The 144179-nt window shown below is 37.4% G+C and overlaps 4 protein-coding genes across 6 annotated transcripts in view; all 4 read right to left on the reverse strand.

The window, feature by feature from the left end:
• Window positions 1-16245: 16245 nt before the first annotated feature.
• LOC104668836 (alcohol dehydrogenase 1A) lies at window positions 16246-33685 on the reverse strand. Its single transcript, XM_030915318.1, has 9 exons — window positions 33585-33685; window positions 27877-27978; window positions 27141-27279; window positions 24935-25022; window positions 24618-24837; window positions 22539-22799; window positions 20103-20238; window positions 19378-19516; window positions 16246-16576 (listed from the first exon to the last, which is right to left on the reverse strand). The coding sequence occupies exons 1-9, from the start codon at window positions 33600-33602 to the stop codon at window positions 16552-16554; spliced, it is 1128 nt and encodes a 375-aa protein (XP_030771178.1). The 5' UTR covers window positions 33603-33685; the 3' UTR covers window positions 16246-16551.
• An 8209-nt stretch (window positions 33686-41894) lies between these two features.
• LOC104668837 (all-trans-retinol dehydrogenase [NAD(+)] ADH1B) lies at window positions 41895-56590 on the reverse strand. The gene is made up of 9 exons (XM_010371630.2): window positions 56441-56590; window positions 53081-53182; window positions 52363-52501; window positions 50521-50608; window positions 50204-50423; window positions 48132-48392; window positions 45709-45844; window positions 44989-45127; window positions 41895-42225 (listed from the first exon to the last, which is right to left on the reverse strand). Exons 1-9 carry the CDS (start codon window positions 56456-56458, stop codon window positions 42201-42203), a joined length of 1128 nt encoding a protein of 375 aa, XP_010369932.1. The 5' UTR covers window positions 56459-56590; the 3' UTR covers window positions 41895-42200.
• A 9166-nt stretch (window positions 56591-65756) lies between these two features.
• Window positions 65757-87623, reverse strand: LOC104668838 (alcohol dehydrogenase 1C). Of its 2 annotated transcripts, XM_010371631.2 has the most exons (9): window positions 87402-87623; window positions 83497-83598; window positions 82732-82870; window positions 80899-80986; window positions 80582-80801; window positions 72396-72656; window positions 70200-70335; window positions 69175-69313; window positions 65757-66057 (listed from the first exon to the last, which is right to left on the reverse strand). In XM_010371631.2, exons 1-9 carry the CDS (start codon window positions 87417-87419, stop codon window positions 66033-66035), a joined length of 1128 nt encoding a protein of 375 aa, XP_010369933.2. In that variant the 5' UTR covers window positions 87420-87623; the 3' UTR covers window positions 65757-66032. The 2 variants fall into 2 exon arrangements, with proteins under 2 accessions (XP_010369933.2, XP_030771189.1); XM_030915329.1 differs by lacking the exon at window positions 72396-72656.
• Window positions 87624-132236: 44613 nt separating this feature from the next.
• ADH7 (alcohol dehydrogenase 7 (class IV), mu or sigma polypeptide) overlaps window positions 132237-144179 on the reverse strand; it is an 18983-nt gene continuing 7040 nt past the window's right edge. For both annotated transcript variants that reach the window (XM_010371633.2, XM_010371632.2), the window contains exons 3-9: window positions 144120-144179; window positions 143715-143802; window positions 143400-143616; window positions 140484-140744; window positions 138940-139075; window positions 135476-135614; window positions 132237-133147 (exon numbers count right to left, since the gene is read on the reverse strand). The exon at window positions 144120-144179 is cut by the window's right edge and continues 79 nt beyond it. In XM_010371633.2, the coding sequence (XP_010369935.2) occupies window positions 133123-133147; window positions 135476-135614; window positions 138940-139075; window positions 140484-140744; window positions 143400-143616; window positions 143715-143802; window positions 144120-144179 (926 nt within the window). In that variant the 3' untranslated portion in view covers window positions 132237-133122. The remainder of the gene's footprint in view (window positions 133148-135475; window positions 135615-138939; window positions 139076-140483; window positions 140745-143399; window positions 143617-143714; window positions 143803-144119) is intronic.

A 144179-nucleotide genomic window follows, 5' to 3' on the forward strand; every position in this document is an offset into this window, starting at 1 on the left:
GGTTTGTCAAAGATCAGATGGCTGTAGATGTGTGGCATTATTTCTGAGGACTCTGTTCTGTTCCATTGGTCTATATCTCTGTTTTGGTACCAGTACCATGCTGTTTTGGTTACTGTAGCCTTGTAGTATAGTTTGAAGTTAGGTAGCGTGATGCCTCCAGCTTTGTTCTTATGACTTAGGATTGTCTTGGCAATGAGGGCTCTTTTTTGGTTCCATATGAACTTTAAAGCCGTTTTTTCCAATTCTGTGAAGAAACTCATTGGTAGCTTGATGGTGATGGCATTGAATCTATAAATAACCTTGGGCAGTATGGCCATTTTCACGATATTGATTCTTCCTATCTATGAGCATGGTATGTTCTTCCATTTGTTTGTGTCCTCTTTGATTTCACTGAGCAGTGGTTTGTAGTTCTCCTTGAAGAGGTCCTTGACATCCCTTGTAAGTTGGATTCCTAGGTATTTGATTCTCTTTGAAGCAATTGTGAATGGAAGTTCATTCCTGATTTGGCTCTCTGTTTGTCTCTTACTGGTGTATAAGAATGCTTGTGATTTTTGCACATTAATTTTGTATCCTGAGACTTTGCTCAAGTTTCTTATCAGCCTAAGGAGATTTTGGGCTGAGACGATGGGGTTTTCTAAATATACAATCATGTCATCTGCAAACAGGGACAATTTGACTTCTTCTTTTCCTAACTGGATACCCTTTATTTCTTTCTCTTGCCTGATTGCCCTAGCCAGAACTTCCAACACTATGTTGAATAGGAGTGGTGAGAGAGGGCATCCCTGTCTTGTGCCAGTTTTCAAAGGGATTTTTTCCAGTTTTTGCCCATTCAGTATGATATTGGCTGTGGATTTGTCATAAATAGCTCTTATTATTTTGAGGTATGTTCCATCAATACCGAATTTATTGAGCGTTTTTAGCATGAAGGGCTGTTGAATTTTGTCAAAAGCCGTTTCTGCATCTATTGAGATAATCATGTGGTTCTTGTCTTTGGTTCTGTTTATATGCTGGATTACATTTATTGATTTGCGAATGTTGAACCAGGCTTGCATCCCAGGGATGAAGCCCACTTGATCATGGTGGATAAGCTTTTTGATGTGCTGGCAAATCCGGTTTGCCAGTATTTTATTGAGGATTTTTGCATCGATGTTCATCAGGGATATTGGTCTAAAATTTTGTTTTTTTGTTGTGTCTCTGCCAGGCTTTGGTATCAGGATGATGTTGGCCTCATAAAATGAGTTAGGGAGGATTCCCTCTTTTTTAATTCATTGGAATAGTTTCAGAAAGGATGGTACCAGCTCCTCCTTGTACCTCTGGTAGAATTCAGCTGTGAATCCATCTGGTCCTGGACTTTTTTTGGTGGGTAGGCTATTAATTGTTGCCTCAATTTCAGAGCCTGCTATTGGTCTATTCAGGGATTCAACTTCTTCCTGGTTTAGTCTTGGGAGAGTGTAAGTGTCCAGGAAATTATCCATTTCTTCTAGATTTTCTAGTTGATTTGCGTAGAGGTGTTTATAGTATTCTCTGATGGTAGTTTGTATTTCTGTGGGGTCTGTGGTGATATCCCCTTTATCATTTTTTATTGCGTCTATTTGATTCTTCTCTCTTTTCTTCTTTATTAGTCTTGCTAGCGGTCTGTCAATTTTGTTGATTTTTTCAAAAAACCAACTCCTGGATTCATTGATTTTTTGGAGGGTTTTTTGTGTCTCTATCTCCTTCAGTTCTGCTCTGATCTTAGTTATTTCTTGCCTTCTGCTAGCTTTTGAATGTGTTTGCTCTTGCTTCTCTAGTTCTTTTAATTGTGATGTTAGAGTGTCCATTTTAGATCTTTCCAGCTTTCTCTTGTGGGCATTTAGTGCTATAAATTTCCCTCTACACACTGCTTTAAATGTGTCCCAGAGATTCTGGTATGTTGTATCTTTGTTCTCATTGGTTTCAAAGAACATCTTTATTTCTGCCTTCATTTCGTTATGTACCCAGTAGTCATTCAGGAGCAGGTTGTTCAGTTTCCATGTAGTTGAGCGGTTTTGATTGGGTTTCTTAGTCCTGAGTTCTAGTTTGATTGCACTGTGGTCTGAAAGACAGTTTGTTATAATTTCTGTTCTTTTACATTTGCTAAGGAGTGCTTTACTTCCAATTATGTGGTGAATTTTGGAATAAATGTCATGTGGTGCTGAGAAGAATGTATATTCTGTTGATTTGGGGTGGAGAGTTCTATAGATGTCTATTAGGTCCGCTTGGTGCAGAGATGAGTTGAATTCCTGGATATCCTTGTTAACTTTCTGTCTTGTTCATCTGTCTAATGTTGACAGTGGAGTGTTGAAGTCTCCCATTATTATTGTATGGGGGTCTAAGTCTCTTTGTAAGTCTCTAAGGACTTGCTTTATGAATCTGGGTGCTCCTGTATTGGGTGCATATATATTTAGGAGAGTTAGCTCTTCCTGTTGAATTGAACCCTTTACCATTATGTAATGGCCTTCTTTGTCTCTTTTGATCTTTGACGGTTTAAGTCTGTTTTATCAGAGACTAGGATTGCAACCCCTGCTTTTTTTTGTTCTCCATTTGCTTGGTAGATCTTCCTCCATCCCTTTATTTTGAGCCTATGTATGTCTGTGCATGTGAGATGGGTCTCCTGAATACAGCAGACTGATGGGTCTTGACTCTTTATCCAGTTTGCCAGTCTGTGTCTTTTAATTGGAGCATTTAGTCCAGTAACATTTAAGGTTAATATTGTTATGTGTGAACTTGATCCTGCCATTATGATATTAACTGGTTAGTTTGCTTGTTAGTTGATGCAGTTTCTTCCTAGCCTCGATGGTCTTTACATTTTGGCATGTTTTTGCAATGGCTGGTACCGGTTGTTCCTTTCCATGTTTAGGGCTTCCTTCAGGGTCTCTTGTAAGGCAGGCCTGGTGGTGACAAAATCTCTAAGCATTTGCTTATCTGTAAAGGATTTTATTTCTCCTTCACTTATGAAACTTAGTTTGGCTGGATATGAAATTCTGGGTTGACAATTCTTTTCTTTAAGAATGTTGAATATTGGCCCCCACTCTCTTCTGGCTTGTAGAGTTTCTGCCGAGAAGTCTGCTGTTAGTCTGATGGGCTTCCCTTTGTGGGTAACCCGACCTTTCTCTCTGGCTGCCCTTAAGATTTTTTCCTTCATTTCAACTTTGGTGAATCTGGCAATTATGTGTCTTGGAGTTGCTCTTCTCGAGGAGTATCTTTGTGGCATTCTCTGTATTTCCTGAATTTGAATGTTGGCCTGCCCTACTAGGTTGGGGAAGTTCTCCTGGATGATATCCTGAAGAGTGTTTTCCAACTTGGTTCCATTTTCCCCCTCACTTTCAGGCACCCCAGTCAGACGTAGATTTGGTCTTTTTACAGAATCCCATACTTCTTGCAGGCTTTGTTCATTTCTTTTTCTTCTTTTTTCTTTTGGTTTCTCTTCTCGCTTCATTTCATTCATTTGATCCTCAGTCGCTGATACTCTTTCTTCCAGTTGATCGAGCGGTTACTGAAGCTTGTGGATTTGTCATGTATTTCTCGTGTCATGGTTTTCATCTCTGTCATTTCATTTATGACCTTCTCTGCATTAATTATTCTAGCTATCAATTCTTCCACTCTTTTTTCAAGATTTTTAGTTTCTTTGCACTGGGTACATAATTCCTCCTTTAGCTCTGAGAAGTTTGATGGACTGAAGCCTTCTTCTCTCATCTCGTCAAAGTCATTCTCTGACCAGCTTTGATCCGTTGCTGGTGATGAGCTGCGCTCCTTTGCAGGGGGAGATGCGGTCTTATTTTTTGAATTTCCAGCTTTTCTGCCCTGCTTGTTCCCCATCTTTGTGGTTTTATCTGTCTCTGGTCTTTGATGATGGTGACGTACTGATGGGGTTTTGGTATAGGTGTTCTTCCTGTTTGATAGTTTTCCTTCTAATAGTCAGGACCCTCAGCTGTAGGTCTGTTGGAGATTGCTTGAGGTCCACTCCAGACCCTGTTTGCCTGGGTATCAGCAGCAGAGGTTGCAGAAGATAGAATATTTCTGAACAGCGAGTGTACCTGTCTGATTCTTACTTTGGAAGCTTCCTCTCAGGGGTGTACTCCACCCTGTGAGGTGTGGGTTGTCAGACTGCCCCTAGTGGGGGATGTCTCCCAGTTGGGCTACTCAGGGGTCAGAGACCCACTTGAGCAGGCAGTCTGTCCGTTCTCAGATCTCAACCTCCGTGTGGGGAGATCCACTGCTCTCTTCAAAGCTGTCAGACAGAGTCGTTTGCATCTGCGCAGGCCTCTGCTACTTCCCCTTTTGTTGTTTATCTGTGCCCTGTCCCCAGAGGTGGAGTCTACAGAGACAGGCAGGTTTCCTTGAGCTGCTGTGAACTCCACCCAGTTGGAGCTTCCCAGCGGCTTTGTTTACCTACTTAAGCCTCAGCAATGGCGGGCGCCCCTCCCCCAGCCTTGCTGCTGCCTTGTGGTTAGATTGCAGACTGCTGTGCTAGCAATGAGGTAGGCTCCGTGGCCGTGGGACCCTCCCGGCCAGGTGTGGGTATGATCTCCTGGTGTGCCCGTTTGCTTACAGCGCAGTATTGGGGTGGGAATTACCCAATTTTCCAGGTGTTGTGTGTCTCAGTTCATGTGGTTAGGAAAAGGGATTCCCTTCCCCCTTGCGCTTCCCAGGTGAGGCAATGCCTCGCCCTGCTTCAGCTCTCGCTGGTCGGGCTGCAGCAGCTGACCAGCACCGATTGTCCGGCACTCCCCAGTGAGATGACCCCAGTACCTCAGCTGAAAATGCAGAAATCACCGGTCTTCTGTGTCGGTCGCGCTGGGAGTTGGAGACTGGAGCTGTTCCTATTCAGCCCAGTCTTGCTCCGCCCCCGGGGTCCATTGTTTCGACTACTTACACAAAACAATTACTAGCCAAGAATTTTTTATCCAGCAAAACTAAGCTTCATAAATGAAGGAAAGATAGTCTTTTTCAGACAAACAAATGCTGAGAGAATTCATAATTACTAAGCCAGAACTATAAGAAATGCTAAATGGAGCTCTAAATCTTGAAATAAATCCTGGAAACACATTAAAACAGAACCTCTTTAAAGCATAAATCTTACAGAACCTATAAAACAACAACACAATGGAAAAAAAGTATACAGGTAACAATGGCATGATGAATAGAATTGCACCTCATATCTGAATATTAACATTGAATGTAAATGGCCTAAATGCTCCACTCAAAATATATAGAATGGCAGAATGGATAAGAATTCACCAACAAAGTATCTACTGTCTTCACGAGACTCACCTGATACATAAGGACTCACATAAACTTAAGGTAAAGGGTTGGAAAAAGATGTTCCATGCAAATGAAAACCAAAAGCAAGCAAGAGTAGCTATTCCTATATCAGGCAAAACAAACTTTAAAGCAACAGAAGTTAAAAAAGACAAGGAGGTACATTATATAATGATAAAATAAAGAACTATTCCAACAGGAAAATATCACAATCCTAAATATATAAGCACCTAACACTGGAGGTCCCACATTTATAAAACAATTTCTACTAGACCTAAGAAATGAGATAGACAGCAACACAATAATAGTAGGAGACTTCAATACTCCACTGACAGCACTAGACAGGTCATCAAGACAGAAAGTCAACAAAAAAACAATGGATGTAAACTATAGCCTACAACAAATGGACTTACCAGATATGTATAGACCATTCTTCCCAACAACTGCAGAATATATATTCTATTCATCAGCACATGGAACATTCTCCAAGGTAGACCATATGATAGGTGAAAAGACAAGTCTTGATAAATTTAAGAAAATTGCAATTATGGCAAATACTCTCTCAGACCACCGTGGAATAAAATTTGAAATCAACTCCAAAAGGAACCCTCAAAAATATGCAAATACATGAAAATTAAATTATCTGCTCCTGGATGGTCATTGGGCCAACAGTGAAATGAAGATGGAAATTAAAAAGTTATTTGAACTGAATGATAATAGTGATACAACCTATCAAAACCTCTGGGATACAGCAAAGTGATACCAGGAGGAAAGTTCATAGCATTCATTAAATGTCCCCATCAAAAAGATTGAAAGAGCACAAATAGACAGTCTCAAGTCACACCTCAAGGAGACAGAGAAACAATAACCAACCAAACCCAAATCCAGCAGAAAAGAAATAACCAAGATCAGAGCAGAACTAAATGAAATTGAAACAAAAACAATACAAAAGATAAATTTTAAAAAGCTGTTTCTTTGAAAAGATAAATAATATTGATAGACCATTGACAAAATTAACCATGAGAAGAAGAGGGGAGATCCAAATAAGCTCAATTAGAAATGAAATGGGAAAAATTATAACCAATACCACAAAAATACAAAAGATCATTCAAGGCTACTATGAACACGTTTTGTTTTTCCTCTTTAAACAATTTTGTTGAAATATAATTAACATCAATTAACTTCATATATTTAAAATATGAACACTTTTTTTGCATAAACTAGGAAACCTAGAGGAGATGGATAAATTCTTGGAAAGATACACCCAGCCTAGATTAAACCAGGAAGTAATAGAAACTCTAAACAGACCAATAACAGCCCTGGACCAGACAGAATCACAGCTGAATTATATGAAACATTCAAAGAAGAATTGGTACCAATCCTATTGACACTATTCCAAATGATAGAGAAAGAGAGAATCTTCCTTAAGTCATTTTGTGAAGCCAGTGTCACCCTAATACCAAAACCAGGAAAGGATACAACAAAAAAAGAAAACTACAGACCAGTATCTCTGATGAACATAGATACAAAAATTCTCAACAAAATGCTAGTGACCTGAATCCAACAGTATATTGAAAAGATAATCCACCATGGAAAGTGGGTTTCATACCAGGAATGCAGGGAAGGTTTAACATATACAAGTCAATAAATGTGATATAAGTAATAAACGGAATTAAAAACAAAAATCACATGATCATGTCAATAGATACAGAAAAAGCATTTGACAAAATTTAGCGTCCTTTATGATTAAAACCCTTAGCAAAATCAGCATAAAAGGCATATACCTTACAGTAATAAAAGCCATTGATGACAAACCCACAGCCCACATAATACTGAACGGGGAAAAGTTGAAAGCATTCCCCTGAGAACTGGAACAAGACGAAGGTGCCCACTTTCACCACTTCTATTTGATACAGTACTGCAAGTCTTAGAGCAATAGGAAAAGAGAAAGAAATAAAGGGCATCCAGACCAGTAAAGAGGAAGTCAAACTGTCGCTGTTTGCTGATGACATGATCATATACATAGAAAACCCTAAAGACTCATTCAAAAAGCTCCTAGAACTGGTAAATGAATTAAGCAAAGTTTCAGGATACAAAAGTAATGTACACGAATCAGTAGCCCTGCTATATACCAACATGACCAAACTGAGAATCAAACCAAGAACTCAACCTCTTTTACAACAGCTGCAAAAAAAATTAAATACTTTGGAATATTCATAACAAAGGAGATGAAATACCTCTACAAGGAAAACTACAAAACACTGCTGAAAAAAATCATAGATGACACAAATAAATGGAAACACTTCTCCTGCTCATGAATGGGTAGAAACAATATTGTGAAAATGACCATACTGCCAAAAGCAATCTACAAATTTATTGAAATTACCATCAAAATGCACCGTAATTCTTCACAGAACTAGTAAAAGCAATATAAAATGCATATGGAACCAAAAAAGTCCCCACATAGCAAAAGCAAGACTAAGGGAAAAGAGCAAACCTGGAAGCATTACATTACCCAACTTCAAATTATACTATAATGCTATAGTCACCAAAACAGCGTGGTACTGGTATAAAAACAGGCTTGTAGACCAGTGGAACAGAATAGAGAACTCAGAAATAAACCCAAATACTTACAGCCAACTGATCTTTGACAAAGCAAACAAAAACATGAAGTGGGGAAAGGGCACCCTATTCAACAAATAGTGCTGGGATAGTTGGCAAGCCACATATAGAGGAATGAAAAAGGATCCTCATCTCTCAACTTATACAAAAATCAACTCAAGCTGGATCAAAGACTTAAATCAAATACCTGAAATCATAAAAATTCTAGAAGATAACATTGGAAAAACCCTTCTAGACAATGGCGTAGGCAGAGACTTCATGACCAAAAACCCAAAATCAAATGCAACAAAAACAACGATAAATAGATGAGACTCAATTAAACTAAAACTTCTGCACAACAAAAGAAATAGTTAGCAGATTAAACAGACAACCCACAGAGTGGGAGAAAATCTTGGCAATCTATACATCTGACAAAGGACTCATATCCAGAATCTACAAAGAACTCAAACAAATCAGTAAGAGAAAAACAAACAATCCCATTCAAAAGTGGGCTAAGGACATGAGAAGGCAATTCTCAAAAGAAAAGAAACAAATGGCAAAATGTTCAATATTCCAAATGATCAGGGAAATACAAATCAAAACCACAATGTGATGTCTCCCTACTACTTCAAGAATGGCCGTAATCAAAAAATCAAAAAATAATACCTGTTGGTGTGGATACGGTAAACAGGGAACACTCTGACACTGTTGGTTGGAATGTAAACTAGTACAACCACCATGGAAAAAAGTGAGGAGATTCCTTAAAGAACTAACAGAAGATCTACCATTTGATCCAGCAATTCCATTACTTGGTATCTACCCAGAGGAAAAGCAGTCATTATAAGAAAGAGATACTTGCACATGCATGTTTGTAGCACAATTCACAATTGCAAAAATATGGTGCCAGCCCAAATGCCCACCAATCTTTGACTAGATAAAGAAAACACATACACACAAAAACACTACGGAATACTACTCAGTCATAAAAAAGGAACTAAATAATGGCATTGGCAGCAAGATGGGTGGAATTGGAGACCATTATTCTAAGTGAAGTAACTCAGGAATGAAAAACCAAATATCATATTTTCTCACTCATAAGTAGGAGATGAGCTATGAGGTCACAAAGGCAAAAGAATGATACAATGGACTTTGAGGATTCAATGATAAAGGTGGGAGGGAGTCAGGGATAAAAATCTGCTCATTATGTACTGTGTACATTGCTCAAGTGATGGGTACACCAAAATCTCAGAAATCACCACCAAAGAACTTATTCTTGTGACCAAACACCACTTGTTCCCCCAAAACCTATTGAAATAGAAAAAATAAATAAATAAAATAAAAAACCTGTTATCAATCCCAAAATAAAATTATCAGTCACCCCACAAAAAGGATTTATCAAAAAAGATGAGATGGAATTGAAAGGTATATATGCAATCAACAGTATGGACAAACAATATTGAATACCTTTTTTTCCCTTTATACACCCTTTTATTCATTTTTTTGTTTAATCATCTCTTGCATATGGAGACCTAGCATTTAAGGGAATTATAGCCACTACCACCTTGTTTTCAAGGCCCTAATGACTTTGGAAATGTGGTATCCACTTATGAGCTTCCATCACATTTTGAGCATATGGCTCCACGAAATACTGAAATCACTTTGGGACAAACTCCATACAGTCAGGAGATCTTTCTTAATACCCTCTGGCAGCTACTCTGTGCTTACCCTTTGCCCCACCTTCTAAACATTTAGATGGGCAGGTGGGAAGAGCAGTTGTCACATTATTGACAGCCAGAGTTCTAGTATCAGAGGGCCATGGCAGGCCTGCAGCAACATCTGGAATGTCCAAAGGTAACCCTATCAATCTCTAGGAGTCACAGGGCATCGCTTTCCTCTGCTTCCTTCTCTGTGTATGTCTCTGCAAGCCAGCCAGATTTTACATTACATCTTCACAAAGTACCATATTCTAAATTCAGCTTATCCCTGGAGATGATATACTTGATTCAGTTTGGGAGAGTTATCCGTTATCCTCTGCCTTGCAGGCAGAATAATGACCCTCAAAGAAGTCTGCTCTTAATCCCTGGAATCTAGAAAAATGTTGCTTTACATGGCAAAAATGGATTTTGTAGATGTGATTCAGTTAAAGGTCTTGGGATGGGAAGATTAGCTTGGATTATCCAGGTGAACCTAATCTAATCTTATGGCTTCTTAAAATTGATGAGCTTTTCCAGGCTGAGATCAAAGAGGGAGATATATCTGCTCGCAGACCTTAGATGGCCATGTTTGCCACAGGGGTGTGTTAATTTTTTATTGCTGATGTAACAAATTACCACAAGCTCTCTTGGAAGGTTAGTGGAAGGCAAGGATTGGCATCTCTAATATAGTTATACAGGTAATCATAAGCAGTGCGAAGATGTGACTCCAAAGCCTGGAGAAGGACAGACCAGCATTGCTGCAAGAGATCCAATTGTCTTCTTTTTCATAGAGGTCCATAATTTACATGGACCTGACAAAGAATATTGTAACTGGCAGAAATTATCTTCAGTTCAAATCCTTCATTTTGGTGGTTAAATAACTTGGTAAGATAATGAGATTAATATTAATGTAAAGATTGCTAGAAAGAATTGTAACATTTCATGTATGTGCATAAATAAACTTAAAGCATGTTTTGGGATGAGTTGTGAAATGAAAATTGGGAGAGGGACTTTAGTAGCAGTAAACAGAATTTGAGAGTGGAATAGATACATAAATACTCTATAGCACATTGCAATAAATAGAATAAATGTTAAGTTCCTAGAGAAAATTTTGAAAATCCCACATTCAAAGCCATCAATTCCTACTCAATTAGCATTTCATTTTGGTTTTGGAACTGAAGCCCAAGATGTCCAGGGAGCAGAAATACTTGCTGGTTTTGCAGTGGCTGTGGAGCCTGGAATCCTGCCAAGAAGAGCATGTGTGAGAGAGCAAAATATTTGTTTACATTCCTCCTGTGAAGGGAGTTGGGAAATAATCTAAGAAGCCCAATCCAAAAGCAAAGATGTTCCATCCAGTCTTCTCTGTGAGAGCCAAACTACAAACCATCTGTCTGTGTAATCTGAATTTAATCTGGAACATTTAATCTGAATGTTCCAAAAGTGTTTTGATGATATATTGATGTATTTTAAATTGTCCTGAAAATGTTCTTGGCAGATGCTTAAACGTGTAATTACTGAGATGATGTAGAAATACCAAGTGTTTATTAAAACAATACAGAGTAATATAAATGGTATGGTTGTCACAATATAAAAGTATCTAAAAACAAAAAGAGTTCTTTAATGGTGGAGAGTTTTTCCTTTTTGAAGTTAAAACATAAATTTTTGTAAAAAACACAAAGGATTACTATTTATATTTAACATTTATGGAGTGCTGACTATGCTAGTTTTTGAGCATACATTGCCTCATTTAGTGTAATGTTCAGCATTAACTTATGAGGTAAATACCATTGCCGTGCACATTGTACAGATGAAGACACTGAGGTTTAGAGAGATTGCATAAATTTCCCAATGTAATACAGCTAGTGGTGGGGCCAGGATTCCAGGAAGCCTAACTCTGGATTTTAATAACCTAAAGAATAATAATAGCTAATATGCTTGTCACTCTCAGCATGTGCCAGGCATAAATTTATTGAGATCTTTTATGTTTCTATTGTATTTCTACTCTGCTCTGATGATTTTCAATTCTCAATTGCCCTCTTGGGCCCTGGAGAGTTGGCAGCTGGGCAAGTGTCTTTTAAACGCAAACTTCCAAAATCATCCTTTGAAAAATCTGACCAGCCCAAGAGAAAATACCCACTCTTACTGACATTATATTCCTCAGCAATTAATCCCACCGGATAGTTCCATAGCAAATCTCACATGACACTGATGCCACCCATGTATTCAGAGCTTCCCAATAGCTCATTAGTGCCCCATCCTGCAACAGAAAACAACCAAGATTATCGGACGTGTGGAGTGATTCTAGCTTTGTAATAGGAAAGACAGAAACATAGCAGAGAAAAAAGAAGTTAGAAGAAATAATTCATGAAGTGAAAAAATAGTCTTTTTACAGCTGTTATTAATATCTGCAAAGAGAAAAGATATTATATACATGAAAGAAGACTATGATATCATAAAAATCTCTTGAGAATTGAGGCCGGGTGCGGTGGCTCAGGCCTGTAATCCCAGCACTTTGGGAGGCCGACGGGAGCAGATCACGAGGTCAGGAGACCGAGACCATCCCGGCTAATACGGTGAAACCCCGTCTCTACTAAAAATACAAAAAAAAAATTGGCCGGGCGAGGTGGCGGGCGCCTGTAGTCCCAGCTACTCCGGAGGCTGGGGCCGGAAAATGGCGTGAACCAGGGAGGCTGAGCTTGCAGTGAGCCGAGATCGCGCCACTGCACTCCAGCCTGGGCGACAGAGAGAGAGACTCCGTCTCAAAAAAAAAAAAAAAGAAAAGAAAAGAAAAGAAAAAATCCAATTATAAGCCACTTGGGAGAAAAAAGGCAAAATCCAGGACTACCCAGGTAACTCCAAAAGCTTGTTCGCATTAATCTTGCAAGTCCGAGAGCCAAAAATCTATTTGACCTTATAATAATTTCATGTTTAATAGCGCTAAAAGTTTTCTATTAAGGCCTACGAGAATTTTCTTATATCCAGACTTATATGTCTGCCATTGATAATATCAGGTTCCTGAATGATACAGTAAGAAAAACATTTCTATGACTCTATGAGCAATATCATCCCAAGGCTTTAGAGGTGGCTGTGATAGTTTATATTATTTTGACATTTATTTGGTCAGAAATATTTTTAAGTAATTAAAATCTCAATCACAGTACCTTTAAGTTATTTCACAATTACATATACATGTTGGCAGCTAGAATCTTTCATTACTGTTTCTTTATAAGGTAAAAAAGTAATACAATCATAAATCTCATCATAACTGACAATATTGATGTGAAGCTCCTACAAATGATTAAAGAATGTGATTGACATTCTTGAAGAAATTGTTAAAGAAAGTTGATTGTCTTGCCTGTATTCAAGACTTTCAAAACTAGTATGTAAAGAAAACATATTAGTTCAAAACAGTTACGGTTCAAAAGTTAACTTTAGTTCTTCAACTCTTCAGATCCAGGTTTCTGAGGGGAACAGCCTGTTTTATACATTTCTATGTCTTTCTCCATGCTCATATGAACCTATATACTATTAAATAGGAATTTTAACTTGTTTTGTTTTGTATTCCACAAAAATTGGATCATATAATAACACATTATTCTGTACCTTGCTTTTTATACTTTCTGATGCATCATATTAATTTCTCCAGATTTTTAGATATAATTTTTTTTTTTGGAGTGAGGATTTGCTTTGTTGCCCAAGTTGTAGTGCAATGGTGCCATCATGGCTCACTGCAACCTGTGCCTCCTGGATTCCAGTGATCCTCCCACCTCAGCCTCCCAAGTAACTGGGACTACAGTTGTGTGCCACTATGCCTGGCTAATTTTTGTGTTTTTTTGTAGAGACAGGTTTTTGCCATGTTGCCCAGGCTGGTCTCGAACTCCTGAGCTCAAGTGATCCACCTGCCTTGGCCTCCGAAAGCACTGGGGTTACAGGTATGAGCCACCATGCCCAGTCCCCTATTTTTTTTTTTATAAGATCAACTTACCATTCAAAATAGGGAGTTATCATCATTCCTTATTCTGTCAATCAGTCAGAGAGTTTAAAAATTTTTGTTTCTTCTGCAAGTAAGGCTGTAGCTAATGGCCTTGTTTCTATATTCTTATACACAATTACAATTACAGAGTCAATTCCCAAGTGTGATATTGCTTGGGATATGCATGTTTAAAATTTTAATAAAAATCACAAATTGTTTGTCAGAAACCTATGACAATGCACATTTCTACCAACCATGTAAGCTAATAGGTAAGCAGTAATATCTCATTTTGCTTTATATTTTCTTGACCACTACCAAGGCTCAGTGCCATTTAATATGCTATTTTGCCATTTTAATTTCCTCTTCCATGAATTTCCATCATTGTTCATTTTCGTCTTCGGTAGTCTATTTTTAAATGAAAAAGCACCAGGATTTTAGAAATATCTTTTTTTGGGGTCAATCATATATATAAAAACATTTTTCCTTGTCTATATTTTTAAATTATTTTTTAATACTAGAATTTGAAATTTTTCTCCATGCTCAGAATTTCAATTTAAATACATTCATGATATTATTGAAGTCAACCCCAGCCTTTGTTTTCATATATCATAGAAGTCAAAGAATCAAAGCAATATATTCTCACAACCATGCACATTTTCTCCCTGTCTTCTTCATTCCTGTGTCTGTCACTCTCATAATCCTGTTTCAGCACCTATGAAGGCACTTCTGTGCAATACTTGATTACAGACCTAGCCAATAATTTCTACACTGGAATATATATATATATATAAAATCACTTAACTATATGAACCACTTGCCCCATAGTAATTTTTTTTTCATAGTGCATGATGCAGAAGGCTCCCACATGCCACTCCCATCCCATGGGGGACTGTGCCACTCTATGACAACACTGGCAGAGCCCACCTAATGGCTCCCACTCTACCTGCTCCCCGAACCTGGAAGGAAGGAGGGTGGGAGCTGGATGTCACCTTCTGTGTCACTAGCAGGATTTGATGACCCTGCTGTGAGATGGGCATGTAGAAACCCATTTTCTGTTTCTGGATCTCACACCATCAGCATCAGTGTAAAAGCCGCAGAGCACCCAGCAACAGGTAGTGTCCCATGATGATGTTATCTTAGGGACATTCTGAAAAGTTTCTTGACCCTGAGTAACTCCTTCAGCATTTTCTTTTCTTCTTTTCTTTTCCTTTTTTTTTTTTTTTTTTTAATGACAGAGTTTTACTCTTGTCACCTACGCTGGAAAGCAGTGGCAAGATTTCTGCTCACTGTAACCTCCGCCTCCCGGGCTCCAGTGATTCTCCTGCCTCAGCCTCAGGAATAGCAGGGATTACAGCCACCCACCACCATGCCTGGCTAATTTTTGCATTTTTAGGAGAGATTGGGTTTTACTACGTTGACCAGGCTGGTCTCGAACTCCTGACCTAAAGTCATCAACTGTCTTGGCCTCCCAAAGCGTTGGGATTACAGGGACACCGCGCCCCCCAACCTTCAGCATTTTTGACAAAACAATCAAGTTACTCACATTACATAGCCCTTCTTAGTTGGCAAAGCTCTTTCATTAACATCATCCCATTTAATCTTGGTTAAGCTGCAATGGGTAGGTTGAGTAATTTTTTCAAAACAAAGGATGAACAAGCTCAGAGAGCCTGAGGGACTTACTGAAGATCACACAGTAAATGATAAACTATTTTACTTTATGTCTAAGGTCTTTCGTAATATGAAATAGAATGTAGATATTGCAACAATAGCATTTTTGGAGATAGCTACCTCCTTTACCAGGAATAATCTTTGCATGTCACATTTAGAGATGTAGCTCAAAATGCAAATCCTGCCCCTGAGAGTGGGAAAGCATTAACAAATGGGCACCACAGGTTTTTACATATTCAGAATATTAAACTAATGCTAGGATTATAGAAATGATTTTAAGACATGGTAGTTAATAGAAAAATTATAGATTGAAAACAATTTTGCAAAAATATATGTCTGTATATGTGTATATATGTATGTGTGTATATATATCTACTAGGGAAATATATTGCTTAAGGTGTTTGTGCCATTTCTCAGTTACCAATTTTTTTCTGCATTCACAGCATTTGCCACCCCATCTCTACACTTAAAGCCACCATATAGCTTTTAATTACTTCATACGCATTTTCAGTCATCATCTAAATAATCATGTATAGCCATAGACTAATACAATTTAGTCAGTGAAGCACTTTCATGAGCAAAAATTACAGATTTTTTGAACATGATTCTGGAAATAGTTCATTTTTTACAATTAGTAATTGAGCCTTTGTCATATGAAGCAAGAAATCTGCTATTATTTTTAAAAATCAATGATACATCGACCATAAAGAAATAGTAAAAAAGTCATAAAAACACTACACTTTACTGTAGTAAATGTGGGACATTTTATTTGAGTTCTCAAGAAATTTCTTGTATTTAGAACTCTTGGACCTTCACTACTTGTAAATATGAGTCTATCCTTTACCTTACCATAGCTTTTACCCTAGGGATTTGGTACATTTTATTTAAAAAAGGAAAATGCCGAGAGTGAAAATTGAGATAGAGGTAGGAGACTTCAAGCACAGTGGCCCAGCAGGTGTGTGTTCAGGGCAAGTGAAGGTTTCCCTTCACTGGATTCAATGACTAAAGATTATGAAGATACCAAAAATGCAAGAAGTCACAGGAAATATTTTTCCTCAATGGCAAAGATGACACAGTAGAATGGTTAAGAAGGACGGTTTATTGGTTTCAATTCCCCAGCTGATGTTCAACACTTTATTTAGTTCTCACTTGAATTTTAAATTTTTGCTTGAAAAATAATTTCCCATCAATTTCCATTTCTTTGGAAAGCCCCCATGTGTAATTTATTGAAAACATCTCTGAAGAGCAGAATTATGATATTTCCCAGCTGTTGCTCCAGATCATGTAGGGTGGAGGAGGCTGAAGACTGCTGCAAGGGAAGGCATCTGTATTGCCTCAAAACGTCAGGACAGTACGAATACTGCAATAGGAAAGAAGAGACTTGTTAACATTTAGACAACCCACACGCTTCCATGTGAGAGTCCAAGGAGCATCTGAATTGTCTTAGTGAAAATCTGTCTGTGATCCCAGCTACCCTATTTCCATCCCCATACATTTGGTTCAAGTCAAAGGAAGTTCATCTTTTTTGGTTTTCTCTTTTTTTAATTTTAATTTTAATTTTTTTCTCCAATCTTAATCTCACTCACAACATCCTGAATATGCCTGTCATTTAGACTTCAATACTACATTAGCATCTTCAAAAAATCATTTTTGCATGCCCACATCCCTAGTATAATAAGGAATATAAAACAACACTAGATAATAACTTGCAGTAAGTTCTTACTATTTGTCACATTCTTTGTGCATTTTCTTAAACTTCAACCTAAACATCAACACTAGGAGGTAGGTTTCCATATTATTTCTGTTTTAGAGATTATAAAAACTGAGACTTAGAAAGATTTGTAACTTGCTCTGGTAGCACATCTTGTATGGAGTGTTGGGATTCAAATCCAAATACAAATTTGCAAGAATTATAAGATGATGGATAACTTGCCTGAAAGAACTGATAATTTAAGAAAGATCATGCTGGAAATTTTAAAGACGTTTGATACAGAGATGTTTAAGGATTCTTAGAAGTAGAGAATAAAGTCGATTTGTATTAATTCTAAGATTCTTTATTCTTGTGAAAATTACAAATGGAACATTTACACTAGAACTAATGCCTCTTCTATAAACCAACTTCTCATGAGTAAATGTTTTTAGAAAATGATGGTCTTTGTGACTCTTTAATAATTTTAATTTTTAACACATATATGTATATGCATATGCATATATGAGAAAAATATATGCACATAATTCAGAGAATGCAAGACAGCAGGAAGAAGAAAGTAAAAGTAATCCATAATCCCCCAACCTAGAAATAATAATTTTCAATGTTTTCCTGAATTTCTATGAACTTTTTCTAGAAATATGTGCATGTTTTACTGTTTTTGATGAAAAGTTAAGACATTGCATACACAATATATACAATTTATATTCTTCATTAAATGAGCCTAAAATTACATCATGAGAATTTCCCAATGAAGTCATTTCTTTTTGATAGTTTCATTCATTTCTGATAGATGACTGGAATTTACGAATTTAATTTCCTTGTGTTGAACTTTAGAATGCTTCTAAAGTTCTAACGAGTAAACATATATGTATGTTTGAATAGTTGATTATTTCTGTAGAATGGATTTCTAGAAATGGAATTGCTGGGGCAAATGATTCAGTCATTTTTTTTAACGGTTTCTGATACATATTACCAAATTGCTTTTCCAGAAGTATGTATCAATTACTACTGAAAGTACATGAAAGTGCCGAACTTACCTTATTCTTACCAACATTCAGTATTACAATTTTAAATCTTTGCTTATTGATAGGATTAATTATATTTACTTATGCATATTACTATATGACATTCTCATAAAATGAATTTAGGCATGCTTCATGACTTCTTATGTCGCTCAACACTGTCCTCCGGTTTTGTTCATCTCTATATTTGCCATCATCTTTTCAATCTTATGATGATGATCCCAATGATGATGTCAATGATAATAATAATGACAGTGATAACTACCCTTTGATGACTACTGTTTTCCATATGTACACGCACTCTTGAGGGGCAGTAGAAAGTGAATAGATTTGCTAATAACAAGATCTACTTTTGAATCCTGGCTCCCCTTCCTACCACTTGTTGATTTTGGCAAAGTCATGTCTTCTCCGTGTCTCAGTTTCTCTTCTCTAAGATAGTGAGATAGAGACTGACACTGAGCGTTGTTTGGGAATCACATGAGATAATGCAGGTAAGATACTTAGTAGAACAGCCGGTGGTCTGTGAGTGCTAGTTTCCTTCCTTCCTCAAGAATGTTGTCAGTTAAAGTATCTAGTATAATGATTGTGTGAATGCCAAAGAAACACTATTTAAAGTTGAAAATCTCAGGAAAATAAGTGTGGGATAGCAGAAAAATCTCAGACTCTGGACTAGAAGACAAAGGTTAGATATAACTGCATGTTTCCAGTTGTGCCTCATGTAAATGCAGATGACAAAATGCATTTTATTAGCTGGTTGTAACTGTTAAATATTAGAGATAGGAAATAGAATTGGCTTATTTTTCTAAGCTTCAGAGAAAATGTACGACAAACATTTAAAATACTGCTTAGTTCTCTTCTATGATAACTTAATTGGTAGAAAAAGTTTTCTTAAGCTACAAAAGAAAAAGAAAAAAACTAGTATTATCTACCTAGAAAACAATCCCAATGTAGTTCCACCTACTCCTGCAATGAAAATGTTGAGGATGTCCTGAAAATTATTCAAATATGCAGACACTTAGTGTCAGCTTTACATAGGTAGAAGGAAGAGGATTCAAGGTCACCATGTTATAATTATGGTTGTTTAAATAGACTTGCTTTTTTGTGGATTTTTTTTTTTTTTTTTTTTTTTTTTTTTTTTTTTTTTTTTGGCAAATGTGAGTGTTCTCTTTTAAGGAAGGCTGAGTGGCTCAGATCATTCAGATTTGCAGTAATCAACATAATTTGATTTCAGCAGAATAGGAAATGCAAAGCAACTGTTTTTAGCTTCTCACAGTATGATCCTACAAGTGCTCCATGCAAAGACTGAACAGGTAATGGAAAACCAAGAGACTCTATTTTTTCTCATCCTTCCACCTTTTTCATTCTCTGCTAGACAATCCCCTGTGGTAGAAAAAAAAAAAGCAAAACAGAAAACGAACTTAAATCTACCTTTTTCCAGAGTGAAGCAGGTCAAAGCCTTCATTTATTTTTTCAAAAGGTAAAACATGGGTTATTAATGCATCCAGTGAAAATTTCTTAGCCATAAAATCAGCCACAAGTTTTGGGATATCTTCTTTACTCTTAAAGCCTGAAAAGAAGACAGTATCATTGTTGGATCTGACCAGGGTCAGTAGAAGAATTGAAGAGATTTTCCAAATAAATGAAAATTTAGAAAAGGTGCTTCATTCCAGACTGCTATAACTGAGGATAAGAAGAGATGGAGTACTTCAATATGCTTTTACAGTGCCTTGACTTAAAAAAAAATCACAGATAAACAAAGTTTCTTAGTTCTTTTGTCTCTCACATAGAAATAATACTACAGATGTTTATGCCCAAAGTAGAGGAGCAAATTTATCAGTTCTCTAAATTTGGGCATAGATATGAAATATTGTTGTAGATTTCTATGTTCTACTAAAAATGTCCATGCCTTCTTACACAGTCACAAGTACAAAAACAGATGGAGATGAAAGATCCTGGGTTATGGTTACAACAGAAAAGTTTATATTGGGACCTTCTGTCTGCATTGTTTCCATATCTACTTGATTTGGAGACTGTAGATAGAAAAGGAATTTTAATTTATTTTTGATTTGTTTTCAAAACCTCACCTTGTCAATTGTAGAAGTGGAGATATACTGATGTTAATGAGAATTTGGCACTTGAGCCCAACTACATACCACCATAAACAGCCCCCTTCCAGGTGCGTCCAGTCAGTAGCAGCATGGGGTTTATCGAGAGGTTCTGGGAATCAGGAGGTACCCCTACGATGACACTTGTGCCACATGCCTCATGACAACATAACAGGGAAGCCATCTGGAATAAAGTGAATATTTAGCATCTTTAACGTGGAGTCGCATAGTTCCTACTCATAATGCACAATATCATGTAATAGGCTTAACTGGATTATGAGTGTGTAGAGGAAAGAGATCATGTCTTTTGCTCCTTCATTCCCCTTTTTTGCATAGGATAGTGCTTTGGATTTGGGAAATGCCCAGAAAGTGGTTTCTTTAATGAAAGAATGGATGAATAAATTGGAGCGCACTTAATTCTTCCGAATAAAGGAATAAGGAGGCAAACATCATTATAAACATACATAAAACAAAAAATTTCATCATCACGTAATTCTCAGGTGATCTGTGAGTTAGTGAATTCATTTTTCATTGATTTATTACATAGGTACTTTGAACCCAGTACTTTCAACCAGATATATTGATTGTGAACAAGATAAATGATTATACCACTGAAATTTGTCTCTTGTTGACTGACGGTCTCCCTCTTAAGTGGATTCCTATTCTACTGTCCATTACTCAAATGGACATGTTTTAAATGTTGTTTTATTATCTCCCCAAATACGTATTGGTTTTACATTAAAATACACTGATTATTTGGAAACCTCAAGAGACAGTTCAGAAAATGTTTTCCAGGCATCTTTTGGAACACGTTCTGTAGTTAGAAAATGGTTTAGGATCCCCATAGGTATATAATGATTAGTTCTTTGATTTTGGATTCTGACCATTGGAAGACCACACATCCTCAGAACATGTGGGTGTCAGACATTTGGTATCTTGAGATAAGGTATACTCGAGTTCCACATGAGAAAACGGATGAAAATATAGAAAAAGAGCATAAGGAGAAAAGCTGTAGCCCTGGAAAAAGTTGAATTCTTTTGACATTTTATTCCTCTGTGGCATCTCTTCCAGGCCAAGGCTGCCGAGAGCTTTGATCTTAGGGTGCCCCTCCCTGTTACCCACACTGCTGGACCTTCTAGAAAACCTCAGCAATGGAAATTTGTTGGTTTCTGGAGACTTTTTGAGTAGGATTCTAGAGAATTCTAGGTAGGTGAAATATAGCTAGAGATGTGTTTCCCACTGCAATTGATATTTGTAACTGGTTGGAAGAAATACCATGTAATAAGCCAAAGATGATGTAAGCACTGCAAGATTAGAAATAGTATTTCATATCAATAATGCCAACTGAGACTGGGTGTGGTGGCTCATGCCTATACTCTCAGCACTTTTGGAGGCTGAGGTAGGAGAATCACTTGAGTCCAGGGGGTTGAGGCTGCGGCGAGTTATAATTATGCCACTGCACTTCAGCCTAGGTGACAGAGTGAGACCCTGTCTCAAAAAAAAAAAAAAAAAAAAAAAAAAAAACAAGACAGCTGATATTTATTGGGAGCTTACCATATGACAGACAGCACTGTGCTAACTATATCACATGCGTTGTCTCATGTAATCTATAAGCAATGCTATGAGATGCATAGCTTTTAAACTTTGGGGGATGGTAAAGTCTATTGACTTTTCTTTTTTTTTTTCTTTTTTCTTTCCTTTTTTTTTTTTTTAAGACGGAGTTTCACTATGTCATCCAGGCTGGAGTGTAATGGCACGATCTTGGCTCACTACAGCCTCTGCCTCCTGGGTTCAAGTGATTGTCTTGCCTCAGCCTCCCGAGTAGCTGGGATTGCAGGTATGCACTACACCACCATACCTGGCTGATTTTTGTATTTTTAGTAGAGACTGTGGACTTTTCAAAGTATTCAGTCCAACTAGTATTGGGTACTAGCTATGTGCCAGGCACTGTCCCGTTTCTGTGATAAAATACAGTGATGTCTAAAAGCAGTCAATTTCCTTAGGGCATATTTTTGTTAATAAAACAGCAGTTGGCCTAAAATTGCTCATTTCTTTTGCTCAAATAGTAACATGTTTAAAATTTGGAATTTATTAAGAACATATGCAAAATTATTAAACCATTTTTTTAAGAATGTGGGAGAAAAATAAAACATTTCAATTTGAGAACAGAATTTGTATTATTTATGTTTACTTGAACTTACAGTTTTTAACTAAAAATTAATAAAGTAAATCTGTAATTGCTCAGTTAAGAAAAACAAGCCCATTGCTTTTCCTCTAGAGGAAATATGACTTGAGACAGGTTTAGCATAGTTGATGGAAGAAAAGATTTCTCATAACAAAAATTAAACAAGCCAGGTAACAGATGATGGGAAACTTCCATTCATCATTAAAAATATCCTTTATACATAAAATATATATATTGCTGCCTAAGTGCATCTTCCAGGTTGCAGAGGCAGAAATCTCAGGGCATGTCATGGTACATACCATGGTATCAAGCCGACCGATGACTTCAAGCGAAAAATCCACACCTCCATCAGTCATTTCCTTTAGCACCTCCTGAATGGGTTTCTTGTAGTCTTGAGGGTTGATGCATTCAGTGGCACCCAACTCTTTGGCCTTTGCAAATTTGTCCTTGTTGATGTCCACCGCAATGATTCTAGCTGCTCCAGCTGCTTTACAGCCCATAACAGCAGATAGGCCGACCCCTCCCAGGCCAAACACAGCACAGGTAGAGCCTGGGGTGACCTATGTTTTCAGAAAATGCAAAAATGGATTCAGTAATGATTGTTAGAAAGTGCCTAAGCTTTATAAAGTGCCATGCCTACGTGTTTATCAAGAGCTACTTAGACTCTTCTGTCCAACCTTTTATCAAAACCTCTTCTGGCTTCAGTTGCTTTATTTTTAAATTCAAGGGGATGAACTAGTTGAGTGGTTCTCAAACTGCTGCATATTAGATTCATCTGGGGAGCTTTACAAACTCTCCCACCGTCCAGGTCACAGCCCATGTCAATTAAATGAGAATCTCTGCAGGTGGAACTCAGTCCCCAGGTGACTCCAATGGGAAGGTCAGGCTGGGAACCAGGGGACTGGATGATCTTTGAGATCCAGATGGCAGTGATTACAGTCTTGAAGGGACTCTCAATTGCTGAAATCCCATGATAGTCAGCTTCAATATCTCATACATACACAAAGGCAATATTTGGAAAATAAAATAAGTGGAAAAGGCTACTCCAAGAGACTGAAAAATATTCCACTTACACCCTCTGTAATTAACGCCTTGGTTCATTTATGTTCAGTAGTTGTGACTAGTATATCCCTGCTTTAAAAATACACTAGTGAACAACACAGCAATGAAACGTTTGTCTATATGTCAATAATAAATACAATCTACTGTTATGAGTAGCCTCATCTTCTGTCTTGGGTAGGCTCTCTTTGACCACCTGCTAGCACGGATGAGGCACTGAACAAGGTACTAAGTGCTAAAGTCAGAAATTTGGAAAAGATGCCTTCTGAATTGTTTTTTTTTGGTTGGCTAGTGATTATTTATTAAACCTAGTCTCCCACAGTCAGTCTTCATTGTGGGTGACATGCTTTCCTGTCCCGAGTAATCTCATCCTTATATTCCCTTAAGGGTGTCTATTCACTCATTCATTCATCAAGTGTTATTCATACTACGGGGACACCATTTTCTACCTTACTTAGAAAAATACAAGACTTGTGACTGTGATTTTAAAACACTAATAATTATGTATTGCGAGCTAAGATTCAGCAGGAGAATTGAAAAATATATTTTAGTCTCAGCTCGCATATTAAAAAGATATTTTAGTCTCAGCACTGAGACTTTGGGCAAATATCTTTATAACTCTGGACCTCAGTTTCATAAAATAAAGCATACTACTAGATTTTCAGCCTACTCAGATGAGGAGCCTTTAAAGAATTTCTGCTTGAAATTTACCACTTCTGAAGTATATGTGTGTGTTCATGGCAGGGGAGTTAGTTTTAGCAGTGAAATCCCATAATGAGTGAATTACGCATCACTGAAGCTTCATTACTTTCCGTGTAAGAATCCACAGAGTGGGTGAGCCTTGGTTTGGAAGTGCATCAGGTAAGGTTTTGGACTCTACTGTTGATCCTAATTCTGGGAGTAGAGGATCCACAGACTAGATGCTCCTCAAGGACAAATACTTCATTTCATTTACTTTTGCTATCTCAGAACCTAGCAGAACCTATGGTGCCTGAGGCATGTATAGGTGCTCTCTAATTGTTGAATGAATTACTAAATGAGTTCTCAGGCCTAAAATTTCATGATCTCATAAAGAGCAAATACAGAAGAATAGTTATTGAAAATGAAATCTTTACGTTTTCTTAACTCTCAACAACTTTTTAATCTGATAAACGTGAAATTTCTAGCATGTGCTCTCAATTCTTTCTGGATTGTGTTTCTATTCTTAGCCAACATTCAAAGTCTACAAAAATAATCTTTGATTCTTGGGAGAAATTGGTTCCCTTTGGGTTCCTGACAGTCTGCATGTAACTGTTTTTATCACCCGTTGTCATTCTTACCTTGGCAACTTTGACTGCAGACCCATAACCAGTTGAAAATGCACAGCCAATAAGGCAGACTTTCTCCAGGGGCGAAGCTGCATCAATTTTGGCTACTGCATTCTCATCCACCACCGTGTACTGGGAGAAGGTGCTGGTGCCCAGGAAGTGGTGAATGGGCTTCCCCCTGCAGGTGAACCTGCTGGTGCCATCCTGCATGGTCCCCCGAGGATTGCTCACACTGGGCAGTGCAATACACAGACACACAAAGGCATGAGACAGGAGCATAACTAATGTGCAAACTCAATGTCTGTGGAGGGAGAGCCTCAGAAACCTACTCATTTTTCAAGCAGCAGTTTCTTTCCGGGTTTTTACAGATTCTGCATTTTCCACATTGAGGAATAGCGAGTGGGATGACTTTATCACCTGGAGAGGGATAAAACAAATTCTTTTACAATTTCTATCCAGTATTAACAGAGCATAAACTTAAAGCTCACATGTCTTTGAAATATTAGAAGCATGTGTCTTTAAAAGTCTCCAAGAAATACAGTTCAATGACAACTATGTCATTTGTCATTGCCTGCCACAGCCTCATTTCCAGTTTGGGTTTATAAGTGCCTGAAGATTCCTAGAGAGGAAATGCAAATATGGGAAACAACATGGATTAGAAAAATTGCTTCCACTGTATTAATAGTTACTTTTATGTAGTATATCAATTTCTCCTGGGGGCTTTACAAATGTTTAATTTAATCCTTAACTATTTAAATCTTAATGTAAGCATAAATATAAATTTTAGTTGAAAGTAGGGTATAATAGTGCCACTAGATGTTGGTAAGACCTGTTTTTTGTTATAGTTTGATTTACAATAAAAATGAGAATTTTAAACTAATTCTTTTCTTTTCAAAGTGACTAGGTTTATCTTTATTATGAAATGAATGCTTTTAAAATGATCTTAGTTCTTTTTTTGAGGAAAACTATCAAAAATGGGACAAAGAACAATTCCAGAAATTTCTCTGGAAATTTCAACCCTCCACAATAAGTTAGGCACTTTTAGGACAAGAACTGACTTTGAAATGTTTTTAGCTGGTAATTTGTGAATTATCTACTTTTCCTGTTACAGTGGAGTGAGCACAGGTAAAAAGTAAGGGTGTCATTTTGTTATTAACTTATTACTAACTAATTAGTGATTATTATTTTTATTTAGTAATTATTAGTAATTTAGCAGTTATTAGTTATTATTTAGTAGTTATTAATTTATTACTACTAAAGGAATTAGTAGAAGCTGAAACCCAAATTGGACAGTTCATTTTATTTTTCTGTTCACAGTTCAAATAAGTATTAGGTGAAGTGGCAGGTCCAATCTAGTGCCTAAAGTGATTTTCTAGACTGTAATCCCAGCACTTTGGGAGACCGAGGCGGGAAGATCACGAGGTCAGGAGATCAAGACCATCCTGGCTAATATAGTGAAACCCTGTCTGTACTAAAAATACAAAAAATTAGCTGGGCATGGTGGTGGGCGCCTGTGGTCCCAGCTACTCGGGAGGCTGAGGCAGGAGAATGGCGTGAACCTGGGAGGTGGAAGTTGCAGTGAGCTGAGATTGCGCCACTGTACTCCAGCCTGGGTGACAGAGTGAGACTCTGTCTCAAAATAAATAAATAAATAAAATAAAAAAATAAAATAAAATGAAAGTGATTTTTTAGAATTAAACATAATTTTTATTTTTAATTACCTATGCTACCTATTCCGCAAGACCAAGAAAAATGGTTGCCCCATAACATTTTGTAGGTAAAATTTATGTGAAAATGATGGTATGGAAATGTCCTAGTTATTCTCCCTTTATAATTAGTAATCTGTAACCAGTCACATTTAAGCCTGGCTGAAGGTAATAAGGCAGACATTGTTGATGGTGGATGGCTCCTTCTATGTTTCTTTCATTTCCTTTCACCTAGTCAGTTTCATTGATTCCATGCTCAGGAAGAGGGACCATGTTGGAAGATGAAATTGGTGACGGGGCTGCATAGGTCACCTAAGAAAGGGTCATGTTTTTTCATGTTTACTCCATGAATTCTCCATGTTTACTCCATGGTTACTCCACAAGTTGGAGGCTATGTAGCCTCCACCTTGTGAACTCAGCACAGAAGAGTTTCCATACTTATGTTTTTTCCCTCCTCCCGTTTCTAGTTGTCTGGGCCCTGAGAGAAGAAGACCGTGTTCAGCAACACTAACATGAAGTTATTAGATTATGAATGCCACGCTGGTAGGCACTGTGTCCCTTTTGATCCTCACATATCTCCAGGCTCCAACCTGGTGCCTGGCATCTAGCAGATGCTCAGTACATAATGGTTGAAGGGTAGAATACATGCGTGCCTGAATGCATACATGCTTGAGTCAGGCAGGCAGAGAGAGAAAGAGGAAACCCCTGAAGTCCTGGCTGCGCGGTGACCTTCTGCAAGCGCTTTCGTCCCTCATTGCCTGTTTCCTCATCCAGGCTGGGAAATCTTAGGATGGTGAACCAACATGTTTCCTGAGTGTGAATCCTGTACCTGGTTTGACTGTAGTCACCCCTTCTCCAACACTTTCCACGGTGCCGGCTGCCTCATGGCCTAAAATCACAGGAAGTGGGGTCACCATGGTACCATTAACTACGTGGTCATCTGTGCGACAGATTCCTACAGCCACCATCTACAGAATAAAGAGAAGATGTTCAGATTCAGAAAAGATTGTAACTAGATAAATTTAACATACCCAGATTCCTGAAATTGTGCTTCTAAAATGTATTCAAGGGTTTTGCTATACTCCCTACTATTCCTAAATATGAAAGATTCGGTTTATCCTCAAGGTTAATCAGTCTAAAACCCTTCTCTACCTTCCCTTCTTGAATTAAACAAATTAGAATAATCTGTGAAATAATTGATTCTGAAATATTTAAGTCTTATACAAGAATGCACACTTTAAAAAACACATAGAAATAGCAAAGTAGCACATGGAAAATATCTAATGTCAATTGATTTTGAAGTCTTGATAAATATCCTTTGGAATATTTTTCTGTACAAACATATAAATTCTTTTGTATTTTACTGGAATTATACTGTATGTACTCTTCGATCACTTTTTAGACATTTAAAATTTATATTTATACCTTTCCTTGACAACAAATGTAATTTTATTTTCTGGATGATCATATAAGATATGCCTCTTAGTGGATTTTTTGATGTTTCCATTTTAATATTCTCTGAGTTTTTTAAATGTAAATGAAATACAAATGGAAAAATACTTCACCTTAATGCGAACTTCATAAGCCTTAGGAGGTGCAACCTCCACATCCTCAATGGAAAAGGGTTTGTTTACCTCCCATAGCACAGCTGCTTTGCATTTGATTACCTAGAAAATCAAACAGAGAGATGGTACCAGTGTTTTCCCACTCTTGAAGTCAGAAATTGTGTCTTTTCATCTTTGTACATGTAATATTGGGTCCCATGTCTGGTACCTAACAAGAGCTCCATGGAAATGAAGTACTCTGGTTTATAAAGAGAATAAAAGTATCTTTTTAAAAGCAATAACATAAGGAAAGATAAACAAAGTATAAAAAGACATTGAGAAAAATGGAATATATTTATTTAGGCTATTCTTATGCTGTTGTATTTTTCTCTGAAGGTGTTTATTCCTGATATTTCCTAATGCTGTCCTGAAAATGCTTGTTTACCCACAACTGTTGGCTGACACATGAAGTTAGAAGTCACCTTTATTTTGCTGACAGAGTCAGTGTCTGTCTACATAAAATAAACTGCTTTCTTGCTCAATTTTCTGCTTAGGCCAAAAGGCTCTGACTCTATAAGAACAGTTCTACAGGTTTACCTTCCTGTGTACGATGATATTTCTTTCTCTCCCTATTTGCTTATTGTCCTCTTTTAATTTTCTCTCTCCACCACTTCTGTGTGCTACTTGTTTCCTACTCATTTGAAACTTAGCTTTTGCAGCCTGTTTTGTAATCTAATTTATGTGTAGAGACTCCTTCCAGCTTAGATTTGAGCCAAATATTATAGAGATTAGAGTTGGTGGTATGTGCGTGTGTGTGCATACATGTGTGTGTATACACTCAGACCCACACATGTATATTTTAAAACTGGAGAAACAGTGTGTTTGAATTTCTATCTAGCAGAGTTTATCCGCAGATGTTCTTAAAAAGAAAGTTCAGCATATATTTCTAGTGCTTGGCAATGTATTGTAAAAACCATCTTTATTGTGGTAAAGCATGTATAGTTTGCAGAGCCCTTTCTAGAAAGAATCAACATAATTGCAAATATAATTTAAAAATTCAATTGAGATTTATTTTTCTGCCAATTCATTTCATTATTTATTTGCCAAATTTTTCAACTTTGTAGGATGTTCAACATGGTCAATGCCAAAATAAATATCAGAATACTTAGACAGAAGATACTAATAGTAGGAAGTTTCTTGTTATTAGGTGCTTATGATGTGACAGGCACATTGTGGCCTGTGCTAGGTAAATTACATGCATTATTTTTATTTTTATTTTAAAATTTATTCATTGATTGGTTTTTAATTTCTATAGTTTTTGGTTACAGGGATAAGGTCTTTAGTGGTGATTTCTGAGATTTTGCACCCCTCACCTAAGCAGTGTAGACTGAACCCAATATGTAGTCTTTTATCTCTCATTCCCCCTACTGCCCTTTTCCCTCAGTCCCCAAAGTCCATTATATCATTCTTATCCTTTATGTCCTCACAGTTTAGCTACCACTTTTAAGTGAGAACATTGGATATTTGGTGTTCCATTCCTGAGTTACTTCACTTAGAATAATGGCCTCCAGCTCCATCCAAGTTGCTGCAAAGGCCATTATTTCGTCTGTTTTACAGCTGAGTAGTATTCCGTGGTGTATATGTACCACATTTTCTTTATCCACTTGTTAGTTGATGGGCATTTAGGTTGATTCCATATTTTTGCAATTGCAAATTGTGTTGCTATAAAAAAATGCGCATTATTTTTAAACCTGACAAGGCTGCTACCAGGACAGTACTATTGAATTATTGGCTTATTTTACAGCTGAAATAATTGAGGATCAATTGACTCTGATTGAATAATTTTTCTGAAGTCTGAACGCCGGCTGTACAGAGAATAACAATTAATCTAGCCTCACATTTTCAGTACTCTGTGATGTTAAAAAGTTAGCAAAAAGTTAAATAGCAGTAATAATAATGATAGTGGCTAATATTTATTTAAATATTAATATTTAATAGTGGTTAATATTTAATCATGTACCAGATGTGATTCTAAGTGCTTTACAGTATTGATTTTATTCTCAAAACTACTTCATGAGATAGATGTTAGTATTGTCACCATTTAGCATTTGAGGGAAATAAAATGCAGGATGGGTAAACACAAATTAAATGCTTTCAAAAAGCTAAGTTATTGATGTTGCACCCAAGAGGGGAGGATTGTCTATTTCATCAGTTATTATTTTCATTAATATAGTTGGTTTATACTTTTGCTCTATGAACTCATTATTTTAAGTTGAGTTTGGTAAATTTGAATTTTCTTTTTTAGTAATTTTCTATTAGGAATGTAAATATTAATTAGTAATCAATGGAAGTAAAGTGAGGTGGAATAAGAACAGTAACAATGGGCTATTGGTGATTTCCAACGGGTCTTATTGATATGAGCCTGTTTGTCACACAACGTAGAGAGAAGCCTCAGAACCTTTAAATTGAATTATCATGGTGAGATATTTTACTGTGTGGTACACTCCTAACACAACAAACGACTGGAAATACTTGCACAGGTTTATGTAATTAAACAATTAAAAAATATCAATTGATTATATTGAATGACCACATGCACCTGTAAACACATTGAACAAATAAGAGCAAATTTATAGAAGAAAAAAACAAATATCTGTATTCCTAGTGGTAAGTGATTCAAATTGTATTATTATTCAAATTGTATTATTAATTTTCTGTGAAACCACATTAACTTTTAAATGGGGAAGATACTATTCCATAGGATTTTTGTGGAAATTCCCTGAATTGTATCATAATGGACCCCTTTTAATCAGAATTTGCACGTTGATGTCTTGCTTAACCTTGATGATTCTAATGCTGTGAGATCAAAGAGCATTCTGTAAGATATTTTATAGTAAGGTTGAAGGATATTTCAGTCTTCTGAATCAAATTCCTCTCATCAAACTTCTATCAGACAACTTTCTTGTGTTCATAAAAATATGAATACAAATAATAACACATTTGAATTATGGTGTCATTATGAAGATAACTTGTGATTAAAGACTTTTCTAACTTTAGATTTACAAATCAGTCATGATTAGCTTGGAATAAACTATCATTTTTGCAAATTTATTTAATGTAGGAAATAAAGACTTAATAGATACAGGTTTTATACATTCCTGTTAAAAATTTTTTTTCCATTGCTTAAATGCCTTTATTTCTTTCAGATCAAACTGAAAAGGCAGAATAGCAACTTGATATTTTTGGCTACTAGGGCAGCATTTGGCAGTTTTCAAAAAAGGAAACAGAAATGACTGATAAGTACATAAAAGTTTCACTAGAAGTAAAATAAATGCAAATGAAAACAATGAAATACTATGGTTTCCTATTCAAGTCACTATATATATATATATATATATATATATATATATATATATATATATATATATGTTGTTGTTGTTTGAGACAGGGTATCCCAGGCTGGAGTGCCAGTGGTGTGATCTTGGCTTGCTGCAGCCACCATCTCTGGGGCTCAAGTGATCCTCCCACCTTAGCATCCCAAGGAGCAGGGACTACAGGTATACACCACCATGCCCAGGTAATTTTGTTCATTTTTTTAATAGGGATGGGGTCTCACTATGTTGCACAGGCTAGTCTCAAACTCATTTTAAAAAATGCTTAGCTTAGGTTCTGGCTTGTGATGTGAGGGGCCATGTGCCCCTAGAGGCATCTACTTGGGTTATGCTCCTGACTTGATTGGATAACTCTGTTTTTCTCTAGATGCCATAAAAATGGAAATGTGACCGTTTGCCGGAAAAACACAGTTTTCTCAATTGCTTACTGAAGCTCATTCAGGCTGATTGGAGAAGGAAGCCACCTTTCCAGGGGAGTAGGTTGGTTGCAAAACAGTGCCCAAGGCCAGTTTGCACTGCAGTGGGGGAGCCCTTAGAAAGAATGGGGGTAAAGGAAGGAGGAAGCAACTAGAAAACAACGGAAGGGACTTCAGATGGTGAGGCTTCTATTTAGTACTTATTTCAACTTTAGGCCTCCTGAATGATAGAGGTGGTTACAGGAGGATACCTGAAACCTTGGTTATATAATGAACTTCCTTCTATGACGGTGAGTCATTTCAGAATAGAAATGATGGAATAGTTGGAAATCAAGTTGAAGGCTTAAACAAGTCTGCTGATATCAAACTGTTAGAGCAGCCCTGGAGCTATGGAAATAGAGGCATCTGGATGGAAGTTTGTATCCTGGGTTGGCACAGAGATTCCAGTTGAACCAAAACTCCATGAGGACCATGCCTAGTAGGTTCAGTAAATGATACTGTCCATTAAAGATCTTCTTGCCTATGAACAAAGGAAGAAAGTTACCTGTCCAGATAAAGCAAATTATAAACTCGTGTATAATCTGGCAAAGGCCTAACCCTCATATCCTACACCCTGCACTCTCATTCCAAGACAGCCTGGGTAAACAGCCAGGGCTGGGTTTTCCTTGAGTGGCTGCCAGATGGGGTTAAAAATCTGCTTCTCACCTTCTAGGCTGTAGCAGTGGGGAGTTAATATAAAAAGAAACCACAAGATTTCAAGGGAAGAGGGACCACATCCATCTTCACAATAAAATGTCATTCTCAACCTAGAGCAGAGGTGCTCAAACATGGTATTAGAGATGCATCCCAAGTAATGTTTCTGGTTAGTGGTTTAAATACTGAGTTTTGTAAATGCTTTACTTTTAGAAAGATTAAATTACCGTAGATCACAAGGGTAGCTATACAACGAAGTCACTGTCAGATATTTGTATGCCTTATTGAATGAGAAAAAGGCAGACTTTCAACTATCAGTACATAAGCATCTTTTGTTACATGTCGACATAGCTAAAAGGTTGAATACTGCTCTTCTAGAAAAAGAGGGATCCCCTGGGCAAAACAAAGCCTAGGCAGAATGCCAGGGAAGAGATGAGATTTGTGGAGGTAAGCACAGTGTCCCAAAACTGGGGGAAAAAGGAGCTTAGGAAATGTGATGCAAAGTGAACTAAGCAGGAGGCATGTTCTTTAGGAAGCGGGATTAACCCTCTGCATGTTCAAGTGGACATGCTGGTACTCCGTATTTATATTAGCACAGAGAAGAAGGCAGCGGAACAGTTAGACCACATTAAAGACCAGTTCTTGTGGGGAGCAGGTTTATCTTTGGAGGTGGAGCTGGGTACCCCTACCCTCAGTTACTCATGGGAACCTGCGCAGACCAGAAACTTGATGTTGCCCACGTCCTTGGTGAAGCCCACATTCTCAAAAATGAACATGTCCTCAACCAGCCAGTGTTCCTGGAGGAGATCACCATCAGGATTGCTGCGTCAGATAGAGCTGGCTTCTTTCTCATGGAGGGAAAGAAAAGGGTGAGCCGCGGCCGAGAGGTACCTGCCGGGTCCTGCAAGCCGGCGGGAGCTCCGGGAGGCGGAATGGGGCGACTCCCTTCCATGTGCCCGCGGAGCAGCGGCCCTGAAAGGCGGCGGGGCCCAGGGCCCGCGCTCGAAGCCGCCCCAGGGGCGGAGGGCCCGGTGCAAGATTTTTAAGAATAGCTTATTTCCCCTGCAGTTCAGTATACATTTCATATTGAGGTGTATATTGCACATCATATTTCAGTGTATCATTTCTAATTTAGATAATAATTTTAAATTATTCATCAAATGCTGTATTCCTCTCTTTGTTATATTGATGAGAATATATTACCAAGAGTAATATATTTTTTGCTTACTTTTCCTGCTGTGCTCATGTTGTTTCTGTCTTCTCTGCAGACCAGGAGACTGGTGAGTCTTTGTGGATTTCTTCTCTGCTTGAGTGCATAAAGCAGATATATTGCACAGACATTTACTTTGTTGCTTGTGTAACATCCAATTCCAATTCCACACGTGACCGATGTCTTTAAGCCACACCCATTGGATTATTCTCAGACTGTCAAAACAAAGAAAAGGGTACTGAACCAGCTGTCAAAATATTGACTTCCAAATTCCAGATAAGATTTTGTTTTCATTAGGTTAAATATTAAGTTAAAGTGATAAATTGTAATCACTTTCTCTTTTCCTCACTCTCCCCCCAGCCTCTGGAATTCCTTGTTTCTCTTCTCTCAATTCCACATTGGTCGTTTTGCCTTATATTCCCTTTGTCTGCACTAAGCTGCAACTTTGAATCCACATGGGGCGGCTAGGAAGGAAGAGGAGTAAGGAAACAGGAAAAACGAAGTAGAGCAGAGAGAGCACCCTCGTTGTCTTTACAGCAGAGGATCAGACTCCCAGTTAGTCACAGCAAAGGGGATCACTGCGCCTGGCAATTCTGCTTGATTCAAAACTACTAAGTATGGACTGAACCCCTCCCTGTGTCAGGCACTAAGTTGGGTCCAGTGGAGTAGCAGTGATGAATTCAAGACATGACCTCTGCCTGTGCCAAGAGACAGTATGGGGCAACAGTGATGGCATGGCTTTTGGGACCAGGCCAACCCTATTCCTTACTTGTTCTGTGTGTTTGGATTTATTATTTCACTGAATGTTTTTTTTTTTTTTTTTTTTTTTTGCCTTAGTTTCTTTATCTGTAAGATGAAGATGAATAATAGCATCATTTTAAAGGACTGTTTAGTGAATAAAGGAAATAATCCATGTGAAACATTCATCATGGAGTTTGGCAGATAGGAGTACCCTCCAAAATGTTAGCTGCAATTATTATTCATAAAGGGAAGTTCACGATTTATGGGGAAAAGACACACAGGCAAGCAAGTCTACATATCAGCCTGGCTGGGAAGTGCCCTATCACAGGGATGAGTTAGTGCTTTGGAAACAGAGACAGAGGTGCTATTCAGAATGAAGGACTCGGGAGACATTGTAGAGGAACAGGCATTTGAGGTAGATTTTAAATAATTGTGAGAAATGGAGCAAAATCCTCACTGGATCATTTCCATTGCCCTTTGATCAGTGTAACAAGTATCCTCATGACTTTCCAAGAACAGGAGTTTGATTTTTCTTTTATTCACACTTGGAGACATCATAAAACTCTACAGGCAACTATTTAATTAGATATAGTCTGTCAACATGAACATGTTAGCATAAAGGATATATTTCTCTAAATTTGCCAAGGGAACACTTCAATAAGCTTTAATTATGTAGGCAATGAGACTCACACCAAGACCGAGAAACATTCACCCAATAGAAAAGCAAAGGAGGTCCTATGATTTCAGTTGCTTCTCATTTGGAAAGGTATGAGGGAAAGAAGATAGCCCCAGATAACCTGGCTTTAGCCTTCTCATCCAACTATTTCTCCCTTCTCCAATACAAGGCCTATGCTCTTTAGAAGCTTATATCTCTGTGTTCCTCCAAAGAGGAATCCATTGCTCATCATGATCTTTCTCTTCTTTTCTGTCCCTCTGGCCCATTCACATCCTACCCAAACTTTGAGACCCACGACAAGGTCGCCCTTGTGGAGCTGTATTAACTCCCTCTCACAGTCGTGCTTCACTTCTCTCCATCCCTGTCATACTAAAGATTGTTGAATTCTTGTGCTCCTTTATGTTACGACAGACACTGTTCTATGAGCAGTCCCATAATCGAGAAGATTCAGTGTCTCCTTTTTAAGGGATTACATATTAGCAGTGGGATTGGCTGTGTTCAGGTAGAGAAGATAGAGAACCCTCCTGTGAAGCAGGAAGTGGTCAGTGCCAGGAGAAAGTTAAACGTGGAATCAAAAGAGGAAGATCCTACTTCGTCTTTGCGTTTTGCATTCTCAGCTCTTAACTCAATGAGTGGCACAGGGTGAGTGCTCAGATATTTGTTGACTAAATTAAATGAATGACATCTAATTTGAGAGTGAGGAAGCCTTGAAAGAAAGATACTAAGATTTAGTAAGAAAGATGAGTTGCAATTGAGAGGTATAGATCCAATTAACATATGGACAAATAATCTTGAAAACATTTTTCTCCCCTAGTACCCCCTTTTATACATTTTTCTGTTTAATCCTCTCTCACACCCATAGACAGAGTATTTCAAGGAATTATAGCCACTATCACCTTGTTTTCAAGGCCCTAACGAATTTGGAAATGTGATATCCACTTATAAGCTTCCATCGCTTCATGAACACATGGCTCCGTGAACTGCCAAAAGCACTTTGGGACAAACTCCATAGAGTCAGGAGATCTTTCTTAATACCATCTGGCAGCTACTCTGTGCTTACTCTTTGCCCCACCTTCTAAAAGTTTAAATGGCTGTGGGGGGAAGAGCAGTTGTCACATGATTGAGTGTCAGTGTTCTAGTATCAGAGGGCCATGGCAGGCCTGGAGCAACATCTGGAATGTCCGAAGGTAACCCTGTCAATCTCTAGGGGTCACAGGACATCACTTTCCTCGCTTCTTTCTCTGTGTGTGTCTCTGTAAGCCAGCCCAATTCTATATTACATTTCCACCAAGTAGTATATCCTAAATTCAGCTTATCCAGAGAGATGATATGCTCGGTTCAGTTTGGGTCAGCAATCCCCTGTGTGCTAGGCAGAATAATGGCCCTCAAAGATGTCCACTCCTAACCCCTGGAATCTAGGATTATGTTGCTTTACATGGAAAAAAATGGATTTTGTAGATATGATTCAGTTAAAGGTCTTGAGATGGGAAGAGTAGCTTGGATTATCCAGGTGAACCTAATCTAATCTTAGGACTTCTTAAAATTGGAGAGCTTTTCCAGGTTGTGGTCAAAGAGGGAGATGTGTCTACCCACAGACCGTAGATGGCCATGTTTGCTACAGAGGTGTGTTAATTTTCTATTACTGATGTAACAAATTACCACAAGTGCTCTTGGAAGGTTAGTGGAAGGCAAGGACTGGCATTTCTAATATAATTATACAGGTAATGATGAGTAGTGTGAAGATGTGACTCCAAAGCCTCGAGAAGGACAGACTAGCATCTCTGTAAGAGATCCAACTGTCTCCTTTTCTCCATGGGCCAATAATTTACCTCAATCTAAGAAATAATATTGTAACTGGCAGAAAGTATCTTCAGTACAAATTCTTCATTTTGGGGGTTAAATTATTTGGCAAAATGGGAAGACTAATATTATTGTAAAGATTGCTAGAAAAATTGTAACATTTCATGTATGTGCATAAATAACAGTTTTTAAAGCATTTTTGGGGATGAGGTGCAAAATTAAGAGTGGGAGAGGGACTTTAGTAGCAATAAATAGAACTTGAGAATGAAATAGTTATAGAAATAATCTGTAGAATATTACAATAAATAGAATAAATTTTAAGTTCCCAGAGGAATTTTTGAAAATACCCACATTCAAAGCCATGAATTCTTACTCAATTAGCATTTCATTTTGATTTTGGTACTGAAGCCAAAGATGTTGAGGGACTGAAATGTTTGCTGGACTGGCTGTGGCTGTGGAGCCTGGAATCCTGCCATGAAGAGCATGTGTGAGACAGCAAAATGTTTGTGTACTTTCCTTATGTGAAGGAGTCGGGAAATAATCTAAGAAGCCCAATCCAAAAGCAAAGATGTTCCATCCAGTCTTCTCTGTTAGAGCCAAACTATAAACCATCTGAATGTTCCAAAAGTGTTGTGATGATGTATTGATGTATTTTAAATTATCCTGAAAATGTTCTTGGCAGATGCTTAAACGTGTAATTACTGAGATGATGTAGAAATGCAAAGTGTTTATTAAAACAATACAGAGTAATACAAATAGTATGGTTGTTGCAATATAAAACGATCTAAAAACTAAAGAATTCTTTAATGGTGGAGAGTTTTTCCCTTTTTGAATTTAAAACATAAATTTTTGTAAAAATCACAAATAATTACTGTTTATACCTAACATTTATGGAGTGCTGACTATGCTAGTTTTGGAGCATACATTGCCTCATTTAGTGCAATGTTTAGCATTAACTTACGACGTAAATACCATTGCCGTGAACATTGTACAGATGAAGACACTGAGGTTTAGAGAGATTGCATAAATTTCCCAATGTAATACAGCTAGTGGTGGGGCCAGGATTCCAGGAAGCCTAACTCTGGAGTTTAATAACCGAAAGAATAATAATAACTAATATCCTTGTCAGTCTCAGCATGTGCCAGTTGCTGTTCCAAATGGTTCAAATTATGTACTCATGTAAAACTCAGAATAACTCTATGAGGTATGTTCTACTATTATTTTCATTTTATAGACATATATTTTGTATGTGTATGTCAGCCTTAAAGCCACTTTTGAGTTTTTTAGCATATTTTTTGAGAACATGTCAACTTTATTTCCATTTAAATTGCTTGAGACACAGCATGATTGTTTATATAGTCACTGGAAATTTTATTCCCAGCTGTGTGTCTCCCTGGAGTCTTTGACTTCCATGTGGGGAGGAGGTGCTTTGTATCTGGACACACCTGCCATCCTGGCACCCCCCCCCTCCCACCCTCATCCTGGGGAATCCCTTCCCTCTCCCCAGGGTGAGAGCATCAACTTGTCAGATATCACATTTTCTTTGAATTAATTATCAGTTTGGGGGAACTTCATTAGTTATCTTCTGAAGAAAAGGTACACCAAGGCATACATTAATTGAGCTCTTTTATGCTTCTGTTGGATTTCTACTCTGCTATGATGATTTTCAATTCTCAATTGCCCTCTTGGGCCACGGAGTGTTGGCAGCTGGGCATGTGTCTTCTAAACAGAAAATTCCTAAATCATCTTTTGAAAAATCTGACGAGCCCAAGAGAACATACCCACCCTTACTGACTTTATATTCCCCAGCAATTAATCCCACCATATAGTTCTATAGCGAATCTCACATGACACAGATGCCACCCATGTTTCAGAGCTTCCCAATAGCTCATTAGTGCCCCATCCTGCAACAGAAGACACCCAAGATCATCAGACATGTGGAGTGATTCTAGCTTTGTAATAGGAAAGATAGAAACATAGCAAAGAAAATAGAAGTTAGAAGAAATAATTCATGAAGTGAAAAAATACAAAATATTTTTAAAAGCTTTTATTAATATTTGCAAAGAGAAAAGATATTATATACATGAAAGAAGACTATGATATCATAAAAATCTCTTGAGAATTGAGACCGGGTGCGGTGACTCACGCCTGTAATCCCAGCACTTTGGGAGGCCGAGGCGAGCAGATCACAGAGTCAGGAGATCGAGACCATCCCGGCTAACACGGTGAAACCCCATCTCTACTAAAAATATAAAAAAAAAATTTAGCCGGACGTGGTGGCGGGCGCCTGTAGTCCCAGCTACTCCGGAGGCTGAGGCGGGAAAATGGCGTGAACCCGGGAGGCGGAGCTTGCAGTGAGCCGAGATTGCGCCACTGCACTCCAGCCTGGGCGACAGAGCGAGACTCCGTCTCAAAATAAATAAATAATAAATAAATAAATAAATAAATAAAATAAAAATAAATAAAGAAAAAAGAAAAAGAAAAAATCCATTTATAAGCCACTTGGGAGAAAAAAGGCAAAATCCAGGATTACCCAGGTAACTCTAAAAGCTTGTTCGCATTAATCTTGCAAGTCCGGTAGCCAAAAATCTATTTGACCTTATAATAATTTCATGTTTAATAGCTCTAAATGTTTTCTATTAAGGCCTATGAGAATTTTCTTATATCCAGACTTGTATGTTTGCCATTGATAATCCTAGGTTCCTGAATGATCCAGTAAGAAAAACATTTCTATGACTCTATGAGCAATATCATCCCAAGGCTTTAGAGGTGGCTGTGATAGTTTATATTATTTTGACATTTATTTGGTCAGAATTTTTTTTAAGTAATTTTTTTAAGTAATTAAAATCTCAATTACAGTCCTTGAAATCCTCATTTCACAATTACATATACATGTTGGCAGCTTGAATCTTTCATTACTGTGTCTTTATAAGGTAAAAAAGTAATACAATCATAAATCTCATCATAACTGACAATATTGATGTGAAGCTCCTACAAATGATTAAAGAATGTGATTGACATTCTTGAAGAAATTGTTAAAGAAAGTTGATTGTCCTGCCTCTATTCAAGACTTTCAAAAATAGTATGTAAAGAAATTACATAATATTAGTTCAAAACAGTTACGGTTCAAAAGTTAACTTTAGTTCTTCAACTCTTCAGATCCAGGATTCTGAGGGAACAGCCTGTTTCACACATTTCTATGTCTCACTGCTCATATGAACCTATATACTAATAAATAGGAATTTTAATTTGTTTTGTTTTGTCTTCCACAAAAATTGGATCATATAATACGCATTATTCTGTACTTTGCTTTTTATACTTTCTGATGCATCATAGTAATTTCTCCAGATTTTTAGATACAATTTTTTTTTTTTTTGAAATGAGGACTTGCTTTGTTGCCCAAGCTGTAGTGCAATGGTGCCATCATGGCTCACTGCAACCTGTGCCTCCTGAGCTCCAGCGATTCTCCCACCTCAGCCTCCCAAGTAGCTGGGACTACAGTTATGTGCTACTATGCCTGGGTAATTTTTGTGTTTTTTTGTAGAGACAGATTTTTGCCATGTTGCCCAGGCTGGTCTCGAACTCCTGAGCTCAAGTGATCCACCTGCCTTGGCCTCCCAAAGCACTGGGTTTACAGGTATGAGCCATCATGCCCATTTCCCTATTTTTTAAAATAAGATCCACTTACCATTCAAAATAGGGAGTTATCATTCCTTATTCTGTCAATCAGTCAGAGAGTTTAAAAATTTTTGTTTCTTCTACAAGTAGGGCTGTAGCTAATAGCCTTGTTTCTATATTCTTATACACAGACAATTATAATTATAGAGTCGATTCCCAAGTATGTTATTGCTTGGGATGTGCATGTTTAAAATTTTAATAAAAATCACAAATTGTTTGTCAGAAACCTACAAAAATGCACATTTCTACCAACAGTGTAAGTTAATAAGTAAGCAGTAATATCTCATTTTGCTTTTTTTTTTTTTTTTTTTTGACCACTCCCAAGGCTCAGTGCCATTTAATACACTGTTTTGCCATTTTAATTTCCTCCTCCATGAATTTCCATCATTGTTCATTTTCCTCTTTGGTTGTCTATTTTTAAATGAAAAAGCACCAGGATTTTAGAAATATCTTTTTTTTGGTCATATATATGAAAACATTTTTCCTTGTCTATATTTTTAAATTATTTTTTAATACCAGAATTTAAATTTTTCTCCATGCTCAGAATTTCATTTCAAAAACGTTCATGATATTATTGAAGTCAACCCCCAACTTTATTTGTTTTCATATTTCATGAGAAGTCAAAGAATCAAAGCGATATATTCTCACAACCATGCACATTTTCTCCCTGTCTTCTTCGTTCCTGTGTCTGTCACTCTCATAATCCTGTTTCAGCACCTATGAAGGCACTTCTGTGCAATACTTGATTACAGACCTAGCCAATAATTTCTACACTGGAATATATATATATATATAGTAGGTGTTTGTGCCATTTCTCAGTTACCAATTTTGCATTCTGAGTTCACAGCATTTGCCACCCCATCTCTACACTTAAAGCCACCATATAGCTTTTAAATACTTTATATGCATTTTCAGTCATCATCTAAATAATCATGTATAGCCATAAACTAATACTATTTAGTCAATGAAGCACTTTCATGAGCAAAAATTACAAATTTCTTGAACATGATTCCGGGAATAGTTCAGTTTTTACAATTAGTAATTGAGCCTTTGTCATATGAGGCAAGAAATCTGCTATTATTTTTAAAAATCAATTGTACATCGACCATAAAGAAATAGTATAAAAGCCATAAAAACACTACACTTTATTGTAGTAAAATGTGGGACATTTTTTTGAATTCCCAAGAAATTTCTTGTATTTAGAACTCTTGGACCTTCACTACTTGTAAATGTGAATCTATCCTTTACCTTACCATAGCTTTTACCCTAGGGATTTGGTACATTTTATTTAAAAAAGGAAAATGCTGAGAGTGAAAATTGAGATAGAGGTAGGAGACTTCAAGCACAGTGGCCCAGCAGGTGTGTGTTCAGGGCAAGTGAAGGTTTCCCTCCACTGGATTCAATGACTAAAGATTATGAAGATACCAAAAATGCAAGAAGTCACAGGAAATATTTTTCCTCAATGGCAAAGATGACACAGTAGAATGGTTAAGAAGGACGGTTTATTGGTTTCAATTTCCCAGCTGATGTTCAACACTTTATTTAGTTCTCACTTGAATTTTAAATTTTTGCTTGAAAAATAATTTCCCATCAATTTCCATTTCTTTGGAAAGCCCCCATGTGTAATTTATTGAAAACATCTCTGAAGAGCAGAATTATGATATTTCCCAGCTGTTGCTCCAGATCATGTAGGGTGGAGGAGGCTGAAGACTGCTGCAAGGGAAGGCATCTGTATTGCCTCAAAACGTCAGGACAGTACGAATACTGCAATAGGAAAGAAGAGACTTGTTAACATTTAGACAACCCACACGCTTCCATGTGAGAGTCCAAGGAGCATCTGAATTGTTTTAGTGAAAATCTGTCTGTGATCCCAGCTACCCTATTTCCATCCCCATACATTTGGTTCAAGTCAAAGGAAGTTCATCTTTTTTGGTTTTCTTTTGTTTTTTTATTTTTATTTTTATTTTTTCTCCAATCTTAATCTCGCTCACAACATCCTGAATATGCCTGTCATTTAGACTTCAATACTACATTAGCATCTTCAAAAAATCATTTTTGCATGCCCACATCCCTAGTATAATAAGGAATATAAAACAACACTAGATAATAACTTGCAGTAAGTTCTTACTATTTGTCACATTCTTTGTGCATTTTCTTAAACTTCAACCTAAACATCAACACTAGGAGGCAGGTTTCCATATTATTTCTGTTTTAGAGATTATAAAAACTGAGACTTAGAAAGATTTATAACTTGCTCTGGTAGCACATCTAGTATGGAGTGTTGAGATTCAAACCCAAATACAAATTTGCAAAAATCATAAGATGATGGATAACTTGCCTGAAAGAACTGATAATTTAACAAAGTTAAGACCATGCTGGAAATTTAAAAGACCTTTGATACAGAGATGTTTAAGGATTCTCAGAAGTAGAGAATAAAGTCGATTTGTATTAATTCTAAGATTCTTTATTCTTCTGAAGATTACAAATGGAACATTTACACTAGAACTAATGCCTCTTCTATAAACCAACTTCTCATGAGTAAATATTTTTAGAAAATGATGGTCTTTGTGACTCTTTAATAATTTTAATTTTTAACATATATGTATATGCATATGCATATATGAGAAAAATATATGCACATAATTCAGAGAATGCAAGACAGCAGGAAGAAGAAAGCAAAACTAATCCATAATCTCCCAACCTACAAATAACAATTCTCAATGTTTTCCTGAATTTCTATGAACTTTTTCTAGAAATATATGCATGTTTTACTGTTTTTGATGAAAAGTTGAGACATTGCATATACAATATATACAATTTATATTCTTCATTAAATGAGCCTAAAATTAAATCATGAGAATATCCCAATGAAGTCATTTCTTTTTGGTGGTTTCTTTCATTTCTAATAGATGACTGGAATTTATGAATTTATTTTCCTTGTGTTGAACTTTAGAATGTTTCTGAAGTTCTAACGAGTAAACATATATGTATGTTTGAATAGTTGATTATTTCTGTAGAATAGATTTCTAGAAATGGAATTGTTAGGGCAAATGATTCAGTTATTTTTTTAAGGGTTTCTGATGCATATTACCAAATTGCTTTTCCAGAAGTATGTATCAATTTCAAAGTACATGAAAGTGCCGAACTTACCTTATTCTTACCAACATTCAATATTACAATTTTAAATCTTTGCTTATTGATAGGATTAATTATATTTACATATGCATATTACTATATGACATTCTCATAAAATGAATTTAGGCATGCTTCATGACTTCTTATGTTGCTCAACACTGTCCTCCGGTTTTGTTCATCTCTATATTTGCCATCATCTTTTCAATCTTATGATGATGATCCCAATGATGATGTCAATGATAATAATAATGACAATGATAACTACCCTTTGATGACTACTGTTTTCCATATGTACATGCACTCTTGAGGGGCAGTAGAAAGTGAATAGATTTGCTAATAACAAGATCTACTTTTGAATCCTGGCTCCCCTTACTACCACTTGATGATTTTGGCAAAGTCATGTCTTCTCCATGTCTCTGTTTCTCTTCTCTAAGATAGTGAGATAGAGACTGACACTGAGCATTGTCTGGGTATCACATGAGATAATGCAGGTAAGATACTTAGTAGAACAGCCGGTGGTCTGTGAGTGCTAGTTTCCTTCCTTCCTCAAGAATGTTGTCAGTTAAAGTATCTAGTATAATGATTGTGTGAATGCCAAAGAAACACTATTTAAAGTTGAAAATCTCAGGAAAATAGGTGTGGGATAGCAGAAAAATCTCAGACTCTGGACTAGAAGACAAAGGTTAGATATAACTGCATGTTTCCAGTTGTGCCGCATGTAAATGCAGGTGACAAAATGCATTTTATTAGCTGGTTGTAACTGTTAAATATTAGAGATAGGAAATAGAATTGGCTTATTTTTCTAAGCTTCAGAGAAAATGTACGACAAACATTTAAAATAGTGCTTAGTACTCTTTTACGCTAACTTTTATTGTTAAAAAATTTTCCTTAAACCATAAAAGAAAAAGAGAAAAACTAGTATTATCTACCTAGAAAACAATCCCAATGTAGTTCCACCTACTCCTGCAATGAAAATGTTGAGGATGTCCTGAAAATTATTTAAATATGCAGACACTTAATGTCAGCTTTAAATAGGTAGAAGGAAGAGGATTCAAAGTCACCATGTTATAATTATGGTTGTTTAAATAGACTTGTTTTTTGTGATTTTTTTTTTTGGCAAATGTGAGTGTTCTCTTTTAAGGAAGGCTGAGTGGCTCAGATCATTCAGATTTGCAGTAATCAACATAATTTGACTTCAGCAGAATAGGAAATGCAAAGCAACTGTTTTTAGCTTCTTACAGTATGATCCTACAAGCGCTCCATGCAAAGACTGAACAGGTAATGGAAAACCAAGAGACTATTTTTTCTCATCCTTCCACCTTTTTCATTCTCTGCTAGACAATCCCCTGTAGTAGAAAAAAAAGCAAAACAGAAAACTAACTTAAAATCTACCTTTTCCCAGAGTGAAGCAGGTCAAAGCCTTCATTTATTTTTTCAAAAGGTAAAACATGGGTTATTAATGCATCCAGTGAAAACTTCTTAGCCATAAAATCAGCCACAAGTTTTGGGATACCTTCTTTACTCTTAAAGCCTGAAAAGAAGACAGTATCATTGTTGGATTCGACCAGGGTCAGTAGAAGAATTGAAGAGATTTTCCATATAAATGAAAGTTTAAAAAAGGTGCTGCATTCCAGACTGCTATAACTGAGGATAAGAAGAGATGGAGTACTTCAATATGCTTTTACAGTGCCTTGACATAAAAAAAAATCACAGTTAAACAAAGTTTCTTAGTTCTTTTGTCTCTCACATAGAAATAATGCTACAGATGTTTATGCCCAAAGTAGAGGAGCAAATTTATCAGTTCTCTAAATTTGGGTGTAGATATGAAATATTGTTGTAGATTTCCATGTTCTACTAAAAATGTTCATGCCTTACACAGTCACAAGTACAAAAACAGATGGAGATGAAAGATCCTGGGTTATGGTGACAACAGAAAAGTTTATACTGGGACCTTCTGTCTGCATTGTTTCCATATCTAGTTGATTTGGAGACTAGATAGAAAAGGAATTTTAATTTATTTTTGATTTGTTTTCAAAACCTCACCTTGTCAATTGTAGAAGTAGAGATATATTGATGTTAATGAGAATTTGGCACTTGAGCCCAACTACATACCACCATAAACAGCCCCCTTCCAGGTGCGTCCAGTCAGTAGCAGCATAGGGTTTATCGAGAGGTTCTGGGAATCAGGAGGTACCCCTACGATGACACTTGTGCCACATGCCTCATGACAACATAACAGGGAAGCCATCTGGAATAAAGTGAATATTTGGCATCTTTAACGTGGAGTCGCATAGTTCCTACTCATAATGCACAATATCATGTATTAGGCTTAACTGGATTATGAGTGTGTAAAGAGATCATGTCTTTTGCTCCTTCATTCCCCTTTTTTGCATAGGATAGTACTTTGGATTTAGGAAATGCCCAGAAAGTGGTTTTTTTTTTTTTTAATGAAAGAATGAATGAATAAATTGGAGTGCACTTAATTATTCCTAATAAAGGAATAAGGAGGCAAACATCATTATAAACATACATAAAGCAAAAAATTTCATCATCACGTAATTCTCAGGTGATCTGTGAGCTGGTTAATTCATTTTTCATTGATTTATTACACAGGTATTTTGAACCCAGTACTTTCAACCAGATATTTTGACGGTGAACAAGATAAACGGTTATATCATTGCAATTTGTCTCTTGTCCACTGACGGTCTCCCTCTTGAGTGGATTCCTATTCTACTGTCCATTTCTCAAATGGACATGTTTTAAATATTGTTTTATTACCTCCCCAAATACATATTGGTTTTACATTAAAATACACTGATTATTTGGAAACCTCAAGAGACAGTTCAGAAAATGTTTTCTAGTCAGCTTCTGGAACACGTTCTGTAGTTAGAAAATGGTTTAGGATCCCCGTAGGTATATAATGATTAGTTCTTTGATTTTGGATCCTGACCATTGGAAGACCACACATCCTCAGAACATGTGGCTGTCAGACATTTGGTATCTTGAGATAAGGTACACTCGAGTTCCACATGAGAAAATGGATGAAAATGTAGAAAAAGAACATAAGGAGAAAAGCTGTAGCCCTGGAAAAAGTTGAATTCTTTTGACATTTTATTCCTCTGTGGCATCTGTTCCAGGCCAAGGCTGCCGAGAGCTTTGATCTTAGGGTGCCCCTCCCTGTTACCCACACTGCTGGACCTCTAGAAAACCTCAGCAATGGAAATTTGTTGGTTTCTGGAGACTTTTTGAGTAGGATTCTAGAGAATTCTGGGTAGGTGAAATATATCTAGAGATGTGTTTCCCACTGCAATTGATATTTGTAACTGGTTGGAAGAAATACCATGTAATAAGCCAAAGGTAATGTAAGCACTGCAAGACTGGAAATAGTATTTCATATCAATAATGCCAACTGAGGCTGGGTGTGGTGGTTCGTGCCTATACTCTCAGTACTTTTGGAGGCTGAGGTAGAAGAATCGCTTGAATCCCGGGGATTGAGGCTGCAGCAAGTTATAATTATGCCACTGCACTTCAGCCTAGGTGACAGAGTGAGATCCTGTCTCAAAAAAAAAAAAAGCTGGTGTTTATTGGGAGCTTACCATATGACAGGCAGCACTGTGCTAAGTATATCACATGCGTTGTCTCATGTAATCTGTAAGGAATGCTATGAGATGCATAGCTTTTAAACTTTGTGGGTGGTAAAGTCTACTGACTTTTCTTCTTTTTTCTTTTTTCTTTCCTTTTTTTTTTTTTTTTTTTTTTTTTTTTGAGATATAGTTTCACTATGTCATCCAGCCTGGAGTGCAATGGAGCGATCTTGGCTCACTGCAACCTCCGCCTCCTAGGTTCAAGTGATTGTCTTGCCTCAGCCTCCCGAGTAGCTGGGATTGTAGGTATGCGCTACACCACCATACCTGGCTGATTTTTGTATTTTTAGTAGAGACTCTGGACTTTTCAAAGTATTCAGTCCAACTAGTATTGGGTACTAGCTATGTGCCAGGCACTGTCCCGTTTCTGTGATAAAATACAGTGATGTCTAAAAGCAGTCAATTTCCTTAGGGCATATTTTTGTTAATAAAACAGCAGTTGGCCTAAAATTGCTCATTTCTTTTGCTCAAATAGTAACATGTTTAAAATTTGGAATTTATTAAGAACATATGCAAAATTATTAAACCATTTTTTAAGAATGTGGGAGAAAAATAAAACATTTCAATTTGAGAACAGAATTTGTATTATTTATGTTTACTTGAACTTACAGTTTTTAACTAAAAATTAATAAAGTAAATCTGTAATTGCTCAGTTAAGAAAAACAAGCCCTTTGCTTTTCCTCTAGAGGAAATATGACTTGAGACAGATTTGCATAGTTGATGGAAGAAAAGATTTCTCATAACAAAAATTAAACAAGCCAGGTAACAGATGATGGGAAATTTCCATTCATCATTAAAAATATCCTTTATATACAAAACATATATTCTGCAGCCTAAATGCATCCTCCAGGTTGCAGAGGCAGAAATCTCAGGGCATGTCATGGTACATACCATGGTGTCAAGCCGACCGATGACTTCAAACGAAAAATCCACACCTCCATCAGTCATTTCCTTTAGCACCTCCTGGATGGGTTTCTTGTAGTCTTGAGGGTTGATGCATTCAGTGGCACCCAACTCTTTGGCCTTTGCAAATTTGTCCTTGTTGATGTCCACTGCAATGATTCTGGCTGCTCCAGCTGCTTTACAGCCCATAACAGCAGATAGGCCGACCCCTCCCAGGCCAAACACAGCACAGGTAGAGCCTGGGGTGACCTATGTTTTCAGAAAATGCAAAAATGGATTCAGTAATGATTGTTAGAAAGTGCCTAAGCTTTATAAAGTGTCATGTCTACGTGTTTATCAAGAGCTACTTAGACTCTTCTGTCCAACCTTTTATCAAAACCTCTTCTGGCTTCAGTTGCTTTATTTTTAAATTCAAAAGGATGAACTAGTTGAGTGGTTCTCAAACTGCTGCATATTAGATTCATCTGGGGAGCTTTACAAACTCTCCCACCATCCAGGTCACAGCCCATGTCAATTAAATGAGAATCTCTGCAGGTGGAACTCAGTCCCCAGGTGACTCCAATGGGAACGTTAGGCTGGGAACCCGAGGACTGGATGATCTTTGAGATCCAGATGGCAGTGATTACAGTCTTGAAGGGACTCTCAATTGCTGAAATCCCATGATAGTCAGCTTCAATATCTCACACATACACCAAGGCAATATTTGGAAAATAAAATAAGTGGAAAAGGCTACTCCAGGAGACTGAAAAATATTCCACTTAAACTCTCAGTAATTAACGCCTTGGTTCATTTATGTTCAGTAGTTGTGACCCATATATCCCTGCTTTAAAAATACACTAGTGAACAACACAGCAATGAAACGTTTGTCTATATGTCAATAATAAATACAATCTACTGTTATGAGTAGCCTCATCTTCTGTCTTGGGTAGGCTCTCTTTGACCACCTGCTAAGACGGATGAGGCAAATGAACAAGGTACTAAGTGCTAAAGTCAGAAATTTGGAAAAGATGCCTTCTGAATTGTTTTTTTGGTTGGCTAGTGATTATTTATTAAACCTAGTCTCCCACAGTCAGTCTTCATTGTGGGTGACATGCTTTCTTGTCCCGAGTAATCTCATCCTTATATTCCCTTAAGGGTATCTATTCACTCATTCATTCACCAAGTGTTAGTCATACTATGGGGACAACACCATTTTCTACCTTACTTAGAAAAATACAAGACTCGTGACTGTGATTTTAAAACACTAATAATTACGTATTGCGAGCTAAGATTCAGCAGGAGATTTGAAAAAGATATTTTAATCTCAGCTCTCATATTAAAAAGGTATTTTAGTCTCAGTACTGAGACTTTGAGCAATTATCTTCATTACTCTGGACCTCGGTTTCATAAAATAAAGCATACTACTAGATTTTCAGCCTACTCAAATGAGGAGCCTTTAAAGAATTTCTGCTTGAAATTTACCACTTCTGAAGTATATGTGTGTGTTCATGGCAGGGGAGTTAGTTTTAGCAGTGAAATCCCATAATGAGTGAATTACGCATCACTGAAGCTTCATTACTTTCCGTGTAAGAATCCACAGAGTGGGTGAGCCTTGGTTTGGAAGTGCATCAGGTAAGGTTTTGGACTCTACTGTTGATCCTAATTCTGGGAGTAGAGGATCCACAGACTAGATGCTCCTCAAGGGCAAATGCTTATTTCATTTACTTTTGCTATGTCAGAAGCTAGCAGAAACTCTGGTGCCTGAGGCACATATAAGTGCTCTCTAATTGTTGAATGAATTACTAAATGAGTTCTCAGGCCTAAAATTTCATGCTCCCATAAACAGCAAATTCAGAAGACAAATTATTGTAAATGACATCTTTACTCTTAACAACTTTTTATCTGCAATAAATTGGTGAAATTTCTAGCATGTGCTCTCAATTCTTTCTGGGCCGTTTTTCTACTCATAATTGACATTTCAAATCTACAGAAATAATCTATGATTCTTGCAAGAAATTGGTTCCCTTTTGGTTCCTGACAGTCTGCATGTAAGCAGTTTTCTCATCCATTGTCATTCCCACCTTGGCAACATTAACTGCAGACCCATAACCAGTCGAAAATCCACAGCCAATGAGGCAGACTTTCTCCAGGGGCGAGGCTGCATCAATTTTGGCCACTGCATTCTCATCCACCACCGTGTACTGGGAGAAGGTGCTGGTGCCAAGGAAGTGGTGAATGGGCTTCCCCCTGCAGGTGAACCTCCTGGTGCCATCCTGTAGGGTCCCCCGAGGATTGCTCAAACTGGGCAGTGCAATATACAGACACACAAAGACTTGAGACAGGAGTATAACTAATGTGCAAACTCAAAGTCTGTGCAAAGAGAGCATCAGAAACCTACTCATTTTTCAAACAGTAGTTGCCTTCTGGGCTTTTACAAACTCTGCATTTTCCACACTGAGGAGTAAAAAGCGGGATGACTTTATCACCTGGAGAAGAAAAAAACAAGTTCTTCTTAAATTTCTATGCAGGAATTAATACCGCAAAAACTTAAAGCTCAGGTGTATTGATTAGAAGCATGTTTCTTTAACAGTCTTTAAGGAATAGAGTTCGATCATAACTATGTCATTTTTCAATGCCTGCCACAGCATTGTTTTCAGTTTGGGTTTATAAGTGCCTGAGGATTCCTAAAGAGAAAACGCAAATGTGGGAGACCCCACAAATTAAAAAAATTGCTTCCTCTGTATTAATAGTTAACTTTTACGCAGTGTACTGATTTCTCCTGGAGGCTTTGCAAATATCATTTTATTTAAATCTTAACTAATTAAATCTTAAATATTCTTACTACAAATATAAATTTTAGTTGAAAGTCGTCTATTATAGGGCCCGTAGATATTGGGAAGATCTGGTATTTTGTAAAATATTGATTTACAATACATACGAGAATTTTGAATCAATTCTTGGCTTTTCAAAGTGACTGTGCTTATCTTTTTTATGAAATGAATGCTTTAAAAAAAATCCTAGGTGTTTTTTCTTTTTTTTTTTTTTGCAGAAAAACCAACAAAAATGGGACAAAGAAGAATTCCAGAAATTTCTCTGAAAGCTTCAGCCCTTCACAACAAGTTAGGCACTTTCTTTTAGGATAAGAATTGACTTACAAATATTTTTAGCTGATAATTTGTGAATTATCTACTTTTCCTGTTACGGTGGAGGGAGTAGGGGTAAAAAGTAAGGCTGTCATTTTGTTGTTAATTTATTTCTAGCTAAAGGAAATAGAGCTAAAACATAATTTGGACAGTTTATTTTATTATTTTCTGTTCACAGTTTAAATTGGTATTTGGTAAGGGGGCAGGGTGAATCTACAGGCTAAAGTGATTTTTAAGAATTAAACGTAATTTTTATTTTTAATCACCTATGCTATACATTTCACATGATCAAGAAAAATGGTTGGTGCATTAACATTTTATAGGTAAAGTTTATGTGAAAATGATAGTATGGCAATGTCCTAGTTATTAACCCTTTGCTTCTAAAAGTATTTATATTAATACATAAGATTAGGATAAAATAAATATTGAAGATAAAATAATTAGTAATCTGTAACCAGTTGCATTTAAGCATGGCTAAAGGTAATAAGGCAGATATTGTTGATGGTGGGACATTTCCTTCCATGTTTCTTTCATTTCCTTTAACCTAGCCTGTTTCATTGATTCCATGCTCAGGAAGAGAGACCATGTTGGAAGAGGAAACTGGTGAAGGAGCAGCATAGGTCACCTAAGAAAAGGTCATGTTTATTCAGCCGTAACCACGCAGCCTCCATTTTGTGAACTCAGCACAGAACAGTTTCTATATTTAAGATTTTTCCCTCCTCCCCTTTCTACTTCTGTCTGGGCCCTGACAGAAGACAGTGTTCAGCAACACTCACACGGAAGTTATTAGGTTATGAATACCACACTGGTAGGCACTGTGTCCCTTTTGATCCTCACGTATATCCAGGCTCTAATCTGGTGCCTGGTGTCTAGCAGATGCTCAGTACATAATGGTTGAAGGGTAGAATACATGCGTGCCTGAAGACATACATGCTTGAGTCAGGCAGGCAGAGAGGGAAAGAGGAAACCCCTGAAGTCCTGGCTGCGCAGTGACCTTCTGGAAGCCCTTTTGTCTCTCGTTGCCTCGGTTTCCTCATCCAGGCTGGGAAATCCTGGGATGGTGAACCAAGCATGTTCCCTGAGTGTGAATCCTGTACCTGGTTTGACTGTAGTCACCCCTTCTCCAACACTTTCCACGATGCCGGCTGCCTCATGGCCTAAAATCACAGGAAGTGGGGTCACCAGGTTGCCACTAACCACGTGGTCATCTGTGCGACAGATTCCTACAGCCACCATCTACAGAATAAAGAGAAGATATTCAGATTCAGAAAAGATTGTAACTAGATAAATTTAACATACCCGGATTCCTGAAATTGTGCTTCTAAAATGTATTCAAGGGTTTTGCTATACTCCCTACTATTCCTAAATATGAAAGATTCGGTTTATCCTCAAGGTTATTCAGTCTAAAACTCTTCTCTACCTTCCCTTCTTGAATTAACCAATTCAGAATAATCTGAAATATTTAAGTCATATACAAGAATGCACGCTTTAAAAAACATAAGTAGAAATAGCAAAGTAACACATGGAAAATAATGTTAATTGATTTTGAAGTATTGACAAATATCCTTTGGAATTTTTTTCTGTACAAACATATAAATTCTTTTGTATTTTACTGGAATTATACTGTATGTACTCTTTGATCACTTTTTAAACATTTAAAACTTATATTTATACCTTTCCTTGACAACAAATGTAATTTTATTTTCTGGATGATCATGTAAGATATGCCTCTTAGCGGATTTTTTGATGTTTCCATTTTAATAGTCTCTGAATTTTTTAAATGTAAAATGAAATACAAATGGAAAAATACTTCACCTTAATGCGAACTTCATAAGCCTTAGGAGGTGCAACCTCCACATCCTCAATGGAAAAGGGTTTCTTTACCTCCCATAGCACAGCTGCTTTGCATTTGATGACCTAGAAAATCAAACAGAGAGATGGTGACAGGGTTTTCCCACTCTTGAAGTCAGAAATTGTGTCTTTTCATCTTTGTACATGTAATATTGGGTCCCATGTCTGGTACCTAACAAGAGCTCCATGGAAATGAAGTACTCTGGTTTATAAAGAGAATAAAAGTATCTTTTTAAAAAGCAATAACATAAGGAAAGATAAACAAAGTATAATAAGACATTGAGGAAAACGGAATATATTTATTTAGGCCATTCTTATGTTGTTGTATTTTTCTCTGAAGGTGTTTATTCCTGATATTTCCTAATGCTGTCCTGAAAATGCTTGTTTACCCACAACTATAGGCTGATACATGAAGTTAGAAGTCACTTTTATTTTGCTGACAGAGTCAGTGTCTGTTTACATAAAATAAACTGCTTTCTTGCTCAATTTTCTGCTTAGGCCAAAAGGATCTGACTCTATAAGAACAGTTCTACAGGTTTACCTTCCTACGTACGATGATATTTCTTTCTCTCTCTATTTGCTTATTGTCCTCTTTTAATTTTCTCTCTCCACCACTTCTGTGTGCTACTTGTTTCCTACTCATTTGAAACTTAGCTTTGGCAGCCTGTTTTGTAATCTAATTTACGTGTAGAGACTCCTTCCAGCTTAGATTTGAGCCAAATATTATAGAGATTAGAGTTGGTGGTGTGTGTGTGTGCATGCGCACATGTGTATGTGTATAGACTCAGACCCACACATGTATATTTTAAAACTGGAGAAACAGTGTGTTTGAATTTCTGTCTAGCAGAGCTTATCCATAGATGTTCTTAAAAAGAAAGTTCAGCATATATTTCTAGTGCTTGGCAGTATACTGTAAAACCCATCTTCATTGTGGTAAAGCATGTATAGTTTGCAGAGCCCTTTCTAGAAAGAATCAACATAATTGCAAATATAATTAAAAAATACAATTGAGATTTATTTTTCTGCCAATTCATTTCATTATTTATTTGCCAAATTTTTCAACTTTGTAGGATGTTCAACATGGTCAATGCCAAAATAAATATCAGAATACTTAGACAGAAGGTACTAATAGTAGGAAGTTTCTTATTATCAGGTGCTTATGATGTGACAGGCACATTGTGGCCTGTGCTGGGTAAATTATATCCATTATTTTTATTTTTATTTTAAAATTTATCCATTGATTGGTTTTTAATTGCAATAGTTTTTGGGGTTCAGGTGGTTTTTGGTTACACGGATAAGTTCCTTAGTGGTGATTTCTGAGATTTTGGTGCACCCCTCACCCGAGCAGTGTAAACTGAACCCAATATGTAGTCTTTTATCTCTCATTCCCCCTACTGCCCTTTTCCCTCAGTCCCCAAAGTCCATTATATCATTCTTATCCTTTATGTCCTTACAGTTTAGCTACCACTTTTAAGTGAGAACATTGGATATTTGGTGTTCCATTCCTGAGTTACTTCACTTAGAATAATGGCCTCCAGCTCCATCCAAGTTGCTGCAAAGGCCATTATTTCGTCTGTTTTACAGCTGAGTAGTATTCCGTGGTGTACATGTACCACATTTTCTTTATCCACTTGTTAGTTGATGGGCATTTAGGTTGATTCCATGTTTTTGCAATTGCAAATTGTGCTGCTATAAACGATGCGCATTATTTTTAAACCTGACAAGGCTGCTACCAGGACAGTACTATTGAATTATTGGCTTATTTTACAGCTGAAATAATTGAGGATCAAATGACTCAGTGATTGAATAATTTTCCCAAAGTCTGAAAGCCAGCTGTACAGAGAATAACAATTAATCTAGCCTCACATTTTCAGTACTCTGTGATGTTAAAAGTTAGCAAAAAGTTAAATAGCAATAATAATAATAGTGGCTAATATTTATTTAAATATTAGTATTTAATAGTGGCTAATATTTAATCATGTACCAGATATGATTCTAAGTGCTTTACAGTATTCATTTTATTCTCAAAACTACTTCATGAGATAGATGTTAGTGTTGTCACCATTTAGCATTTGAGGGAAATAAAATGCAGGATGGGTAAACACAAATGAAATGCTTTCAAAAAGCTAAGTTATTGATGTTGCACCCAAGAGGGGAGGATTGTCTATTTCATCAGTTATTATTTTCATTAATATAGTTGGTTTATACTTTTGCTCTATGAACTTATTATTTCTTTTAAGTTGAGTTTGGTAAATTTGAATTTTCTTTTTTAGTAATTTTCTATTAGGAATGTAAATATTAATTAGTAATCAATGGAAGTAAAGTGAGGTGGAATAAGAACAGTAACAATGGGCTATTGGTGATTTCCAACTGGTCTTATTGATATGAGCCTGTTTGTCACACAACGTAGAGAGAAGCCTCAGAACCTTTAAATTGAATTATCATGGTGAGATATTTTACTGTGTGGTACACTCCTAACACAACAAACGACTGGAAATACTTGCACAGGTTTATGTAATTAAATAATTAAAAAATATCAATTGATTATATTGAATGACCACATGCACCTGTAAACACATTGAACAAATAAGAGCAAATTTATAGAAGAAAAAAACAAATATCTGTATTCCTAGTGGTAAGTGATTCGAATTGTATTATTATTCAAATTGTATTATTAATTTTCTGTGAAACCATATTAACTTTTAAATGGGGAAGATACTGTTCCATAGGATTTTTGTGGAAATTCCCTGAATTGTATCATAATGGACCCCTTTTAATCAGAATTTGCATGTTGATGTCTTGCTTAACCTTGATGATTCTAATGCTGTGAGATCAAAGAGCATTCTGTAAGATATTTTATAGTAAGGCTGAGGGATATTTCAGTCTTCTGAATCAAATTCCTCTCATCAAACTTCTATCAGACAACTTTCTTGTGTTCATAAAAATATGAATACAAATAACACATTTGAATTATGGTATCTTATTATAAAGATAACTTGCGATTAAAGACTTTTCTAACTTTAGATTTACAAATCAGTCATGATTAGCTTGGAATAAACTATCATTTTTGCAAATTTATTTAATGTAGGAAATAAAGACTTAATAGATACAGGTTTTATACATTCCTGTTAACGATGTTTAAGAATAGCTTATTTCCACTGCAGTTCAGTATACATTACATATTGAGGTGTATATTGCACATCATATTTCAGTGTATCATTTCTAACTTAGATAATAATTTTAAATTATTCTTCAAATACTGTATTCCTTTCTTTGTTATATTGATGAGAATATATTACCAAGAGTAATATATTTTTTGCTTACTTTTCCTGCTGTGCTCATGTTGTTTCTGTCTTCTCTGCAGACCAGGAGACTGGTGAGTCTTTGTGGATTTCTTCTCTGCTTGAGTGTATAAAGCAGATATATTGCACAGACATTTATTTTGTTGCTTGTGTAACATCCAATTCCAATTCCACACGTGACCGATGTCTTTAAGCCACACCCATTGGATTATTCTCAGACTGTCAAAACAAAGAAAAGGGTACTGAACCAGCCGTCAAAATATTGACTTCCAAATTCCAGATAAGATTTTGTTTTCATTAGGTTAAATATTAAGTTAAAGTGATAAATTGTAATCACTTTCTCTTTTCCTCACTCTCCCCGCAGCCTCTGGAATTCCTTGTTTCTCTTCTCTCACTCCCACATTGGTCCTTTTACCTTGTATTCCCTTTGTCTGCACTAAGCTGTAATTTTGAATCCACATGGGGCGGCTAGGAAGGAAGAGGAGTAAGGAAACAGGAAAAACGAAGTAGAGCAGAGAGAGCACCCTCGTTGTCTTTACAGCAGAGGATCAGACTCCCAGTTAGTCACAGCAAAGGGGATCACTGTGCCTGGCAATTCTGCTTGACTCAAAACTAGTAAGTATGGACTGAACCCCTCCCTGTGTCAGGCACTAAGTTGGGTCCAGTGGAGTAGCAGTGATGAATTCAAGACATGACCTCTGCCTGTGCCAAGAGACAGTATGGGGCAACAGTGATGGCATGGCTTTTGGGACCAGGCCAACCCTATTCCTTACTTGTTCTGTGTGTTTGGATTTATTATTTCACTGAATTTTTTTTGCCTTAGTTTCCTTATCTGTAAGATGAAGATGAATAATAGCATCATTTTAAAGGACTGTTTAGTGAATAAAGGAAATAATCCATGTGAAACATTCATCATGGAGTTTGGCAGATAGGAGTACCCTCCAAAATGTTAGCTGCAATTATTATTCATAAAGGGAAGTTCACGATTTATGGGGAAAAGACACACAGGCAACCAAGTCTACATATCAGCCTGGCTGGGAAGTGCCCTATCACAGGGATGAGTTAGTGCTTTGGGAACAGAGACAGAGGTGCTATTCAGAATGAAGGACTCGGGAGACATTGTAGAGGAACAGGCATTTGAGGTAGATTTTAAATAATTGTGAGAAATGGAGCAAAATCCTCACTGGATCATTTCCATTGCCCTTTGATTAATGTAACAAGTATCCTCATGACTTTCCAAGAATAGGAGTTTGATTTTTCTTTTATTCACACTTGGAGGCATCATAAAACTACACAGGCAACTATTTAATTAGATATAGTCTGTCAATATGAACATGTTAGCATAAAGGACAGATTTCTCTAAAATTGCCAAGGGAACACTTCAGTAAGCTTTAATTATGTAGGCAATGAGACTCACACCAAGACCGAGAAACATTCACCCAATACAAAAGCAAAGGAGGTCCTGTGATTTCAGTTGCTTCTCATTTGGAAAGGTATGAGGGAAAGGAGATAGCCCCAGATAACCTGGCTTTAGCCTTCTCATCCAACTATTTCTCCCCATTCTCCAATACAAGGCCTATGCTCTTTAGAAGCTTGTATCTCTGTGGTCCTCCAAAGAGAAATTCATTCTTCACTCAAGCTCTTGCTCATCATGCTCTTTCTCTTCTTTTCTGTCTCTTTGGCCCAGTCAAATCCTACCCAAACTTTGAGACCCACAACAAGGTCGCCCTTGTGGAGGTATATTAACTCCATCTCACAGTCGTGCTTCACTTCTCTCCATCCCTGTCATACTAGCATCCCTCCTGTGGTTTTAGGGTCTATTCCCTTTTGTTGCCATTTATATTTAGTGTAGAGACAAGTCTCCTAAATTCTACTGGAAATTTCTAGTCAGGGATGTTTTAAAATTTCATTTAAATCTTCAACTGTACCTAGTTTCATGTGTAGAATGAGTGTTTAATGAAAGATTGTTGAATTCTCGTGCTCCTTTATGTTAGGACAGGCACTGTTCTATGAGCAGTCCCATAATAGAGAAAATTCAGTGTCCCGTTTTTTAAGGGATTGCATATTAGCAGTGGGATTGGCTCTGTTCAGGTAGAGAAGATAGAGAACCCTCCTGTGAAGCAGGAAGTGGTCAGTGCCAGGAGAAAGTTAAACGTGGAATCAAAAGAGGAAGATCCTACTTCGTCTTTGCGTTTTGCATTCTCAGCTCTTAACTCAATGAGTGGCACAGGGTGAGTGCTCAGATATTTGTTGACTAAATTAAATGAATGACATCTAATTTGAGAGTGAGGAAGCCTTGAAAGAAAGATATTAAGATTTAGTAAGAAAGATGAGTTGCAATTGAGAGGTATAGATCCAATTAACATATGGACAAATAATCTTGAAAACATTTTTCTCCCCTAGTACCCCCTTTTATACATTTTTCTGTTTAATCCTCTCTCATACCTATAGACAGAGCATTTCAAGGAATTATAGCCACTATCACCTTGTTTTCAAGGCCCTAATGAATTTGGAAATGTGATATCTACTTATAAGCTTCCATCGCTTCATGAACACATGGCTCTGTGAACTGCCAAAAGCACTTTGGGACAAACTCCATAGAGTCAGGAGATCTTTCTTAATACCATCTGGCAGCTACTCTGTGCTTACTCTTTGCCCCACCTTCTAAAAGTTTAAATGGCTGTGGGGGGAAGAGCAGTTGTCACATGATTGAGTGTCAGTGTTCTAGTATCAGAGGGCCATGGCAGGCCTGGAGCAACATCTGGAATGTCCGAAGGTAACCCTGTCAATCTCTAGGGGTCACAGGACATCACTTTCCTCGCTTCTTTCTCTGTGTGTGTCTCTGTAAGCCAGCCCAATTCTATATTACATTTCCACCAAGTAGTATATCCTAAATTCAGCTTATCCAGAGAGATGATATGCTTGGTTCAGTTTGGGTCAGCAATCCCCTGTGTGCTAGGCAGAATAATGGCCCTCAAAGATGTCCACTCCTAACCCCTGGAATCTAGGATTATGTTGCTTTACATGGAAAAAAATGGATTTTGTAGATGTGATTCAGTCAAAGGTCTTGAGATGGGAAGAGTAGCTTGGATTATCCAGGTGAACCTAATCTAATCTTATGACTTCTTAAAATTGGAGAGCTTTTCCAGGTTGTGGTCAAAGAGGGAGATGTGTCTACCCACAGACCGTAGATGGCCGTGTTTGCAACAGGGGTGTGTTAATTTTCTATTACTGATGTAACAAATTACCACAAGTGCTCTTGGAAGGTTAGTGGAAGGCAAAGACTGGCATTTCTAATATAATTATACAGGTAATGATGAGTAGTGTGAAGATGTGACTCCAAAGCCTCGAGAAGGACAGACTAGCATCTCTGTAAGAGATCCAACTGTCTCCTTTTCTCCATGGGCCAATAATTTACCTCAATCTAAGAAATAATATTGTAACTGGCAGAAAGTATCTTCAGTACAAATTCTTCATTTTGGGGGTTAAATCATTTGGCAAAATGGGAAGACTAATATTATTGTAAAGATTGCTAGAAAAATTGTAACATTTCACGTATGTGCATAAATAGCAGTCTTTAAAGCATTTTTGGGGATGAGGTGCAAAATTAAGAGTGGGAGAGGGACTTTAGTAGCAATAAATAGAACTTGAGAATGAAATAGTTATAGAAATAATCTGTAAAATATTACAATAAATAGAATAAATTTTAAGTTCCCAGAGGAATTTTTGAAAATACCCACATTCAAAGCCATGTATTCTTACTCAATTAGCATTTCATTTTGATTTTGGTACTGAAGCCAAAGATATTGAGGGACTGAAATGTTTGCTGGACTGGCTGTGGCTGTGGAGCCTGGAATCCTGCCATGAAGAGCATGTGTGAGAGAGCAAAATGTTTGTGTACTTTCCTTATGTGAAGGAGTCGGGAAATAATCTAAGAAGCCCAATCCAAAAGCAAAGATGTTCCATCCAGTCTTCTCTGTGAGAGCCAAACTATGAACCATCTGAATGTTCCACGAATGATTTACTGATGTATTTTAAATGAGTTATTGATGCATTTTACGTTATTCTGATGATGTGCTTGGAAGATGCTTAAAAGTGTATTTACTGAGATGATGTGGGAATATCAAGTGTTTATTAAAACAATACAAAGTAATACAAATTATATGGTTGTCACAATATAAAAATATCTAATAGCTAAAGAGTTCTTTAATAGTGGAGAATGTTTTCCTTTTCAAAATTAAAAGTATATATTTTTTTAAAAAAAATACAACTGATTACTATCAATATCTAACATTCATGGAGTGCTGACCTTGCTCATTTCTGTGCACACATTGCCTCACTTATAGCAATGTTTAGCATTAACTTATCAGGTAGATACCGTTGCCATGCACATTTTACAGATGAAGACATTGAAGTTTAGAGAGATTGCATAGATTTCCTAACGTAACACAGCTAGTGGTGGAGCCAGGATCCCAGGAAGCCTAACTCCAGAGTTTAATAACCTAAATATCAATAAAATAGCTAATATCCTTGTCACTCTCAGTATGTGCCACTTACTGTTCTAAATGCTTTACAATTAACAGATCATGTAAACCTCACAATAACACTATGAGGCAGATTCTACTATTACCATTTTATAGAAAATGATATAACACATTAAAAATATGTATTTTGTATGTCTTCATCAGCCTTAAAGGCACTTTTGAGTTTTTTAGCATATTTTCCCAGAGCATGTCAATTTTATTTCCATTTAAATTGCTTGAGATATGGCATGATGACATAGTCCCTGGAAATTTTATTCCCAGCTGTGTATCTCCCTGGAGTCTTTTACTTACTCCCATGTTGGGAGGAGGTGGTTTGTATCTGGCCATGCCTACCATCCTGGAGCCTCCCCACCCTCGTCCTGGAGAATCCCTTCCCTCTTCTCAGGGTGACAGCATCAGCTTCTCAGATACCACATCATTCTTTGAATTAATCTATCAGTTTGGGGGCACTTCATTAGTTATCTTCTGGAGGAAAAGGTACACCAAGGGGTGAATTTATTGAGATCTTTTGTTTCTATTGGATTTCTACTCTGCTGTGATGTCTTAATTCTCAAGAATTTTTTATGGCATCATATTCTTCTTTCCTGTGTATAATATCTTTTTACAAATATTATTAACAGCTTTTAGAAAGATTTTGTATTTTTTTATTTCATGGATTGTTTCTTCCAACTTCTTTTTTCTTTGCTTTGTTTCTATCTTTCTTATTACAAAGCCAGAATCACTCCACATGTCTGATGATCTTGGTTGTCTTCTGTTGCAGGATGGGGCACTAATGAGCTATTGGGAAGCTCTGAACACACGGGTGGCATCTGTGTCATGTGAGATTTACTACAGAACTATCTGGTGGGCTTAATTGCTGGGAAATATAATGTCAGTAAGAGTAGGTATTTTCTCTTGAGCTGGTCAGATTTTTCAAAAGATGATTTTCAAAGTTTCCATGTAGAAGAAACATGACCAGCTGCCAGCACTCTGGGGCCCAAGAGAGCAATTGAAAATTCAAATATAAGCCACTTGGGAGAAAAAAGGCAAAATCCAGGACTACCCAGGTAACTCCAAAAGTTTGTTTGCATTAGTCTTGCAAGACTATAGCCAAAAATCTATTGGACCTTATAATAATCTCATCTTTAATAGCTCTAGAAGTTTTCTGTTTAGGCCTGTGAGAATTTTCTTATATCCAGACTTAAATGTCTACCATTGATAATCTTAGTTTCCTGAATGATCCAGTAAGAAAACATTTTTATGACTCTATTACTCCATGATGAGTAACATCTTCCTAAGGCTTTAGAAGTGGCTGAGAGTTTATCTTATTTTGACAATTATTTGGTCAGACTTCCTTTTAGTAATAAAATTGCAATTACAATACCTTTATTTTACAATTACATGTACATGTTGGCAGCTGGAATGTTTCTTTACAGTTTCTTTATAACTTAAAAAAGTAATAAAATTATAAATCTCATCCTAACTAGTAAAACCAAACAGTTATGGTTAAAAAGTTAACTTCAGTTTTTCAACTCTTTTCAGATCCTGGTTTCTGAGATGAACAGCCTGTTCTGTCCATTTCTGTATCTTTCTCCATGTGCATACAAATCTATATATAATATTTATAAATTTTAATTTGTTCTGTCTTTCACAAAGATTGGATCAGATAATACACATTACTGTGTACCTTGCTTTTTATACTTAGTGATGCATTATATTAATCCCTCTGGATTTTAAGATATAATTTTTTTTTGAGACTAGGACTTGCTCTGTTGCCCAAGCTGGAGTGCAGCAGCGTGATCATGGCTCAATGCAACCTCTGCCTTCTGGGCTCGGTCTTTGTCCCACCTCGGCCTCCCAAATAGCTGGGACTATAGTTGCATGCCACTCTGCCTGGCTAATTTTTGTTTTTTTTTTTATAGAGACAGGTGCCAAGACCACCTTGGTCAGGGAGACCCTAACCAAGCGGCGCCAGAGGAATTACACACACACACACACACACACACACACACACACAAACATATAGAGGTATGGAGTGGGAAATCAGGAGTCTCACAGCCTCCAGAGCTGAGAGCCTCAAACAGAGATTTACCCACATATTTATTAACAGTAAGCCAGTGATAAACAGTTTCTATAGATTACAGACTAACTAAAAGTATTCCTTATGGGAAACAAAGGGATGGGCCACAATAAAGGGATGGATTTGGCTAGTTATCTGCAGCAGGAGCATGTCCTTAAGACACAGATTCCTCATGCTATTGTTTGTGGTTTAAGAATGCCTTTAAGTGGTTTTCTGCCTTGGATGGGTCGGGTGTTCCTTGCCTTCATTCCAGTGAACCCACAGCCTTCCAGCGTGGGTGTCATGGCCATCATGAACATGTCAGAGTGCTGCAGAGATTTTTGTTTATGGCCAGTTTTGGGGCCAGTTTATGGCCAGATTTTGGGGGTCCTGTTCCCAACATGTCCCCCTCCTTTGATTTGCAAAGCGATAAAAGGAAAGGCAGCTTTGTCACGATGAGCTGCTTCTTGCAGGAGTCAGGATCTGCTTCTGCAGACTATACAAACAACACAGATTGAAAACACAATCATCATTGAAATCAAAGAGCTTCCAAGTGTTTTTATCCATTTTAATGGGTTACTAGCTGCTAATCTTTATTAAGGTACTCTAATAAAATAGTTACTTTAACATTTTCAGGGAACACCTAACTAGAGGTTATTTGTGTAATAATCATTTGGTTACAGAAATGAATAGTCAGGTGTCTAAGCATGTATTTATCAGATATAGACTTGCTCTCACTATACTTCAACATCTGAGCAATTTTCTAATAATTCTGTCAAGATGACTTTCTTTCTAATCCCAGAGCAGCATGTATGATTTCTAAAGTAGCAAAAAGTTAATTCAGAGTTTTGTTTGTATGCTCTTTCCGGAGGTGCTAAGTCAGTGCACCTCATGTAGTTATTAATTAAACCGTCAACATAATCTTTTCTCCTTTTAAAGTTTGAAAAGTTTCTTTATTTTGACAAAACCTTTTGCTGCTAGCTAAAATGAGTGCAAGCTATGTATATTCACAGAGTTATATTATGGAGGGGGTGATCAGCATGTATAGAAGTCCTTGATTCTAGAGTCAAAATTTGCTGCAAGTCACCCAGATCATGTGCACCACTTTAGGTTCACCAGGACACAAGCCACTCTGGGGTTCCACTTTCATATTTTGATTTTGACTTGCCTCTTTAGACCCACCAATGTCAATGTAACTAGGAGCCAGTGCATGGTACAGAAGCCTCCCACGTGCCACTCCCACCCCATGGAGGACTGTGCCACTCTATGACAACACTGGCAGTGCCCACCTAATGCCCCCCACTCTACCTGCTCCCCTAGCCTGGGAGGAAGGAGGGTGGGAGGTAGATGTCAGCCTCTGTGTCACTGGCAAGATTTGATGACCCTGTTGTGGGGTGGGCATGTAGAATTGCTTCTTCTTTTTCTGAATCTCACACCATCAGCATCAGTGTAAAAGCCACAGAGCACCCAGCACCAGGTAGTGTCCCATGATGTTATCTTAGGGAGATTCTGAAAAGTGTCTTGACCCTGAGTATCTCCTTCAGCATTTTTGAAAAAACAGTCACATGTTCTCTACATTTAGGAAGCCCTTCCCAGTTAGCAAAACGCTTTCATTAATATCATCACATTTAGTCTCAGTAAAGATGTAATGGGCTGGTTGAGTACTTTTTTCAAAACAAAGGATGAACAAGCTCAGAGAGACTGAGTGACTTACTGAAGGTCACACAGCAAATGATAGACTATTTTACTTTATGTCTAGGGTCTTCCACAGTATAAAATAGATTGTATATATTGCAACAAGTAGCATTTTTGAAGACAGCTGTAACTTCTTTACCAGGAATAATATTTGCACATCACATTTAGAGATAAAGCTCAAAATGCAAATCTTCCCCTGAGAGTGGAAAAGCATGAACAAATGAGCACTACAGGCCTTTACATATTCAAAATATTAAGCTAATTCTAGGATCATAGACTTGATGTAAGACATGGTAGTTAATAGGAATGTTCTAGATTAAAAACAATTTTGTGCAAATATACATTTGTGTGTGTGTGTATGTCTACTTGGAAAACATATTGCTTTAGGTGTTTTTGCCATTTCTTGGTTACCAATTTTACACTCTGTGTTCACAGCATTTGTCACCCAATATCTACACATAAAGCCACCATAATACTTTAAATTACTTTATACTTCATTTTCAGCCCATTGGAATCATAAACTAAGACTGTTTAGCTAATGAAGCACTTTCATGAGGAAAAATTGCAGATTTTTTGAACATGATTCTAGGAATAGTTCAGTTTTCACATTTAGTGTCCAAACCTAAGTTCATCACATGAAACACAAAATCTGCTTGTATTTTTAAAAGTCAGTTGTATCTTCACTGTAAACAAATAGCATAAAAGCAATAAAAACACTTCCCTTCATTATATGAAAATGTGTGGCATTTTCTTTGAGTTACTAAGAAAAATCATGGATTTAGAACTTCTGGATCTTCTTCACTTGTAAATTTGAGTCTATTCTTTACCATACTGTAGTTTTTAGCCTAGGGATTTGGTACTTTTTATTTAAAAAAGGAAAATGCAGACAGTGAAAACTGAGACAGAGTTAGAAGACTTCAAGCACAGTGGCCCAGCAGGTGTGTGTTCAGGGCAAGTGAAGGTTCCCCTCCACCGGATCCAATGACTGAAAATTATGAAGATACCAAAAATGCAAGAAGTCACAGGAAATATTTTTCCTCAACGGCAAAGATGGCACAGTAGAATGGTTAAGAAGGATGGTTTATTGGCTTCAATTCCCCAGCTGATGTTCAACACTTTATTTAGTTCTCATTTGGATTTTAAACATTTGCTTGACAAATAATTTCACATCAATTTCAATTTCTTTGGAAAGCTCCCATGTGTAATTTATTTTTAACACCTCTGAAGAGCAGAATTAATGATTTCTGCTAGGAATTAATGATTTCCCAGCTGTTGCTCCAGATCATGTAGGGTAGAGGAGGCTGAAAACTGCTACAAGGAAAGGCATTTGTATTGTTTCAAAACATCAGGATGGTACGGATACTGCAATAGGAAAGAAGAGACATTGTGTTAACATTTAGACAACCCACATGCTTCCATGTGAGAGTCCAAGGAGCATTTGAGGTGTCTTAGTGAAACTCTGTCTGTGTTCTCAGCCACTCCACTCCCATCCCTATGCATCTGGGTCAAGTCAAGTAAAGGGAAGTTCATGTTTTTTGGTTTTCTCTTGTGTTTTCCTCAATCTTAAGCTCACTCACAACCTCCTGAATATGCCTGTCATTTATATTTCAGTTCTACATTAGCATCTTCAAAAAATATTTTTGCTTGCCTACATTCCTGGTAAAATAAGGAATATAAAGCAATAATAGATAATAACATGTAATAAGTTTTTGCTATTTGTCACATGCTTCATGCATTTTTTTCACTTAAATCTCAACCTAAACAATGATACTAGGAAGTTGGTTTCCATATTATTTCCATTTAGAGATTACAAAAACTGAGACTTAGAAAGATTTGTAACTTGCTCTGATCACACATATAGTACAGGGTGTTGGGATTCAAACCCAAATACAAATTTGCACAAATTATAAGATGATAGATACCTTGCCTGAAAGAACTGATAATTTAATAAAGTTAGGACCATGCTGGAGGTTTAATAGATCTTTGAATCAGAGATGTTTAAGGATTCTTACAAGTAGAGAATAAAGTTGATTTGTATTAATTCTAAGATACTTCATTCTTGTGAATATTAGAAACGTACACTTTACATTAGAATTAATGCCCTTTCTATAAACCAACTTTTGTTGAATACTTTTAAGAAAAGATGATCTTTGAGACTGAGAATATATATATATTATATATAGTGTGTGTGTGTGGTGTGTGTATGTATATACACATAATAAGAAAAATATATACACATAATTTAGAGAATACAGGACAAAAGAAGCTGGTAAAAAAAATCTGTAATCTTACAACCTCAGAGTCATCATGGTCAATGTTTTCTGGAATTCTATCAACATTTTCTAGGCACAGATTCATTTTTTACTGTCTTTTTTGAAAATTGCGGATCATCTTATAAATACAATTTATATGATTTATTTTATGAGTTTAAAATTACATTATGAGAATTTTCCAATGAAGTCTTTTATTCATGTCTAACAGTTGGTTGAAATTTATTAAATCATATTCTTAATGTTGTACTTTTTGAATGTTTCTAAATATTGATATTACAGCTAACAAGTAAACATGCTTAAACATATATGTATGTTTGAGTTGATTATTTCTTTTTTTTTTTTTTTTTTTTTTTTTTGAGACGGAGTCTCGCTCTGTCGCCCAGGCTGGAGTGCAGTGGCCGGATCTCAGCTCACTGCAAGCTCTGCCTCCCGGTTTTACGCCATTCTCCTGCCTCAGCCTCCGGAGTAGCTGGGACTACAGGCGCCCGCCACCTCGCCCGGCTAGTTTTTTGTATTTTTTAGTAGAGACGGGGTTTCACTGTGTTAGCCAGGATGGTCTCGATCTCCTGACCTCGTGATCCGCCCGTCTCGGCCTCCCAAAGTGCTGGGATTACAGGCTTGAGCCACCGCGCCTGGCCAAGTTGATTATTTCTATAGAATAAATCTCTAGAAATGGTATTGCTGGGACAAAGGATCTAGGTTTTTTTTGGAGGTTTCTGATACAAATTACCAAATTGCTTTCCCAAAAGGATGTATCAATTACTATTGAAAGTACATGAAAGTGCCCGAGTCACCTTACTCTTACCAATATTGATTATCACAATTTTCAATCTTTGCTTACTGATAAGATTTATTTTATTTACATATGCATATTACTATATGATATTCTTGTAAAGTGAATTTAGGCATGCTTCATGACTTCTTTTGTTGCTCACCATTGTCCTCTGGTTTTGGTCATCTCTATTTGCCATCATCTTATCAATTCTATGATGATGATGATGATGTCAATGGTAATAATGATGACAGTGATAATTAACCTTTGATGAATACTGTTTTCCATATATATATATGCACTCTTGAGGGGTGGTGTGGTTAAAGAGAAAGTGAATAGATTTGCTAACAAGATCTTCCTTCGAATTCTGGCTCCTCTTCGTACCACCTGATGATTTTGACCAAGTCATACCTTCTCTGCTTCTTAGTTTTCTCTTCTCTAAGATAGTGAGATAGAGACTGACACTGAGCATTGTTTGCGAACCACATGAGAAGATGCAGGTAAGACACTTAGTAGAACAGCCGGTGCTCTGTGGGTGCTAGTTTCTTTCTTTACTCAAGAATATTTGTCGGATAAATTGTCTAGTATGATAGTTTTGTGAGTGCCAAAGAAACACTACTTAAAGTTGAAAACCTCATGAAAATAAATGTTGAATAGCAGAAAAATCTCAGACTCTGGAGCTAGAAGGCAGAGATTAGATATAACTGCCTTTTTCCAGTTATGCTTCATATAAATGCATGTGACAAAGTTCATTATATTAGGTGATTGTAAGTGTAAATGTTAGAGATAGGAAATAGAATTGGCTTATTTTTCTAAGACTTGGAGAAAATGTAAGACAAACATTTAAAATAGGGTTTAGTACCCTTCTCTTTTACAACAACTTTTCTTTGTAAAATTTTTTTCTAAACTGCAAAAAAAAAAAAAAAAGAAAAAAGAAAAAAGAAAAGAAAAAGGAAAATCTAGTAATATCTACTTAGAAATCAATCCTAATGTAGTTCCACCTACTCCCATAATGAATATGCCGAGGATGTTCTGAAAATAATTTTAATATACAACCATTAGATGTCACACTTATTTAGATGACAGGCAGAGGTGTCAGTGAATCCATGTTATAATTATGGTTGTTTAAACTTATTTTTTCGGGGAGTGGGGGCCAAGGTGAGTGTTCTTTTTTAAAGAAGGCTGAGTGACTGATCATTCAGATATGCTGTAATCAACATAATTTCACTTCAGCAGAATAGGAAATGTAAAGCAACTGTTTTTAGCTTCTCACAGTTATTACCTTACATGTGCTCCATGCAAAGATTGAACTGGCAATGGAAAACCAAGGCACTCTAATTTTTTTTCATCCTTCCATGTTTGCATTCTCTGCTAGACACCCCACTACCGTAGAATACAAAGCAAAACAACAACAAAAAACAACTTAAAATCTACCTCTTTCCAGAGCGAAGCAGGTCAAATCCTTCATTTATTTTTTCAAAAGGTAAGACATTTGTTATTAATGCATCCAGTGAAAACTTCTTAGCCATAAAGTCAGACACAAGCTTGGGGACAGATTCTTTACTCTTAAAGCCTGAAAAGAAGAAAATATCATTGTTAGATTCAACCAAGGTAAGTAGGAGAACTGAAGAGAAGATTTTCCAAATAAATACAAGTTTAGAAAAGGTACTGCTATAACTGAGGATAATAAGAGATAGAGTACTTCAATATGCTTTTACAGTGCTTTGACTTAAAAAAAATCACAGGTAAACAAGGGTCCTTAGTTATTCTCTCTCTCACAGAGAAATTATAGGACAGATGTTATGCCCAAGGTTAAGGAGCAAATTTATTAGTTGTCTAGATTTGTGTGTAGAGATGATTTATCGTTATAGATTTCCACCGCCTACTAGAAACATCCTTGCCTTATGCAGTCACAAGTACAAAAAGAGGTGGAGATGAAAGTCCTGGTTGATAGTGACATCAGAAAAGTCTATCTTGGGGCTGGGCATGGTGGCTCATGCCTGTAATCCCAGCATGAGCACATTGGGAGGCCAAGGTGGGCAACTCATTTGAGGTCAAGAGTTCGAGACCAACGTGGCCAGCATAGTGAAACCTCACCTCTACAAAAAAAAAAAAAAAAAAAAAAAAAAAAAAAAAAATTAGCTGGGCACAGTGGTGTACTCCAGCTACTCTGGAGGCTGAGATAGGAGAATCACTTGAACCTGCAAGGTGGAGCTTGCAATGAGTCAAGATTGTTCCACTGCACTCCACCTTGTGTGACAGAGCAAGACTTCATCTCCACAAAAAAAAAAAAAAAAAAAAAAAAAAAAAAAAGTTCTGCATTATTGGAGACTATAGATAGAAAATAAACTTTAATTTATTTTTAATTTCATTGCTTTTCAAAACCTTGCCTTGTCATTCATAAAAGGAGAGAAAATCTTAGGTTAATGAGAATTTAGCTCTGAAGCCTAACTACATACCTCCAAAAATAGCTCCTTTCCAGGTGCGTCCAGTCAGTAGCAGCATAGGGTTTATTGAGAGGTTCTGGGAATCAGGAGGTACCCCTACGATGACACTTGTGCCACATGCCTCATGACAACATAACAGGGAAGCCATCTGGAATAAAGTGAATATTTAGCATCCTTAATGTGGAGTGACATAGTTCCTACTCATAATGCACAATATCACGTAATAGGCTTAGCTGGATTGTAACTGTGTAGAGGGAAGAGATCATGTCTTTTGCTCCTTCATTCCCCCTTTCTTTGTATAGGATAGTGCTGTGGATGTAGGAAATACCCAGAAAATGATTTTTGAATGAAAGCATGGATGAATAAACTGGTGTGCACTCAGTTCTTCCTAATAAAGGAATAAAGAGGCAAACATCATTACAAACATTTTAAGTCCTGTTCCTTGTACAAGTGTACATCATTCTTAGGCAATCTGTGAGTTGGTTCATTTTTCATTGATTTATTTCATAGATATTTTGAACCCAATTCTTTCAATCCGATATTTTGATAGTGAACAAGATAAATGAGTATATCACCAAAATTAGTCTCTTGTCCACTTGATAGACTCCCTTTTTAACAGATTCCTATTCTACTCTCCATTTCTCAAGCGGACATGTTTTAAACAATGTTTTTACCTCCCCAAATGTATATTGGTTTTACATTAAATTACATTGATTATTTGGGAACCTCAAAAGACAGTTCAGAATATCTTTTCCAGTCAGTTTTGGAACATGTTCTGTAGTTAGAAAATGGTTTAGGATCCCTCTAGGTATATAACGATAAGTTCTTTGATTTTGGATTCTGACCTTTGGGAGACCACACATCCTCAGAACATGTGGCTGTCAGACATTTGGTGTCCCGAGATAAGGTACACTCCAGTTCCACATGAGAAAATGGAGAGAGATATAGAAAAAGAGCACAAGGAGAAAAGCTATAGACCTGGAAAACACTGGATTCTCTTGACACTTTATTCCTCTGTGGCGTTTGTTCCAGGTCAAGGCTGGTGGGAACTTTGATCTCAGGGTGCTGCTCCCTGTTACCCACACTGCTGGACCTCTAGAAAACCTCAGCAATGGAAACTTGTTGGTTTCTGGAGACTTTTTCAGTAGGATTCTAGATAATTCTGGGTAGGTGAAATATAGTAGAGATGTGTTTCCCATTGCCTTTGGTATTTGTAACTGTTTGAAAGTGATATAATATAATAATTCAAAGATGATGTAAGCACTGCAAGATTGGAAATAGTATTTCATATCAATAATGCCAACTGAGGCTCAGCATGGTTGCTCATGTCTATACTCAGCGTTTTTGGAGGCTGAGGTAGGAGACTCGCTTAAGCCCAGGAGGTTAGGGCTGCGGCGAGCTATAAAAATATCACTGCACTCCAGCCTGGGTGACAGAGTGAGACCCTGTCTCAAAAAAAAAAAAGTGGGGGTAGAGGGGCAGCTGACATTTATTGGGAGCTTACCACATGATGGGTTGTACTGTGCAAAGTATTTTACATGCATTGTCTCATGTGTTTCATAAAAGATGCCATGAGATATGTAGCACTTAACTTTTGCAGGTGGTAAAATTTGTTGACTTTTTAAAGTATTCAGTCCAAGTGGTATTGGGTACTAGTTTTGTGCCAGGCACTGTCCAGCTTCTGTGATAAAATACAGCAATGCATTAAAGCAGTCACTTTCCTTAGGGCATATTTTCTGTTAATAAGATAATAGTTGGTCTAAAATTGCTCATTTATTTTGACCAAAGAATACTATGTAAAAAAGTTTGTAATTCATTAAGAGCATATACAGAATTGTTAAAATATTTTTGTTAAGAGTATAAAAAAAACTTTTTAATTTTTAATTTGAGAAAAGGATTTGTATTATTTATATATAAGTTTGCATTTTAAACTAAAAATTAATAAACTATATCTGTAGTGACTGTGTTACGAAAAGCCTTTTTTTTTTTTTTCTCAAGAGGAAATATGACTTAAGACAGGTTTGCATAGGTGATTGAATGGAAGATTTCTCATAACAATAAATTAAACAAGCCAGGTCACAAAAAGATGATGGGAAATTTCCATTCATAATTAACAATATCCTTTATACATAATACATATATTCTACTGCCTAAATGCATCCTCCAGGTTGCAGAGGTAGAAATCTCAGGGGATGTCATGGTACATACCATGGTGTCAAGCCGACCGATGACTTCAAACGAAAAATCCACACCTCCATCAGTCATTTCCTTTAGCACCTCCTGAATGGGTTTCTTGTAGTCTTGAGGGTTGATGCATTCAGTGGCACCCAACTCTTTGGCCTTTGCAAATTTGTCCTTGTTGATGTCCACTGCAATGATTCTGGCTGCTCCAGCTGCTTTACAGCCCATAATAGCAGATAGGCCGACCCCTCCCAGGCCAAACACAGCACAGGTAGAGCCTGGGGTGACCTATGTTTTCAGAAAATGCAAAAATGAATTATGTTTGTTAGAAATTGCTTAAGCTTTATAAAGTGCCATGTCTTGTGTATTAACAAGAACTACTCAGACTCTTCTGTTCAATATGTTATCGAAACCTGTTTTGGCTTGAGATGCTTCATGTTTAAATTGAAGGGGATGAACCAGTTTAGTGGTTCTGAAACTGCTGCGTATTAAATTCATCTGGGGAGCTTTAAAAACATCCCGCTGTCCAGGTCATAGACTATGCCAATTAAATGAGAATCTCTGCAGGTGGAACTCAGTCCCCAGGGGACTCCAATGGGTCAGGCTGGGAACAGGAGGACTGGATGATCTTTGAGATCCAGATGGCAGTGATTACAATCTGTAGGGACTCTCGATTGCTGAAATCCCTTAATAACCAGCTTCAGTATCTCATACATACACCAAGGCAATATTTGGAAAATAAAATAAGTGGAAAGGCTACACCAGGAGACCGAAAAATATTCCACTTAAACTCTCAAAAATATTCCACTAAAACGCTTAAACTACTTTGTACATTTTTGTTCAGTAGTCGTGACCAGTATATCCGTGCTTTAAAAAATATACTTATGAACAACACAACAATGAAACATTAGTTTATATTTTAATAATAAATAAAATCTATTTTTTTTATTATACATTAAGTTCTAGGGTACATGTGCACAACGTGCAGGTTTGTTACATATGTATACATGTGCCATGTTGGTGTGCTGCACCCATTAACTCGTCATTTACATTAGGTATATCTCCTAATGCTATACCTTCTCCCTAACCCCTGCCCACAATAGGACCCAGTGTGTGATGGCCCCTTCCTGTGTCCAAGTGATCTCATTGTTCAATTCCCACCTATGAATGAGAACATGGTATTTGGTTTTCTGTTCTTGCGATAGCTTGCTAAGAATGATGGTTTCCAGCTGCATCCATGTCCCTACAAAGGACACAAACTCATCCTTTTTTATGGCTGCATAGTATTCCATGGTGTATATGTGCCACATTTTCTTACTCCAGTCTGTCACTGATGGACATTTGGGTTGATTCCAAGTCTTTGCTATTGTGAATAGTGCCGCAATAAACATACGTGTGCATGTGTCTTTATAGCAGCATGACATATAATCCTTTGGGTATATACCCAGAAATGGGATGGCTGGGTCAAACGGTATTTCTAGTTCTAGATCCTTGAGGAATCACCACACTGTTTTCCACAATGTTTGAACTAGTTTACAGTCTCACCAACAGTGTAGAAGTGTTCCTATTTCTCCACATCCTCTCCAGCACCTGTTGTTGCCTGATTTTTTAATGATCGCCATTCTAACTGGTGTGAGATGGTATCTCATTGTGGTTTTGATCTGCATTTCTCTGATGGCAAGTAATGATGATCATTTTTTCATGTGTCTGTTGGCTGTATGAATGTTTTCTTTTGAGAAGTGTCTGTTCATATCTTTTGGCCACTTTTTGATGGGGTTTTTTTTTCTTGTAAATTTGATTGAGTTCTTTATAGGTTCTGGATATTAGCCCTTTGTCAGATGAGTAGATTGCAAAAGTGTTCTCCCATTCTGTAGGTTGCCTGTTCACTCTGATGGTAGTTTCTTTTCCTGTGCAGAAGCTCTTTAGTTTAATTAGATCCCATTTGTCAATTTTGGCTTTTGTTGCCATTGCTTTTGGTGTTTTAGACATGAAGTCCTTGCCCACGCCTATGTCCTGGATGGTATTACCTAGGATTTCTTCTAGGGTTTTTATGGTATTAGGTCTAACATTTATGTCTCTAATCCATCTTGAATTAATTTTCATGTAAGGAGTAAGGAAAGGATCCAGTTTCAGCTTTCTACTTATGGCTAGCCAATTTTCCCAGCATCATTTATTAAATAGGGAATCCTTTCCCCATTTCTTGTTTTTTTCAGGTTTGTCAAAGATCAGATGGCTGTAGATGTGTGGTATTATTTCTGAGGACTCTGTTCTGTTCCAGTGGTCTATATCTCTGTTTTGGTACCAGTACCATGCTGTTTTGGTTACTGTAGCCTTGTAGTATAGTTTGAAGTCAGGTAGCGTTATACCTCCAGCTTTGTTCTTTTGGCTTAAGATGGTCTTGGCAATGCGGGCTCTTTTTTGGTTCCATATGAACTTTAAAGCAGTTTTTTCCAATTCTGTGAAGAAAGTCATTGGTAGCTTGATGGGGATGGCATTGAATCTATAAATTACCTTGGGCAGTACGGCCATTTTCACAGTATTGATTCTTCCTATCCATGAGCATGGAATGTTCTTCCATTTGTTTGTGTCCTCTTTGATTTCACTGAGCAGTGGTTTGTAGTTCTCCTTGAAGAGGTCCTTTACATCTCTTGTAAGTTGGATTCCTAGGTATTTTATTCTCTTTGAAGCTATTGTGAATGGGAGTTCATTCATGATTTGGCTCTCTGTTTATCTGTTACTGGTGTATAAGAATGCTTGTGATTTTTGCACATTGATTTTGTATCCTGGGACTTTGCTGAAGTTGCTTATCAGCTTAAGGAGATTTTGGGCTGAGACAATGGGGTTTTCTAAATATACAATCATATATTCTGCAAACAGGGACAATTTGACTCCATCTTTTCCTAACTGAATACCCATTATTTCTTTCTCTTGCCTGATTGCCCTAGCCAGAACTTCCAAGACTATGTTGAATAGGAGTGGTGAGAGAGGGCATCCCTGTCTTGTGCCAGTTTTCAAAGGGAATGCTTCCAGTTTTTGCCCATTCAGTATGATATTGGCTGTGGGTTTGTCATAAATAGCTCTTATTATTTTGAGATACGTTCCATCAATACTGAATTTATTGAGAGTTTTTAGCATGAAGGGCTGTTGAATTTTGTCAAAGGCCTTTTCTGCATCTGTTGAGATAATCATGTGTTTTTTGTCTTTGGTTCTGTTTATATGCTGTATTACATTTACTTATTTGCATATGTTGAACCAACCTTGCATCCCAAGGATGAAGCCCACTTGATCATGGTGGATAAGCTTTTTGATGTGTTGCTGGATTCAGTTTGCCAGTATTTTATTGAGGATTTTTGCATCGATGTTCATCAGGGATATTGGTCTAAAATTCTCTTTTTTTGTTGTGTCTCTGCCAAGCTTTGGTATCAGGATGATGTTGGCCTCATAAAATGAGTTGGGGAGGATTCCCTCTTTTTCTGTTGATTGGAATAGTTTCCGAAGGAATGGTACCAGCTCCTCCTTGTACCTCTGGTAGAATTTGGCTGTGAATCCATCTGGTCCTGGACTTTCTTTGGTTGGTAGGCTATTAATTTTTGCCTCAATTTCAGGGCCTGCTATTGGTCTATTCAGGGATTCAGCTTCTTCCTGGTTTAGTCTTGGGAGAATGTAAGTGTCCAGGAAATTATCCATTTCTTCTAGATTTTCTAGTTGATTTGTGTAGAGGTGTTTATAGTATTCTCTGATGGTAGTTTGTATTTCTGTGGGGTCCATGGTGATATCCCCTTTATCATTTTTTATTGCATCTTTTTGATTCTTCTCTCTTTTCTTCTTTATTAGTCTTGCTAGCGGTCTGTCAATTTTGTTGATCTTTTCAAAAAAGCAGCTCCTGGATTCATTGATTTTTTGGAGGGTTTTTTGTATCTCTATCTCCTTCAGTTCTGCTCTGATCTTAGTTATTTCTTGCCTTCTGCTACCTTTTGAATGTGTTTGCTCTTGCTTCTCTAGTTCTTTTAATTGTGATGTTAGGGTGTTAATTTTAGATCTTTCCTGCTTTCTCTTGTGGGCATTTAGTGCTGTAAATTCCCCTCTATACACTCCTTTAAATGTGTCGCAGAGATTCTGGGATCTTGTATCTTTGTTCTCATTGGTTTCAAAGAACATCTTTATTTCTGCCTTCATTTCGTTATGTACCCAGTAGTCATTCAGGAGCAGGTTGTTCAGTTTACATGTAGTTGTGCGATTTTGAATGAGTTTCTTAGTCTTGAGTTCTAGTTTATTGCACTGTGGTCTGAGAGACAGTTTGTTATAATTTCTGTTCTTTTACATTTGCTGAGGAGTGCTTTACTTCCAATTATGTGGTCAATTTTGGAATAAGTGCGATGTGGTGCTGAGAAGAATGTATATTCTGTTGATTTGGGGTGGAGAGTTCTGTAGATGTCTATTAGGTCTGCTTGGTGCAGAGATGAGTTCAATTCCTGGATATCCCTGTTAACTTTCTGTCTTGTTGATCTGTCTAATGTTGACAGTGGGGTGTTAAAGTCTCCTGTTATTATTGTATTGGAGTCTAAGTCTCTTTGTAAGTCTCTAAGGACTTGCTTTATGAATCTGGGTGCTCCTGTGTTGGATGCATATATATTTAGGATAGTTAGCTTTTCCTGTTGAATTGATCCCTTTTCCATTATGTAATGGACTTCTTTATCTCCTTTGATCTTTGTTGGTTTAAAGTCTATTTTATCAGAGACTAGGATTGGAACCCCTGTTTTTTTTTGTTTTCCATTTGCTTGGTAGATCTTCCTCCATCCCTTTATTTTGAGCCTATGTGTGTCTCTGCATGTGAGATGGGTCTCCTGAATACAGCAAACTGATGAGTCTTGACTCTTTATCCAATTTGCCAGTCTGTGTCTTTTAATTGGAACATTTAGTCCTTTTACATTTAAGGTTAATATTGTTATGTGTGAACTTGATCCTGTCATTATAATATTAGCTGGTTATTTTGCTTGGTAGTTGATGCAGTTTCTTCCTAGCATTGATGGACTTTACATTTTGACATGTTTTTGCAATGGCTGGTACCTGTTGTTCCTTTCCATGTTTAGTGCTTCCTTCAGGATCTCTTGTAGGTCAGGCCTGGTGGTAACAAAATCTCTCCTTCACTTATGAAACTTAGTTTGGTTGGATATGAAATTCTGGGTTGAAAATTCTTTTCCTTAAGAATGTTGATTATTGACCCCCACTCTCTTCTGGCTTGGAGAGTTTATGCTGAGAGATCTGCTGTTAGTCTAATGGACTTCCCTTTGTGTGTAACCTGACCTTTCTCTCTGCTGCTGTTAACATTTTTTTCCTTCATTTCAACTTTGGTGAATCTGACAATTACGTGTCTTGGAGTTGCTGTTTTTGAGGAGTATCTTTGTGGAGTTCTCTGTATTTCCTGAATTTGGATGTTGGCCTGCCTTACTAGGTTGGAGAAGTTCTCCTGGATGATATCCTCCTTGGCTCCAGTTTCCCTGACACTTTCAGGCACACCAATCAGACGTAGTTTTGTTCTTTTCACATAATCCCATACTTCTTGGAGGCTTTGTTCATTTCTTTTTACTCTTTTTTCTCCACACTTCTCTTCTCGCTTCATTTCATTCATTTGATCTTCAATCACTGATACTCTTTCTTCCAGTTGATCGAGTCAGTTACTGAAGCTTGTGCATTTGTTTTGAAATTGAACAAACTGAAATACACAATTTCTCGTATTAGGGTTTTCATCTCTATCAGTTCTTTTAAGGCCTTCTCTGCATTGACTATTCTAGTTATTCTTTCATCCATTCTTTTTTCAAGGTTTTTAGTTTCTTTGCGCTGGTTACATAGTTCCTCCTTTAGCTCTGAGAAGTTTGATCGACTGAAGCCTTCTTCTCTTAGCTTGTCAAAGTCATTCTCCATCCAGCTTTGTTCTGTTGCTGGTGATGAGCTGCGTTCCTTTGGAGGGGGAGATGCACTCTGATTTTTTGAATTTCCAGCTTTTCTGCAGTGCTTTTTCCCCATCTTTGTGGTTTTACCTGCCTTTGGTCTTTGATGATGGTGACATACTGATAGGGTTTTGGTGTGGGTGTTCTTTCTGTTTGTTAGTTTTCCTTCTAACAGTCAGGACCCTCAGCTGTAGGTCTGTTGGAGTTTGCTTGAGGTCCACTCCAGACCCTGTTTGCCTGGGTATCAGCAGCGGAGGCTGCAGAAGACAGAATATTGCTGAACAGCGAGTGTTGCTGTCTGATTTTTGCTCTGGAAGCTTTGTTTCAGGGGTGTACCCCACCGTGTGAGGTGTGAGGTGTCAGTCTGCCCCTAGTGGGGGATGTCTCCCAGTTAGGCTACTCAGGGGTCAGGGACCCACTTGAGCAGGCAGTCTGTCTGTTCTCAGATCTCCACCTCCATGCTGGGAGATCCACTGCTCTTTTCAAAGCTGTCAGACAGGGGCATTTACCTCTGCCCAGGTTTCTGTGCTTTTTGTTTAGCTATACCCTGTCCCCAGAGGAGGAGTCTACAGAGGCAGGCTGGCCTCCTTGAGCTGGGGTGGGCTCCACCCAATTTGAGCTTGCTGGTGGCTTTGTTTACCCACTTAAGCCTCAGCAATGGTGGGCGCCCCTCCCCCAGCCTCACTGCTGCCTTGCAGTTAGATCTCAGACTGCTGTGCTAGCAATGAGGGAGGCTCTGTGGGCATGGGACCCTCCAGGCCAGGTGTGGGATATAATCTCCTGGTGTGCCATTTGCTAAGACCCGTGGTAAAGAACAGTATTAGGGTGGGAGTTAACCGATTTTCCAGGTGTTGTGTGTCTCAGTTTCCCTTGGCTAGGAAAAGGGATTCCCTTCCCCCTTGCGCTCGCCCTGCTTCAGCTCTCGCTGGTCGGGCTGCACCAGCTGACCAGCACCGATTGTCCAGCACTCACCAGTGAGATGAACCCGGTACCTCAGTTGAAAATTCAGAAATCACCCATCTTCTGTGTCACTCACGCTGGGAGCTGGAGGCTGGAGCTGTTCCTATTCGGCTATCTTGGGCGTGCCCCCCCAAATAAAATCTATTGTTATGAGTATCCTCAGCTTCTTTTCTTGGGTAGGCTCACTTACACTACCCATTAAAATAGATGAGGTAATTGAACAAGGGAGTAAGTGCTAAAGTCACTGAAATTTGGAAAAGATGTCCTCTAAATTGTTTAAATTGGCTAGCAGTTATTTATTAAACCTAGTCTCCCATAGTCAGCCTTTGTTTTGGTAACATGCTATTCCTGTTCCAAATAATCTCATTCTTATATTCCCTTAAGGCTATTTCACTCATTCATTCACCAAGTGTTATTCAATACTATGAGGGACAACACCACTTTCTACCTTACTTAGAAAAATACAAGGCTTGTTTGTGACTGTGGTTTAAAAGTGCTAATAATTACGGATTGTGATTTAAAATTCAGCAGGAGATTTGAGAAAGATATTTTAGTCTTAGCTCTCATATTAAGCAGAAGTGAGTTTTTGGATAAATATCTTTTTATCTCTTGATTTAGGTTTAATAAAATAAAGCATGCTATTAGATTTTCATACTACTCAGAGGAAGAAATTTTAAAGAATTTCTGCTTGAAATTTACCACTTCTAAAATATATGTGTATGTTCATGGCAGGGGAGTTAGTTTTAGCAGTGAAATCCCATAATGAGTGAATTATGCATCACTGAAGCTTCATTACTTTCCGTGTAAGAATCCACAGAGTGGGTGAGCCTTGGTTTGGAAGTGCATCAGGTAAGGTTTTGGACTCTACTGTTGATCCTAATTCTGGGAGTAGAGGATCCACAGACTAGATGTTCCTCAAGGACAAACACTTCATTTCATTTACTTTTGCTTTTAAAACCCAACAGAACCTATGATGCCTGAGGCATGTATAGGTTCTCTCTAATTGTTGAATGCATTACTACATGAGTTAGTTCTCAAACCTAAAATTTTGTGATCCCATAAATAGCAAATTCAGAAGAAAAATTATTGAAAACGACATCTTTATATTTTCTTAACAACTTGTTATCTGCAATAAATTGGTGAAATTTCTAGCATGTGCTCTCAATTCTTTCTGGGTCGTTTTTCTACTCTTAATTGACACTTCAAATCTATAAAACTAATTTCTGATTCTTGCAAGAAATTGCTTCCCTTTTGGTTCCTGACAGTCTGCATGTAATCGGTTTTCTCATCCATTGTTATTCCTACCTTGGCAACTTTGACTGCAGACCCATAACCAGTCGAAAATCCACAGCCAATGAGGCAGACTTTCTCCAGGGGCGAAGCTGCATCAATTTTGGCCACTGCATTCTCATCCACCACCGTGTACTGGGAGAAGGTGCTGGTGCCAACGAAGTGGTGAATGGGCTTCCCCCTGCAGGTGAACCTCCTGGTGCCATCCTGCATGGTCCCCCGAGGATTGCTTAGACTGGGCAGTGCAATACACAGACACATGAAGGCATGAGACAGGAGCATAACTAATGTGCAAACTCAAAGTCTGTGCAAAGAAAACATCAGAAACTTACTCGTTTTTCAAGCAGCAGTTGCCTTCTGGGTTTTTACAAACTCTGCATTTTCCACACTGAGGAGTAAAGAGCGGGATGACTTTATCACCTGGAGAGGAATAAAACAAATTATTCTTAAATTTCTATGGAGAAATTAATACAGCAATACCTTAAAGCTCACATGTATAGATTAGAATCATGTGTCTGAATAGTTTCTAAGAAATAGGGTCTAATTCCCACAACTATGTCATTTGTCATTGCCTACCAAGGCCTTGTTTTTTAGTTTGGGTTTACAAGTGCCTGAAGAATCCTAAAGAGAAAATGCAAGTTTGGGAAACAAGGTGGATTAACAAAATTCCATCCAATGTATTAATAAACTTTTACGCAGTGCACTAATTTATCCTGGAGGCTTTGCAAATATAATTTATGTAGTCCTTGTCTAATTAAATCTTAATTATATAATCTTACTGTAATTATAAATATAAATTTTAGTTGAAATTCATCTATTTTAGTCCCAGTACATGTTGGGAAGATCTGGTATTTTGTAAGAGTTTGATTTACAATAAAAATGAGATTTTTAAAGTAGGTCTTGACTTGTCAAAGTGACTAGGTTTATGTTTATTATAAAATGAATTTTTAAAAAAATATCTTAGTTCTTTTTTGAGGAAAATGAACAAAAATAGGACAAAGAAGAATTATAGAAATTCATCTGAAAATTTCAACCCTCCACAATAAGTTAAGCACTTTCTTTTAGGATAAGAATTGACTTCCAAATGTTTTTAGCTGATAATTTGTGAATTATCCTTTTTTACTGTTATGGTGTGGGGAGGAGGGGTGAGAAATAGGCAGTCATTTTGTTATTAATTTATTTCTGAGTAAAGGAAATAGTAAGAGCTGAAACTCAAATTGGACAGTTTATTTTATTATTTTCTGTTCACAGTCTAAATTTGTATTTGGTAAGGGGTCAGGTCTAATCTATTGGCTAAAGTGATTCTTTAGAGTTAAAGATAATTTTTATTTTTAATCACCTATGCTATCTATTTCACAAGACCAAGAAAAATGATTGGTGCATAATATTTTATAGGTAAAGTTTATACAAAAATGATGGTATGGAAATGTCCTACTTATTCATCCTTTACCTCTGAAATACTTATATTAATACATAAGATTAGGGTAAAATAAGTATTGAAGATAAAATAATTAGTAATCTGTAACCAGTCACATTTAAGCATGGCTGAAGGTAATAAAGCAGACATTGTTGATGGTGGATGGCTCCTGCTATGTTTCTTTGGTTTCCTTTCACCTAGTCAGTTTTATTGATTCCATGCTCAGGAATAGAGACCATGTTGGAAGAGGAAATTGGTGAAGGGGCTGCATAGGTCACCTAAGAAAAGGTCATATTTATTCAGCCACAGCCATGTAGCCTCCATTTGGTGAACTCAGCACAGAACAATGTCCATACTTATATTTGTTTCCCTCCTCCCATTTCTAGTTTTTTGGACCCTTACAGAAGACAGTGTTCAGCAACACTAACAAGGAAGTTACTAGATTATGAATTCCACATTGGTAGGCACTGTCTTTTTTGATCCTCATATATCTCCAGGCTCTAACCTAGTGACTGGCATCTAGTAGATAGTCAGTGCACAATGGTTGAAGGTTAGAATACATGCATGCCTGAAGTCATACCTGCTTAAGTCAGGCAAGCAGAGAGGGAAGGAGGAAACTCCTGAAGTCCCTGCTGACCTGTGACCTTGTGCAAGCCCTTTTGTCTTTCATTGCCTCGGTTTCCTCATCCAGGCTGACTAATCTTGTGATGGTGAACCAAGGCATGTTCCCTGAGTGTGAATCCTGTACCTGGTTTGACTGTAGTCACCCCTTCTCCAACACTCTCCACGATGCCGGCTGCCTCGTGGCCTAAAATCGCAGGAAGAGGGGTCACTAGGGTACCACTAACCACGTGGTCATCTGAACGACAGATTCCTACAGCCACCATCTACAGAATAAAGAGAAGATGTTTAGATTCGGAAAAGATCATGACTGTCAGATGGACTTAATAAACCCAATTTTCTAAAATTATTATTCTAAAATATTTTCAAGGGTTTTGCTGATAATCCCTACTATTCCCAAATATGAAAGATTCAGTTTATCTCCAAGGTTATCCAGCCTAAAACCTTCCTCTATCTTTCTCCCTTGAATTTAACAATTTAGAATAATCTGTGAAATAATTGATCCTAAAATATTTGTCTTGTATAATATAGAAAAATGCATAGTTAAAAGAAAAAGAAGTAGAAATTGCCAATTAAATTTGCAAAATTTGCAAACCAAGAAAATATCTAACACAAATTGATTGTGAAGTCTTGATATATATCCCTTTGCATTTTCTTCTGTACAAACCTATAAATTTTTTTGTATTTTACTGGAATTATACTTCATGTACTGTTTGCTCACTTTAAAAAAATTTAACAATTTATATTTCTACTTTCCTTGATAACAAATGTAATTTTATTTTCTGGATAAATACTAAAAAAATCTCTTAGTGGATTTTGGATGTTTCTGTTTTTAATATTTTCTGAATTTTTTAAACTTAAAATTAAATACAAATGGAAAAAAATATTTCACCTTAATGCGAACTTCATGAGCCTTAGGAGGTGCAACCTCCACCTCCTCAATGGAAAAGGGTTTCTTTACCTCCCATAGCACAGCTGCTTTGCATTTGATTACCTAGAAAATCAAACAGAGAGATGGTACCAGTGTTTTCCCACTCTTGAAGTCAGAAATTGTGTCTTTTCATCTTTGTACATGCAACATTGAGCCCCATGTCTGGCACCTAATAAGTGTTGCATAGAAATGAAGTTCTCTGGTTTATAAAGAGAGTAAGAGTATCTTTTTAAAAAGCAATAACATAAGGAAAGAAAAACAGTTAAGTACAATAAGGCACTTAGATAAAATGGAATATCTTCATTTAGGCTATTCTTTTTTTTTTTCTCCAAAGATGTTTAATCCTGATTATTTTCTAATACTGTCCTGAAAACACCTGTTTACCCACAACTATTGGCTGGTACATGTTGTAAGTCACCTTTACTTTGCTGACAGAGTCAGTGTCTGTCCAAAATACACTGCTTTCTTGCTCAATTTTCTGCTTAGGCCAAAAGGATCTGACTCCATAAGAACAGTTATACATTTACCTTCCTGCTTAGGATGATGTCTCTTTCTTTTTCTATTTGCCTGTTGCCCTCTTTTAATTTTCTCTCTTCACTTCTGTGTGTAACTTGTCTCAACACCCATTTGAAACTTAGCTTTAGCAGCCTGTTTTGTCATCTACTTTATGTGCGGAGACTCCTTCCAGCTTAGATTTGAGCCCAAAATTACAGAGGTTAGAGTTGGTGGTATGTATGTGTGTGTGTGTGTGTGTGTGTGCATTCAGACCACACATATATATTTAAAAACTGGAGAAACTGTGTATTTGAGTTTCTAGCTAGCAAGCTTATCCACAGATGTCCTTAAAAATAAAAGCTGAGCACATATTTCCAGTGCTTAGCAGTGTACTGTAAAACCCATCTTTGTTGTGGTAAAGCATGTACAATTCACAAATCTCTTTCTATATAGAATCAACATAATTGCAAATATAATAAAAATTGAAATTTCATCTTCTGCCAATTCATTTTCATTATTCATTTGTCAAATCCTTCAACTTTGCAGGATTTTCAATGTGGTCCATGCCAAAATAAACATCAGAATACTTGGAAATAAAGTTCTAATAGTAGGAGTTCCTGATTGTCAGGTGCCTGTGATGTGACAGGTGCATTGTGGCTTGTGCTGAGTGAGTTACATGCATTATTTTTATTTCAAAAATTTATTTATTTTTAATTTCAATAGTTTTTGGTATGCAAGTGGTTTTCGATTACATGGATAAGTTCTTTAGTGGTGATTTCTGAGATTTGCTGCACCTGTCACCTGAGCAGCGTACACTGTACCCAATGTGTAGCCTTTTTTTTTTTTTTTTTTGAGACAGAGTCTTGCTCTGTCGCCCGGGCTGGAGTGCAGTGGCCGGATCTCAGCTCACTGCAAGCTCCACCTCCCGGGTTTAGGCCATTCTCCTGCCTCAGCCTCCGGAGTATCTGGGACTACAGGCGCCCGCCACCTCGCCCGGCTAGTTTTTTGTATTTTTAGTAGAGATGGGGCTTCACCGTGTTAGCCAGGATGGTCTCGATCTCCTGACCTCGTGATCCGCCCGTCTCGGCCTCCCAAAGTGCTGGGATTACAGGCTTGAGCCACCGCGCCCGGCCCAATGTGTAGTCTTTTATCCCTAACCAAAGTCCACTATATCATTCTTAGGCCTTTGCTTCCTCATAGCTTAGCTCCCACTTATAAGTAAGACCATATGGTACTTGGTTTTCCATTCCTGAGTTACTTCACTTAAAGTAATGGCCTCCAGCTTCATCCAAGTGGCTGCAAAGGCCATTATTTTGTTCCATTTTATGGCTGAGTAGTATCTCATGGTGTACACATATCACATTCTCTTTATCCACTCGTTAGTTGATGGGCATTTAGGATGGTTCCATATTTTTGCAATTGCAAATTGTGCTGTTATAAACAACATGTATTACTTTTAAACCTAAAAAGGATGTTACCAGGACAGTACCATTGAATTATTGGTCTTACTACATCTGAAATAATTGAAGATCAACTGACTCAGTGATTGAATAATTTTCCTGAAGTCTCAAAGCTGGTTGTCCAGAGAATAAAGATCAGGCCGGGCGCGGTTGCTCACACCTTTAATCCCAGCACTTTGGCAGGCTGAGGTGGGTGGATCACCTGAAGTCAGGAGTTGGAGACCAGACTGACCAACATGGTGAAATCTCGTCTTACTAAAAATGCTAAAATTAGCCAAGCATGGCGGGGTGCGCCTGTAATCCCAGCTACTTGGGAGGCTGAGGCAGAAGAAATCACTTGAACCCGGGAGGCAGAGGTTGCAATGAGCTGAAATCACCCCTCTGCACTCCAGCCTGGGCAATAGAAAGATACTCCGTCTCCAAACAAAGAAACAAAAAAATTAATCTAGCCTCACATTTTCAGTACTCCGTGATAGTAAATATCAAAAGTTAAATAGGAACAATAATAATAGTGGCTAATATTTATTGACTTATTTTTATTTACCAGGTACTATTCTAAGTGTTTTTCACTATTAATTTATTGAATTCTCACAACTACCTTATGAAATAGACATTAGTACTGTCACAATTTAGGATTTGAAGAAGATAAAATGCAGGACACGTAAACATAAATGCAATGCTGTCAAAAAGCTAAGTTATTGATGTTGCACTCAAGAGGGGAGGATTATCTATTTCATCAGTTATAATTTTTATTAATATGATTGGTTTATACTTTTGCTCTATGAACTCATTATTTCTTTTAAGTCGAGTTTGGTAAATGGTAAATTTAAATTTTCTTTTTTCTAATTATTTTCTATGAGGAATGTAAATATTAATCAACAATGAATGAAAATAAAGCAAAGTGAAGTGGTGTAAGAACAGTACCAATGGGCCACTCATGTGATTTCCAACCAGTCTTATTGATATGAGCCTGTTTTGTCGCACAGCATAGAGATAAGCCTCAGAATCTTTAAACTGAATTATCATAGTGAGATATTTTACTGTGTGATGCACTCCTAACACAACAAATGGCTGGAAATAGTTACACAGGTTTTTTTTAATTAGGCAATTAAAAATACCAGTTGATTATATTGAATGATGACATGCATTTCTGTGCACCTGTAAACACATTGAAAAAATATATATGAATTTATAGAAGAAAAAAACAAATATTTGTGTTCTGAGTGCTAATAAGTGATTCAAATTGTATTATTATTTTTCTGTAAGATCATATTGACTTTTATATAGGGGAGACACTGTTCCATAAGATTTCTGTGGAAATTGCCTGAATTGTGTCATAACGGGCCCCCTTTAAATGGAATTGGCATGTGATGTCTTGCTTAACCTTGACGATTCTAATGCTGTGAGATCAATGAGTATTTTGTAAGATATTTTATAGTAAGGTTAAAAGGATATTTCAAAATTTTCTGAATCAAATTCCTCTCATAAAAGTTATGTCAGACTTAACTTTCTTGTGTTCACAAAAAATATGAATACAAATAATAACACATTTAAATTATGGTTTCTTAATATAAAGATAACTTCTGATTAAAGACTTTTCTAACTTTAGATTTACAAATCAGTCATGATTAGCTTGGAATAAACTATCACTTTACTGCAAATTTATTTAATGTAGGAAATAAAGACTTATTAGATATAGATTCTATATATTCTTTTTGAAGGTGTTTAGGAATAGCTTATTTCCACTGTAGTTCAGTATACATTATATGTTATAGCATATATTGCATATCATATTTCAGTGTATCATTTCTAATTTAGATATGAATTTTAAATTATTCATCAGATACTGTATTCCTTTATTTGCTATATTAAAGAGAATATATTACCAACAGTAATATATTTTTTGCTTACTTTTCCTGCCGTGCTCATGTTGATTCTGTCTTCTTTGCAGAACAGGAGACTGGTGAGTACTTGTGGATCTCTTCTCTGCTTGAGTGCACAAAGCAGGTATATTGCGCAAGTATTTATTTTGTTTGCTCGTATAACACCTAATTCCAACACCACACGTGATCTAGGTTTTTAAGCCACACCCATCATATTCTTCTCAGACTATCAAAACATAAAGAAATGGGCACTGAACCAGCACTCAAAACCTTGACTTTTCCAATTTCAGATAAGATTTTGCTTTCATTCGGTTAAATATTAAGTTAAAATGATAAATTTTAATTCCTTTCTCTCTTCCTTACTCTCTTCCTGGTCAAATTCCTGCTTCTTTTCTCTCAAACTCACTTAATTAATTACCATACAAAGGTCTGACCAGATCTAGGAGGAACTCCCTTCAGGACAGGATGATAGATGGTTCCTCACAGGCGATTAAGGGAAAAAGACACAATGGGTATCAAACTTGCGAGTTGTTTGTGCTCAGCCAAAGCTTAAAGTACTCACAGTATCAGAAAGGAGGCTTCTATACCAATTCTAAGTTAATATGGACTGCATGAGGTCTTATTAATAGCAAAGAATAATTGAAATCCCAAAGAATAATTGAAATTCCCTTAAAACAGATCATTCAGAGATCTGTTTTCCCTTTGGGCTCATTCAGAGTTCTGTTTTCCCTTTGCACTAAGCTGCAGTTTTGAATCCACATGGTGCAGTTAGGAAGGAGGAGGAGGAGGGAAACGGGATAAACAAAGTGGAGCATAGAGAGCTAGGAGCCAGAGGAGTGTGTTTGATACAGCACTCTCGTCTCTTTATAGCAGAAAATCAGACACCCCATCAGTCACAGCAAAGGGGCTCACTGTGCCTTGCATTTCTACTCCACTCAATAACAATCAGCATTGATTGAGCATCTCCTTGTGTCAGGCATTAAGCTGGGTTTAGTGGGGTGGTAGTGATGAATAAGACACGACTTTTACCTCCGCTGACAGGCAGTATAGGGAAGTGATTATGACATAGCCTTTAGGATCAGGCAGACTATTCCTTATTAGCTCTGTATACTTGGACTTATTAGTTGACTGTTCTTTGCCTCAGTTTCCTTGTCTTTAAGGTGAGAATGAATAGTAGTGTGTCCAGAATGGGTTCCTTCTGGTGGGTTCTTGGTCTCGCTGATTTCAAGAAGGAAGGCGCGGACCCTCGCAGAGTGTTACAGTTCTTAAAGATGGTGTGTCTGGAGTTTGTTCCTTCAGATGTTCAGATGTGTCCAGAGTTTATTCCTTCTGGTGGGTTCGTGGTCTCACTGACTTCAGGAGTGAAGCCACAGACCTTCGCAGTGAGTGTTACAGCTCTTAAAGGTGGTGCATCCAGAGTTGTTTGTTCCTCCTGGTGGGTTCATGGTCTCACTGGCTTCAGGAGTGAAGCCGCAGACCTTCGCAGTGAGTGTTACAGCTCATAAAGGTAGTACGGACCCAAAGAGTGAGCAGCAGCAAGATTTATTGCGAAGAACAAAAGAACAAAGCTTCCACAGCAAGGAAGGGGATGCCAGTGGGTTGCTGCTGCTGGCTCGGGTGACTGCTTTTAATCCTTTATTTGGCCCCACCCACCTCCTGCTGATTGGTCCATTTTACAGAGTGCTGATTGGTCCATTTTTACAGAGTGCTGATTGGTGTGTTTATAAACCTTTAGCTAGACACAGAACACTGATTGGTGTGTTTACAATCCTTTAACTAGACAGAAAAGTTCTCCAAGTCCCCACCTGTCCCAGAAGCCCAGCCGGCTTCATCTCTCAATAGACAGAAAGTCAAAGAGAGAGAGAAAGAGACAGAGACAAAAAGGGAGTCAGAAAGAGAGAAAGAGAGAGACAGAGAGAGGAAGGGAGAGACAAAGAGGGAGTCAGAGAGAAAGAAAGAGACAAAGTCAAAGAGAGAGAGGAAGAGACAGACAAAAAGGGAGTCAGAAAGAGAGAGACAAAGAAGAAGTCAAAGAGAAAGAGAGATAGAAGTAGTAAAGAAAAAACAGTGTACCCTATTCCTTTAAAAGCCAGGGTAAATTTAAAACCTATAATTGATAATTGAAGGTCTTCTCTGTAACCCTATAACACTCCAATACTACCTTGTTGTCAGTGTAAACAAGGGTGTACCCTGAAAGCACTGAGGCCACTGACAACCCGTAGCCTTCCTATCAAAAATCTTTAACCCAACAGGTTTCCTAACAGGGGATCTAAATCTTAATTAATTACCATACAAAGGTCTGACCAGATCTAGGAGGAACCCCCTTCAGGACAGGATGATAGATGGTTCCTCGCAGGCGATTAAGGGAAAAAGACACAATGGGTATCAAACTTGCGAGTTGTTTGTGCTCAGCCAAAGCTTAAAGTACTTACAGTATCAGGAAGGAGGCTTCTATACCAATTCTAAGTTAATATGGACTGCATGAGGTCTTATTAATAGCAAAGAATAATTGAAATCCCAAGCTTACAAATTTTTCAACAAAAGTAAAGTTTGCTAAAAGTCAACAGTGTAACATGTATTATCCTACTACCACACACTCCGAAAGGATTTCTCAGACAGTTTACAAGAAAGAACAAAATCTATCCTTACTCTACAATCCCAAATAGACTCTGTGGCAGCAGTGACTCTCAAAAACTGCCGAGGCCTAGAACTTCTCACTGCTGAGAAAGGAGGACTCTGCACCTTCTTAGGTGAAGAGTGTCGTTTTTATACTAACCAATCAGGGATAGTATGAGATGTCTTCCAGCATTTACAGGAAAAGGCTTCTGAAATCAGATATTGCCTTTCAAACTCTTATACCAACCTCTGGAGTTGGGCAACATGACTTCTCCCTTTCTAGTTCCCATGGCCTCCATCTTGCTATTACTTGCCTTCAGGCCCTGTATTTTTAACCTCCTTGTCAAATTTGTTTCCTCTAGAATCGAGGCCATTAAGCTACAGATGGTCTTACAAATGGAACCCCAAATGAGCTCAACTAACAACTTCTACTGAGGACTCCTGGACCAATCCACTGGCCCTTTCACTGGCCTAAAGAGTTCCACTCTGGAAGACACTACAACCCCAGGGCCCCTTCTTAGCCCCTATCCAGCAGGAAGTAGCTAGAGCGGTCATCACCCAATTCCCAACAGCAGTTGGGGTGTCATCTTTAGTGGGGGATTGAGAGGTGAAGCCAGCTGGGCTTCTGAGTCAGTTGGGGACTTGGAGAACTTTTCTGTCTAGCTAAAGGATTGTAAACACACCAATCAGCACTCTGTGTCTAGCTAAAGCTTTGTAAACGCACCAATCAGCACTCTGTAAAAAAGCAACAATCAGCGCCCTGTGTCTAGCTAAAGGTTTGTAAATGCACCAGTCAGCACTCTGTAAAAACACACCAATCAGCACTCTATAAAATGGACCAATCAGCACTCTGTAAAATGGACCAATCAGCAGGATGTGGGTGGGGCCAAATAAGGGAATAAAAGCTGACCACCGGAGCCAGGAGCAGCAACCCCCTCGGGTCCCCTTCCTTGCTGTGGAAGCTTTGTTCTTTTGCTCTTTGCAATAAATCTTGCTGCTGCTCACTCTTTGGGTCCGCACTGCCTTTATGAGCTGTAACACTCACCACGAAGGTCTGCAGCTTCACTCCTGAAGCCAGCAAGACCATGAACCCACCAGGAGGAACAAAAAGCTCCAGATGCACCACCTTTAAGAACTGTAACACTCACTGTGAAAGTCTGCGGCTTCACTCCTGAAGTCAGCGAGACCACAAACCCACCATAAGGAAGGAACTCTGGACACATCTGAACATCTGAAGGAGCAAACTCCGGACACACCATCTTCAAGAACTGTAACACTGACTGCGAGGGTCCGCTGCTTCCTTCCTGAAATCAGCGAGACCAAGAACCCACCAGAAGGAACCCATTCTGGACACAGTAGCACCTCTTTAAAAGATTGTTTAGTCAGTAAATGAAATAATCCATGTAAAGCATCTATGGCAGATAGGAGAATCTTCAACAAATACTAGCTGCAATTATTATCCATAAATGGAAGCTCTCAATCTAGGGAGGAAAAAGGCACACAGGTAGGCATGTCAGCCTATCTGGGTAGTGCTGTGTCAGGGAGAGGGCATTCTGATCAAAGAACTTGGAAGAAGAAGACTTTGTAGAGAGAAGACATTTAGAAACTCAAAAGTGATCACCTTGGCAAACAGACCAAAAAACTCACTTGGGCACTCCATTGTTCTTTGTTCAGTGCCATGAATATAAGTGAATATGAGTTTGATTTTTTAAAAATAAAACTCAAGTCTTCTACCAAGACTTGAGGACTACAATGCATTTAACTATTCAATTGGATGTAGTCTGTCAACATATATACATAAACTATATTTTTCTAGAATTGTCAAGGTAACAACATTATTGTCTGTTTCGAGTTACACCAATTATGCAGGTGTAGAGAGTCCTACTAGGGCTGCACTACTCCACCTAGCAGAGAGGTGAGAAAGGTTTTTCATTGCCTCATTGTGGTCTTATGGTGATTGAGTAGGCACCACTTCTAGAAAACGGCCATTACTCTGCTCACCCACTTTGTGGAGAGCAGTGTAAAGGAAGGGAGTGTAGCTACTTAGTCTGGATAGCATCAAGGAGTTCACTTGTTGCAACCAATTTAAAAGACTCATTGGACTGGCGTGTTTACAGAGTGATGTACAGACATGGTAGGGAATCAGAAATAATTTGAATTCCTAATATATTGGTGGTTTATTTATGAGGCATAAATTTGCAGGAAGTTAATGACCATAATTTATTGAGCACCTACTATATTTTCAGAACTCAGAGTTTTCCATCCATTATTACATAGAATCCTCAGTACAATCTTACAAGGAAAGTGTTATTATTATTTAGTTTCATTTTATAAATGAGGTAAAAGAAGCTCAGAAGTTACAGATCTCTGAATGTGCTTTTTAAGTCAGAGATGTTGGCTTCAAAAACAGAACTGCAGTCAGGCTGGTGTTAATGAGTTTTATAGTATAATGTAACAGACAGTCACAGAAACATCAAAGCACAGGAAGTGAGTGGTATATCTTGAGCAACTGGACATCAGGGGCTGTCTCTCCTCATTGCTTCTCTCTTTTTCTCTTTATCTTTCTGAATACACTCTGACCCTGATTCTTCTATGTTTTAACTGGAGTCTCTCAATGACACAGTTGAGTCAGGGGTCCAACCTGGGTCTGATGTCTGGCTGTGAAGCAATCAGTGAAAACCAGAGGGTTGAGGTTATGCAGGTGTAGAAAGCCACATCATCTTCAAAGGTGTCACAAAGCTAAATGGCAGAGGCAGAATCCCAACTCACATCTGTCTGATGCCCATATTCTTTCCACTAAAAAAATGGCATGGGGCAGAACAGAGTTTGAGTAAGACAGTCAGCTATCCACCCTGAATAATAGCTCCACATTGCACAAGGATTGAGGAAAAACACTGTAACTGGCAAGGAGCTCAGAAGTTATACTGTTCAAATTCCTCATTTTATTGGCCAAATGACTTGGCAAAACAATGTGATTAATATTTATTTAAACATATTTGGATAGGGAAAATGTAGGACTGTTATCACAGATGCATAGTCTAACATATTTCAGATATTGTGGGGTTGAAGCAGACTAAAGAGCAAAAAGTCTAAGCTTCTAGGGCCGTATGTTTAATCTACCCAAATTCAACACCACAAATCAAGTATTCACTTCATTTCACTTTGACATTGAAACCAAAGTTGGTGAGAGAGTTAAAGTTAAAGTTATCTCCTCTACCCTCGGGTTAGAAAATATTTTTCCTTGCTGGGCGCGGTGGCTCAAGCCTGTAATCGCAGCACTTTGGGAGGCCGAGACGGGCGGATCACGAGGTCAGGAGATCAAGACCATCCTGGCTAACATGGTGAAGCCCCGTCTCTAATAAAAAATACAAAAACAAAAACAAGCCGGGCGAGGTGGCGGGCGCCTGTAGTCCCAGCTACTCGGGAGGCTGAGGTAGGAGAATGGCGTAAACCCGGGAGGCGGAGCTTGCAGTGAGCTGAGATCCGGCCACTGCACTCCAGCCCGGGCGACAGAGCGAGACTCAGTCTCAAAAAAAAAAAAAAAGAAAATATTTTTCCAACTTGGTCCTAATTATCTCATAAAACACATATATATAGAAGGTTGGAAATGCTTGTTCATATCTCTCCCTATGAAAGATTTTGGGAAATAATCTCAGAGAAGCCAAAAGACAAAGTTGTACACATATTTCTGCCAGCTTCCTCTGAGTACCAAACTTAAAAAATCTTAATGTTCAGCAAATGGTTTAGTGAAATATTGTAGATTGGTATAAGAAAGTGCTATGTTAATAATCATTTTAACATGATGGAGCAACAAAAATATCATATAATAATTTAAAATAAAAAATGGCATGAATTCCACAATTTCAACAATAAAAGAATATATACAAATGAAGGGCACCATCTGATTTGGTTTGACTCTGTGACTCCACCCAAATCTCACCTTGAATTGTAATCCCGATGATCCCCATGAGTCAAGGGTGAGACCAGGTGGAGGTAATTGGATCATGGGGGTGGTTTCCCCCCATGCTGTTCTCATGATGAATGAGTCTTATGAGAGCTGATGGTTTTATAAGCATCTGGCATTTCCACTGCTGCACTCACTCCGTCCTGCCACCCTTTTAGAAGGTATCTGCTTCTCCTTTGCTTTCCGTCGTGACTGTAAGTTTCTGAGGCCTCACCAGCAATGCAGAACTGTGAGTCAACTCTTTCCTTTATAAATTACAGAACTCTTTCCTTTATAAATTACACAGTCTCGGGTATTTCTTCATAGTGTCAGAAGAGATGAATACACGGTCTATAAATTGAAAATAGTTTTTTAAGGATGAAGAATCTACAGTGATTTCACATAGAATCATATTATTTTCATTGATAATCACATTATATTACTAACAATGGCCAAAATGTATTGAGTGATTACTTTATTAAGTGCTTTACTTATATCTTTTAACTTAATTCTCTTTAGGAAAATAGTATCATAAGTCACACTTTGTAAAGAAACTGAGGTTAAGCAAATTCCTGAGATACAATTCTAAGAGGTTTTCCCCAGAGTTCAAGTTCCTAACTAAGGAATAGTAATGATGATAATAACAACAGCTATCAATTAAGTGGCACTTAATATATGCCAGGCAGTGTTCTAAGTGCTTTATGTTTACTAACTCATTTAATCCTCAGATCAGTCCTATGATGTAGGTAGTAACATGATTCCTTTTCGTGGGTAAGAAAACCATAGCCCAGAACCAGGGCCCCCAGCCGGGGTGTGGCTGAATCAGAATAAGAACTCAGACTGTCTGCCTCCAAAGTCTGTGCTTTCATCTGCTCACTGCTCTAGTTCCAGGACTTAGCAGAAATAGCAAGGGAGGAATGAAGAAATAAATTTTAAAGAAAAAAATCAAAACTTGTGATAACTCCAAAACAACTCCAAACATTCCTGCCTGAAGGAGTAGGAGGAAAGTAGCTTTATTGACTAAAAAAGAAAGTTAATTTGAACATGTTAAATTTTAGGTAACTTTGAAATACGCTGAGTGAAAATTCCGGCTGGGTACTGGGAAGCAAAGGGATGTTGTATGCAATATAAAATGACCCAATACATGGATTTGAGACCAATAATGTGAGAGGTGATAATTTCTAACTCTCAATATGAATTAATTTTTTGAGAGATAAATTTTAGAGAGAAGAACCGTCTTTGAGAAAGTTGATAGCGAAAAGTGAAGAGATGGACAACACTCTGAAAATTACATAAGGCAGAGTCATGAAAAGAAGATAACTCTGCCGCAGGAAGTCAAGAGGATGGAAGCTGAAGGAAGCCTTGGAATTGGTTCCCAGAGGTCCTTAATGACTGTGGAGGGAGGGTGGGCCTGCAGCCAAAGGCTGAGGAATCAGAAAGGGTCAGAAAGGGGAGCAAGTTATTCTTTAGGAAGTTTGTCATCCAAGGGAAGGAAACAGTAGAGCAGCTGGAGGGAAAATTAGATTAAGTAGGAGTTTCTTTCACAGCAATTAGTTGTCTGTGCAAGAACCATGGCAGTCTGGAAAGATTATTTACCCTATTGTCTCACACAGTTTATTTATTTACCTATTGTTTCACAAGATCATGGCAGTCTGGAAAGATCTGGGGGCCCTGGTTCTGAGCTATGGTTTCCTTATCTGTGAAAAGGAATCAGAGTAGTACCTTACATCGTAGGATTGATCTGAGAATTAAATGAGTTAGTAAATATAAAGCACTTAGAACAGTGCCTGGCATATATTAAGTGCCACTTAATTGTTAGCTATTTTTATTACCATCATTATTATTCCTTAGTTAGGAACTTGAACTCTGGAGAAAACCTCTTAGAATTGTTTCTCAGTCAGGAAAGATCAGGGGTGTCTGAAGATGCTGGAGAAAGGAGAACCTCTTGAAACAGTGCTGGGAGGGACCAGAAGGAGGAGTTTCATTTTCTAAAAGGGAGATGTCGTACATGTGGCCATTGGAGGTAAGCAAGGATGAGTGTAGGTTGGAATTGAAGTAAACAAAATATGCAACGTTGTTTATTTACCTATTGTCTCACACAGTTTACCCTTTTATAATTTGTTCTATGCTGCCAGTGCTGTGACTCTCCAAATTTGATTTCCCAATCTCCCTTGACATCTGGCTTTTCTAATGGTTCTGCCAATGAGAGGTGCTGGAGAGATTTGAAAGCAGTGGAGGGGAGAAGGGACTTTCTTTCCAATTCCCACTAGTGTCACTCCCTGTCACACGGTTGGATCAGCTGTTTTAGGCCCTCTTGGCACCAGCCTTGACTTACTCTCACAGGGACCAGCCATAGCTGGGCCACAGTCTCTTGGAAGTGTAAGTATGAGCTTTGCCGTCTGAGCAGCCACTGGGCTATACCCTTTCCTCTGAGGTTTTAGTTCTGGTAACCGTACCACCTCTTTTTAGTCCTCCCTCAGGAGCTTAATGTTCTTAATATTTTGGGTGACCTCAATTTGCCCTTTGTAATTTTTTCACCTTCCAACACATCAATAACCAACTTTCTGTATTAAATTGCCTTTGTTTGAAAGAATTTTCTCTTTCCTAACTGGACACATTGATATAGTTCTTGGCCCAGCAGTGGTTCCAGAAGCAGACCCTCAAGTAAACGTGTGTTTACACAGATTTAGTTTCTACCTTTTTTCTTATTCTTTCTTTTTCTGTGTTTTTTTTTTTTTCCATATCTGAGTTGATGTCTTTTTAATGATTATAATTTGCTAATATAGAAAGCACTGGAGTGAGTTAGTTTAAGGGATGTGAAAAGAAAGGAAAAGATCCAGAATAGTCAACCAAGGGGAAGCCAATGGAGCTAACTAATGGGCCCCAGTTGCTCTCTTCTGTTATGGACTTGACATAGCTCTGCTCTGCAATTTTCTACACACCCTGCATTGGCTTTCAAGTACAAGTTTTCCAGAGCACTTCCAAGGTGTTTGAAATGTAGTACCTTTAGAATTCTTATAAAATATGGTCACTGAAAATGTTATCCCCAGCCATATATACTTATTTGTACAATGTTATGAAATTTGTTCTATGATTTTTATTCATTTTGTATTTTGTGAATTTTGGAATGTAAACAACTTTTTTTTTTACATTAATATAGTCTTAATTTTTAATTTTTGTGGCTACCGAGAAGGTGTATATACTTATGGGGTACATGAGATATTTTGGTATAGGTATGCAATGCATAAAAATCACATCGTGGAAAAGTGGGTATCCATCTCTGTAACTATCCTCTGTGTTACAATCTAATTATACTCTTTTAGTTATTTTAAAGTGCATAATTATTGATTACAGTCCCCCTGCTGTGCTGTCAAATACCAGGTCTTATTTATTCTAAATTTTTTTTGTAGTCATTAACCATCCACACCTTCCTCCATCCCTCTCACTACCCTTGCTGGCTTCTGGTAACCATCCCTCTATTCTCTCTCTCCATAAGTTCAATTGTTTTGATTTTCAGATCCCCCAAATAAGTGAGAACATGTGATGCTTGTTTTTCTCTGCCTGGCTTATTTCATTTAACATAATGACCTCCAGTTCCATCCATGTTGCTGCAAGTAACAGGATCTCATTCTTTTTCATGGAAGAATAGTACTCCATTGTGTATAAGTAGCACATTTTCTTTATCCATTCATCTGTTGATAGATAACTTGGGTTGCTTCCAAATTTTCGCTGTTGTGAACAGTGCTGCAATAAACATGGGAATGCAGATATCTCTTTAGTACCCTGATTTTCTTCTCTGGGGTATATGCCCAGCAGTGGTATTGCAGGATAACATGATACCTCTATTTTTAGTTTTTTGAGGAACCTCCAAAATGTTCTCCATAGTGGTTGTACTGGTTTCCATTCCTACCAACAGTGTATGAGGTTTCCCTTTTCTCTACATCCTCACCAGCATTTGTTATTGCCTGACTTTTGGATAAAAGACATTTTAGGCCAGGTGCAGTGGCTCACACCTGTAATCCCAGCACTTTGGGAAGCCAAGGCAGGCAGACCATGAGGTCAGGAGATTGAGACCATCCTGGCCAACATGGTGAAACCCCATCTCTACTAACATAGAAAAAATTAGCTGGGCATGGTGGTGCATGCCTGTAGTCCTAGCTACTTGGGAGGCTAAGGTAGGGGAATCACTTGAACCCAAGAGGTGGAGGTTTCAGTGAGCTGAGATCGTGCCACTGCATTCTGGCCTGGCAACAGAGCAAGACTCCATCTCGGGAAAAAACAAGCCAATTTAATGGGGCTAGGATGATATCTCATTGTAGTTTTGATTTGGATTTCTCTGATGATCAATGATCATCATCATATGCATGCTTGCCACTTGTTTGTCTTTTTGTGAGAAATGTCTATTCAAATATTTTGTCCATTTTAAAGTTGAATTATTAGATTTTTTTTCCCTATAGAGTTGTTTGAGCTCCTTACATATTCTGGTTATTAATTCTTTATCAAATGGGTTTTTTTCAAATATTTTCTTCCATTCTGTGAGTTGTCTCTTCACTTTGTTCATTGTTTCCTTTGCTATGCTGAAGTTTTTTTTAACATGATGTGATCCCATTTGTCCATTTTTGATTTGTTTGCCTGTGCTTGTGAGGTATTATTCAAGAAATTTTTGCCCAGACCAACGTCTTGGAGGACTTCCTCAATGTGTTCTTGTAGTAGTTTCATAATTTGAGGCTTAAATTTTAAGCCTTTAATTCATTTTGATTTGATTTTTATATACAGTGAGAGATAGGGGTCAAGTTTCATTCTTCTGCATATGAATATTCAATTCTCCCAGCACCATTTATTGAAAAGACCTTTTTTCTTCAGTGTATGTTCTTGGTGCCTTTGTTGAAAATGAGTTTACTGTAGGTATGAAGATTTGTTTCTGGGTTCTCTATGCTGTCATATTGGTCTATGTGTCTGTTTTTATGGTAGTATCATGCTGTTTTGGTTACTATAGCTTTGTAGTATATTTTGAAATCAGATCGTGTGATTCTTACAGTTTTATTCTTTTTTCTCAGGACAGTTTTGGCTATTCTGAATCTTTTGTGATTCCATTTAATTTGAGGATTGTTTTTTCTATTTCTGTGAAGAATGTCATTGGTATATTGCTAGGGATTGCATTGACTCTGTAGATTGCTTTTTGTAGCATGGACATTTTAATAATGTTGATTCTTCCAATCTGTGAACGTGGAATATCTTTCCATTTTTTTGTGTCCTCTTCCATTTTTTTTACATCGACATTTTATAGTTTTCATTGTGAAGATTTTTAACTTCTCTGATGAATACCTAGGTATTTAATTTTATTTGTTGTGGCTGTAAATGGAATTACTTTTTTGATTTCCTTTTCAGATTGTTCACCGTTGATATATAGAAATGGTACTGATTTTTGTACATTGATTCTGTATCCTAACACTACTGAATTTGTTTATCAGTTTGAGTAGTTTTTTGGTGGAGTCTTTTGGTTTTCTCAAATATAAGATTATATCATCTGCCAACAGGATAATTGACTTCTTTTTTAGTTTGGATTCCCATTATTTCTTTCTCTTTCTTTCTCTTGCCTGATTGCTCTAGCTAAGAATTCCAGTATTATGTTGGATAGCAGTGGTGAAAGTGAGCATCCTTATCGTGTTCCAGATTTAAGAGGAAAAGTTTTCAGTTTTTCCCCAGAAGGTATAAAACCAGCTGTGGGTCTGTCATATATGGTTTTTATTATGTTGAGGCACACTCCTTTTATACCCAGTTTTCCGAGTTTTTTTAAATCATGAAAGATGTTGATCTTTATCAAAAGGGTTTTCAGCATCCATTTAAATGATCATATGGTTTTTTTCCTTCATTCTGTTGATATAATGTATCACGTCGATTGATTGGCATATGCTGAACCATCCTTGCATTCCTGGAATAAATCCCACTTGGTCATGATGAATGATCTTTGTAATATATTTTTGAATTTCGCTTGCTAGTATTTTCTTGATGATTTTTGCACCAATATTCATCAGAGATGTTAGCTTATAGTTTTTATTTATTTATTTTAATATGCCTTTGTCTGGTTTTGGCATTAGAGTAATACTAGCCTCATAGAAACAGTTTGGAAGTATTTCCTCCTCCTCTGTTTTTTGGAACAATTTGAGTAGGATTAGTGTTAGTTCTTTAAATGTTTAGTAGAGTTTAGCACTGAAGCCATTGGGTCCCAGGATCTTCTTTACTGGGAGATCTTTTATTATGGTTTCAATCTCATTACTTTTTATTGACCTGTTCAGGTTTTGGATTTCTTCATGGTTCAATTTTGGCATGTTTTCTGTTCCTAAGAATTTATCCATTCCTTCTATATTTTCCAGTTTATCAACATATGGTACCTAATAATGATCCTTTGAATTTCTGTTGTATCAGTTGTAATGTGTTGGGAACAGGTTTCCAAATCTGGCCATAAACTGGTCCTCAAACTGGCCATAAACAAAATCTCTGTAGTACTGTGACATGTTCATGATGGCCATGATGCCCATGCTGAAGGTTGTGGGTTTACCAAAATAAGAGCAAGGAACACCTGGCCCACCCAGGGCAGAAAACTGCTTAAAGGTGTTCCTAAACCACAAACAACAGCATGAGAGATCTGTGACTTAAGAACATGCTTCTGCTGCAGATAACTAGCCAGAGCCCATCCCTTTGTTTCCCATAAGGAATACTTTTAGTTAATCTATAATCTATAGAAATAATGCTTATCACTGGTTTGCTGTTAATAAATATGTGGGTCAAACTCTGTTTGGGGCTTTCAGGTCTGAAGGCTGTGAGTCCCCTGATTTCCCACTCCACATGCTATATTTGTGTGTGTGTCTTTAATTCCTCTAGCTGTGTTAAGGTCTCCACAACCAAGCTGGTCTCGGCAGTAATGTCTTTTTATTCATCTCTGATTTTATTTATTTGGGTATTCTTTCACTGTTTCTTTGTCTGGCTAAAGATTTGTCAATTTCGTTTACCTTTTCAAAAAATCAACTTTTTGTTTCATTGATCTTATGCATTGTTTTCTTCATTTAAAATTCTCTTATGCTCTGATCTTTATTATTTATTTTCTTCTACTAATTTTGGGTTTGTCTTGCTCTTGCTTGTATAGTTCTTTAAGATGCATCGTTAGGTTATTTATTTGAAGTTTTTCTTCTACTTCTTTCACTGTATTCCATAGATTTTGGTATGTTGTGTTTCTATTATCATTTGTTTCAAGAAATTTTTCAATTTCCTTCTTAATTTCTTTATTGACATACTGGTCATTCAGGAGCATATTATTTAATTCCATATATTTGTATAGTTTTTAAAATTTCTCTTGCTATTGATTTCTAGCTTTATTTCATTGTTGCAGAGAAGATGAATGTTTTTACTTGTTTTGTGACCTAACATATGGTCTACCCTTGAGAGTGGTCCATGTGCTAAAGAGACAAATGTGTATTCTGCAGCCATTGAATAAAATGTTATGTAACTATCCATTAGGTCCATTTGTTCTATTGTGCAGAATAAGTCTGATGTTCCTTTGTTGGTTTTCTGTCTGTGAGTTTTGTCCAATGCTGAAAGTGGGGTGTTAGAGTCTCCAGCTACTAATGTATTGGGGTCTATCTTTTGGTTCTATATATTTGCTTTATATATCTGGTTGCTCCAGTGTTGGGTGCATATATATTTACAATTGTTATACCCTCTTGCTGAATTGACCCCTTTGTCAATATATGATGACCTTTTCTGTCTCTTCTTACAGTTTTTGTCTTGAAATCTATTTTGTCTTATAAGTATAGCTACTGATGCTATTCTTTGGTTTCCACTTGCATGGGATATCTTTTTCCATCTCATTATTTTCAGTCTTTGTGGATATTTCTAGGTAAAGTGTGTTTTTTGTAGGCAATAGGTCATTGAGTCTTGTTTTTTTCATCCATTCAGCCACTCTATGTCTTTTCATTGGAGAGTTTGGTCCACTCACATTCAATGTTATTATTGATAAGTAAGGGTTTCCTTCACCATTTTGTTATTTGTTTTCTGGTCTTTCTTTCTGTCTTCCTTTCAGTTAAGGTGTTTTTTTCTGGTGGTATGCTTTAATTTTTTACTTTTTATTTTTGATGTACCATTGTGTGTTTTTTAATTCAAAGTCACCATGAGACTTGCAAATACTATCTTATAACCCTTTTTTCTTTTTGGGGACAGAGTCTTGCTCTGTTGCCCAGGTGGGAGTGCAGTGGTGTGATCTCGGCTCACTGCAAATTCTGCCACTTGGGTTCAAGTGATTCTCCTGCCTCAGCCTCCCGAATAGCTGGGATTACAGGTGCGTGCCACCATGTCTGGCTAATTTTTGTATTTTTAGTAGAGACGGGGTTTCAGCATCTTGGCCAGGCTGGTCTTGAACTCCTGACCTCATGATCTACCTTTCTCAGCCTCCCAAAGTGCTGGATTACAGGCATGAGCCACTGCACCCAGCCTTATAACCCTTTATTTTAAACTAATGACAACGTAACACTGATGCATAAACAAATAAACATGCAAAAATACTAATAGAAACTTTTCAATTTTTCATTGTTTCTCTTTATGTCTTTCTTGTACTATGTCTTGAAAATGTGTTGAAGTTATTATTTTTGATAGGTTTATCATTTAGTCTTTCTACTTATGTCAAGAGTTTATACCCCACAATTACAGTGTTACGTTATTCTGTGTTTTTCTGTGTGCTTACTATTATCAGTGAGTTCTGTACCTTCAGATGATTTCTTCTTGCTTGTTAACACCCTTTTCTTTCAGATTTAAAAACTTCCTTTAGTATTTCTTGTAGGACAAGTCTGGCCTACATGATGAAATCCCTCAGCTTTTGTTGTCTGGGAAGGTCTTTATTTCTCGTTCCTGCTTAAGGAATATTTTTGTTGGATATATTATTCTAGGGTAAAAGTTTTTTTCTTCAGCACTTTAAATGTGTCATACCACTCTCTCCTGTTTCCACTGAAAAGTCTGCTGCCAAATGTATTTGAGCAATATTGTATACTATTTGTTTCTTTTCTCTCACTGCTTTTGGATTCTTTCTTTATCCTTGACCTTTGGGAGTTTGATTATTAGATGCCCTGAGGTAGTCTTGTGTTAAATCTGTTTGACGTTCTATAACCTTCTTGTATTTCAATACTGACTTATGCCAATATATCCTGTGTGCTATACATCTGGGGCACACCTGCTCTGTCGGTTTCCTGTTACTGCTCTAACAAATTGTTACAAACTATGTGGCTTAAAACAATGGAAGTTTATTCTCTCACAGTTCTGGAAGCCAGAAGTCTGAAATCAGTATCAAGGGCTGACATCAAGATGTTGACAGGGCAGCACTCCTTCTAGAGGCTCTGGGAGAGTGCCTGTCCCTTGCCTCTTTCAGATCCTATGGCTGCTGGCATTCCTTGGCTTGTGTCCAGCCCTATCCTTCTTCCTTTATCCCTTTTTCTCTTTGTCCTCCTCTTGCCTTTGGAAGCTTGCAACATATTTATCATTAGTAATATGAAATTTTATAATGATCTGCTTTAAGTGTGTCTATTTTTGTCCATTTCATTGGCATTCCATGATTTAAGAAAACTGTCTTTTTTCAGTTCTAAAAAATTTACTTAAGTTGTCATATTAATGGTCTTCCTTCCCTGCCCCTCCCACCCTACTTTATTTATTCATTGATTTTGGAACTTCTACTACTCAGATATTGAATGTCTTGATTTGCTATTCTTAATTTTCTTGTTTTTCCCCTTCTCTTTTTTACAGCTCTTGCGTTTTGCTCTACTTTCTGGGAAATTTCCTGAATTTTTCTTCCAACATTTCTGTTGAGTTTTTAGTTTATGCTATAATTCTTATCATAGTGAATAGCTTATCTTTGTTTTCTGCATTTTACATGAAATAACCTACTGTTTTGTTTCATGAAAATACATCTTCTTGCTTCTCTGAATGCATATATATGTGTATAGTCTATAGATAACATATACAAAGACTATATGTTTATATATAAATTGTATTCACATATATAAAATTTTCATATTGTTAGATGGTGATAGGGTTTGGCTGTGTCCCTATCATCTCATCTTGAATTTTAGCTTTCATAATTTTCATATGTTGTGGAAGGGACCTGGTAGGAGATAACTGAATCATGGGAGCAGTTTCCCCATACTGTTCTCCTGGTAGTGAATAAGTCTCATGAGATCTGATGGTTTTATAAGGGGTTTTCCCTTTCACGTGGCTCTCATTTCTCTCTTGCCTGCTGCCTTGTGAGATGTGCCTTTCTCCTACTTGCCTTCCGCCATGATTGTGACGCCTCTCAGACAGGTGGAACTGTGAGTCCATTAAACCTCTTTTTCTGAACTGTGAGTCCATTAAACCTCTTATCAGACATACCTGATAAGTTACCCAGTCTCAGGTATGTCTTTATTAGTAGTGTGAGAGCTGACTAATACAGGTGGTCATCTAAGACTGCTTTAGACATTCTGAGCACATAAATGGTGTTTATCCACTGCTACATACATTATAGGGCATCTGGGAGGTTTACTTGGAGAATCCACAATGTCAGAATATTTAGGCCCTTTATGTTTGGAATTTCCCACAGAAGAGACAATATTTGCCTACCTTCCAGAATTCTGGGAACAGGACTGGGGGTGGGGGGGCAAAGATTCCTAAAGAGAACCTATAAATGCAATATGAGATAGAAACCAAGAAACAAACCACTTGGAGGGAATGGCAAAAATTTATGACTATTCAGGTTAACCCAGAAAGCCTGATTATTTTAATCTTTTAAATATATAAACCAGAATACTTTAAACTCTACAATAACATGATTATCAGTTAAAGAAAAAAATCTGTCAAATAATTCACATGTGTTTTTAGGTTTGTTTCCAACTATTCAGCTTCTTTGAATTGCCATCTGTTTTAGATAATCAGGCTCTCTCCCAGAGACTCTAGAGGGGGTGCTGCCTTTTTAGCACCTTGATTTCACCTTTTTTAGTTTTTGACAGAGTTTCGCTCTTGTTGCCCAGGCTGGAGTGCAATGGCACAATCTCGGCTCACTGCAACCTCTGCCTCCCAGGTTCAAGCAATTCTCCTGTTTCAGTCTCCTGAGTAGCTGGGATTACAGGCACATGCCACTACATCCCGCTAATGTTTGTAGTTTTAGTAGAGAAGGGGTTTCATCATATTGGTCAGGCTGGTCTCAAAGTCCTGACTTCAAGTGATCCACCCACCTTGGCCTCTCAAAGTGCTGGGATTACAAGCGTGAGCTACTGCACCAGCCGATTTTACCCTCTTAATGGTGAAGTAAGAAAGTAACATTTCTATATCTGTTTCTAATGTGCATCTTGTACAGAGTCCCTAAAAACTTATCAAGGTTTTAGAGACAGCTATTAATAGTTTATTTTATTTTGAAAATATTGCCCAAGGCTTTCTTTTTAATGGAAACAAGAATGACTGTAACTAAGTTATATTACAATTACGTGTGAATGTTGGGAATTTAAATATTTAGTTTTCTTTGCATTTTACATTATTATATTCTAATATACAATGTTTATTGGGACAAATTATAAACAAACCCACAAGCAAACCAGTACTGTAATTAAAAAGTTAATTTTATTCCAGCACTTGGGAAAGCTGAGGTGGGCAGATCACTTGAGGTCTGGAGTTCGAGACCAGCCTGGTCAACATGGAGAAACCCCGTCTGTACTGAAAACACAAAAAGTAGCCAGGTGTGGTGGTGCGTGCCTGTAATCCTAGTGACTCAGGAGGCTGAGGTAGGAGAATTGCTTGAACCTAGGAGGTAGAGGTTGCAGTGAGCCAAGATCATACCACCACACTTCAGCCTGGGCAATACAGTGAGACTCCATCTCAAAAAGACAAACACAAAATCCCCCCAAAACCCAAAAAGTTGGGCTAAATAATTTCAGGAATAAAATGAAAAATACAATCATGGCTTCAACAATAGACTGGGTTAAGCAGAAGAAAGAATTTCTGAACTTGAAGCCAAGTCTTTAGAAATAATACAGTCAGACAAAATAAGTAAATAAATAAGAAAGAATGAAGCAGTTGTAAACCAAGAGCATCTGAGACAAGTCTTAATCAATTTAGAAAGTTTATTTTGCTAAAGTTAAGGACATGCCCATGACACAGCCTCAGGAGGCCCTCATGACGTGTGCCCAAGGTGGTCAGGGCACAGCTTGGTTTTATACATTTTAGGGAGACATGAGACATCAATCAGTATATGTAAGATGTACATTGGTTCGGTCGGGAAAGGCAGGACAACTTGAAGCAGGGAGGCCGCTTCCAGGTCATAAGTAGATAAAAGACAAACAGATACGTTATTTTGAGTTTCCGATTAGTCTGTTACTAAATACACAATTTACAGGCATAGTCACTTATGCTTTAGTCTGGCTTAGTGAAACAATAGGGCAAAGGAAGCAATCAGATAGGCATTTGTCTCACATGAGGAGAAGGATGACTTTGAGTTCTGTCTGTCCTTTGTTCGCAAGGAATTTCCTCATGGGCAAATTGTGAGGGAGGTATGTAGCTTTTTTAAAAAAAATTGTAGCTGTCTTATTTAAAGTAGAATGAAATGTAGGTTTGCCCTTACAGTTCCCAGATTGACTTTTCCCTCTGGCCAGGGTCCCAAGATTTATTTTCCTTTCACAAAACCTATAGGACTTATGGGACACCATTAAGTAGCTTTAATGAAATATATGAATCTGAGAGTTGCATAAGTAGAAGAAATGGGAAGAGGCGCAGTGAACATATTTAAGAAAATAACAGTTGAAAATTTCCCATGTCTTCAGAGAGATATGGATATCTAGATCCACATTATCTAGGATATCTAGCTCTCAAAGCCTCCAAATATACTTAACCCAAAAAGCTCCTCTCCAAGGCCTATTAGGCTCTTACTATCAAAAGGCAAAGACAAAGAAAGGATTTTAAAAATAGAGAAAAGCCTTAAGTCACATATAGGGAAATCTCTATTAGACTAACAACAGTTTTCTCAGCAGAAAACTTGCACACCAGGAGAGAATGGGACAACATATTCAAGTTGCTGAAAAAACTCTTGCTGGCCAAGAATACTACCCCCAGAAAAGCTATTCTTTAAAAATGAAGGCTAAATAAAGTCTTTCCCTGACAAGCAAAAACAGGAAATGTATCACCACTCGACTGATCTTACAAGAAATACTTCAGGGAATCCCGCATCTGAAAGTGAAAGGATAAGAAAACAGATGAGAATATAAAACTCACTGATAGAATGGGTACACCAATGAGCAAGAGAAAGGCATCTAACTTATCACTACAGAAATGCATCCAACCAAAAAGATATACAATGCTAGAGGAAGAAAGAAAGGATGCACAAAACAAGAAGAAAACAATTAACAAATTGAGAGGAGTAAGACCTCAGCTACCAATAGTAACTTTGAGTATAAATGGGTTAAATTCCCCAATTAAAAGATATAAAATGGCTTAAAAAAACCATTTGGATTAAAAAAAAGAATGGATTTTTTTAAATGAATGGATTAAAAAAACAACACCTAGCTATATGCTTCCTATAAAAAACTCACTTCACCTTTAAAAACACACATAGATTTCAAGTTAAGGGTGGAAAAAGATATTCCATGCAAAGGAAAACCAAAAATGATCAGTAGCTAAACTTACATCAGATAAAATAGACTTTAAGCTAAAAAAACTCCTGTCGTTTGTGGCATCATGGAGGAGTTTGGAGAATATTATATGAAGTGAAATAAGCCAGATGCAGAAATATAAATACTGCATATTCTCACTCATTTTTGGAAGCTAAATAAGTTGATCTCATGAAAATAGAGAGCAGAATACTCACTAGAGGTTGGTAAGGGTTGGGGAAAATGAGGGATAGGGAGAGGCTGATTAATGGATACAAAATTACAGATACATGGGAGGAATAAGTTCTACTGTTCTGTATCACTGCAGGGTTATAGAGTTCATTAAACACTCTCATATCAGTACTTGATAGAAGTACTGAATTCTGTCAAGTGAATTCAACACCGTGAGAATGAATTTGACACCCTCTTATCTCACACCATGAGAGTGAATTCAGCATTCTCGTATCTTCTGTCAGTACTTGATAGAAGAAGTAGAAAGAAAATTAGTGAGGATATACTAGACCTGAATAATACAACATTACCAACCAACTCGAGCTAATTGACATTAACTGAAGATTATATCCAATGATGAAATGGAATATATTCTTTTCAAATGACTTGGAAACTTCGTCAAGATGTACCCAGTTCTGGCCGGGCGCGGTGGCTCAAGCCTGTAATCCCAGCACTTTGGGAGGCCGAGACGGGCGGATCACAAGGTCAGGAGATCGAGACCATCCTGGCTAACACGGTGAAACCCCGTCTCTACTAAAAAATACAAAAAACTAGCCGGGCGAGGTGGCGGGCGCCTGTAGTCCCAGCTACTCGGGAGGCTGAGGCAGGAGAATGGCGTGAACCCGGGAGGCGGAGCTTGCAGAGAGCTGAGATCCGGCCACTGCACTCCAGCCCCGGCGACAGAGTGAGACTCCGTCTCAAAAAAAAAAAAAAAAAGATGTACCCAGTTCTACAAAATCACACTCAAAATGTCTGAAATGGTTAATATTTAAGTATTATCTAGTTATCGAATATAGACTTCATTCTCTCTAATTCTGCTAAGAGTAATTTTTATGATTCTATCAAATCAAATCAATTACACTGATCTTTTCTCTTTCTAATCTTATACTAGCTTGTATGATCCACAAAGTAGCAAAAGTTGTTATTCTCTATTACTCTTTTAATTGCTACAATATTTCTTAAATAGGTCACTAACATCAGAGCTATTTGTTAAAAATTAACATAAAGTTCTAATTCTTGAAAGTTTGAATTTTTCTTTTTCTGAAGAAGATTTTGGCAGCTGATTAAATACGGGTTTATTGAGGGTGCCCATATGCCCCAATTCTGGTTCACACATAGGTATAAGTAAAGTGATCATATAATTAATTGTTGGACCCAGAACACTTTTGAGAGTGAAAGGTAAGCCATTAATAATTACTTTGTAATTATATTCTCAGCAAACCAAGACATATCAGTATCCATCCATAACTGTTCAAGCTGGAGCATGGGTTTACATGGTATATAAGCTTATCAATCACAGAAATACCACTCAGTTTTTCAGGGGACTAACTAACATGATGAGCAAAAAATCAATATCCCTACTACTGTGAACAGAAAATGTGTACATTCACAGAGTGACAATTTTGGGGAGACTAGCAGAAACAGAATTTCTCGGCTCTAGAAGTCAAACGTTTTATTGCTAGGAGACAGTAGAGCACTCAGATCCTATACACCATTATACTACATTACTAAAATCTTTGATTTCAACTCAACTCCTTCCCCACCATTGTAAACAAACAAACAAAAGTGCCAATCCTGGCTCCTCACCAATATTTATCTTAGAAGCGGATTAGGAGGGAGTAATTTAAGCATTTCATGACCACAGTACATGAACATTTAGAACTCTCTTCCTTTCTCTACATCTCCCATAGTAAAAGATCATGAAACAATGCCCACAACGCTATCTCAGGGAAATCCTGAAGGCCTACCTTGAGCCCTAAATATCTCTTTTGGTCTTTGACATAACAATTATAACTATATTCTTCAAAGACCACAAAGCACTTTCACTAATGTGGTTTCAATCTTCATAAAAATGAGTAGAGTTGGTAGAGTAATGATTAGTTTTTCATTATTTCACAAATGAAGAAACATTATCAAAGAGGTCAAGGTCACACAGTAAGTGGTAGGTCTTTTTACTTTAACTTCTGTGTCTCTTCCATAATACAAAATAGTTGCTATGAAAACTAGATTTGATTGTTTTTGAAATATCTTTAAATATAATACTGTTCATCATTTAGCATTAATAAACTCACCCTGAGATTTATAATTAATTTCACAGTCTTCCCTGAGAGCAATGTATTTGTAACGGCTAACAACAACAACAACAACAACAACAACAACAACAACAACAAAACCAGGGTAAATCAGGTAGCTTAGTAGAATGTTGAATCATGAAGAATTAACAACAAATTGCATGCACTTCACAATTTTTTCTCAGACTCTTTTTTACTGGGACTAACACTTGGGAAGCACCCTTAATCTTAGTGCTAAAGCAATAGCTTAGGTTTTAGTATTTCTCTTGCCCAAGAACTCTACTGTTGAAGGAGATAAGTCATTTTAAGCATCTTATTTACTTCTTCTTTCTTATTTGGGTCCTTCATTTATTTAATAAGCAATTGTAATGTTTAAAAATGTAAGCAATCTCACATATATGCAGCCAAGATGTGTTTCTAAAATTATGCCTAAAAAAAATAGGTTGTTACAGTGATCTAAATAGTCCTTGTGCTCTTTATCTTTTGATAAAAAGAAATGCTCAGTTTCCCAGAGTCTTCCTGTTCCCCAATTCTCTCCCAGGACATCTGGGGGAAGGAAGACTTTCCCACTTCCTTGCCTAGGTGAAGATCAGCTCCTCAGCACTTGTGATGTGCTTCTTTCCTTCAGTCTTCATGACAATGCTTCTGTCTGCCTGGGTGCTGCTCACCTACTGTACTTGTAGCAGAGGGCCTTATCTGTTGGAGCTCATGGTCTGGTTTATTTTGGTTGGCCAGAGCCCAGTATTGCTCTACTGATCACTTAGCTCACTTTAGCTCTAGTTATCACAACAAACCCCATGTCTCTCATCTGGCCTCCTGCTCTGATGGTTCATCTCAAGCTAAAGCTGAAGATCTTGATACATTTCACCAATTCAGGCCCTGTGGGTGGAAATGTTATTTGGTTCTCAAGTCACCTGGTTGCTCAATCATTCACCTTTCCCCAGCTTGCCCTACCCTGCAAAAACGAAATGAGATATTTACTTTTTGCCTTTGCCTTGTAGTGACGGAAAGCTGTCTTGAAAAGCTAAACTCCGTGCCTAATCTCTGTCTAACCACACTTTGTTGCCACTTTAAACTCTGGTATGGCTCCGCCCTAGATTGGACAGGATGGCTTGTGGTTGGACTATTTACATAGACCCAAAGAAGACTCCATAGCTTCGTCATCTAGAGCATCCCCTCTTTCCTAACACTCATTCCTGGCTAAAGTCAAGCAGAAGACATCAAGACATTTAGATCTGAATGTTTTCCACTTCCCCTTCTCCCTTTTCCTCTCCCATTCCACACTCCCCTACTACCAGAGGGATGAACTTTTTCCCCTTCCTCTGTGTCACATTCTCTTGCTATCATCATACAGCAAGCCCTGGCTGTCACAGGCAGAAGGGAAAGATGTTACCATTGTGTCAGAAATCTGAGTCTTCTTCAGCTTTTAAGAAAAAAAGAAAAGAAAAAGGAATTTAGAAAATTCTCTACCCTCAAAAGCTTGGCTTTTAAGCTTATTATCTTAACTTCAAAGTCCTATTTTAAACATCGGGGAGTAAATAGCAATAATCTTGATCGATATTTCTCTGGCCACCAATCATATGGATGTTTCAGGTCAGTTGAGAAGAAGGTCTTAGAAGGAGATAATGCCATAGAGATATAAAGAAGTTTAAACTGGAAGGCTAACCTTGGAGCTGGGTGGAAAATTCCAAGTCATTTAAATCTACTTTTATTGCCAAAGCTGAAGGTCATGACTGTTGAATAAAACATCTGTTTACCCTCTTTCTGGACACCCATTTCTACCATCATGCTTTCTGAACTTTGTCACATGTTTACTGAATAATTTGTAGCACTCTCATAACTTCAGGGTACCACGTGAAAAATAAGTGAAAAAGTCATGGTTTTTTAGAAGGCAAGCACTCCCAGACATGCGCTATACACTAGTAAAAACACCCAGTCACGTTTCCTGTGCATGTGCACCCTGTTTGCACTGCTGCCAAAAGAAAAGGAAAAAAAAAATGCTCCTCGTTCTATGTGGACATGTTCCAGGTAGAATGACACGACACATTTCAACTTTATTTCAAAGCTTCTGCCCTTAAAAGGAAAACAACGAAAGAAATGTTTATTCTTACTCTTATGGGATTAAAGTCTACTTCAAACACCACACAGTAATTGGAAAGACCCAAAGGATCAAGCCAAGTGCATAAGCCATGGGGTCACAGTTTCCTTCTTCTGAATTATGTTATGATTAGAATAATTAAATAACAAAGTTTAATAGCAATTTAACAGCTTGTTAACAAAGTTATACAAGCTAAGTTTAATATGTGTTTTGACACCTCATGTCAAATAAGATTCTCAAGAATCTGAAAAGTTCAGTAAAAGTTCATTGTATGGCCAATTTGTAAAAGTCTTCTAGAACTAAAAAGATAATTAAAAAGAATATGTAGAACATGAAAATAGTAGGAAGCAGAAGTAAGCAAAATAATATGATTTTTCTCTATCATAAACTTAAACATCTTCTTCCATATGTTTATTCTATAATCTCAGTATTACATAATTACTTACTCTAAATGTAATGTCAATATTACATGATATTCTGTAAAGAGTATAATGAATTCTAAGCATTATGTCTTTTGAAAATGAGAACCTCTGCTTTATAAAATTTTTGGACTTTAAATCTTTTCTTGAAAGTTTTTACAAGACTTATAAAATGCATGACGGCCTAATAAACAGAAGTCTTATTAACTCCAAAGAGCAGAAATTGTACAAGTCATATAGTCCGAAAACTAGATTAAAATTTAATTACACAGATTTAAACAAAGAAATTAACCAACCAACCAACCAATTAAAAAAACCACAAACCTTCATTAGCTATTGTTTTAAAGAATAAATTAAAAATGAAATTGTGGACTTTTTGGAAAGTCATATACTAAAGTTTATAATATGCTCTCATCTGTACTAACAGGTAAAAGCTTAAGTTATTTAAGAAGAAATTATAGCCTAGATACTAAAGAAAATCCTTCAAGCAGAAGGAAAATTGACAATGGCAGCGATAAGATCAGTAGTTCTGTTGGGATGGGGAAGACAGGGAGGGGCAGGAATAGGAATCACAGTGTGGCACAAAGATCTTTGTGGCATAATGGACATGTTCATTACCTTGATTGTGAATACATATAAACAGTTATCAAATTGTACACTTTATATCTGTGCAGTATATTGTATAGCAGTTATGATTCAAAGAGGCTTTTTCAAAATTTATTTTCTGCTTTTAAAAAAAATTTTACTTTAACTTCCAGGGTACATGTACAGAACATGTGGGTTTCTTACATAGGTATACATGTACCATGGTGGTTTGCTGCACCTATCAACCCATCATCTAGGTTTTAAGCCCTACATGCATTAGGTATTTGTCCTATTGCTCTCCTTCTCCTTGTCCCCACACCCCTGACAAGCCCTGGTGTGTGATATTCCGCTCCCTGTGTCCATGTGTTCTCATTGTTCAACTCCCACTTGTGAATGAGAACATGCGATATTTGATTTTTTGTTCCTGTGTTAGTTTGCTGAGAATTATGGCTTCCAGTTTCATCCATGTTCCTGCAAAGGACATGAACTCATTCTTTTTTTATGGCTGCATAGTATTCCATGATGTATATGTGCCACATTTTCTTTATCCAATCTATCATTGATGGGCATTTGGTTTGGTTCCAGGTCTGCTATTGTAAATAGCGCTGCAATAAACATAGGTATTCATGTGTCTTTATAGTAGAATGATTTATAATACTTTGCCAAAAGGAATTGCAACAAAAACCAAAATTGACAAACGGGATCTAATTAATCTAAAGAGCTTCTGTACAGCAGAAGAAACTATCATCAGAGTGAACAGGAAATCTACAGAATGGGAGAAAATTTTTGCAATCTATCCATCTGACAAAGGGCTAATATCCAGAATCTACAAGGAACTTAAACAAATTTACAAGAAAAAATCAAACAATCCCATCAAAAAGTGGGTGAAGGATGTGAACAGGCACTTCTCAAAAGAAGACATTTATGCAGCCAACAAACATATGAAAAAAAGCTCAACGTCACTGGTCGTTAGAGAAATGCAAATCAAAACCACAATGAGGTACTATCTCATGCCAATCAGAATGGCTATCATTAAAAAGTCAGAAAACGATAGATGCTGCAAGCCTGTGGAGAAATAGGAATGCTTTTACACTGTTGGTGGGAGTATAAAGTAGTCCAATTATTGTGGAAGACATTGTGGTGATTCATCAAGCATCTAGAACCAAAGAAGTTTTTAAAAGGCCTACTTATACCTTTATACCTTATGAGATTGATCAGGGTAATCTTTCTTTATTACTCTTCTAACTTCTAACAGTCACCAGGCTGACTTTATCTTCCTGTGTTCAAAAACCAAAAAACCAAAACCAAACCAAACCAAAACAAACAAACAAACAAAAAATCCTTATGCTGCAATAGGAATGTCTTTGATTAAAGGCCCTGAATCATAAAGTTATCTTTTGAAAACATTGTAAACTTAAAAGGCAAAATGGTTTGATATGTTACATAAAAAAAGACAGAAATTATTCAGATGGTTTCTATCCAGTTTCTATTCCAAATATCTAAAAGTTCAATTTGAATCTATTTTCTTATTGTGGCAAAAAACACCTATCATAAAATTTACTATTCTAGCCATTTTAAGTGTAATGTTTGGTAGTACTAAACATACATAAATTATTGTGAATTAGATTGCTGGAACTTTTTTATCTTGCAGTACTGAAACAATATTTTCATTAAACAAAGATAGAAACTACTTCCTTTACAAAGGAAATAAAATTATTTACTTTTCCATGTGAGTTAACATTAAAAATTTCTCTGGAAGACAAAGAAGTCTGATTCATGCAGTGACTGATATTCCCTTTCTAAGAGCAGCTCTTAACAAAGGAGGAGAGTGAAGGAGTGGAAAACTACGCAGAGGGTGACTGTATGTCCTAATTTTTCTGGGTTCCCGATGGCTTGTGTCCCCTGTCTTACCATAGTTATCAATAATGAAGCCATTCATTCTTAAAACTGTACTTGTTGGAGGAGCAAAGCAAGATGGCCAAATAAAAGCCTCCACTGATCACCACCTGTGCCCCCACCAGGAGCACCAAATTTGACAACTATTTACACAAAAAGCACCTTCATAAGAACCAAAAATCAGGAGAACCATCACAGTACCAGACTTTAACTTAATATTGCTGAAAGAGGCACTGAAAAGGGTAGAAGAGACAGTCATGGGTCACTGATGCTACCCCTCCCTTATACCCTGGCAGCAGCTTTGTGGTGCAGAAAATCTGTGAACTTAGGGGAGGGAGAGTGCAGTGATAGTGGAACTTTGAAGTGAACTCAGTGCTGGCCTGTCATAGCAGAAAGCAAAATTGGGCTGAACTCAGCTAATTCCCACCCACTGAGGGAGCATTTAGACCAGCCTAGCGAGAGGGGAATTGTCCATCCCAGTCGACTAAATTTAACTTTCAGCAAGCCTTGATGTCACAGGCTAAAGTGTTCTTGCTAACTTAGAACTTTAAGGCCTTGAGTGAACATAGTTGGTAGCCAGGTAGTGGTTACAGTGGTTGTGGCCACAGGGGTGCTTGTGTCACCCTACCCTCAGATTCAGATGAATGACTCAGCACAAAGAAAGAAATTCCACTTGTTTGGAAGAAAATAAGGGAAGAGAACAAGCATCTCTGCCTGGTAATCCAGATAATTCTTCTGGATTTTATTCAAGACCACCAAGGTGAGTCTGCAAGAACAAAGACCACCTCTGTGAGTCTGAAATAACCACAGCATTATTGAACTTGGAAATCCCTAATCAGATATGGCTTAGATCAGAACACTCAAGTCCCTTTCATATCTGGAAAGCCTTCTCAAGAAGGACAGGTACAAACAAGCTCAGACTGCAAGACTACAATAAATAGCTAATTCTTTAATGCACAGACACTGATGAACATTCACAAGCATGAAGGCCATCCAGGAAAACATGATGCCACCAAATGAACTACTTAAGACACTTTAGAAACCAATCCTGGAGAAATAGAGATATGTGACCTTTCAGGAAGAGAATTAAAAATTGCTGTTTTGAGGAAATTCAAAGAAATTCAAGATAACACAGAGAAGGAATTCAGAATTTTAATGGATAAATTTAACAAAAAGATTGAAATAATTAGAAAGAATCAAGCAGAAATTCTGGAGTTGAAAAATGTAATTGACGTGCTGCAGAATGCATCTTACTCTCTTAATAGCAGAACTGATCAAGCAGAAGAAAGAATTCGTGAGACTTGAAGACAGACTATTGGAAATACACAGAGGAGACAAAAAGAAAAAAGAATAAAAAAGCAAGAAGCATTCTTGCAAGATCTAGGAAAATGCCTCAGAGGGATAAGCCTTAGAGTTATTGACCTTAAAGAGGAGGTAGAGAAAGTGATAGGAGTAGAAAGTTTATTGAAATGGATAATGTAAGAGAACTTAAAGTTGGTCTTTTGGAAAGATAAACAAATTTGACAAACCTTTATCCAGGTCACTAAGAAAAAAAGAGAGCAGATCCAGATAAATAAAATCAGAAATGAAAAAAAAGACATTATAACTTGTACTTCAGAAATTCAAAGGATCATTAGTGGCTACTATGAGTAACTGTATGCCAAACACTGGAAAATCTAGAAGAAATAAATAAATTCCTAGACACATACAACCTATCAAGATTGAACCATGAAAAAATATAAAACCTGAAAAGACCAATAAGAAGTAACGAGATCAAAGCCATAATAAAAGATTTTCCAGCAAAGAAAAGTCCAGGATCTTATGGTTTCACTGGTGAATTCCATCAAACTTTTGAAGAAGAACTAATACCAATCCTACTCAAACTGTTCTAAATATAGAGGAGGAATATTTCCAAACTCATTCTACAAGGCCAGTATTATTTTGATACCAAAACAGACAAAGACACATTGAAAAAAGAAAACTACAGGCCAATATCTCTGATGAATATGGAAGCAAAAATTATCACCAAAATACTAGCAAACAGAATTCAGAAACAAATTAACAAGGTCATTTATCATGATCAAGTGGGATTTGTCCCATGGCTTCAAGGATGGTTCAACATATGCAAATCAATCAATGTGATACATCATATCAACAGAATGAAGGACAAAAATCATATGATCATTTCCATGGATGCTGAAAAAAAGCATTTGATAAAATTCAATATTGCATCATGAGATGTTGAAAATCCTGAAAAAAATTGGTCACAGAAGGAATGTACCTCAACATAATAAAAGCTATATATGACAGACGCATAGCTAGAATCCTACCAAATGGGGAAAAGCTGAAAGCCTTTCTTCTAAGGTCAGGAACATGATAAAGATGCCCATTTTTACCGCCATTATTCAACATAGTACTGAAATCCTAGCTAGAGCAATCAGACAAAAGAAGGACATAAAGGACATCCAAATTTAAAGGAAGAATTCAAATTTATCCTTGTTTACAGATAATATGATCTTATATTTGGAAAAACCTAAAGACTCCAACAAAGAAACTGTTAGAACTGATAAACAAATTCAGTAAAGTTTCAGGATGCATAATAAACATACAAAGTCAGTAGCATTTCTATATGCCAACAACAGACAATCTGAAACAGAAATCAAGAAAGTAATCTTATTTACAAAAGCAGCAAATAAAATAAAATACCTAGGAATTAACCAAAGACATGAAAGTTCCCTACAATGAAAAGTATAAAACATTGATGCAAGAAATTGAAGATGCTACAAAAAATGAAAAGATATTTCATGTTCATGGATTGGAAGAATCAATATTGTTAAAATGTTCATACTACCCAAAGCAATCTACAGATTCAGTGCAATCCCTATCAAAATACCAGACATTCTTCACAGAAATAGAAAAAACAATCCTGAAATTTATATGGAACCACAAGAGTCCCAGAATAGCTAAAGCTATCCTAAGCTAAATAAGTGAAGGAATCACATTACCTGACTTTAAATTATAGCACAGAGCTATAGTAAGCAAAACAGCACGGTACTGCCATAAAAACAGACACATAGACCAATGCAACAGCATAGAGAACCCAGAAACAAATTCACACATCTAGAGTGAACTAATTTTTGACAATGCCACCAATATCATACATTGGAGAAAGGACAGTTTCTTCAATAAATGATACTGGGAAAACTGGATATCCATATGGAGAAGAATAAAACTTGATCCCTGTCTCTGACTATATACAAAAATCAAATCAAAATGTATCAAATACTTAAATCTAAGACCTCAAATTATGAAATTACTAAATGAAAACTTTCAGGAAAGTCTCTAAGACATTGGAGTGGGCAAAGATTTCTTGGGTAATACCCCACAAGCACAGGCAACCAAAGCAAAAATGGACAAATAGGATCACATCAAGTTAAAAAGCTTCTGCACAGCAAAAGAAACAATCAACAAAGTGAAGAGTCAATCCACAGAATGAGAGAAAATATTTGCAAACTACCCATCTGACAAGAGATTAATAAGCAGAATAAATGAAGAGCTCAAACAATTCTATCGGAAAAAATCTAATAATCCAATTAAAACATAGGCAAAAGGTCTGAGTAGACATCTCTCAAAAGAAGACATACAGATGGCAATCAGCTATTATATGAAAAGGTGCTCAACATCATTCATTACGAGATCAATGCAAATCAAAACACCAAGGAGATGTCTTCTCACTCCAGTTAAAATGACTTTATTCAAAGGCAGTAAATAATAAATTCTGGCAAGGACGTGAAGAAAAGGGAACCCTTGTAAACTGTTACTGGGGATGTAAATTAGTACAACTGCTACACAGAACAGTTTGGAGGCTCCTCAACAAACTAAAAATAGAGCTGCGTTATGATTCAGCAGTCTCACTGCTAGGTATATACCCAAAAGAAAGGAAATCAGGATATCCAAGAGAAATGTATATTCCCATGTTTGTCGTGGCACTCTTCACATTGGCCAAGATTTGGAAGCAACCCAAGTGTCCATCAACAAATTAATGGATAAAGAAAATGTGAGGCCGGCTGTGGTGGCTCATGCCTTTTATCTTAGCACTTTGGGAAGCAAAGGCAGGAGGACTGTTTGAGTCCAGGAGTTTGAGACCAGCATGAGCAAGATGGCAACTCCCTATCTCTACTTTTTTTCTTGTTTAATTAGCCAGCCATGGTGGCTCACATCTCTAGACCCGGCTACTCAGGATGCAGAGGCAGTAGGATCACTTGAGCCTGGGAGTTCAAGATGGCAGTGAACCATGATCACACCACTGTACTCCAGCCTGGGTGACAAAGCAAGACCAGATCTCTTAAGAAAAAAAAAAGAAAGAAACTGTGGTAACATATACACAACAGAGTACTGTTCAGCCATAAAAAAATGAGATCCTGTCATTTGCAACAACACTGATGGAACTGCACATCATTATGTAAAGTGAAATAAGCCAGGCATAGAAAGACCCAAACTTCACATGTTTTCACTTATTTGTGGGAGCTAAAAATTAAAACAATTGAATTCATGGAGATAGAGAGTAGAAAGATGGCTACCAGATGCTGAGAAGGGTAATAGGGGGATCAAGGGAAGTGGGGATGGTTAATAGGTACCAAAATATTGTTAGAATGAATAACAATTTGACAGCACATCAGGGTGACTATAGTCAATAATCATTTAATTGCTCATTTAAAAATAACTGAAAGGGTATAATTAGATTATTTGTAATACAAATGATAAATGGTTGAGATGATGGATACTTCATTTATCCTGATGAGATTATTACACATTGCGTGCCTATATCAAAAATTTTCACATACCCCATAAATATATATACCTACTGCATGCCCCCAAAAAATAAAAATTAAAAAAATTGTATTGGTCAGATAATGAGCTATATAGACATCTACCAAGGTTGGCTAATACACAGGAGATGAATGACTCAAGAGATGAAGAAAAGGGGCAGAAGATGAACATGGGAGATCACAAAGTGAAGGCCTTCTGTGTCTCAGAGTTGCCTAAACACCCTACTTCCATATCAACCCTTCTGTGAAAAGAACATGGATCACTGGTGGGAACAGAGGACATGAATTATTGGTGGGAGTGGTACTAATACCCACTGTGTTTCATGACATGTGGAGAAAGCCAGTGTATAGTGAAGTAAAAGGAAGCAAACTTACACAAAGAAGTAGATATAACAGTAAAGAGGAACTCTGTGCTGAAGCCAAATTCTGTTCCAGCATTACCAAGGCCCAAGTGCCTTCCTATGCTGTTCTTGGTTTGGTTGTTCACACTTCCTTGTATTCCATGACTTAAAATATTCTCAATTAGTCATGGATATCTGTTGTTACTGAATCCAGAATATTTGATTCTCCCTTCTTTTTATACTAAATCCTCTTCATTTGGGAATTACCCTTCCTTTACTCCATGTTTTTCCAATGAACCTGCCACTGCAACAACCCAGCCATGGAGATAAGCAAAAGAGCCAAGTCTGTTCAGTCACAGCACCACATTGTTCCATTCAAAGATTTTGGCTCTAGGATGAACACATGGCCCCAGCCATGCTTGTTTGAGCTCTTCTTTGGGATTTTTAAGAAAAGAGTCTAGGAGAGGGAAGTTTTCTTTATTCTGGAACTGCTATGCTGGGATGACCTGAGTCTTGAGCCATCTGTATTCTATTTATCCACTGCACAAAGAAAGCAGATTGCAGTAGGAGGGGATGGCAGCCACACAGGGAGAGCTGCTCAACAAACCTTGAGGGTGAATTTATCTCATCTGCAGTTGGACAGACCTCACCATCTCCATAGTTTATCATGGACATGCTACAAGATATTTCCAGGCAAAAACTGAAGCTGAGTGATTTGAATTAACTGTTCCAAAGGTTAAACAGTTAGTAGAATAACAGAAACTTAAACTCCTCATGACTTCTTCTCAGTCTCTTGGGAAAAATATTGCTTGCCTCTAACCTTAAGGGTTCAGAGAGTGTAAGAATCCACTGATGCCACTGAGGACCTGATTATCCCTCCTGATTCATCTGCTTTGCACTATTACTCCAGCAAGGAGATGGGGCAGGGGATTTTGCCCATTTTATAGACGGGAAACTGAGCATTTCCCATAAGGAAGAATATGATTCTGACCTTTCCTCTTTCCTACTTGGTACATCCAAACATGTCCATTGCCCTGACCTACCCATCTACCCACTCCATGTGCACGGAAGCATCAGAGTTTCTCATAATGGAGCTGGTGAGACTTCAGGCAGAGACTACAGTCTGGGCCATCACCAATGAAAGGATTTTAGGAGGATCAGGGAGGTATTGAAAGCTCTTATTGGAAGATGAAATGGGAATTGCATTGAACTGCAGTGGCAGCCCTCAACTCTGGTCTTTCTAGGCCTTTGACAGGGAACCTCCAAGATCTCAAGTGAGGGGGCTCTGGGCACTAGGTTACCCCATGGGCCTGAGAGTCAACAAAAGGGTGTTATGTGGTCTCTTAGTATAAATTTATGTGCTTCAGGTAGTTCTGAACCCCCTTACTCCATGACTTTAGGGAAAAGAGGATAATGGGGGTAATGGGAGATGCCCTGAAACACCTAAAAGCTTTTTACTCTCAGCATGTATTCTCTAGGACGTGTAGTCTAAGATGTGAGATGGGACTAGGAATACTCCCTCAGTCCATTTGGGCTGCTGTAATAAAAGACCATAGACTGGGTGGCTTATACACCACAGGAATTTATTTCTCACAGCCCTGGAGGCTGGGAAGTGCAAGATCAAGGTGCTGGCAGTTTGGGTGTCTAGTGAGGGCACTCTTCCTGGTTTGTAGGAAGGTACTTTCTCACTCATTGCAGCCTTGACTTCTTGGGCTTGTGTGATCCTCCCACTTCAGCCTCCTGAGTAGCTAGGACTACAGGCACACACCACTACGTTGGGCTAATTTTAAAATTATTTGTAGAGGTAGGGTCTCACTATGTTGGCCAGGCTGGTCTTGAACGCCTGGGCTCAAGCGATCCTACCTTTCAGCCTGTGAAAGTGCTGGGATTACATGCATGAGCCTTCATACCTGGCCTCCAGCCTCTTTCATAAGAGCACTAATCTCATTCATGAGGCCTTTCTCCCCATGACCTTATTACCTTCCAAAGGCTCTGCCTCCAAATACTATCACAGGAATTGGAGGTTTTAGAATTTTAACATATGAATGCTGGGGTTACATAAACTTTCAGACTGTAGCAAACACCTCACAGGTAGAACTAGCATAAGGACTCTGGCGTGTTTATTCATCCAAAAGGGTTTCTTTAGGGCCTGAGTACTCCACGTACTCCAACATATAAATAAACAAGACAGTCATGTGACATTTAGAACTTGACCCACCATTCTACCTGTGCAGTAACTGAAAATCTGGTGAGTGGAGGTTTAAGGAAGTAAGTTGGAGCAGCCCATGTATTGCAGCAGTTCCCAAGCACTGAAAGTGGTAAAATTCTTACTTTAGTTCACTGGAGACTGAGGGCATCAGATTCTCCCACCTTCGGCATCAGTTCCCAAGGCTGTTTTCACTGTCATTCACGGGATACAGAAAATACTGACCCCAGCAGAAGGCAGTCTCCTTCTATGTCTCCAGTGCTACAGAGAAGCACCAAAATCATAAGGATCCAAATGCTCAAATCCTTCATCCTGATGGAGAGTTGCGGGCATATCTCCTTCATGTCCCTATTTCTTCAGAAGAGCATTGCATGCCCTGCTCCCAACCTCTCCAATCCCATTTCCCCTTCCTTAGCCAAACCCATGTCTGAGCTAGGAGAAGAAGTTGAGCTCTTTTGACATATATAAAGCCATAATAATAAGCTACATGCTTTGCATGCATCACTCTTCTGCTGGAACCAAGGGAAAGGAGCTCCACTGGCACCCCAAAACCTCAATTGAGACCATTGCAACCTCAGTTGAGACCACTTCTTAAACACCCCTTTCACTACCCCTGTGCTTCAACAGGACTTCTTTTCTATAAAGTTCCAAGAAAGTGGTAAGATTTTCTTAGTCAACTCCCCCTGTTGGGGTGACCCAGCCCAGAAGGAAGCCCCTTCTTTTAAAAGATCTGTTACTCTAGGCTTTGATAATCATGTTGGTAATACTTGTGAAAACTGTTAAAAGTTTGTCCTGGTGATTTTTACCATATTTTTGAATTCTGGTTCTGAAAGCTGAGCTAATCATACACAGGATAACGATGTTTTAAAAGTTAATGGTTAATGATGAAAACACTTATGTTCTTGACCCTCCCTAATACTGAATTGTGGATACAAAGTTCAAGAGAGAGAAACCCGTCAATACTGGAGTTTAAACAGACTGAAAACAAGATATGTTACTTAATGTTGAGCCTGTAACAGCTATGCAACTCTGAAACCAGATATGGCCTCATTGCTTCCCAGAATCTGAAATAGTTATCTCAAAATTGATACTCTAAATAGTGTCATAAAATTACATAAAGTTCCAACTTTGTTTCTCAAAGAACAAGATTTTTCATTCTCATTTTTAGGGAAATAAACTATGTGTTAAATGAGGAAACAGAATCCAGCTACACAACAAAGTGTGGGTGTGATTAGAAGGTGTGGTGCCAAATATCCTGCTTAGAGTCCCAAGTGTGTTTCATAAATTAGTAGGTTACCTTGGTAGAGAAAACAGATTAATTTTTCTCAGTAATTTGCCTTTTCAAGATGGAAATCTGCTTTTGAGCAGCACATTTTTCTATAGCCCTGAAAAAACAAATTTATATATAAATGCATTATACACTCAGATTATAAAAGGGGAAGGTAGTCATCACAAAAGTCAACAGCAAATTTCACATTGGCTTTAATTTCCCTATAGAACACCAGTTTATCACATCTGAAGACTTACTTCATCGGTTCTTGATCTTAGAGAGTCTTTCAGCTTTGAGAAGTATCAGGGTCAAAGTGCTAGTTTAGACGATAAACAAGCACATGTCTTTCTCTTGCTAAGCCTGCAAAGGGTAACAAGTATGTCAAATTGCTTTTCTTTTGAATGAGCTGTAAAAACTCAGTCTGGTATCCCTAGTTATTTTTTACTTAACAGAAGCTTGGCATTAATGTGTGGTTTTGGTTAATAGCAATGAGAAAAACAGTTACTACTTTAAAATGTAAGATTTTAGAGTAAGATTTAAGTAGTTACTACTTTAAAATGTCTAGTAGAAGAGTTACCTCAAAATCTGAAGCCTAAGAGGGGGCTATCAAAATGAAAGAGAAATTGATGATGACTCATTAATGAAACATAAGTTATTGAAAGGAGGCCTGTGATGGTCAGCCTCTGCCTGTGGTTGGTGAATCATTTCACAAGCAATTCTCAATCACATTTGGCCACTGCCCCTCTCAGGCAGCCCCTTGGCTATAGCTCCATTCCATCACTTGCCAGATTCTAATAACTTCTTTGTCATCGACCTTCAGGCCTAGGGGAGATAATAGCTTCCCACTGTAGCGAAACCCTGGATACTTCAACATCCCTTATTGGAGTGATTAACCCTGCCTGTACCTCTGGAAAAAAATTATTAAATTATCTCCCATTAAGCCCTAACTTGATTAAACAGTGGTTCCCTGCTAAGACCCTGACTGATACACGTCCTACCTTCAGGTTTTCCACCAGACAAATCAATAAGCAGTGACTACTCAGCATGAGTACTACTGTGATGGAAATTCTACTTCTCAGCCTAATCAGTTAGAAGTTAACCAACATAAGGAACTGAGAAAACATAACTTGAAGAATGTAGCAACCACTGAATGCTTAGGGTTGAATGAACAAAACCATTCTTTCAACCTACAAGTATTTATTTAGAACCTATAGGTAGAGGAATTGTGTGCCAGAATTAGAACACTTAAAATAGGCGAATGGGATAATTCTGTGGGATTAAACACTAATAAATGCAAATAAAGTATAAAAAGATAGACTTGAAGTCACATTGAAGATATAAGCAATCTCCCCCAATAACTCCCTTAGTCTATGAAACTGTAAGCCAGATAATAATTTACATACTGATTAGACCATTTTATGTCCATTTTTCTCATTCCTAAAGCAGTTCCTAGGGCCTGCATGACACAAGTGGGAAGATGGGCTTTACTCAAGTTGCTCAGCCAGTCCAGCATTTCTGAGTTTGATGTCTCCATCAAGCACAAAATTCTCAACTGTGGCCTTATTTTTCTCAGTTCTGCTGGAAAAGAGAAACAAACAAGGCAGTTGGAAAAATGTCCCAAGATACACTCAAAAAGGAATGGTTATTTCTGTTTCTCTTCCTAGCATCAGCATGAACTCACTGATAGCTAAATGCTGCCACCTTCCTGCCCTCCTAAGTCCTGCAGAGGAAACCAATCCTGAAAGGACAAAACTGGGTGGAATTAGAGACCATTATTCTAAATGAAGTAACTCAGGAATGGAAAACCAAACACTGTATGTTCTTACTCATAAGTGGGAACGCAAATGAGGATGCAAAAGCCTAAGAATGATACAATGAACTTTGTGGACTCAGGGGAAAGGGTGGGAGAAGGGTGGTACAGTGTACACTGCTCAGGTGATGGGTGCTCCAAAATCTCAGAACTCACCACTAAAGAACTTATTCATGTAATTAAACACCACCTGTTTCCCAAAAATCTATTGAAATTTAAAAAAAGAAAAAGAAAAATTATTACTTTTTTAATCGAGTACTGAGAACCTCAAAAAAAAAAAAAAAAAAGAAAAAGAAAAAAGAAAAAAAAGAAAAAGAAAAAGAAAAGAAAAGAAAGAAACACTAGTGAATCTCTATTCTTGTTAGCTTCTCTGCCAGCAGCTGGAGGTAAATGAATAGACCTGTGAAAGAACAAACACATAAACAGAAAATTAAATGATAACATGGTACACGAAAAGACAGACTTATACCAGGTTACTGAGAGACTACGGACACACTGAGATCAGAGGAGACGTTCTGGAGGAGTGAAGACAAAACTAAACCCCCCAAAATGAGCAGAAATTTGCCAAGACAAAGGGGAAGGATGAGAGAATATTCAAGGAGGAGGAGTAGCAAGAGAGAAAGCAAGAAAGAAAATAAAACCCTGCATGGTGGGTGCAGCATTTTAATGTTGCATGAGAATGTTGGGTAGTGCTAGGAGCAATGGGAACCCATCTCAAGGGGCCCTTGATGCCTATTAATAATCTTGGAGGCAAATAGAGCCCCCTGAATATTAAGCAAGAGTGGCATGATCAGATTTGCCTTTTGGATGTTACACTCTGGGGATGGTGGGAAAACTATACCTGAAGGGAATAAGACAAGAGGCAAAGTATGTGAAATTTCTTGAAGTTCTCTTTGTAATTGTCTTAAAGAAAGACAAGAGGATAGCAAAATTTCTCTCTAAGTATTGGTGATTTTCTAAGGAAAAATGAAAAATTAAATCACAAAGACCATGTTTTTGGTGAGTATTGAGTAAACATTTCAAAACTCAGTAAATCTCGCTAGAAGAATGTCGTAATTCCCAAAGTAGAACAAAGCTTAGAACCATGCTTGTCTCCAATGAATGATAATGGAGGTAAATCCATGGTAATTAGACCCTGAATCCTCTGCCTTGATTTTAAGAGAGAAATAAGCCAATGAAAGATAAGTATCCATCTTCTTAAAGGAAAGGGAGGAATAAGAAAGAGTTCCAGGCCGGGCGCGGTGGCTCAAGCCTGTAATCCCAGCACTTTGGGAGGCCGAGACGGGTGGATCGCGAGGTCAGGAGATCGAGACCAACCTAGCTAACACGGCGAAACCCCGTCTCTACTAAAAAATACAAAAAACTAGCCGGGCGAGTTGGCGGGCGCCTGTAGTCCCAGCTACTTGGGAGGCTGAGGCAGGAGAATGGCGTAAACCCGGGAGGCGGAGCTTGCAGTGAGCTGAGATCTGGCCACTGCACTCCAGCCTGGGCGACAGAGCGAGACTCCGTCTCAAAACAAAACAAAAAAACAAACAAATAAAAACAAACAAACAAACAAACAAACAAACAAAAGAGTTCCTGCTCTGATGGAAAGAAGGAAGGCAGAGACAAGACCTAAGCCTAGGAGGCACCTGTGTTGGGCATTACCGCCATCCTTTTCAGGTGGTGGTCTATTCCCCTCACTCCTACATGGAGAAGAATCAGCTGGGGCTCAAGCAGAGCTGGTCACAATGAACAGAGCATCTCCTCTCCATTCTACACATCCTGTCCATGCTGGGACTGTGAGGTATCCTGCTCTAAGGCTTGAAGTGAGAAAATCTGGATGTATTGGTTCATGCTCACATTGCTATAAAGAACTGCCCAAGGATGGGTAATTTATAAAGGAAAGAGGCTCAGCTGACTCACAGTTCAGCATGGCTTTGGAAACTTACAATCGTGGCAGAAGGCAAAGTGGAAACAATGCACCTTCTTCACAAGGCAGCAGGAAGGAGAAGAGCCAAGAAGGAAGAGCCCTTTATAAAACCATCAGATGTCATGAAAACTCACTCACTATCACAAGAACAGCATGGGGAAGCTGTCCCTATGATTCAATTACCCCCACCTGGTCTCTCCCTTGACATGTAGGGATTATGGGGATTATAGGAATTATAATTCAAGATGAGATTTGGGTGGGGACACAAAGCCTAACCATATCAGTGGAGAATGAAGGTGATGCTGCTTTCTCTTTTCTCTCAAAAAGTCTTTTTGTATTTAAAGCACGGAGGAAGAGAGTGCTCAATATAGTATTCCCATGGGTGGGATTGGGGGACTTGAATAAGCCATTCAAATTAGTTCCAAGGCCATTCTACAGTAGGCAGGGACATGCATTCGGTGGTTATTGCAGGAATACGGTCAAGAGATAAAGGAATGAACTAGGGCAACAAGCTCGCAGGGAAGAGGAAGAGAGAATTGATTGTTTCAATATTTTTAAGTTTCAAAGGGACAACAGTCCAAAATAGGATTAGAATTCTGCCATCCTGTAAGCAGGTGGGGATAAAATACATCCTTACAAGCATCCTGTACGCGGGTGGGGATAAAATACATCCTTACAAGCATCCTGTAAGCAGGTGGGGATAAAATAAGGCTTCCTGATGGTGCTGGGACTGATATCCTAGAACCCAGTCCTCTCTTGTTTCTTCTGAGGGATTTCGTCTTTGATCAAGCTATCTCTTTTGAGTGTTTCTTTCAAATGTAGCCAAGTGCTTCCTAGAACTTTCAGTGGCTTCCAGGAGAGACTATGTCTATGATTCTAATTTTCTAGAACAAATGCACTAGGCAAGTCCCCTAGTTTGAAGCAGCAAATTGCAAGTGTGTTAGCACCTTTTATTCCTTAGGGAGACACTCTTCAGTCTTCTTTTGGAAGGCAAAGAAAAACCAACAACCAACTTGATGACAATTTCAGAAACCCTCTCAAAATCATGGTAGGTACAGAAAAGTCATTAATAATAAGAAAAGAACCCCTATTCTAGTTAAAACCTTTAAGAATGCTATATGAGACTTCAGGAAATAGTTACTGTGAGTTTTAATTGGAGGTAGAGTTGTACTCAAACCCAGGTCTCCTGAATTAGGTCACCACATCACACTTTTGACAAGTTGTAATACACAATCGGAGTACAATATTTGTACTTCCTTTTTTTGGCAGGATAGTTTGTTTTATAAAAGTCCTTTCTGAATAAATAGTACTAAGATGATGCATGCCAGGTAGTTATATAACTATGTGGTTCTTTGCCAAAAACTTGCACTGAAATTTATAAAATGCTAGTGAAATTAAAACAACGTATCCATTTTTTTTCAAGTATGCCATGGCAAATTCAAGTAAACATTATTTTTTTAAATTTTATTTTAAGTTCTGGGATACATGTGAAAAACGTGGAGGTTTGTTACATAGGTATACATGTACCATGGTGGTTTGCTGCACCTATCAACCCGTCTTCTAGGTTTAAGCCCCACATGCATTAGGTATTTGTCCTAATGCTAGTAAATGTTATTCTTAATTAAAATGTTGACTTGAATCTGAAGTGTAAGTCTCATTCATTTACAGAACAGAAAAAAAATCCAGATTTAAAATTAAAAATTTGACTACCTGAAAGAGCTGTTGCCAAAAACATGCTTTACTATTTCATTCAATTATTTGGCTCACATGAAGATGCATTTAATGACCTGGACACATGACACAGCCAGAAACACATAATCCTCTCAATTCAATTGTGGAATCAGCTAAGAATTTGCCTAGTGTCCATTGGGTACAACATGTTCTTTTAATACTAGGTACTGTTTTGAGAAAGAACTTAGAACATAATTCTTATTTTCTGGCACTTTTCGTGTAAAATGGGATGGACTTTCAGTGAAGGCATCCGTCGCTTTTCTGTACCCTATAGGGTAATGGACAAAGTCAGATACATGGTGGAAAGAACTACTGGAACCTAAAGCTGGTGGTCTAGGTAATCGAGATTTTCCTTAATGAAGGGAATTTAACTCTGTGAGGGAGTAAGGAATAAAAAAAATGGACAAATACCTATGCATGAAGAAGATGAATACTACAAACTAGTTTATGAGGCCTTAGTTAGTTACTTATTACATAAAAATATAAATAATTCTAGATGTAAAGAGGAATGAGAAACAAAAAAGAAATTGCTGGTGGAAGAAATCTTTGCAGAGACTGGAGTTGAAGCCATGGGCAAGAGGGTACTCTTGGGAATGCTATTTCTATATAGTCCTTTTCTTCCTCTAAATTGAAATAATTTCATATCAATTTTGGCACTAATCAAATCACATTATCTTCTGGAAATGTAGATAAGGAAGCTGGTTATTGAGATAAATGTATTATTGAGATAAAAATGTCCACAAGGATTTGGCATTTTTTTCAATTTCATGAACCTAAACAATATCATCAATGTTTTGCAGCAAATACCAGCAACACTGGCCCTTTTATAGCTTCCAACAATAAATGGGTGAGTTTTTTCCAAATTAATGGACTTTGGCCATGTTGTTCATTCACCTGAGATAATTTTGCTCCTCTCTTCATAGAACTGGCTCTAGATTATCCTTCCATGTAAGCTTAAATTTACCTCTTCAGAGAGGCCTTCAAATACCTTATAGAAAGCTGGAAATACCTTCCTGTTTTCCCTCTTTTATCTCTCTAACACAGCACCTTGATCATTGCCTTATTTATCATTTATCAAAAATTGAAGTAATATACTTATATGTTTGTTTACTTATTAAATCTCCTACTGTTACAGGATCCTTGGGGTGTCACCTTGCCAGCCAGAAACCTCTGTGGCCAGTGGTGCCTTTGCTCATGTTTTGCTCTGGCCTGCTGGGCTCATTCTGCCCACTCGATCTGGCAGGCTATGCTCAACTCATGCTACTGGTCTGGGTCCCACACCTGTCAAGGGCGAGCCAGTCACGGAGTGATGAGGGGTGTGTGAGGAAGTGTGGGGTCTGGCAACTGCACACAACCAGGCATGCTGGCTGCAGCAGGTGGGCAGCTCCAAGTGCTGGCATGAGCACCAGTTTCCTGCAAGTCTGCGGCTGGACCAGACATACCATAAGCAGCTTCCACAGCTGACGCCAAGAATGCAGTGGTGCCCGGAAGCTTGGAGACATCAGGAACCATAGAGTTCCAAAGAAGGTGTTACAGTCCTGGCTTAGGGAGCTCCTAGGTCTGGGATCCCCAAAGGGTCGCAGCTCTTCTCTCCATCTCTTTTCTCTCCTTGTCGCCCGCAACATGGTGAGCAAGGGGCATGTTTCAGCCCTGTTGGTGTTACAGTTCTTTTAGCCCAGCTATTTGGTGGGTCCCAACTTCTTGTCCTGAGAACAGGAAGAATGAGGTACGCAGACAACTGAAGGGTGAGCAAGGCGAAGCAGAGCTTTATTGAGTGACAGAACAGCTCAGAGGAGACCTGCAGTGGGTCACTCCTTTCTGCAGCCAGGGTGTCCCGAAGAGTGTTCAGTTCCTAGCAGAGAGGAGCTGCTATCACTACTAGACCATATGCTCTACAAGAGAAGAGACTTTATCTGTTTTATTCATTACTGTATACCAAACACCTAGCTCAGTGCTTGATACCTGGTTGAAATTAAAAAAAAAAAAAAAAAATTGCTCAATGAATGTTCTCCACATATCAGTTAAATGATTAAAAGTCTAGACTATTCTTTAAAGAAGAAGCTGGATATTTCTTTTAGCATTCCTCTAGCTATTTATTGCTTACTTATATTTTGATTTATATTCAAGAACTCAGTTTGACAATGCTTTGTGGTTTCATTGACCAGAAATAAGAAATATGCAAAAATAATCAGATTTCCTGATCTCTTCTTAGAACCAGTGTTTTCTGATGACTCAAAATGCTATTCATGTGCAAGTTACCCTGAGAAAGATAGTAGAAGGTCTTTCTCTTCATTATTTGGCCATGACAAGCTCAGACATGAGGAATGATTCCACAAAGTATCATAATAAATATTAAATAAATAAAATTGTCACATATGCAGCATATTTGTCAAATTATAATTTGTAGGAAGTAGGCATAAAGTGGATTTCATTTAAAAAGCTGTGATCTGAAAATATAAATGTATTTATTCCTTTTTGGATTTATTTCTTTTGATGCACCTATATTTACATATTGCTTTCAGTATCCTTATTTACATGTTTTTCAAAATTTGAGGCAAGAGAATTAAAGGAATTAATCCATTCTACATATTTTTCTTGTTAAAAATGCTTTTTTTGGGGGACAGTTTTCCTTCCTTAATGGATTCTGGGATCCTAGCTATAGATATTGATAATGGACAGAGGAAATGTCTCCAAATGATTATTGGGTAGAGATTTTCTATACTTATCTATATCTATCTATCTATCTATCTATCTATCTATCTATCTATCTATCTTCTATTTATTGACATAAATACAGATATATATGAATACATAAAATATAATTCTTATAAGCTGTAACTATTCATAGTGTTTTGAGAATTGCCATAGCTAAACCCAGTTGATGATGAAGATACTTCAAAATAATTATTTATACTTTTCAGCTATTTTTTTTAAACCTAGATTAAGCCTAGATTGACAAACTGGTAAAAGAAAAAGGAAATTTTACTCCTTGAGTTCATGGCACTTTTCATTGGGAAATATTCATCATGTGAAATTGGTTCATAAATACCTGGACATTTTGCAATTTACCATGGTAGAAGTGTCCAATCTATATTATGCCCTAATATTGGAAGCCTCAATTTCTGCTATGACCACCCAATTTCTTGTGTGTCTTATAAAGTATTTTTATGTTTTCAGGTGCTTCAGCACTTTGTGTTTAACAAATTAAAGCTCAATAACAACATAAAACTGCCTGTTTAAAAATATATCACCACAAAACATTTTATACAATTTTTAAAATTTTCTTAAGAATTTTAAACATGTTATAGATATATATAAATACATCAGTGTAGTTGTGAAAAACTAAAAACGCTTTATTAAATGGAGTCACTACTAAGCACAGTGAATAGAGACTTAGGGGCTTGCAATTCTAGTGTATCAAATTGAATATTATGATAAATATGATAATGTGATTCTAGCTCTATGTTTATATTTGGTATTACAAAAAGGAATATTTCTAAAATATTAATATATGCCAGCAAATAACCTCAAATACACATATGATATACTTTTTCAGTTTCACCAAGTTATGTAATGACGATTCTTAATTGTTGAAAAATGTGCCCTTCCCTTAATCTTTTCTGCCTTTCTTAATCTGATCAAGTAATATGTATCATGGAATGAACTGATTTCAAAACTTAATCCAAGTTAACTCATAACAAGTGTTTAAAAAGTACACTTATATTCAAATCTAAAAAATAATAGTTTCATGTGTTAAGTGAATATTACTCTAGGAGATGCATTTATTATATCTTTATATGCTATATCTGTTTTGTGATATATATCTGCAGCAGCTGGTTAAAGCTCTTAAAAATCTCCATTACAACATAAAAATCCAAGTGTATGTTTTTTTAAAAGATACAATTATAGCCTTACAAAATGTAAATTAAAAATATTAACATTGCTATTATACCAATTCCCAGATGCTCACAAGACTTTAAATGTTTATAAAGATTAATAATCCTTTGTAAGGGTTCTATGTCTTCAACAAATCTTCTACTTATGCTTGTATTTGTGAGACAGATACATGATTTCAGATGAGGGAACTGTCAAAAGAGAAACTCCAGTTCACCATGACAACACAGACCTCCTGCCACTTTGGATCTCAAAACGTCAGGACAGTTCGAATGCTGAAATGTAAAATGAGAGTTTTTAATGATTTGTTTTAATATCTTTCAAGAGAGGATAGTTTAAACAATTGTCTTTTCTATCTGTCATAGAAAATTCAAGTAAATTCTGTTATTGGAAATCCTTTGGACTCAAAGTCCTTACCAGTTAGTTTTCTTCTTATGCAACTCTGATAAGGGTATCTGAGCTAATTTTGAAAGCATCAGTATAATTTCAGTGTGCCAACAAGAGGAAAGTGGTTTTCAGGCTGAGGAGAAAGCATGAACAAGCCTAGGAACATATGAACAGGAAAGGTAATCCAGTGTGCTTAGATTTCTGGATGCCCAAGAGATCCTGCAAGTAGATGAGACCTACTTCCCTCACTTTATCCCAAAAGCCTGCTGCAGAGGGTGATAGAATGAATGCTAAATTCTTACCTGTTGAAAAACAATAGGTTTTAGTTCAATAACAAAGCTTTCAAAACCATGCTAAGACATTGACATTTGGGGGAATCTTGAGCTTGGCAGCTGAGTGAGAGACTAATTGGAATGTATTTTAATACGGAAGGTGGAAAATGTATTATCTCACTACCGTGTCCATGTCAGAAATGATTAGACTGAATTAAAGCAATGAGCATGGGCAATGAAATGAGGGATGCTGAAGGAGAAACCAAGGGTTGCATCATCAAGGCTTAGCATTGGTTTGTATGTGGTAGGCAAGAGTGAAAAAGAAGTCAGACATGATGCTATGGCTTCTCATCTGTAAAAGAGGAATGCATAATATAATGACTGAGATAAAAATTACTGGCGAAAAAAATATTTTGAGTGTAGTTGATGTAAGTGGGACATTCAAATGGAGCTGTGCAGGAAGTAGATGGAAATTGAAGAGTTTAGGTTTACAAATATTAGTTTGGATGTCCCTGCATTAAGATGATATTTGAAGCAAAATTCCTGAAAGCAGAATTTGTGTTTCTCTGGAAAACAAATAGTAATTATTTTCCAAGCAGGCCATACTAAGTTGTTAGTTTTGCTTATCTGGGTAAAGTAGTACTGAGTGGTTCTGACAGTTTTTCTTACAGAATCCCATTGTTTACTTGCTTAAAAAAATGTATGTTCATAATATGATGATCCTGTAGGCTAGACCAGATGTGGAGACAAAATACAACATTGTAAAGCTCTCAGGTAAAAAAAAAAAAAAAATTAGTAAAAATTTGGATCTCAATATAGTTCCTTTTACTAATGAAATCAAGTCCTTGGCACATAGTGGAAGCTTAATAATTATTTATAGACCCAATGAGTGAAAGTCATTTCATCTTGTAGATAGGCTTTTTGATTGCTGTTTGAGACCTCCATGAGGTGGATGTTGTAGATAAAATTTTCATGAATTCATACTTGACCTTAACCCTTGCCACACCCTCAGAAACAGCAAGAGTAAAAATCATCACACCCATGTTTACCCAGAGCTTGCCAAGCTCTGTCAGAGAAGTTCGTTATGTGGTCCAAAGAAGACAAGTTTTGCAATTAGTTTGTATCCTGGCACTACCCCAGGAGGTTTGATGAGTTATTTATTTGCTTTCACAAACTTAGTCTTCATCTAAAAATGGTAAAAATAATACCTGACCTACAGGGATCTGAAAAATGCACATTTGAGAAAGCACTTTGAAAACTGTAAAATAAGGAAATTTTGTGGCCTACTTGAAATAACTAGCAGCTTTATGATGAAATAAAAATAGCCACAATGAGATCAACTAGGTAAACAAACAAAATCCAAAAGATTTTAAAAACTTGATTAATATAGTACAATGGCATCCTAAGTTGGTGATATGGTTAGACTTTGTGTCCCCACCCAAATCTCATTTTGAATTGTAATCCCTATAATCCCTACATGTCAAGGGAGAGACCAGATGGAGGTAATTGAATCAGGGGGCGGGGGCAGTTTCCCCCATGCTGTTGTCATGATAGTGAGTTCTCACAAGATCTGATGGTTTTGTAAGGGGCTCTTCCCCCTTTGCTTCCCCTCTTCTCCTTCCTGCAGCCTGTGAAGAAGGTGCCTTGGTTCCTCTTTGCCTTCCACCATGACTGTGGGTTTCCTGAAGCCTCCTAGCCATGCTGAACTGTGAGTCAATTGAATCTCTTTCCTTTATAAATGACCCAGTCTTGGGCAGTTTTTTTTTTTTTATAGAAGTATGAAAATAGACTAATACAGTGGGTAAAGAGAAGTAATTAACTGTATCAATGTGGCTAGATTAAATAATTAGAAATAAAATATGAAGAAAACAGGCACATTTATAAGTACTAAATTTTAAAAGTAGCCTGTGGAGAAGAGACAAGATCATCATAAGAAACAGTTACCTTTGTCCTGAATTGAGTAGCTCAAATCCTTCATTGATTTTTTTAAATGGTAAAACGTGAGTTATCAACTGGTCCAGGTCAAATTTCTTTGCCAGGAACTCAGTCACTAGTTTTGGGACATCATCTCTGCTTTTCAAACCTGTAAATAAGGACACATTTTCGCTTTAGACATTACTAAGTAATCTTTACCTTTTATCATCTTATGTTTACTCCTTCTCTTTCCTGCACTATCACCTTCCCTGTGTTAGTTAGATAATTCCCAGCAGTGTACAAATAAGCTGTATTTGCCCCAGCATAAGAAACAAAGGTTATGCAGCCATGAAAAAGAATGAGTTCATGTCCTTTGCAGGGACATGAATGAAACTGGAAACCATCATTCTCAGCAAACTAACACAGGAACAAAAAACCAAACACTGCATGTTCTCACTCATAAGTGGGAGTTGAACAATGAGAACACATGGACACAGGGAAGGGAACGACACATACCAGGGCATGTTGGTGGGTGGGGGACAAGGGGAGGGAGAGCATTAAGACAAATACCTAATGCATGCGGGGCTTAAAACCTAGATGATGGGTTGATGGGTGCAGCAAACCACCATGGCACTTGTATACCAATGTAACGAACCTGCACGTTCTGCACATGTATCCCAGAACTTAAAGTAAAATAAAAATAAAACCAAATTAAAAAGAAACAAAGGTTTAAAAAAACTCTTTTGATACCCACATCTTCTTCCATTCACCCCATAGCTTTGCTTTTATTACAGAGACTCTTCTTTACTTTACAGAAAGAATTGTCTCCAGTTCATTGTTTCTGGATCCTGTTCCTTTCCTCTCATCCTCTCTGAGCCCACTCTGATTACGCTCTTGGCCCCAGCACTATCCTGTAACAGCTATCATGAAGGCCATCTTTGAGCTCCATTTTGACCCAGACAGGGGTCATTTCTCAGTCCTGCTCTTATATGAACTGTTAGGTAGAATTGATACTGTTGATGGCTCCCCTTCTCTCAAACACTGTATTCCTTTAGCTTCTAGATACTACATCATCACCGTCATCATTGTCATTTTCCTTGCTCACTAGTTACTTCTTCCACAGATCTTTGCTGGATCCTCTACATCTCCCAGACCTCTAACTCTAAAGATTCCTAGGGCTTGGTCCTTGGTCCATTTCTCCTCTTTATCTACATTTACTTCTAGGGTGACCGCTTCTGGTCTTGTGGCTTTCGATATACTCCACTTAAAACACGTAGGTTTCTATGCCCATCCTAAACCTCTACCTGTGCTACAGACTCATACCCAATTGCCTACATTTTATAGACATCTTTATTCAGATATCTCTGTGAGTATAACCTGCCCCAAACCACTCCTGGTATCTACCACTTCCATCCTAGCCCCCAATCTATTCTTTCCATAGTCTTCCTTCTCAATAAATGATGATAGTGACATGATTCCTGTCGCTTAGGCCCCAAAATCTTGGATTCTACTCTTTTTGCCATGCAATAACTATTTCAGCAAATCTTGTTGGCTGTGTCTTCAAAATGTATCCAAGATCTGACTACTTCTCACCAGCCCCATCACTCCAAGCCAGCATCCTTTCCTTCCAGCATTATAATAACTTCTTCCATGATCTCCCTGCTTGTGCTCTTTGCCCCATATAGAGTATTCCTCATATTGCAGCCAGGAGAGTGTTAAAATGGAAGTCAGATCAGGTGACACCTCTCTCAGAAACCTCTATGGTTTTATTTCTCTCTCAGAATAAACTCCTAAAACCTTGCAATGGCCCAAAGGCCCCATATAATTTAAGGTCCTCTGACCCCAGTTGTGACTGTTCTTCTGTCCTCACCCCATTGTAGCCATACTGACCTTTTCCCCATTCTTATGGCTCTTGCCAACACCCTTTTGTATTTGCTATGTTTCTTTCTTGGAATATTCTTTCCCAAGATTTTTGAATATCTTATTTATGTTTTTGCCCCAATGTTACCTTATCAAGGAGGCCTTCCCTGAGCTTTATTAAAGTAGCATTCACCTCCACCTCCACCCCAGTCCTCTGGCACTGCCTATTACCCATCCTCTATTTTTACCCTTGCACTTGTAACCATATGGTGTACTCTGCATTCATTTATTTATTGTCAATCTCTCTATACCAAAATGAGAGGATTATCACACTTCCTGAGATCAGGGACTTGGTATGTTTTGTCTCTTCTCCCTTCCTAGCTCCTGGAATGGTACACTGTATACACAGTGGTGCCTGTACTCAGTATACACTCAACAAATATTTGCTGAATAACTGAATTGTATCTCTAATATTCCTGAATAATCTATAATCTTCCCACTTCCCACAAATAGTCAAAGCAAGGAGGTTTAACTTATATCTCTTATTGTTTTGTTCTTCAAGTTTTATTTTCCCTAAGAAGCCTTCTCTATAAAATCTCATCCATACCTACTAGCCTCTTGCTTTTGTTATCGCCCAAGTAATGTTGCAGAAAGAGGAAAAATTTTGTTCTCCCATGGACCAGTTTTAAATTTCAGTTCTCAACTTGAGAGCTATAGGGGCAAAAAATTTAATAGTTCCCAGTCTCAGTTTTATTATTCATTAAGTAGCTTCCTCGGAGAGTTACTGAGAAATAAAATAAACTAACACATTAATGTAAAACTTTTAACGTAGAATAAATGCGAAAAAGCTCCTCTTATAATTTGTTTTATAATATCTATAGCTACACTTATTTTCATATCTTTCTTTTATATTTGTTTTTGTATCCTTCACTATATTATGTACTTCTCTAAGTGAAGAACAATCATTTTCTCCTTTTTATACTCTTAACAAGTACTTGAACAGTTACTATTCTTACATTGTTTAAGGCAGACTCCAATATTGGAAGTACTCTCAACTAGAAAACGAGACTTTGTGGAGGAGGGAAATAAAAAGATTCACTGTGTCCCCTGCCTTGAGCAGAGTGACCCTGGCTCCATCTTTCCTAAAACAATATTAATTGTTGAGTGATAATCTAAGTCCTTCCAGTGTGAATCTGAACTGTTCCCATAAAATGTGACAATTCTTTTTTAGGTTGTTGTTCGTTTTGGCTTTGGGTCCGGGATTTTTGTTGGTGCTATTATGAATGGAATAAATTCATTGTAATACACATTCTTGCATATATTAATAAAATGGATTAAATCAGAACTTCCTGTCACATAATTCATCCCTATAGAAACACTACTGGTGTCTCTCATTCAGGCCTTTGGGGAACTTCAGTTGCAGATGCTAATATTAAAAATGTGTCCACCAATATTAATCCTACATCAAGGTGAGCAGTGGAGAATTATCTTTTGTGTTTTTATTGTCACAGTTCCATTTTAGATCCCTTCATACTCATTCTTGGGAGAAAAGCCCGAGGAAACAGGCTTCTCCCACTTGCCAAGCAACAGAGTGAAAGCCATCACTCCCCATCCAGAGGCTTTCCTTTCCTCACCTCCAAAGACACATCCCTTCCACGTGCGTCCAGTGAAGAGCAACATCGGGTCATAGGTGAGCATCTTGGCTGATGGAGGAGCTCCTACTACCACGCTGGTCCCATAGTTCATATGGCAGGATGCCAGAGCATCAATCTAAGTTTAAAATAGAGGAGATTGTTTGCTTCCTATGTCTCTTATAGTGTAACATAAGCTCTGAAATGACCTATGTACTATGGCAAAGTCATGGAATTAAATTAAGCCATCTTCTGTTTTTTACTTGCTTTAAAAATGTTTCAGTGCGACTTTAGTCCTTAATTAAATTTCTATACACATTTGCCCTTTAAGGCAGAAAACAGCAATGTGGTCAGTGTTCGTGGCATTTTCAGTGTACTATGGACTAAAACACAGGGGAAATTCTTGTGATATTTTCATACCAATATCACCACTTTAGATAAGCCTTAGAAAGCCATTTGAACTAAACTAAATTGAATTAATATACCAAATCATTTAGCATAGTTTTCTTTTTAAGTTTAGACTCAAAATTAAATAAAATACTCAAATGTGGGACAAAAGAGTCCCTTTTCTTGGGAGCATTTCTGAGACTAATCTCTCATTTTCTGGTCATTAGCCCATCCAGTTATTAATAATTTAATACTTGCTAGATTGGAGCAACAGATGGCATTGTTTTTAGAGACCACCCTTCATCAAGTAGTGACTGGAAATCAATAGGCTCTAATAATATATCCAGTATCACGTATGGCTTCATAAACTTACGACGTAAAATGCTGTTTGTTGATATGAAATAAATCTAAGTGATTCACTAGGAAAAGAATATGACACAATGATAAATTAAGGACTATTTATTCCTAAATTACCAAAAGCATTAGGTGAGTTAATCTGCTACTCAATCTTGAGCAAAAGCAGCTTTATTCCATTTTTCCAAGTCTCCTTATGCTACGCCAGGCTGGAGCTTTCTAGTTCCAGGAACCCTGGATCTGTTTTACAGGTCTAACTGAAGGTCTGGTGTTGCAGGTTGCTATACAGGAGGCATGGTTAGAAAACTGAAGGTTCATATTCTAGGGGAATTCAGATGAGGACAAACAAAGCTCGGGTGTAAAGAGTGAGAAGGTTGATGGATCACAGATTTGGGGGAAGAGACCACAACATTTGGAATAATCCCTTTTCACCTCTCCTCAGTCACCTTCTGATGTTTACTTTGCTGACATTCAAGAGATAGAATCGCTTTCGCCAAGAAATCTACATACACAAGGAAGGTCACACTTAAAACAATTATCTAGAAGAGTTAACTACCTTGCCCTCTGGTCAGCTGAGAGTTGTATGATATGGTATTTAACTTTGATCCAGCGAACCTGCTCTTAAGTATTGTATTTGACTTTTTAGGCAAAATCGCTATGTGATTATCAGTTTTTGCCTGAGTAAAACTGACAATCACAGAGATATTTCCATTATTAACTATTAATAAAGTTATAGAGAATTAAATTTACCTTGTGCATATCTAATAACTTGGGTATTTTGTGGCTTCTCAAATTTTGGGTCTTACCATGGTTTCAAGACGCCCAATAACTTCAAAGGTGTACCCCACATTGTTGCCTGTCATTTCTGACAGCACCTCACTGATGGGTTTGGTAGAGTCCTTGGGGCTGATACACTCAGTGGCACCTACAGCCATGGCCTTCTCAAATTTGTCTTTGTTGAGGTCAATCCCAATGATCCTAGATGCACCAGCTGACTTACAGCCCATGATGACTGACAGGCCAACTCCTCCCAGGCCAAAGACGATGCAAGTGGAACCAGGTTTGACCTGTGGAGAGGAATGTTCTTGAACATGTTAGGTGTTAGGGTCAAAGAGTGAAACCTGAAAAGGGCCTCCAGTTAAAAACACAAATCATGAGTGCACTATTCACAATTGCTACAAAGAGAATAAAATACCTAGGAATACAACTTACAAGGGATATGAAGGACCTCTTCAAGGAGAACTACAAACCACTGCTCAAGGAAATAAGAGAGGACACAAACAAATGGAAAAACATTCCATGCTCATGAATAGGAAGAATCAATATCGTGAAAATGGCCATACTGCCCAAAGTAATTTATAGATTCAATGTTATCCCTATCAAGCTACTTTCTTCACAGAATTAGAAAAAACTACTTTAAATTTCATATGGAACCAAAAAAGAGCCTGTATAGCCAAGACAATCCTAAGCAAAAAGAACAAAGCTGGAGGAATCACACTACCTGACTTCAAACTATACTACAAAGCTACAGTAACAAAAACAGCATGCTATTGGTACCAAAACAGATACATAGACCAATGGAACAGAACAGAGGCCTCAGAAATAACACCACACATCTACAATCATTTGCTCTTCGACAAATCTGACAAAAACAAGCTATGGGGAAAGGATTCTCTATTTAATAAATGATGCTAGGAAAACTGACTAGCCATATACAAATAACTCAAACTGGATCCCTTCCTTACCTCTTATACAAAAATTAACTCAAGATGGATTATACACTTAAATGTAAAACCCAAAACCATAAAAACCCTAGAAGAAAACCTAGGCAATAGCATTCAGAACATAGGCATGGGCAAAGACTTCATGACAAAAACACCAAAAGCAATTGCAACAAAAGCCAAAATTGACAAATGGGATCTAATTAAACTAAAGAACTTCTGCAAAGCAAAAGAAACTATCATCAGAGTGAACAGGCAACCTACAGAATGGGAGGAAATTTTTGTGATCTACCCATCTGACAAAGGTCTAATAGCCAGAATTTACAAGGAACGTAAACAAATATACAAGAAAAAAAATGAAGAACCCCATTCAAAAGTGGGCAAAGGATATGAGCAGACAGTTCTCAAAAGAAGACATTTATGTGGCCAATAAGCATAGGAAAAAAGCTCAACATCACTGATCATTAGAGAAATGCAAATCAAACCCACTGTGGGATACCATCTCATGCCAGTCAGAATGGTGATTACTAAAAAGTCAGGAAACAATAGATGCTGGCAAAGCTATGGAGAAATAAGAAAGCTTTTACACTGCTGGTGAGAATATAAATTAGTTCAACCATTGTGGAAGACAGTATGGCAAATCCTTAAGGATCTCGAACCAGAAATATCATTTGTCCCAGCCATCCCATTACTGGGTATACACCCAAAGGAATATAAATCATTCTACTGTAAAGACACATGCACACATATGTTTATTGCAGCACTATTTACAATAGCAAAGACTTGGAACCAACCCAAATGCCCATCAACGACATACTGCATAAATAAAATGTAGTACATATACACCATGGAATATTATGCAGTCATAAAAAGAAATGAGATCATGTCCTTTGTTGGGACATGGATGAAACTGGAAGCCATAATCCTCAGCAAACTAACAGAGGAACAGAAAACCAAACACCGCATGTTCTCACTCGTAAGTGGGAGTTGAACAATGAGAACACATGGTCACAGAGAGAGGAACAATACACACCAGGGCCTGTTGGGGGATGGGGATGAGGGGAGGGAACTTAGAGGATGAGGAGCAGCAAACCAACATGGCACACATATACCTCTGTAACAAACCTGCACGTTCTACACATATATCCCATTTTTTAATAGAAGAAATAAAAAAATCATAACTCTGAGTCATTTGTAAATAAATTTAGATACACATATAAATTTTAGAAATTTGAATCTGAAGGAGATGTGGAAGAAACAAAAGTTAGATCTAGAAATTTAATTTTCAGTTATGTCTCTTGGTAAACGTTTTTTCTTTTAATACTGTATTAGGTCAAAGATTCTTAATTCCTTGAACTCCAATTTCCTTGTGAAATTCATGTGATTAATTTAAAATTCCAGGGATCCTATCTAACATCACAGTTGATGTAAAAATGTATATTGAGAAATCAGTTTTGGTGAACTGTAACAGCATTACTGATTATAGGCAACAAACACTACTGTATTTTATTTCTGATATGCATCATAGGTGGTAATCCAAATGATTAATGATTTTACTGATCTTTATATTATCTATAACAGGTGATTTGACATAATTATACTTTTTTTCTGAGGAGCTGATAATGTACTTATGACTCTATTTTGTAGTTATATAATAATTATTACTTAGCTGATAAGAAACTAGGAGTAAAAGTTCTGACAAAAAAGCCTGAAATACTGAGATCATTCTACCTTAACAAACTTAACAGATGGGGAAGGGACATATTTTAAAGATGGAGAAATGGTGCAGTTTGCAAATATAATCAATAAATATTCTCAAGCATAAAAAAAATAAAATTTCTAATCTGAATTTTGTATTTTTCTTTCAGTTGATTTGGCAGCCTGAATATGCAATATATTTTTTAAATGCTTTTTTTTTCCCCAAAACTCTTCAAGATTCCAAGGACATCATTTAAGAAAAGGAAATAAGAAACAAAGAAACTAGCCCACCCTATTTCTTACCTTGCCAGTTTTAACAGCAGCCCCATATCCAGTGGAAAACCCACAGCCAATTAAACAGACTTTCTCAGGGGGAGCTGCGTCATCAATCTTAGCAACCGAAGATTCATCCACCACTGTGTACTCAGTAAATGTACTAGTGTTCATGAAGTGATAGACTGGTTTGCCCTTGCATGTAAATCTGGTGGTGCCATCAGCCAGTACTCCACGACCAGTAATACTATTTGATACATCAAATACACGTATTAATTAACTCAATTCAAAAATTAGCACAGGAACAATTTGAATAACATTAAAGTAAAAATGACTGAAACCTACTCGCTCCTAATGCAAAGGTTGCCATCTGGGTTGCAGCAAGCATTGCATTCTCTACATTGTGGCAGAAAGAGAGGGATGACTTTGTCACCTACAGGAAAAAAATCATGATATAAGATGCTGTGCATTAATGTTAAAATATGAAATTAACAAATGTGAATTGAGCCCATACTGTAGGTAAAACTTTTAAAAAGATAGTCTAAGGTTTATAAACACCATAAGGTTTGCCTTCTAAAGGTTGAGGTTTTGCCGAATTAAACATTACTCAGTAAAATCCATTCTTGTATCCTTTTATTTCCCTGAATGGTGTTAAGGATCCCTCTAATAATTCCTAGTGTGTGCTATTTCCTTTGATAGGCTAATCAAAGCCTAATTATTTCAAACTTGTGGCTTGACACCTGCATATACCTGGTTGTACTGTAGTCACTCCTTCTCCAATGCTCTCTACAATCCCAGTTGCCTCATGTC

Source organism: Rhinopithecus roxellana, chromosome 2, assembly GCF_007565055.1.
Source record: "Rhinopithecus roxellana isolate Shanxi Qingling chromosome 2, ASM756505v1, whole genome shotgun sequence".
Taxonomy (NCBI): Eukaryota; Metazoa; Chordata; class Mammalia; order Primates; family Cercopithecidae; genus Rhinopithecus; species Rhinopithecus roxellana.

Excerpts from the sequence above, each read along its gene's own strand:
- LOC104668836 (XM_030915318.1), bottom strand. Across the intron at positions 22,800-24,617 it reads CTGCAGTCAAAGTTGCCAAG|GTCACCCCAGGCTCTACCTG; the intron begins GTAAGAATGACA and ends CTGAAAACATAG. Across the intron at positions 20,239-22,538 it reads TCGGTCGGCTTGATACCATG|ATGGCTTCCCTGTTATGTTG; the intron begins GTATGTACCATG and ends ACTTTATTCCAG.
- LOC104668837 (XM_010371630.2), bottom strand. Across the intron at positions 48,393-50,203 it reads CTGCAGTTAATGTTGCCAAG|GTCACCCCAGGCTCTACCTG; the intron begins GTGGGAATGACA and ends CTGAAAACATAG. Across the intron at positions 45,845-48,131 it reads TCGGTCGGCTTGACACCATG|ATGGCTTCCCTGTTATGTTG; the intron begins GTATGTACCATG and ends ACTTTATTCCAG.
- LOC104668838 (XM_010371631.2), bottom strand. Across the intron at positions 82,871-83,496 it reads CTCATGAAGTTCGCATTAAG|ATGGTGGCTGTAGGAATCTG; the intron begins GTGAAATATTTT and ends TTTATTCTGTAG. Across the intron at positions 80,802-80,898 it reads AACTGCTGCTTGAAAAACGA|TCTAAGCAATCCTCGGGGGA; the intron begins GTAAGTTTCTGA and ends TGCACTGCCCAG.